This window comes from Oncorhynchus masou, chromosome 33 (genome assembly GCF_036934945.1).
Source record: "Oncorhynchus masou masou isolate Uvic2021 chromosome 33, UVic_Omas_1.1, whole genome shotgun sequence".
NCBI classification, from domain to species: Eukaryota; Metazoa; Chordata; class Actinopteri; order Salmoniformes; family Salmonidae; genus Oncorhynchus; species Oncorhynchus masou.
The window spans coordinates 31,944,448-32,088,626 of record NC_088244.1 but is presented as its reverse complement, the minus strand read 5'-3'; the positions used below and the strand labels follow the sequence as shown (position 1 = coordinate 32,088,626).

Below are 144,179 nucleotides of genomic sequence, written 5' to 3'. Positions count from 1 at the left end.
CATGGTCGCTGCCCATATCATTGCATAGTGCAGAAAATAGACGAGAGTTCAGGGGCCTTGCTTTAACAAAGTTAACCATTTTTACTGTTGTGTCCAAAATTATTTGACTAGGCTACCTGTATTTGACATTGTGTTGTTATTTCGCTGAACACTAGATGGTTTCATTTTATTTTTGGCAGTGAAACGAAGCTACTTAGGCGAGAAAATAAACTCACCCAAATGTATATCCCTGTTGGATAATATAAATGGACTGTTTGAAAATGTGAATAAAAAACTGGGGTACACAAACCCCCTGGGAATACCTGCTCGAACCCAGTCAGTTTTGCCCCATATTTGCGCATGCGTCGGTTTTGTTGCTAAACAACCAACCCGTCTATAGTGTATTACAGTCATGTCCGCAAAAGCAATACAGTGACTACTATAGTATAGAAATATAGTAACACAACATTATTTAGACCATACTATAAACTGGGTGGTTTGAACCCTGAATGCTGACTGATTGCGTGAAGGTATATCAGACCAAATACCACAGGTATGAAAAAATATGTATTTTTACTGCTCTAATTATGTTGGTAACCAGTCTATAATAACAATAAGGCACATCGGTTGTTTGTGGTATATGGCCAATATACCACGGCTAAGGGCTGTATCCAGGCACACCGAGTTGTGTCGTGCTAAGAACAGTATTGACCATACACCACACCCCCTCCAGGTTTAGCACTTTATTATACTATAGTATATTTTTATGTGGGTTAGCTGTAAATGTGTACCATGTTTGAACCAGGACCCTAATGGAAATACATTTGAAATGTTGTTATTCTCAACAAATGTCTAAATGCATTGTACCTACGGTTGTGGTTCTATGGTGTTTTTAAATAATCAAATCAAATCAATCAAGGGATACTACAGTGTGGAGTATAGTATACTACAACATTCTATAGTAAGCACTACACGATTGAGCGGGAACCCCAGAGGGAATTCCCGGCATGAGCTCCCCAAGGACAGCATGTTCAAATCAAAACAGCATCGACAAAGCTAGCAGCTAGAAGTAAAGCTAGCTAGCAGTTCAATCAATCCAAAAATTATAAAGTAAGCACTACGTGATCGAGGGACACTATAGTGTGTAGTATAGTATTCTACACAGTATACTACAACATTCTAAAGTAAGCACTACATGATCGGGGAATACTATAGTGTGTAGTATAGTATTCTACACAGTATACTACAACATTCTAAAGTAAGCACTACATGACCGGGGGATACTAAAGTGTATGGTATAGTATTCTGAGATACTGGAACCGGCGCGCTTGGCCCTGACGATCACACCATGCTCATAGTCGCTTAGGTCAATCGTTTTACACATTCTAACGTTCAACAGTAACTGAATGCCTGGATGACTGTCGGCCTGGTTTATATAGCAAGCCACGGCCACCTGTCTGTAGGAGCGAACCATTTTCGTGAACAGAGTGGTGTACCCAATAAACTGTCCATACAGTGCATTCGGAAAGTATTCAGACCTCCTGACTTTTTTCAATTATGTTTCGTTACAGCCTTATTCTAAAATTGATTAAATAAAACATCAACCTACACACAATATAATAACAAAGCAAAAACAGGTTTTTATAAATGTTTGCACATTTATTCAAAATAATAAACAGAAATAACTTATTTACATAAGTATTCAGACCCTTTGCTATGAGACTCAAAATTGAGCTCAGGTGGATCCTGTTTCCATTGATCATCTTTGAGATGTTTCTACAACTTGATTGGAGTCCACCTGTGGTAAGTTTAATTGATTGGACATCATTTGGAAAGGCACACGTGTTTATATAAGGTCCCACAGTTGACAGTGAATGTCAGCGCAAAAACCACGCCATGAGGTCAAAGAAATTGTCTGTAGAGCTCCAACACAGGATTGTGTCGAGTCACAGATCTGGGGAAGGGTACCAAAAAATGGCTGCAGCATTGAAGTTCCCCAAGAACACAGTGGGCTCCATCATTCCTAAATGGAAGAAGTTTGGAACCACCAAGACTCTACCTAGAGCTGGTCACCTGGCCAAACTAACAATCGAGGGAGAAGGGGCTTGGTCAGGGAGGTGACCAAGAACCCGATTGTGACTGTGACAGAGCTCCAGAGTTCCTTTGTTGAGATGGTAAAATCTTCCAGAAGGACAACCATCTCTCCAGCACTCTAACAATCAGGCCTTTATGGTAGGATGTCCAGATGGAAGCCACTCCTCAGTAAAAGGCACATGACAGCCCGCTTGGAGTTTGCCAGAAAGCACCTAAGGACTCTCAGACCATGAGAAACAAGATTAGCTCGTCTGATGAAACCAAGATTTTAACTCTTTGGCCTGAATGCCAAGCGTCACATCTGGAGGAAACCGCGCCATCCCTACGGAGAAACATGGTGGTGGCAGCATCATGTTATTCAGCGGCAGGGACAGAGAGACTAGTCAGGATCGAGGGAAAGATGAACAGAGCAAAGTACAGAGAGATCCTTGATGAAAACTTGCTTCAGAGCACTCAAGACCTCAGACTGGGGTGTACTTTCACCTTCCAACAGGACAACAATCCTAAGCACACAGCCAAGAAAACACAGGAGTGAGTTCAGGACACGCCTCTGAATGTGCTTGAGTGGCCCAGCCAGAGCTCAGCCCATCGAACATCTCTGGAGACCTGAAAATAGCTGTGCAGCAACGCTCCCCACCTATCCTGACAGAGCTTGAGAGGATCTGCAGAGAAGAATGGGAGAAAATGAAATGGTTGTCCTTCTTGAAGATTCTCCCATCTCCAGAGAGGAATTCTGGCCCTTCTCCCGATTGCTCAATTTGGCCAGGCGACCAGCTTTAGGTAGAGTCTTGGTGGTTCAAAACTTCTTCCATTTAGGATGGAACTTCTTCCATGATGGAGCCCACTGTGTTCTTGGACCTTTTCCAAATCATGTCCAATCAATTCAATTTACCACAGGTGGACTCAAATCAAGTTGTAGAAACATCTCAAGGGTGATCAATGGAAGCAGGATGCACCTGAGCTCAATTGAGTCTCATAGCAAAGGGTCTGAATTCTTATGTAAATAATGTTTTTATTTTTTTATACATTTGCAATACATTTCTCAAAACCTGTTTTCGCTTTGTAATTATGGGGTATTGTATGTAGATTGCTAAGGATTTTTAAAATTTTAATACATTTTAGAATAAGACTAACGTAGCAATATTTTGAAAAAGTCAAGGGATCTGAAGCACTGTATATCTGATACATGGATTTCTGGACAGACAGTTTTGTCAGGCTCAGCTTGCAGCTGGTCTCATCTATATTCTCAGTTTATGAAGTGTCTGTCCTCTGGCATACAATGTAAGAGACACTTACGCACACAGCAAATGGTTTCGAGGTTTGCTTTGTGTTTCTATGAGTCTGGCAAGTCACTCAGCAAATCGAGACTTGATTACATGAGACGAGCAGCAGAGAGGGGCGACGCTGATGGGGACAGGCCAGCCGTGACCACATCCATCCTGGTCCTGTGACTGTCTTATTAATGAAAGAATAACGTTAGAATAGAAAGGCTTTTCATAATGTTTTGTTGCATGGTGATGCTATTGATTGATATCAAGCAGAAGTAGCTTCTGTTATGTATCTGTTCAGTGACTAGTTCGTTGTCCTGTGTTCAGTTATGTTTCAGCATTGAGGCACTGACATGAAATATTAGTGTTTGTCAATTTTGTATGGTCAAGTAACAAACAATAGTATATCACTTTTTTCAATATTGTTAATTCATTCCTGCAGATGTTAATGTCAAGCACACATTTAAAATAGATATTTACTGATTGCGGAATTTTAAGTTTGTCTGATGGTGGCATTTTGTGGTGCTTAAAAACAAGAAAGGCTGTGTGTGAGAGATAAACAGAGAAAGTACGCCCTCACACAGAGAGACCGAGTGGTAAACAGATAGGGAGGGGACAAAGAGAGAGGGAGCGAGAAAGAGAGAGGGTGAGAGCGGGGGAAGAAGAGGGGCAGAGACAGAAAAGAGAAAGAGGGGGAGAGAGAGAGAGACAGTCAGTAAAATAATGAGAGAGAGAGAGAGAGAGAGAGAGATGGGAGGAACAGAGTGAGAGAGTTGTATAGGGGAGGGAGAGAGAGGGGTAGGGGAACGGTGATACTTTGATTCGTCAGTGACACTCAGCGCCTCCCAGTCAGTGTTATGCTGATTTCTCTCTCTCTCGTTCTCTGGTTACATTAGCATCACCCTGGCCTTTTCTTCCTGGCTGCACTACAATGACCCACTGCATCTCCAAGGAAATGTGTGCAGGCAAATGTACTGTCTGTATGTATGTATGTATGAATGAGTGTGTCTGTTAATGCAATCCTGGCTCTCCACCTGGCCTTCATGAGTTTATCTGAGGACACACATCTCCTCCCTGGAAGGTAGGTACCATGGGCAGACATGGTATGGGGCTGCATGGTGTGGGGCTTTAAATTAAGGGAGGCTGTGGGAATGGCTGCATGGAGGATTCTGTCTGTTTCCTTTCAGTTCAGTGTTGGGGATTAGAGGATTACAGGGCTGGTTCATGGGGATCACTGTTGTTGACGTAGCTACATGACCTTACAGGTTTTAGGTGATGTTGTATTTGACTATTTTAGTGTAGGGATAGTGTACAGGCATGACATGTGATATAGAGGAACCACACATGTCGTAGAGAGAATGTAATTTGTCATATTTACCCTCACACTGTCTGCATGTCTCTGTATTTTGCATTTCTGTATGTCTGTCTCCCGCACTTGTGTTCTCTCAAAGATGTTATATTGGTTAGTTTGTTACTGTTAAGTGTATTTGACACATCACCTGATGTGATGTTGTTGTCAGGGAAATGGCTGACAAAGCAGCATTCAAAAGTGTGACAGCAGTGTTGTATGTGTATATGTACTGTACATGGAGGCTATCTAACAAGGTTGAAGCACTATCTGGAGTAGATTTAAGTGACTGTTTTAGATTGAAATGTTCTGCATTGTGGGTCTCTACTGATTAGATGAAGGCAACAATGTCACCCATTCTCCTCATGTGTCAAGCTGGACTTTTGTTCAGATCACAAATAATGTATTGCATCTTCCCGCTACAGCTTATAAAAGTCCATGATGTGATTCGGCACTCTGGCAAATCCCTGGTTTCCAAAGCTATAATGATGGAAGATAAACTCAAGGCTTTATTGACCATTTTCCAAGAACTGCATCAAATTAAGGCAGAGATGAGGTCGGGGAAGTGAACGACACGATAGATCTTGATATTGAGTTACCCTTGATGTCTGCTCGTCTCTAAAGCTCATTCAGTACCATGGAGTCTAACCTACACAGGGGCCTTTGGTATAAACACGCAGACAGAGAAATGGAGACATTGGAAATGCAAAGAGACTCCAGAAAGGGGTCCTAAATGAGACCGAGTGTGGTGTGTTAGACCGAGTCTGATAAAGTTATTTATTTCACAAAATTGTTTCACTGAGGTTGTTTTTCACACAATCATTTGCTTGTGTATTTATAGGCCTGGGGAGTAAAGTGTTTGTGTTTATTTACAGTGTGTGTGTGTGCGTAAAACATTAGGAATATTGAGTTGGACCCCCTTTTTAGGTGTCAAAATCATCCCACAGGGATGCTGGCTCGTGTTGACTCAAATGCTTCCCACAGTTGTGTCAATTTGGCTGGATGTCCTTTGGGTGTCCATATCTTGATACACACAACATTCACCCTCTGAATGGCACAAACACAATCCATGTCTCAAGGCTTAAACATCCTTCTTTAACCTCTCCTCCTGTTCACTGATTGAATTGGATTTAACAAGTGACATCAATAAGGGATTACAGCTTTCACCTGGCCAGCCTGTCATGGAAAGAACAATGTGCTTCATGATTTTTTTACCTTTATGTAACTAGGCAAGTCAGTTAAGAACAGATTCTTATATTCAATGACAGCCTAGGAACAGTGGGTTAACTGCCTGATCAGGGGCAGAATGACAGATTTGTACCTTGTCAGCTCAGGGATTTGAACTTGCAACCTTTTGGTTACTAGTCCAACGCTGTCACCACAAGGCTACCCTGCCACCCCACACATAGTATATATAATACTGCTGTAATCTGAATGCTGTTGATGTTTAAATGATTTCCAGGACCAGTCAAAAGTTTGGACACACCTACTCATTCAAGGATTTTTCTTTATTTGTACTATTTTCTACATTGTAGAATAATAGTGAATACATCAAAACTATGAAATAACACAAATGGAATCATGTAGTAAACAAAAAAGTGTTAAACAAATGAAAATATAATTTATATTTTGAGACTCTTCAAAGTAGCCACCCTTTGCCTTGATGACGGCTTTGCACACTCGTGGCATTCTCTCAACCAGCTTCATGAGGAATGCATTTCAATTAACAGGTGTACTTTGTTAAAAGTACATTTGTGGAATTTCTTTCCTTTTTAATGTGTTTGAGCCAATCAGTTGTGTTGTGACAAGGTAGGGGTGGTATACAGAAGATAGCCCTATTTGGTAAAAGACCAAGTTCAGCTCAAATAAGCAAAGAGAAACAACAGTCCATCATTACTTTAAGAAATGAAGGTCAGTCAATACGGAAAATTTCAAGAACTTTGAAAATGTCTTAAAGTGCAGTCGCAAAAACCATCAAGTGCTATGATGAAACTGACCCTCATGAGGACCGTCACAGGAAAGGAAGACCCTGAGTTACCTCTGCTGCAGAGGATAAGTTCATTAGAGATACCAGCCTCATAAATTGCAGACCAAATAAATGCTGCACAGAGTACAAGTAACAGTCACATCTCAACATTAACTATTCAGAGGAGATTGCGTGAATCAGGCCTTGAATTGCTGCAAAGAAACCACTACTGAAGGACACCAATAATAATAAGAAGAGACTTGCTTGGGCCAAGAAACACGAGCAATGGACATTAGACAGGTGAAAATCTGTCCTTTGGTCTGATGAGTCCAAATTAGATTTTTTGTGAGACGCAGAGTAGGTAAACGGATGATCTCTGCATGTGTAGTTCCCACTGTGAAGCATGGAGGAGGAGGTGTTATGGTGTGGGGGTGCTTTGCTGGTGACACTGTCTGTGATTTATTAAAACTTTTATTTAGAATTTACCATCTACTGCATCTTGCCTATGCCGTTTGGCCATCGCTCATCTATATATTTACATGTACATATTCGTATTCATTCCTTTACACTTGTGTGTATAAGGTAGTTGTTTTGAAATTGTTAGATTACTTGTTAGATATTACTGCATGGTCGGAACTAAAAGCACAAGCATTTCGCTACACTCGCATTAACATCTGATAACCATGTGTATGTGACCAATAAAATTAGATTTTAATTCAAGGCCCACTTAATCAGCATAGCTACCATAGCATGCAGCAGCGATACACCATCCCATCTGGTTTGCGCTTAGTGGGACTATCATTTGATTTTGATCAGGACAATGACCCAACACACCTCCAGGCTGTGTAAGGGCTATTTGACCAAGAAGGAGAGTGATGCTGCATCAGCTAACCTGGCCTTCACAATTCCTGACCTCAACCCAATTGAGATGGTTTGGGATGAGTTGGACCGCACAGTGAAGGAAAAGCAGCCAACAAGTGCTCAGCATGTGTGGGAACTACTTCAAGACGGTTGGAAAAGCATTCCTCATGAAGCTGGTTAAGAGAATGCTAAGAGTGTGCAAAGCTGTCATCAAGGCAAAGGGTGGCTACTTTGAAGAATCTCAAATATAGTTTGATTTGTTTAACACTTTTCTGGTTACTACAAGATTCCATATTTGTTCATTAATTGTTGAGGTCTTCACTATATTATTTTACAGTGTAGAAAATAGTGAAAATAAAGAAAAACCCTTGAAATGAGTAGGAGTGTCCAAACTTTTGACTGGTACTGTATATCTAAGCTAACATCCTAAGAGGGCACTTTTGTGGATTGCATATATAAAAGAGTAAAAGACTTCATGTTAGTACTTTTAGATTGTTATGGATTTGAGCATCGTTGATGTCAGCAACAGTAGCATGTTGCAGTCTAATGTAATGTTTGCTCACAAACACGAATCAAACCATTACATACTAACTGGCTGTGAATGAGGCTAACTAACTGAATGTTGCATAACACCTGCAGTTGCCCCTGACTAGGAAAAAAAAAAATATCACCTCACCTCCCAGGAGAAAAAAAGCCATCTCTTACCTCTCAGGGACCCCAATATGGAGGATTTTTCCAAAGAAAAGTGGGCACTGGTTCAGGAGGTCTAATCTTTTTTCTTAATTAAGCAAAAGCGTTGAAACTTTATAGTAGTTAAATGTATGTTACTCATATAAAGATACAAATACAACAGGTTATCAGGGCTATATAGCCTATTAGCGGAGCCACTGATTACCAATGGTGTCAGAGACAACACATGAGGTCAGTTGACAGTGTGAGAATTGCCCATTAGTAAAACAATGACATTTGATATTCCATGTAGTACATGTGGTAGTGTTATTATTAGCTAATAACAGGGTGATTACGTAATATGGTTAGGGGGGGGGGGGGTCTTGAGGCAGAACAGAGTGATGATGATGACATGAGTAGCTGGGGCAGCGAAGACATTTATTTGCATTCCTCTGGGCTGATCTCCTTCCCATGGGAGCAGAGTAGTCTTTCCAACACTCACATGCCCATTAGCCTGTCTTAGCTAACTCTATTTGTCAAGACGTCAGACATTCTTTAGGAATTCTTACGGAGATGTAACAGAGGAAATGGAAGCAAGTCTAATAGGACGAAGCAGTTTCTTTTTTTAGCAGCGCAGTCAGTGAAAATTGACCAGGGGGGTATGTCACAAAAAGCAACACAAAGCAGGACTAATATTCCTAAACACTGACTCAAATGTTCTTATAACCCATTGTCAACGGTATAGCTTTCGTAACCAATTGGACAATCAACTGCCATACCTGAATGTTTATCAAAGTTACTAAACATAACAAAGCAGGATCATTTGAATAGCTAGCCTTTGCACACAGCAAGCACACAATCATACCAAACAATGGATGTCAATGATGATAAATGGAAACTAGCTTCCTCGACTGTCCCTGTCCCAATACTGGGTTTTAACCAGTGGGCCTCTGAACGCAAACACATATCCTCCTTGACAAATGTACGGACCAGTTGAGCTATAGAAAAGGATCCAATTTGTTAACTCCATTGGCAACATTTCAAGCTATCTATGGAGTGAGCTTACATTCTTATCTCCTCCCATCTGGTTTGCACTTTGTAGGACTATCATTTGTTTTTCAACAGGACGATGACCCAACACACCTCCAGACTGTGTAACGGCTAATTGACCAAGAAGCAGAGTGATGGAGTGCTGCTTCAGATGACCTGGCCTCCACAATCACCCGACCTCAACCCAATTGAGATGGTTTGGGATGAGTTGGACTGCAGAGTGAAGGAAAAGCAGCCAACAAGTGCTCAGCATATGTGGGAACACCTTCAAGACTGTTGGAAAAGCAATCCAGGTGAAGCTGGTTGAGAGAATGCCAAGAGTGTGCAAAGCTACCATCAAGGCAAAGGGTGGCTACTTTGAAGAATCTCAAATATAAAATATTATTGTAAGAGGACAATAAGAGGAGAGCAACTATTGTAGTTGTCATCAACTTCCAGTTAGAAACCAAGGAAATGTTGTGGAATCCTACAGTAGAAACACATTTACTTTGTGGAGGGAGTACACAGATCTATTCTGTATGGCATTCAGTAATGTTTTTGTGGACCTCAAATCCAATTCTGATGTAATGCATTGGTAAGTCTCTTCGAGGTTCATTCACGTCCTTATTTTTGTTTTGAGTAATTCCTCTAACCCATTCAATTGATAACAGCCGGGCGGCCCGAGCACTTCTGCATCCATGCAACAAAAAAATTGAACTCACTGCTCATTTCATTTTAAGGAGCTTTTCAGAATTTCATTTTAAGGAGCTTTTTGTGGATGAAAGCACTTCAAAGCCCCCTGCTTTTCTTGATATGCAATTTATGACGACAAGACTATTGACCAATAAGTTCACATGCTAATGTGGAGGAGAAGCCATGCAGAATATTCAGATGTGAGATGTAGCCTGAATGTGAAAGAGACTCAGTGGTATGAGAAGAGGCAGTTTTTGAGGACTGGTAAGATAAGGCATTATAGGTCTCAAAGCCCATGCAGATCATGTGTTTATAATTATCTAATTTGAAAGCGACATCAAGGCACATGCATCCTTGGCAACCAAAGGGTTGATCTCCAGGTCATATTTAGATTCATGACTACATCTACTTCATCTAAATGTTTCGTAAGCGGACAGAAACCAATTCCCAGCTAAGTCAAGGCATAGGCTATACACAGCAAATACAAGTCAACAAATACTTCCTCAGTCAATATGGGCCGTGTCTTCATACCTCATCTATCATCTTCCAAACCAATCATATCTACAGTACAGTCCAACTCTAAAGAATGGGCCATTAGAGAGTGGTTCTGGTATAGTGCCCCCCCCCCCCCCAAAAAAAAATGACAGTACATTAGCTGTGGGCAGTACATGCTGATAAGTATATTGTTCAGCACAGAGCATCAAACAGGAGTTATGCTGTTAAGTCGTCAGAACGTTGTGGGAAACAGAAACCAAAGTATTATGGTGACATTTACTTGTTAGCTCTGGGTCGGTTGAGGGCGCTTTTACATGGAGAGCATGCGCGGTTCAGCCCACTCCTACGACCTCAAGGCATCTCCAGAGGCCCACTTTGAGGACATGACACACAACATGCCACATGTGACGTGTGTGAGGCAGTACGTGGTTTTCAACATATTTGAATAGCTGATTCTTTAACGTGGAAATGCAACAACATGCATGTGATGCACCACTTCTGTTTTTGAATTGTGATCATAACTGGCTTTGGCTTGATCCATGCTTCTGCAAGGGAAAATGTACAGAATGAAAGACATCCAGGCGAACATTGTCATATGATTACCGTCTGAATTTAAGCTCTTTACTTAACAGTTAGCCTAGATGGAAACACAGTTTAATTTTTATTTTTTATTTTTTTTTGTACATATGCATGCTCTGCAAGAATAATCGTGTCACCGCTCACATGCTCATCTATACGGCAAATGCCTTAAATGTAATTCAGAATGTACATGGCCACCACCATGCTACAACAGGCACTGATCCCACCAGTTATCTCCCGAGTCAAGACCATCACACAGTACGAGTGACATTTCTAGTTAAAATGGTATCCTACAGTATGTTGCAGACTAAATAAATGTAACTGAGGGGGAACACAGAATGTGTGAACATTTGACTGACATCCAGCCAACAATAAGAGGAGAAACAATAAGAGGAGAGCATCCGATAGACATGGTCAGACCACAGCGTTTAGTGTCTGGAACTTTTTCTCTCTGGAAATCACACCACTGAAGTGTTTTGCTTTCAGATAATATTCACAACCTTGGACTTCTTCCACATTTTGTTCCGTTACAGCCTGAATTTAAAATGGATTAAATTAAGATGTTTTCTTGTCACTGGCTTACACACAATACCATGTCAAAGTGGAATAATGTTTTTCTAAATCTTTGCATGTTAATTAAAAATGAACAACTGAAATGTCTTGAGTCAATAAGTATTCAACCGCTTTGTTATGGCAAGCCTGAATAAGTTCAGGAGTAAGAATATGCTTAACGAGTCACATAATACGTTGCATAGACTCACTGTGTGCAATAAGTGTTTAACATGGTTTGTGAATGACTACCTCATCTCTGTACCCCATACATACAATTATCTGCAAGGAATGTCCCGGAATGTCGTTGAGCAGTGAATTTCAAAAACAGATTCAACCACAAAGACCAGGGAGGTTTTCCAATGCCTCACAAAGAAGGGCAGCTACTGTATTGGTAGATGGGTAAAATAAAATAAAAATGCAGACTTTGAATATCCCTTTGAGCTTGGTGAAGTTATTAATTAACACTTTGGCTGGTGTATCAATACACCCAGTCACTACAAAGAGACAGGCGTCCTTCCTAACTCAGTTGCCGGAGAGGAAGGAAACCGCTGGGGGATTTCACCATGAGGCCAGTGGTAACTTAAACATTTACAGAGTTTAATGGCAGTGACAGGAGAAAATTGTGAATGGATCAACATTGTAGTTACTCCACAATACTAACCTAACTAACAGAGTGAAATAATATTCCAAAACATGCATCATGTTTGTTACAAGGCACTAAAGTAATACAGAAAAAAATGTGGCAAAGCAAATCCCTTTTTGTCCTGAATACAGTGTTATGTTGGGGCAAAAAGGGAGATACATAAAGAAATAGATACAGTATTAAAAATAACACAGTAGTGTCAATTGTAAATCATTGACTTCTGATATTTGTGCAGGCCATCTAAGTTTGGACATCTAAACTGGATCTGTGGAAGCGTCTCAAATGGCAACCTATTTCCTATATAGTACACTACTGTTGACCAGGGCCCAGTATTGCACTAAATAGGAAGTAGGGTGCCAATTGGGACACATCCTGTGTTTGTCACTATCCAGGTCACGCAGTACACTAGAACTGACCAGAGCAGCTGCTCAACTGAACTCAAAGACACATTATCTTTGGCACAGTTCAGCTGGTCCCACAAAAAACAGATTAGCCACAGTTGACCAACGTCGCAGTTCAGCCGGTCAACTAGTGGTAATGCAGCTTTCCAATGTGGTGACAAGCATTTACGGATGCACACACACACGATCACGCATGAGCTGTACTCACACACACACACACACACACAGACACAGACACACACACACACACACACACACACACACACACACACACACACACACACACACACACACACACACACACACACACACACACACACACACACACAGCTGAGGGTGTTTTGGTACTCATATACTGTTACTAGTGAGCCTGCCAATTTCTTGGAAAAACACAGCGAGTAGAACAAGGACATCCACTGTAGCGCTGTCAGTGGAAAAGAATATTTGTTTGAAAGTGATGACACACATTGGTCTGTAACGAAGCTTTCCAATTTACATTCAACATGTTAAAAAAGTACCAAGGGGTTTTGGTTTGCATGAAATCAAAAATCAAAATCTGAAATATTAATGTCAGGTTCTTTTTGAAGTAGTATCATAACATAGTTCTTATTGGTGTCTGTTTGAGTAGCAAAGCCGGGCTGTCTATTTCTTTGAAAGAAGAAGAAAGGAACACCCTCAAGTCTCTTTTTTTCTGTGGACGGGACAGCTAACTTCCTGCTATTTTACACTGTGTATGTTAAGTAGGTCAACGATGTGAACTCACTGTTCTTTGTGCGGTTAAAATAAAGAGCCTGTTTGTGATGTTAATGGTTATGGCATGGATCATTTACACCTGGCTCAAGTACCCATCTAAAATATGACTGGGGTACATTAACCATACGAAGTTCTGTGTGTTGTCATGACATGATCAGTAAGTTCAGACAACCAACCCATTTGATAACATCTGTCAAGCGCCCACGTAACATTGTTGCCTACATGTACCTGAATATATCGGAGAGGGCTGTTATGTAATCATGTGAAACATAATGACAAGTCACTCTATTGGGAATTGATATTCAGGTCAAGGGGAAATGCAAGGAATAATGAGTTCTATGGTGCGCTTCCAACCAGACTCAATTACTGAGCATCACTATGTTATATAGCCTTGCTTCTACGGAACCGATGTTGTAATAAATGATTAATATTTCCTAGAGTTGTGGTGGTAGAACTACACTACCAGTCAAACGTTTGGACACACCTACTCATTCAGTGGTTTTTCTTTATTTTTTTTACTATTTCCTACATTGTACAATAATAGTGACAAATCAAACTATATTTTATGTTTGAGGTTCTTCAAAGTAGCCAGCCTTTGACTTGATGACAGCTTTGTACACTCTTGGCATTCTCACAACCAGCTTCATGGGGTAGTCACCTGGAATGCATTTCAATTAACAGGTGTGCCTTGTTAAAAGTTCATTTGTGGAATTTATTTCAGTTGTGTTGTTTAAGACATCAGTCAATCTGGAACATTTAAAGAACAAAAAACCTTTGTGTTATTTCATAGTTTTGATGTCTTCACTACTTTCTACAATGTAGAAAATAGTAAAAATAAAGAAAAACCCTCGAATGAGTAGGTGTGTCCAAACTTTTGACTGATACTGTATGTCTTGTTGTGTAAGATATTGAAATACTTATTGGAGCATGGCTACAGGTTCGAGGAATCTCTCTGTATGACTGAATGAATGTTGACCTAAATGTTTATCTTTAACTAAATTCCCTGGGCACGTCAAATGAGGTAGCAGATTTAGTTTGATGACTGTGTTGGGTTGCATATAAAACCATACTGTAATGTGCAATGCATTGCTGTCTTCTCGTTTAGGGAAAATCTGTCTGCACATAAGATGTGACACACTTGGCTTGTCTCACACTTACACCCTCATCATCATGCCAACACATTGGTAACACTTTACATTAGGGTATAACTTAGCCTAGTGGTTAGAGAGGGGTAGCCTAGTGGTTAGAGAGGGGTAGCCTAGTGGTTAGAGAGGGGTAGCCTAGTGGTTAGAGAGGGGTAGCCTAGTGGTTAGAGAGGGGTAGCCTAGTGGTTAGAGGGTAGCTTAGTGGTTAGAGAGTTGGACTAAGAAGCGCAAGGTTGCAAGTTCAACCCCCCGAGCTGACAAGATCTGTCGTTCTGCCCCTGAACAGGCAGTTAACCCACTGTTCCTAGGCCGTCATTGAAAATAAGAATTTGTTCTTAACTGTCTTGCCTGGTTAAATAAAGGTAAAATGAAAATAAAGGGTTTATAAGTAGCTTATAAACTGTGAATAATTTGTTTATAGATAGGCAATCAATCCTTATTCATTTGGTTACTAAATATGGACTAGAAAAATAAGCAAACTTTGTAGCCTACATAAGGAGGGATGCTTGAGGGCCATGAATGTCTAGGGAGATTAGAGCCTTTGGAGGAAGGGGCGGGCGGCCCATTCAGAACACAAGTGGTGTTCAAGACCCTTTGTGCTTTTCTTATTTCCTGGCTTTAATTTGATTTTTTATTTAGCTTTTCTCTGTCTGCATAATACAAACTCAATTCCTCAGCAGGAAGAATTTCCATGTGGACCGCTCAGGTCTCTGAACTGGCTCTGTCCAGCTCCTCTGCATGACTCATAACATGGAACGTGTGTCTCTGATATAATACTGTAGCTAGTCAGGCTTTATTAGCAGAGGGGCTGCAGGCTTCTCCAACATCCCTCACATTAACCGTAACAGACATGTCCAATAACCTCTGTGTATCATATAACATCAGTGTGTGCGTAGTGTGTGAGGTAGAAAAAAAAAAATATTTACCATCTGCTCAACACTCTCTGGAGCAACTTTATTAAGCTCTCATTTATCTCAATCTCCCTCTCTGTCTCTCTCATGACTAATCTTCTCTCTATGGGATATTTGGGTTCAGTGAGATACTTAGACGTTTTGGGCATTCATTTTTAGGTGCCACCGTATCTGCTGTGAAACGTTCAATCTCTCAAACTATATTTCCCTCTGTTGTGCCTTTCTACCGCTTCAAATGCATGCCTTTATCACAGAATCTTGGTCTTTATCTAACAACCCACCTCCTATAGTATATGCCATCCACTCTGCAGAAACTGCAGCATATAACATAATAATACAGCCTCCTTAACACATCTCCTCCAATATACGCCACATACAAACCAGCAGCTGCTGGGTGAAGAGCACACATTCAAACTCTTGGCAGAAGTACAGGCAGTGTCTTGATTCATTGCTCAACACAGCTCGCTGCGTAACCACAGTCCCAAATCTTGGCCCAATTTGTGTCTCTGTAAATATATTTATTGTAAATACATTTATGGTGCATGGTTTTCAACGGTGTGATTTGACTTCTATTTGTCTCTCCGGAGCAGTTAAATCAGATTAGCCAAAAAGTAGGGCCCTTTTGAAAAAATATGTTAGGCCAATTCATTCTTTTAAAATCTATGTATTTCCAATTCATATATTTTCTATTTTTTTATTTATCAAAAGTAGACAACTGTAGAGCTAACAACAACAACAAATAGTTTAGGGAAGCCTTTGTTGCTATGCTACTTTCTCACTTCCATTTTCTGTTTGTTTCCCCTCTGATTTTTCCTTTGTCACTCATTCACTGATTATTAAACTAGATGATTCAGAGAGAACTTGTGTCTGTAATTAACGCTAGCAAGCACGGCGTAATTACATAGTTAATACAATTAACTGCACTAGTGTTTTCTGTAACTAACCATTACACTCCTCTGTCCTCTCCAGATGGGAAATGCTTCAGACACAACCCTGTTTGTCTCCACAATCTCAAAGGAGCTTGACTTGCTCATGGGCACTTTCTACAGCATATTCTGTGAGTTCCTATTCCCTGTCAATGGGTCATATTTACTCATTGTTGATCCAGTCCTTACATGATTCCAAGGGGAGCCAGTCCCAGCCACATATAGATCAAATAGAAGTGTCAAGGCATTTACCCTCATCCATTCTTAAGAGTTCTGTATGATTTTATGCCTGGATATATACCCTGATTTGACATATTCCTAATTCTTCCTCTATGTTTAGGTCTTTATTTACAGTGCATTCTGAAGGTATTCAGACCCCTTTCCACATTTTGTTACGTTACCCCACCCCCCCTATTTTTAGAAATGTTTACAAATGTTTTAAATATAACAAACAAAAATACATGATTTACTTACAGTTGAAGTTGGAAGTCTACATACACCTTAGCCAAATACATTTAAACTCAGTTTTTCACCATTCCTGATATATAATCCCAGTAAACATTCCCTGTTTTAGGTCAGTTTGGATCACCACTTTTTTTAAGAATGTGAAATGTCATAATAATAGTAGAGAGATTTATTTATTTCAGCTTTTATTTCTTTCATCACATTCCCAGTGGGTCAGAAGTTTACATACACTCAATTAGTATTTGCTGGCATTTCCTTTAAATTGTTTAACTTGGGTCAAACGTTTCAGGTAGCCTTCCACAAGCTTCCCACAGTGAGTTGGGTGAATTTTGGCCCATTCCTTCTGACAGAGCTGGTGTAACTGAGTCAGATTTGTAGGCCTCCTTGCTCGCACACGCTTTTTCAGTTCTGCCCACAAATGTTCTATAGGATTGAGGTCAGGGCTTTGTGATGGCCACTCCAATACCTTGACTTGGGTTGTCCTGAAGCCATTTTGCCACAACATTGGAAGTATGCTTGGGGTCATTGTCCATTTGGAAGACCCATTTGCGACCAAGCATTAACTTCCTGACTGATGTCTTGAGATGTTGCTTATATATATATATCCACATAATTGTCCTTCCTCATGAATGCATCGATTTTATGAGGTGCACCAGTCCCTCCTGCAGCAAAGCACCCCCACAACATGATGCTGTCACTCCCGTGCTTCACGGTTGGGATGGTGTTATTCGGCTTGCGAACCTCCCCGTTTTCCCTCCAAACATAACAATGGTTATTATGGCCAAACAGTTCTATTTTTTATCAGACCAGAGGACATTTCTTCAAAAAGTACGGTCTTTGTCCCCATGTGCAGTTGCAATTCGTAGTGTGGCTTTTTTATGACGGTTTTGGAGCAGTGGCTTCTTCCTTGCTGAGCGGCCTTTCTGGTTCTGTTGATATAGGACTTGTTTTCCTGTGTATATAGATACTTTTGTACCTGTTTCCTCCAGCATCTTCACAAGGTCCTTTGCCGTTGCTCTGGGATTGATTTGCACTTTTTGCACCAAAGTATGTTCATCTCTAGGAGACAGAACACGTCATCTTCCTGAGCGGTTGTAGCGGCTTTCGTCTGGTGGAAGAGAAGCGGACCAAAATGCAGCGTGGTATTTTTGAGACATGTTTAATGATGAATGAAAAAACGAACTATACAAAACAATAAACTGAACGTGAAAACCTATACAGCCTATCTGGTGACAATAAACACAGAGACAGGAACAATCACCCACGAAATACTCAAAGAATATGGCTGCCTAAATATGGTTCCCAATCAGAGACAACGATAATCACCTGACTCTGATTGAGAACCGCCTCAGGCAGCCATAGACTATGCTATACACCCCCAAGACCAAACACACCACAAAAAACCCGTGTCACACCCTGGCCTGACCAAATAAATGCAGACAAACACAATATACTTCGACCAGGGCGTGACAGCGGTATGACGGCTGCGTGGTCTCATGGTGTTTATACTTGCGTACTATTGTTTGTACAGATGAACGTGTTACCTTCAGGTTAGTTTTTTAAAATTTTATACATTTGCACAATGTTTAAAAAATACAGTTTTTGCTTTGTCATTATGGGGTGTGTAGATTGAGTATATTTCAAAATATATATATTTTAGAAAAACGCTGTGATGTAAAAGAAAAATGAGGAAAAAGTCAAGGGGTCTGAATACTTTCAGAATGCACTGTAGTTATCCTTCTCTTTTTGTATTTTCATATTTCATTCTCATTCTCTTATAGGTGTTCTGTCTCTCCTGGGGAATGGCATCTTGCTGCTTGTTGCGTATCGTAAGCGATTGTCCTTGAAGCCGGCCGAGTTCTTCATCATAAACCTGTCCATCAGCGACCTTGGGATGACCCTGTCTTTATTCCCTCTGGCCATTCCCTCAGCATTCGCTCACAAGTATTTGATATTCTTTCTCTCTTCTTGTCCATGGAACAAAAAAAACCTCGGGCATTATCGAGAAAGCATTGTTATTCTATGCTGCAATGATAATGACTAAATATGTGAAAACATTTTCCTGTCTAACTCTCTTATCTCTCCCCACTGTGTAGGTGGCTGTTTGATGAGATCACCTGTCAGTTTTACGCTATGTGTGGGGTTCTGTTTGGTCTGTGCAGTCTGACCAACCTCACAGCTCTCTCTTGCATCTGCTGCCTCAAAGTCTGCTTCTCTAACTATGGTGAGTTAGAGGTCATCGGCATGTAATCTAACCTTAATTTCTTGTTGTATGTTAATCTCTGAAATGGTGAAGTAGTCTGTTAAAACTGACGCAATCTAATGTGCCCTTTCAAGATGAATAAAGCACTATTTTATCTTGTGTCAAAATGCTAATTTCTCCTCCTTTCTTTTCCCATTTGTCCCATTTTCCATTCCCAGGCAATAAATTCTCCTCATCCCATGCCTGCTTCCTGGTGGTGGCAGTGTGGTGTTATGCCTCTGTGTTCGCCATCGGTCCCCTGGCACATTGGGGACACTACAGAGCAGAGCCTTATGGCACTGCCTGCTGCATTGACTGGAACGTAACCAACCACGAGCTGTCTGCCCTGTCCTACATTGTCTGCCTGTTCCTCTTCTGCTACGCTCTGCCCTGCACCGTCATCTTCCTCTCCTACACCTTCATCCTGCTGACGGTGCGCGGCTCTCACCAGGCCGTCCAGCAGCATGTGTCACCCCAGACCAAGACCACCAACGCACACGCCCTCATCGTCAAGGTCAGAGTATCCCTGTGTCAGCAGTCCAGTTCACAACAACAACAGCTCAGGGATTATGCACTTTTGTGTGTGGTTAGACTTGTATAGTTTGCAGGGTCTGTGCCAAAGTTATAAAGCATTATACCTTGCGACTAAGTCAAGTGATATTGAATATTTATGGCTGTTTATATATTGTGTGTGTTTTTCAACAGTTGTCAGTAGCAGTATGCATCGGCTTCCTGGGTGCATGGAGCCCTTACGCCATAGTGGCCATGTGGGCGGCATTTGGTGACGCCACCCTCGTGCCTCCTACTGTATTCGCCCTGGCGGCCATCTTTGCCAAATCGTCCACCATCTACAATCCTATGGTCTACCTGCTTTGCAAACCAAACTTCCGCAAGTGTCTTTGTCGAGACACATCCACGTTCCGCAATAGGATCTGCAGGGGCAGCCCCCGGCCTGAACAGAAAGACCCATTTGGATCCACATCCCAGAGAAACATCAAGGACATGAGTGTCTCAAACGGACAGCCAGAGAGCCACAGGGCATGTTTGCACTCTGCCGAGGATGGAGCACACTGCCACACAGGGACCACTCCCCAGAGGACTGCCCGAATACTGTCAGGCTCCACTTACAGCAATGCGACTGTCAGTCAACTCTCTGCTAAACAACAGGCTCATTTCCTCTAGTAGTGAATCAGAACTGTATCCTACCCTAATCTTTCAGGCAGGGATGGAGATGGTCAGGTGGAAAGACATGGCCAGGATGGGAGACAGTAAAATGGCAAAAAAGGATAGGTGGAATTCAGTTCAAGCACACAGGGCAAGATGTCAGTATCTGTAAGAGACTGGCCCATCATGCCTCATCAGCATTTGCCTCCCCTACAAAACAGTGCATGCATTCCCCTGTGCCATCCATCCCCCCAAACATACATATGTTTTTAGCTGGCTGAGTTACCGGTATTGGCGCTTATTTGGGCAATATTTGTTAATGCCTCCATTCCAGATAGCCATTATTGGCATTACAGCAAGCTGCAGCCAGCCTCAGCATCCCTATAGGGAGAGCCTCAGTCCATTCTGTTCTGACCAAGGTCACTGCCAAAGGACCACAGCTTCAAGGTTGGATATTTAGCAAAAAAAAAACATATTTCTTGAAATGTTTATGTACGTCGGCAGCTGTTATACTCCGTCTCACTCACCATAACAAACAAGTTGGTCAATGCAAAACAACAAATAACATTAAGTTGTACAAGATGCCTAAGGACAAAATTGTTGATTGAAATATTTAAATATATTTATAAAAGAAAACGTTTATTGTTATAAGTGCAGTGGATTTATCCAAGGTCAATTACATGGCAAGGAGACAGAACCAAAGGAAATAGGAGCCCAATGATCCCACACATTATGCAATGTTCACATCTCTGTCGTGGGGGCTATGATATGAAAATCTTATAGCTAATCACTAAACTCGTCTGGTGATACCGTGCCAGTGTAGAGAGGCCTTTCTCCTGACATTATTTCCAATACATTGTTGATAGTACTGGGCTGTGAAGTAGGCCTGGATTTCCCTTCAGACCATTGTGTTGTTGTGCTGTAGGCTTTGATATGTATTTGTAATAAGAGAGCCTATCTAGGCTATATTTTCATCATGTCCTTATTAAAACTGTGAAACAAATATGAGGAAATTGCTTTAATTAGCTCATTTTTAGAAACAATATGGAAAACTACCAGTCTGGTGCGTGGTTATAATTGTTTGAATGTAAGTCATGTTTCAAAACGGCCAATCAAAATAGGCATACCTTGTCACAGGTTAGAGGTCATCATGGAGTGTTATCCCTGAGGGTGCCACAGGAGGACATCCTTATGTTTCTAGTGTCCAGGTGAGCCTGATTAGGATTACTGGGTTCACTTAGTTTAGGACTATTTAGGTTCCTCTACTGAACTGGGCTGGTTGCTCAGGCCTCTTGTCTTGTTTTGTGTTGTACTCATGTGCACTTGCGTTGTTGTTTTTTTTCTGTGAATACTTCAGTAAACATTCTGGATTTACCCTCACCTCTGCCTGCTGTGTTTCTCTGCGCCTGGGTCAGAGTTCGTACAAGTTATTGTCACATACCTGTTCTGATGGGCAGGGAGGTTCAGGCCTGCATGCTGTGGGTCAGGTAAAGTAAAGTCATTGTTTGTGGCATGACAGATGTCATGTGCCGTAGTTTAATGAGATTAGATTAACCATCTCTGTTTTTCAATAACATTTTCATGGTTGCAAACTTTTGAAGAAGGCTTGGCGTGAGATTTGCTGTGTGAATTTCATTGCCCTAGATGGAAAATGTTACTGTTATAAAGCTAATTCCCTGCAATTCTACATATTTTGACATGGCTTAGATGTATGACCAGGATGGAAAAGTAAATACAAAAAAATAAACCACAGGTCCGGTGTATTCAGGATTATTTAAACATGAAATGTTTGCCTACCCTGAAGTGCGAGGTGTTTGAAAATGTTCTTGTTATAACACATTTCTCAAATCACCAAACCTTCAAGAAAAAAATCTAATGAATATTAATAATCAGGTGGTTTATTCCTACTAGTTGAATATCCTTGCCATTGTCTTACTCTACATAGACCCAATATGATGATGTGTTTGAGCTCCCCTACCATATCTGCCTAGCATGTGCACAATACTAAAATGATATGTGAATCCTGGAGGATTTAATTTCCAATGCTTATTTGTGTGACTTAATCAAAATGTTCCACGAATGGCTGAAAAGTACATAGCCTCATATAATTCATTTTCAATGTACATTTCCAATTTCACATGTGATTTCACTAGCACAATTGGAAAGAAGTGGAATAATAAAATATGTGTGGGGAATAACAGTAGTGTTCTTGTTGACAAGCACAGTAATTACCCTATATTTTAGCCCATTAAGCATGAGTTGTTCCATTGATCCGACTAAATAAGTTATACATTCTCCTGAAGACAAGAGTATATAAATCTGCCCTTAAACCCCAGCCAAAAGCTTATTTAATTGTTGTCGTCCCCCCCTCTAGAAGAAAATGTACATGTCAGGGTTCACAATCTGTTTGACAAAATTATTTTCATAGTTACAAATCAGGTCACCCTACCAAACTTTGCTGCTAAAACATACTGTAGGTTTGTCTGCTGCCTTTTCATTGTCACCGCCTAAACGGCAATCACCAAAATGAGGGGACTAATGCAAGTGCTGTTTAAATATACTTTAAATCGATTAATTCCACTACCTTGACCCTATCTGCTCCTGCACCATGCCAACAACCTGGGAGAATGGGACACCACCACTCAACACACCCTGTAACTCTTCTGAAGTCAAATATTGTATACCCAAACACTTCTCTGCAGCTGCCACCACAAAATACAATTTCTGTGATTTACGTTCCATTTCTGCGATACAGTTGATGACCATTGCTATGAACACTAAGAAGCCAACCTTACTGAAGCATACAGTGTTTAGTATTTAGTCAGCCACCAATTGTGCAAGTTCTCCCACTTAAAAAAGATGAGGCCTGTAATTTTCATCATAAGTACACTTCAACTATGACAGACAAAATTAGAAGGAAAAAAAATCCAGATAATCACATTGTAGGATTTTTAATGAATTTATTTGCAAATTTCACCACCTCCCTATAGGTCGTCTCATCGTTATTGGTATTCAAGCCTACCACTGTAGTGTCATCTGCAAACTTGATAATTGAGTTGGAGGAGTGCATGGCCACGCAGTCATGGGTGAACAGGGAGTACAGGAGAGGGCTGAGAACGCACCCTTGTGGAGCCCCAGTGTTGAGGATCAGCGGGTTGGAGATGTTGTTTCCTACCCTCACCACCTGGGAGCGGCCCGTCAGGAAGTCCAGGACCCAGTTGCACAGGGCAGGGTCGAGACCCAGGGACTTGAGCGTAATGACGAGTTTGGCGCTGTAGTTGATGAACAGCATTCTCACATAGGTATTCCTCTTGTCCAGATGGGTTAGGGCAGTGTGCAGTGTGATTGCATCGTCTGTGGACATATTGGGGCGGTAAAGCATATTGGAGTGGGTCTAGGGTGTCAGGTAGGGTGGAGGTGATATGGTCCTTGACTAGTCTCTCAAAGCACTTCATGATGACGGAAGTGAGTGCTATGGGGCGATAGTCATTTAGCTCAGTTATCTTAGCTTTCTTGGGAACAGGAACACTGGTGGCCCTCTTGAAGCATGTGGGAACAGCAGACTGGGATAAGGATTGATTGAATATGTCCGTAAACACACCAGCCAGCTGGTCTGAGCATGCTCTGAGGACGCGGCTAGGGATGCCGTCTGGGCTGGCAGCCTTGCGAGGGTTAACACGTTTAAATGTTTTACTCACGTTGGCTGCAGTGAAGGAGAGCCCGCAGGTTTTGGTAGCGGGCCTTGTCGGTGGTACTGTATTGTCCTCAAAGCGAGCAAAGAAGTTGTTTAGTTTGTCTGGGAGCGAGACATCGTGGTCCGAGACTGGGCTGGCTTTCTTTTTGTAGGCTACTGATGCTCAACTTGTTTGATTGCCTTGCGGAGGGAATAGCTACACTGTTTGTATTTGGTCATGTTTCCGGTCTCCTTGCCATGATTAAAAGCCGTTGTTCACGCTTTCAGTTTTGCGCATATGCAGCCATCAATCCACGGTTTCTGGTTGGGGAAGGTTTTAATAGTCACTGTGGGTACAACATCACCAATGCACTTTTCTAATAAACTCGCTCACTGAATCAGCGTATTCATCAATGTTGTTGTCAAACGCTATGCGGAACATATCCCAGTCCACGTGATCGAAGCAATCTTGAAGCGTGGAATCCGATTGGTTGGACCAGCATTGAACAGACCTGAGCCCGGGCGTTTCCTGTATTAGTTTCTGTCTATAGGCTGGGAGCAACAAAATGGAGTCGTGGTCAGATTTTCCGAAAGGAGGGCGGGGGAGGGCTTTGTATGCATCGCGGAAGTTAGAATAACAATGATCAAGGGTTTTGCCAACCCGGGTCGTGCATTCGATATACTGATAAAATTTAGGGAGCCTTGTTTTCAGATTAGCCTTGTTAAAATCCCCAGCAACAATAAATGCAGCATCAGGATATGTGGTTTCTAGTTTACATAGAGTCCAATTAAGTTCTTTCAGGGCCGTCGATGTGTCTGCTTGGGGGGGATATACACGACTGTGATTATAATCGAAGAGAATTCTCTTGGTAGATAATGCGGTCGGCATTTGAATGTAAGGAATTCTAGGTCAGGTGAACAAAAGGACTTGAGCTCCTGTATGTTGTTATGATCACACCACGTCTCATTAATCAAAAGGCATACACCCCCGCCCTTCTTCTTACCAGAGAGATGTTTGTTTCTGTCGGCGCAATGCATGAAGAAACCAGGTGGCTGTACCGACTCTGATAACTCTGCCTGAGCCTGCCGTCCTGCACCTTTGCTCCTCCCCTGGATTACTGAACTCTGCCTGTCCCTGAGCCTGCCTGCCGTCCTGCACCTTTGCTCCTCCCCTGGATTACTGAACTCTGCCTGTCCCTGAGCCTGCCTGCCGCCCTGTACCTTTGCTCCTACTCTGGATTATCGACCCCTGCCTGCCTTGACCTGTCGTTTGCCTGCCCCTGTTACAATAAACACGGTTACTTCACACAGTCTACACTTGGGTCTTACCTTGAGCCGTGATACTGACAGGCTAATAATAATAATAATAATAATAATAATAATAATAATAATAATAATAATAATAATAATGAGTGGTTCACAGTGATGCAAGTACATAACAAACAGATGTAACTAACACAGAGTGATGCTCAACATTTGATTGGGTACTTTTACATGATTTAGTATTTTTTTCATGCCTACATGCTGCACAAGCTTTATCATTGTTAAAATGCTCACATTAGTACAGGAAAGAGTCATGAACATGGTGGAAATTTAAAACCAGGTGAAACAGACTTAATTCAAGAGGGGCACACATAACAGAACGGACAGTCGCACTAGTTTCTGTAAAATGCCTTGTTACTTATTATATTCAAAGCTGAATATTAATCTGACTATTATACATTAGTTTATACTGGAACTGCAGCAGTGCACCATACAAGGCTTTTATCCCTCTCACTCCCTGCCCTCATCACTGTTCACTCCCACTGTTCACTCCCTCCCTCTCACAACTGCTCCTTCTTTTCCCCCTTTATCACCCCCCTCTCTACTCTCTCCCTCTTTCTTTGATACCCTCTGGTCATTATAGTGGGTCCTGTGTGGCTCAGTCGGTAGAGCATGGCGCTTGCAACGCCAAGGGTCGTGGGTTCGATTCCCGCTGGGGCCACCCATATGTAAAAGTAGTGGCCCCAGCCGACTTGTAAGTCGCTTTGGACAAAAGCGTCTGCTAAATGGGATATATTATTATATTAGTTTGGTTTGGGGCCTCTTCATAGACTTGCTTCACCAGCTGTTATAGAGCTTCGCCACTGCTCCAGGCACCCAGTTAGCACACAACACACATTTATTTTGGTGTGTTTATTTCCAATCTTGCTGTCCCCGCCTCAGCAGATACTGGGGGGCATTTCAGCTCTGGTGTGTGTGTGTGCTTTTGGGAGTTAGTGTGTGTGTGTGCAAATTAGTAATTCCATTTCCCCTGGGATTTATGTAATTGTAAAGTATGTAATCAGTATGACAGTAAGAGCTGTCCTGCTCACATTACGGGTAGCCTAGACTCCTTCAGGTAGTACTATGTTTTAGGGGATTATTTGAGTACCTCAGTGGGTGATGCTATTTCGTTTGCTTTTGGGATACTGTATTTCAGAGCGGAAATAGAGAGGGAAGAAGGAGAGGGAAACTTCTTTCAATTTTGGCAAACTAAGAAGCAAACTAAGAAACAATACAGAGTTTCTATGGCCCTGAGGAGAACACGAAACACTTGAGTTATTATAAAAGAGAATGGAAACAGTCTTGGTTTTAGTTCAGGCAAGAGAGTAACACTTCCCCCAGCTGGTTATAACAGGGAGTGAAGAAATTAAATAAACATCACATGCCAAAACAAAACTAGTTCAATTAAATCAATTTAGCTATTATAAATTATTTAATATAAACAGCATCAAACTTTGGATTTGATGATCAAATAGTTTCTATTTGTTTTAGAGTTGAGCCACTGTCAACTTTTTAGTTGGCGCTGGCACACTAACACAACATTTTGACATTACAAAACATGATCTGTTCAAGTTCATAAGATTTCCTGTACTTCAGGGTAATAAATTTTTGTATTAGCTAATACTTACAATTATATGGAGGGTGATCAGTGCCAGTTCAAAAATGCAATGCTTGAATGCTAAATAGGAATGTGAAAATGATAAATACATTTTTATTTTAATATCCAGTGCTTGACTTGGGTCGGAGCTGTCCAGAACGCCGTACTGGCACTTCTAATTTTGGGGGAATGTACCAGCTCCTTTATAAAAAATAAAGTAGCCTATCGCTTTCCCAGATTCACACACAGAGGCAAAAAAGGTTGATCAAAGCAGAATGAAGGTGGAATATTCATTGAATAGCAATGGTGAGTGGGCATTCATTTCCTGATTCCGCTTTGTTCAATCTGATTTGCAGCTAGTCTGTGAATCTCTGAGTGACAGTATTGCACAGATTGAAAATGTGTCAACATGATTTTTTTATTTATTATTTTTTCCCCCACCTTTATTTAACCAGGTAGGCTAGTTGAGAACAAGTTCTCAGTTGCAACTGAGACCTGGCCAAGATAAAGCAAAGCAGTTCGACATACAACAAAGTTACACATGGAATATACAAACATACAATCAATAATAATAATACAGTAGAAAAATCTATATACAGCATGTGCAAATGAGGTAGGATAAGAGAGGTAAGGCAATAAATAGGCCATGGTGGCAAAGTAATTACAATATAGCAATTAAACCTTGGAATGGTAGAATGTGCAGAAGATTAATGTGCAAGTAGAGATACTGGGGTGCAAAGGAGCAAGATAAATAAATACAGTATGGGGATGAGGTAGATTGGATGGGGTATTTACAGATGAGCTATGTATAGGTGCAGTGATCTGTGAGCTGCTCTGACAGCTGATGAGGGAGACAGCTACTGAGGGAGGTAAGAGTCTCCAGCTTTAGTGATTTTTGCAGTTCGTTCCAGTCATTGACAGCAGAGAACTGGAAGGAGAGGCGGCCAAAAGAACAATTTGCCTTGGGGGTGACCAGTGAGATACACCTTCTGGAGCGCGTGCTACGGATGGGTGCTGCTATGGTGACCAGTGAGCTGAGATAAGGCGGGGCATTACCTAGCAGAGACTTGTAGATGACCTGGAGAAATGGCATGATGCGCTGTTCCAAGTTGTCAAATGAGGGTTTGTAAGGTCATGAAAAGTAATGGAAATTAGTTTCATAATTGTTGTTAATGTAATTCATGAAAGAACACTTAAATATGATCAATCAATTAAAAAACTACATTTCAGCCATTATCTGAATGACCCTTCAGTGCATGTCTGTGGTGCTGCGTGCCAGTGTGAATGGGCCGTTGCCCGAGGAGAGAGAGCACAACATTTCAGCAGCTGGTATAAAATAATGACAGACAGAGTAACTAGATCACCAATTCAAAATATAACTAGTGAGATAACTTGTAGCAGTTAACTACAGCCAACTAAGCGTTAATTTTGTTGTTGCCATTCCACCGGCACTGTAGAGATTAAATAAATCTGCATCATAGGAAAGATGCGATTCTTACCTTATCCATTTGATCCCTGATTTATTGAATGAGGGTATCATTTTAGAAAGACAATTATTTGGTTGTAATGTTAAAGACAAGCATGCACAACCAGGAGCTCTCCAGATGGAAGGTTTACCACATGTTGACAAGATGTGACTAACAGTGCAGTTATATGTGGGGGGCTAAGTGCCTTGATTAAGGGCACAGTGGCAGGAGGTGGCAGGTCTACATGGGATCAGACACAGCAGATTTCCAGTGTCAATTAATGCTTTCTTTTTCATGTAGGCTATAATAATAGTCATGAAAATGTGGCTAAAAGTCATGGAGAAGTCATGGAAAATGCGTATAAACCGTTAACAGTGAATTAGAGGTCTCTATAGCATAATGAGATTTGTGAATTTTGGTGAACAGAGTCTAATGGGCCGACTTCAAAAAAGAAAGCACCTGCAATTGTTTAAACCCAAGTCAAGCACCGTTCATATCAGTGTGCATGATTCATGCCACAATTAAGTTGCAAAATTACAATTAAAATCGAAAATGGTTCATTTAAAATTTGAAATGGTAAACAGAAATTGTAAATAAACATGGTAAATGTAAAAAGCCAAATGGTAAACAGAAAATCAAAAATGTAATGTACAAAGAGAATTTGAAAGTGTCTGTCATTTTACCACTAACCAATTAAGCATTTTTCTCTTTTCAATTTTCATTTTCATAGTGCATGCAAATAGCTTCTTTGAGGTGTGAGTCAGGAGAGCAACACCAAACCCCCATGTGGTGGTACATTTTAGCCATGTCAGGCTCTCTGTACATTGATTTGACTAGCGTAACCAACACACAGGGTGCTAACCCAGGTCTCCTACGCACCAGAAAAGCATAGCCCTGCAAAGCTGAAGCTTAGGCATTGACTCAGGGAGCCAATGCTACTCTTCAGGTCTCAGGCAAGGTTAGGCCTACTCATCATATATGCGTGGTAACTGAACCACCTCAGTTACAATTCACCATCCTTTGACCTCCTCCTCCTCACAGATACCCATCTGAGCCATGGCACAAATATGACTGACAGGGTTCAAATAAGGGTTGTCTTGCACATCAGAAGTGCACATTAGCCCACTAAACCAAAGCCTATAGCCAATGCAACTCTTCAGGTATCAGGCAAGGTTACTCATCATATGAACAATAAACCAGGAGGAATGTATATATGATGAGTAACTTTGCCTAGTGTTGAGTATCTTTGCCTGAGACCCAACAACTTGCATTGGCTCTCCAAGCTAAACTGCCTAGGCTTTGGCTTAGTAGGCTAAGATGTTCTTCTGGTGTAGAGTACACCAGGTTTGAACCCTGTCAGTTACACTAGTCTAAAATCAATGCACAGAGAGTGGGTTAGGGTGGGCAAGGATGTATCACTGCATGGTGGTGTTGCTCTCCTGGTTCTAGCCTCTATGAACAATTTGCATGCACTTTGAAAATGTAAATTAAAAGAGAACGCTCAATTGGGTAGTTGGGAAATGAAAATGAAAACAGCACATTCCCATATTACATTTATTATTTTCTGTTTAACCATTTGCCATTTTCTGTTTATCATTTTTATTTCGAATGTCAGATGCCATATTTGGTTTTGATTTGAATAACAATTTAATTGTGGCATGAATCATGCGCACTGATATGAAAACATAAACGCATGTATCATTTTCACATTCCTATTTAACGGTTAAGTATTGCACCCTCCATACAATCAAGCATAAAAACACCCAGGTACTGTGTTTGATAAAGAGGTTGAAACCTCACCGAACCATGCTGTAGCTATATTGATAGCTATCACTTTGCTTGAGGCAGGTTGCTCTACTCGCGTGCCAAGCTGGTGCCGAATGAGCGGGCTAATATCGTTATCTCGCGCCATCGCTACCTAGCTTTTCAGCGTGTTACCACCGTCAAACAGGCTTACTTTGGACTTAAACTTGTGAGTATCAAGGTATTGTATGTTATCTGAAAACGGGGCTAACGTTGTTCAGAAATTGAACTCTTTTTCTTCAGCTAAAGTAACTAGCTTGTTAATTAATTTGCTAGCTGACCATATAGCAACGTCAAAAGGATAGCTGTAGCTCGTTGTCAACGACGCTTTCGAGAAAGTGGCGCGTTTTCATAGTCGAATGCTTGTTGAAACAAATACTTCAAGGGAATTGTGCCATATCAAATTAACCAACTTGTTGTTCTTATCAAACAACCCCCGCAGTTATCAACAGGTCGAGGACTTAAGTTAAGTTAGGTGATAGACCACCAAGGCTTTCACCATGATGTTCTACACTCAGCTCTTCACATCCAAGCGCGGGCCTCTGGCCAAAATTTGGTTAGCAGCTCATTGGGAGCGGAAAATCACCAAAACTCATGTGTTTGAATGCAATTTGGAGAGCACCATCAAAGACATAATCTCCCCACAGGTAAGCTAAACTTTGTTCTGTCCGAAAAAGTGTACAAACAATGGGATGAAATGTGTTTGCCACTGTTTTAACGTTTGTTAGGTCGATGTTAGCTCACCATCATGTACTCTTGTCTCCTTCAATGCTTTTTTTGTCTCAATGTCTGTGAAAAAATATCTGATACCGGTCGCCACACAATGAGCACATCACTGATGAAATGACTGATATAACTTAGATCTGCCTCTGCGTGTCTCTGCTTGTGTGCAATCATTTTCAGATAAAGATCGGCTTACGAACTTCTGGCCACCTACTTCTGGGAATAGTGAGGATATACTTCAGAAAAGCCAAATATCTCCTTGCTGATTGCAATGACGCTGTTGTCAAAATCAAAGTGGCCTTCAGACCAGGTTAGCCAGGTATCCGTTTTGTGTGGTCAATGTCAACATTTTAATGACAGTAACTCCATGTTATTCTGATCATTGGAAGAATATATCAGCTGAAGTCTTGTATCAAATGATACATTTATTTCTGTTGTGTCACCATCAGGACAGACTGACATGCCTGCTGAGGCACTGGAGGCCACACTTAAAGCAATCACATTAATGGAGGATTTCACTGACTTTGATTCCCAGCTACCAGATGCAAAGTACTTTTGTTCTTCTTTCTCTCTCTCCTCATTTCACACGCTCACATTCAAAGCAAAAAGATATTCACCCAATACTCAATTTAGGCAAGTTTCAGTAGATCATGGGGGTGTGGATGCTTCACATCACAGTATTTGTATCAAAAAGTAATTTATGTTCTCTCCTCTCTCTGACCCTAGTGCCATAGGTGTTGTGGACCATTTTTCACTGAATCAGTGCCGAACAGAGGACATCACCCTCAAAGAGGATTTTGGAAATAGCTTTCTCACATTTGAGGACTTTGGTAAGTGTTAGGGTTGCTACTCCACAGTACCTGCCTGTTTCTCCCTCAGTTAGTTTACCCTCACTTTCAAAACTCTAGTTTTATCTTGCCTTCTCGCCATAGCCCACGTTTCTCTCCTTCACTCACATTGCTGTCAATAACTTTCTCTGACTTACTCTGTATCAAAACATTTTAGGTGATGAGACCCAGTCTCACCAAGGGGGCATGTTAGACGTGAGTTTCCTAAGCCTGGCCCAGCAAGGAGATGCTTTTGGCGATGAGGACACAGGCTTGGACATCCTGGGTGACGTCCTTACAGGGTTAGGTAGATTACTTTCTAAATGTTTTCCGTTACTCCCCAACCCTGCATCCTGACCTGGAATCTTAGGAGCAGTTTCACTTTAAGATAGCATATCGGTTCCACATCTGAACACATCAACAATGTTCAAATGCAAACCTAGACAATGTCTCAAATTCCTTTTCAAATCCTGTGTAGACTGTCTAGCCAGTTCCAGTGAGCATGCTGTTTTGACAGATTTTTTCGAAGCCGAACAACAAAATATGTTGCCGGAGACTGCTATGATGGATGTTAACCAAGAAGGTAATTTTGTGTTTATTTTGCTTCTGTCTTTTAGGAAACTTCTAACCCTGTCTAAATATTCAGTGTAACTGTAGATATTGGTATGAAGGTGTCTCCATCTGTATGAGACCACATTTCTACCACAGATAGAACAACAAGACAGATATTTCACCACATGTATAAGTGTGAAGCATCCACTTGGTGTTTCCATTCACTACCAATATGGTAGTGAGAAGGAAGCCCAGTGGCTGGCAGTGGGAGAAGATGGAACGAGATGGATTTTGGCCGACATTCTGCTAATTATCTCATCGATGAAACATTTGATCTCAATACAGTTTTCTGTTCCCAAAAATACGATCTTGTACGAACAGAGTGGACTAAGTTTTGTAGACTTTGCCAAAGTAAAAAATAAATAAAGTGTTGTTTAGGAGTGCAAAGACTAATTGAATTATTGCACACACGCACTTCAGAGTAGGCGTTCCCTAACGTAAATATGCAAATGCAGGCTAGAATGCGCCATTAGGATCTCGCTTGCTTATGCTTGGCTCTGTCCACCTCCTTGCCTGTTCTGCCCGCTATGGCTCCTTTGATCCCACTTGAAACGACGGGCTGTGATCTTTCTTGGTTTAATTATTAAAAATCTTTGGTTCTACTTTGTGCAAGTGTTGAAGTGCTCTGGCAGCAAGTACTGGAAAATTATCCTTTCATTATTCAGGTGCCATTTTCAGTTTGGTGTTAACTTTGCAGCAAGTAAATTAGATTTTTCCGGTGCTGGAACTTTTCCCAAAATGGGGTGCTTCATCGTTATTACATTATACAGTATAATATTAATCCATTGTATGCTGTCCATGTCTACTTTATGGTATGCCCTTCATTCCAAAACCTTGCAGGTCGTCCAGACAGCTCTACTACATCTGCACCCATGGAGGAGGATCACCCTGTCCTGAATGAGACAACTCTGTTGGGCAATGAGGAGGAGGGCTTTGCTCTGGAGCCTGTCACTGTTACGCGTAACTATTTAGCTGCCTGACATGCAACATCTTTACACACTAACATGGCCATTCTCATAAATGCATTTACTGTCCTTCAAACACACAGTTATCTAACTGGGCACAACCTCTATCACACATCAAAGCCATAAGTAACATAATATCCTGTTACTTATTACCTGCGGTGGAAACTTGTGTGAGAAGCATAGATAAGCCATTGGAGTTAAACCTTCTGTTTGCCTTCCGCTTCCTTAGCAACCTTAGAGAGGAGGAAGGGGAAGAGGAGAAGGAGACTGGTGGTGGACCAGGCCAAGGAGCTGTCCAACCAGGCCATCAGGGAGCAACTCTCTGACTACTCAGATCTCACTGCCCCACTGGACATCGCCCCGCCTACCCGCCAACTCATGCAATGGAAAGAGAGTGGTGGGGTGGACAGGCTCTTCAGTCACCTCTGTGCCCCTGTCATTCATCCACACCTGCAACAGGTAAGCAGGGTCTGAAATTAACATCTGTCCCATCAGTCAAATGTAGGTTGACATATTTACCTGTAATGTTTATCTCATCTGTTCAATAAAAAAATACAGGTTCAGCTTAAGAATGTTGTTCCACCTAATTCATACCTATAATAGATACATATTGTATTCCACACTTAAGTGAGAATTTAATTCACATCTGTAACCAGTGATGTATAGCAGCGGTGCATTTTGGTTCAACAACTGCCCCCATTCTGTCTCTGCAGCTCTATTCCAGGGATGTGTTCCGTGTGAAAACAGATGGAGTTGTCAATGAAGATGACCATGAAGAGATGAGAGAGGAGAGACATGAGGGTAGGAGGTCATATTTACAGAGAGCAACACCATGTTATAGAAATTATCGTCTGAGAACATTACACTAGCCATTAAATTGAGGGAATTAAAGTTCCCCCGGACCCCATTACCTTAGAACTGTTATATTTCCTATTTGGGTTTATTCATTTTATGTGTCTCTGTACAGTGGAAACAGATGCAAGCACCTTGCTCAGTGTCCTGCATGAGACCATGGATCCTGAGAGAATTGGACACAATGTGGAGCTCACTCCTCTGCACCACTATGGGAATGACAACCCACCTGAATACCTCTGGGACGCAGTACATGTAAAGAGCTCAACATGAACACAAAATATTCATATAATCTTTATTCAACAAGGTTATCCTATTGTCATCTTTGTCTGACAACTTTCCTTGATCCCTCTTTCTCATTTCCCCCTCTTTTTCTTGTCTCTCAGGATGGGAGCAGGTTGGAGGTCTCTCAACCTGAGCTCCCGTCTGAGGACTCCATATATGTTCATCCTTCTGGAATGGAAAGGGAAACTCCATCGACTGTACCACGGAACACACAGGTGCTTTCGCATGCTTTCGCATGCTTTGAATACACGCATATACTCTACCAGTCAAAGGTTTCTTTTATTTTTACTATTTTCTACATTGTATGGAATCATGAATCCTGTAGTAACCAAAAAAAGTGGAAACAAATCAAAATATTTTATATTTGAGATTTTTCAAATAGCCACCCTTTGTCTTGATGACAGCTTTGTACACACTTGGAATTCTCTCAACAAGCTTCAGGAGGTAGAATGCCTTTCCATTAGCAAGTGTGCCTTCTTAAAAGTTAATTTGACATGAAGGTCAGTCAATACGGAACATTTCAAGAACTATAAAAGTTTCTTTAAGTGCAGTTGCAAAAACCATCAAGTGCTATGATGAAACTGGCTCTCATGAGGACCTTCACAGGAAAGGAAGACCCAGAGTTACCTCTGCTGCAGCGGATAACTTCACCAGCCTCAGAAATTGCAGCCCAAATAAATGCTTCAGGGTTCAAGTAACAGACATCTCAACATCAATTGTTCAGAGACTGCGTGAATCAGGCCTTTATGGTTGAATTGCTGCAAAGAAACCACTACTAAAGGACACCAATAAGAAGAGACCTGCTTGGGCCAAGAAACACGAGCAATGGACATTAGACTGGTGGAAATCTGTCCTTTGGTCTGATTAATCCAAATTTGAGATTTTTGCTTCTAACCGCAGTGTCTTTGTGAGTAGGTGAACGGATGATCTCCGCATGTGTGGTTCCCACCGTGAAGCGTGGAGGAGGAGTTGTGTGGGGGTGCTTTGCTGGCCTCCACAATCACCTGACCTGAACCCAATTGAGATGGTTTGGGATGAGTTGGACTGCAGAATGAAGGGAAAGCAGCCAACAAGTGCTCGGTATATGTGGGAACTCCTTCAAGACTGAAGCATACTGTGAAAGCAACCCAATACTTTTTTGGAATGTTCTGCAATGGCCAAGTCAATCACCTGACCTGAATCCAGTTGAGCATGCATTTCACTTGCTGAAGGCAAAACTAAAGGTGAAAGTTCCCAAGAACAAGCAGGAACTGAATACAGCTGCAGTAAAGACCTGGCAGAGCATCACCAGGGAGGAAACCCAGCATCTGGTGATGTCTATCGGTTCTAGACTTCAGGCAGTCATTGACTGCAAAAGATTTGCAACCAAGTATTAAAATTCACAATTTAATTTGTGATTATGTTAGTTTTGAGACCTGAAAATTATGTATTAAAATGGTTGTAATTCCTACACGGTTCATACAATAATTTTGACAAAACCCTTAAATTAAAGATGAAAGTACACTTTAAGCACGTCTTGATTGTTTCCTTTGAAATCCATTGTGGTAGCATACAGAGCCCAAATTATGCAGATTGTGTCACTGTCAAAATACTTTTGGACCTGACTGTACACACACACTTGCGAACACTTACACACACATACAAACACACACGGTCATCATGAGTGCGGTGTGACGTACGGTCCACTCTGTAATGTGTTGCTATCTCAAACTACAGTCTATGGTGGACAGCCAGGATGACTTGGAAGAGAAGAGGATGACCAGCCGAGCACAGAAACTACTAAATGCTCTCAAAGTAAGAACCTGATACCCCTATGCAACAGGGCATCCATTCTTACACTTAGTCAGCTTGTTAGCTCAATTACGATCTGATCCAGAAATCCTCAGTCACTGAGGACAGGGATATTAAAAAGGATTGGGCAGGATTAGGGGACAATCAGTGAAAATGAAATTGCTGTGATTGTGTGTTGTGTTATATCAAACGGGTGGGGTTTTCCCTTATCTGACATTTTTCCTTCATATAAAACAAAATGAGACAAAATGTTAATGTTCTATGTTGTCCTGACATCCCTGAACAGATTCAGAGCAGCAACGCCATGTTCAGCCTGAAGACTCTGTGTGAGAGGAATAGTCGCTCCCAGGCCGCAGCCACCTTCTTCTGTCTTCTGGTGCTGAAGAAACAACAGGCCCTCGACCTGCACCAAAGCGAGCCTTACGCTGACATTATGGCCACTCCTGGACCCAGGTTCTATGAGACGTAGAGTAGGACTCGTAGTGGAGGAGGTTTTGATATGAAGACACCTTGTTCATAGACTCACTGCTCTGTCAACAACTGCACAAACTCTGTAGTGGTCTTGACACCCTCGTTAAGTGTGGACCTTAGAAGGGTAGCTGATTGAGAACTGAATACACCAATAAATATAATTTTGATAAAAGTGACCAAACTGGGTTGTGACATAAAGCACTTACAAGCACTACTGAGATAGTTATGGTACCTCAATGTATTTCCCAGGGTCCAAACCCAAGTTAGTTACTCATTCCCTTTATGAGAAAACAAGGCTTGCTACAAGACATTATTTGGACAGAGTTATCGTCTGATTTGGGACACCGTAAAAGTTTATGAATGTTCTGTTATTTTGTTCAGGTGCTTTACTTGTTTGAGTATGGTTTGTTATTTATTATGCTGACAGACTAAGATTTTTTAGATTGACCAATTTCAGTAATAAGGGTGGTTTTGGTAGTTTAACTTTAGCTATATTTTTAAACTTGTTACTGTGTTTTTATTCTTAAAGCTTTGTAAATATACCCAGTAAATCGTATTTAATGATAAGAGCCTTAATTAATGTGTAAAGTCTCAATTAAAAGAAGTACAAATTCACCATAGGATGAACTAATACTTGTATGTGTAATGCTGATACAATGGCAAGGATTTTAATGAGTCTTGAATTTTACATGCCTACATCACTGTTGCCCTGATCATGTCCCTTCTGCCCTTGCCACTTGTAAATAGACTGCCTAACAAGCTTGTATCTCAGACCATCCCCAGCAATGGTAGGTGTTAGATAATTGCCGAATGATGCGGCATGATCCACTGTCTCTTTAAGAGAATCCGTTGCAGTGTAGTCCTACGCAATTGCCTCTGTTCACTTTATGGCCGGCCCGGCATGGATTCTCATCAGCAGCACAGCATCCATGTACAGATAAATGCCACTAGTGAGCGTTCACACGCATTCCACCAGAAGTCCTGCGGGGACCAATTCTACTCCAGGATGTAGGACTATTTATCGGCCTGGCAAATATGGTACCATAAATGTTGGGAATCGTGTCATCTTTACTGTACTGTTATGTCAGATCACAGTCGTGTAATCGCTGCATGAGAGGAGGCTTGTATTATATCCCCTATCAGTTGCCTATGTAGGGCACAGCCTGGACGTAATTAGTTTGTCAGCTATTCCTGCCTCATCCTGAAGATTCAATACATTGGATGGGATGTTTAGGTTCACCGGAAAATGGTGTTGGCTGGTAGGATGTTGTTTTTAGATTTATACTGGCATATAATCTATAGTAGACTAGTATTTGTTTTCTATCATTTCCATGTCTGTTGCACGGAGCTGAAACTGATATTTCGCATGTCTTTCAGCTCCTTGTCAATTCGTCAACATTGCGCGCGGCTTTATTATCGAAAAAATAAATACTGTGAAGGGAATATTCAGTTTGTTCAAGGACGAAACCACAGCGCTCTTTGCTCTTTCGCATTCTACAGATGATGTAAAGCACTATGCTCAACTTTATTCGGTAATTTCACGAAAACTAGGTAGCCTACTACGGACATAGGCCTATTACTGCTTGTCAATCAAATGATCGTATACGGCGTACATGCAACCTGTTAATTCACCATCCTACAGTTATGCCGGCTGATGCTCACTGTTACGTAAGAAGTACATTGCGTGTCCCCACCACCTGTTGCACAGGGGCCCCTCAATCATTATCCAAGGGTAGTGTAGGGTAGGCCCTGCCTCTGCCACTTTCCCGTGTTGCTCAAATGCACTCTGTCCTCAACTGTCCCATTGACACAGTGACTACAGACACCGATATAACATCATATCACAGGTATGCTGTTTTTGTATATTCGCTGCTTTGTGCTCAGCAGGGTTTTTTGCTTTGATCATACTTTTTTTGCTCCCTTATTGTTTGAGATTGTTTTAAATCTTTGATAGTACAGCAAATCTATGCTGCTCAGCTCAGTCACAGCCACAGAAGTGCTGATGAGGCAATCCTGTTTTGCACAGCGCTTTTTAAAATATGTCCCTGTCCCAGTTTTGTTATTTCCTTTGTTTGGGTCTCTTCATGGGATTTTGATATATGTTTATTCCCATCTGTCTGTGGTTACCGGGGATGGCGTGTGCAGCAGTGGGATGGCGATGAACTCACAGAATCCCCTGTGCCTTTCCTGGTCTGTCTTGTGAAAGGCTTCTTTATCTGTTGAAGAGCTCCTGATAGCCAGACTGGTTTACTCATCAATGGTCTCCTAACAGGCAGGGCAGGCAGGACCACAACAAACCGTCAAAACACTTAATTGTTTTATGTTGTAAGTGTTTTTTTTAATGCACCATATGAGTCCATCCCACTGGACACACCACATAATTTCAATGTGTAAATGTGGGTAATATTTGGTTTTGAGACGCTGATCAATGAGATTTCAACCTTTATTCCCCCACTCAAAACGACTGCCAGAAGTTTGTTGATATGCTGATGTGTTATAGCTATGCTTTCAACCATCTAAAAGCACAACTAAATTCCAATGGAAAAACAATGTCAGATGTTTTGCTTTATTTTGTAATCTAAACGTATTATCTGCGCTTTCAACCATTTTAAAAGCACAACCAAGTTCAAATGGGAATACAATGTCAGATATTTAGAATTTATACAATTTGTTCAAGATTCTATGCAGATTATTACAGCAATTGTGAAGATCTCCACAGACCTGTGACCTTGGCATGCTATCTTGAACATGTACGCTTTCTATGATTACATACGAAGTCATTTATAGTTACATTAGGCTAACCTAAACATGTGGCCAAGAATGTGTTACTCATTTTAAGGTTGAATAAATACTGTTACATTCGTTTGTAAAATGGCCTTAATTTTAGGCTTTTTACTGTATTGTAACGACCCTGGGTTTATAACCGCGGAAATCGACTGTGCCCACGAGCTTGCTTTTGCGGCACAGTTAATAGTGCGCCGGACCTCGGGCTAGTCGAGGGTTCGAGACCTGCTCCCTGCCTATTTCATTACAGTATTAAAAAAATATTGAATTGTTTTTGGTTGACGCAGAATAGTTTCATCTGAGCCACTGGCTTAATCCTATTCTTTAACTTTTATTTGAGGTTCAGTTGTAGACGTGAATCCAACATATATCTTTTTTATTTTTACTTGTCGACAAGTTAATAGGCTATTTATTGTATTGAAAAAGTGATATTGAGTTGTGTTTGGTTGTCAACAAATTCCAGTTTGTCTACAAATGAAAACGTTAATGTTGGATTCACATCTCCATCTCAACCAATAATCAAACTTAAAGAACAGGACTAAATCAAATCAAACTTTATTTAAAGTACATTTGTGGATTTATTTGATTTAGTCCTGTTCTTTAACTTATATTTTTGGTTGAGCTGGAGATGTGAATCCAACATATCAATTATCAATTTGTAGACAAACTGGAATTAAAGCCAGACTAAGTGTCACAGATGGAACTATCCACGCAGAAGATACATCTCCTTAAAATGCTCCTTTGGTTGTGTTGACAACAAATGAATAATGTATATGTTGCATTCACGTCTTCATCTCAACCAAAAATCTAAGTGATTCAACCAGTATTTGCCCTGTGGGATGAAATAGGACTATGTCCTTGCCCTGAGATTAAAAGTGGTATCTGGTAGGCAGAGGAAATGTCCACAAAATGTATGGCTTTTCCACAGTAGTTTTTAGCAGATTACCTCCTGACTACATTCATTCTGTTTTCTCTATGTTTGTACTTAATGTATTATGCAGTCCATCTTTGAGCCATCTTCCTAGTTTTCCTCTTGGAGCCAGCAGCAGGTGGTCCACACCAATGTCACTCCCTCAAAGCCGGAAGCCCTCTGCAGGTCAGCGCAGGTAATGCTGCCCCCTTCTCTCCCTATATGGTATTTTTGCTACTGTGTGAAAGTGATGATGTATGAAAATGACGGCACCAAGAAGCACACACATGCTAGGGTAATTTAGTGCCACATGTATAGTGGGTGAGTTGTTGGAAACAATGCATTGATTTTGTTTGTTTTCTTAATGTTAGTGACTGAAGATAAGTTTAATCAATATGTAACATTAACATTGCCTCTCTGTTACAGGCGGCCAGTGGCCACTAGCAGTGGGCGCCATTCCTATAGCGATGCCTCCAATACCAACACTTACCCCGGCAGGGCTAGTGAGGGTAGTCCTACAGCCCGGACATATCCTGGCACACCTAAGTAAAACAGCATCTGTACATCAAATGCAAGACACATGCAAACAATTTTGTTTTAAGAATAGTTTTTTTTAGGTCGAGGCCAAAATATCATGCAACAAAGATGATTCAGAAGAAAACAGCAAATGTTTTTAGAATAAGGTGCAGCATCGGCCCTGCAATAAAATGACAAATAAAAAATGTAATGTAGTCTTGAGATTCATAATTTATTATGAAAATCGAAAGGTGCCGAGCTTGCATAAAAATCCCACTGACATCTACTCATAAGATATAAAGCAGGCTGCTCACCTCAGTGGAAACGCATTCCTCTTCCTCAGCCTCTCTTATGATGACAGTTCTTTACAGTTCATTATCTCACCATCTGATGCATAACTGATAATCGCCATAAACTCTCCTTCACACCCCTATGCAAACCCAGGCATCAGGTGAAGCATGCAACCTGCAGTGATAACCATGGGATTTGGCCCCCCACACCAGAGCAGTACCTCACCCCACTGCAGCAGAAGGAGGTGTGTATCAGACACCTGCGAGCCAGGCTGAGGGAGAATGTCCAGAGGCTGCAGCACAGGTGAGTCCGAAGGGATGCGTCGTGACAAAGAAGCAGAATAGTGGCTAACTTGTTTAAAAATAGCATATTGTAGATATCATAGAAGTGTCTCTTCCACAACCCAGCTGGTTGTATTCAACCACATTATGATGACAAAAATAGCAACATCAATAACGGTCTAGCATTTCACGACAGAAACTGGCCTGGGATAGTATTGCTAAGACTTCTCTATTGCCTCTATCACTTTTTAAATCTGGAATCCTTCATGGACTACTGTATTTATTATGGATCCCCATTACTCTTTCTGGGGTCCAGCAAAAGTAGGCCTTCATTGTAAATAAGAATTTGTTCTTAACTGACTTGCCTGGTTAAATAAGAAAATAAACAAAATAGTGCGTATTTTATCGTGTGTGTGTATGTCTGTGCCTATGTTTTGTGTTGCTTCACAGTCCCCGCTGTTCCATAAGGTGTATTTTTTTATCAGTTGTTTAAATTTAATTTTACTGCTTGCATCAGTTACTTGATGTGGAATAGAGTTCCATGTAGTCATGGTTCTATATAGTACTGTGCGCCTCCCTTACTTAGTCTGTTCTGGACTTGGGGACTGTGAAGAGACATCTTGTGGCATGTGTTGTGGGGTATACATGGGTGTCTGAGCTGTGCGCCAGTAGTTCAAACCGACAGCTTGGTGGATTAAACATTTCAATACCTCTCATAAATACAAGTAGTGGTGATGTCAATCTCTCCTCCCCTTTGAGCCAGGAGAGATTAACATGCATATTATTAATATTATGTCTCTGTGTACATCCAAGAGCCAGCTGTGCTGTACTGTTCTGAGCCAATTGCAATTTTCATAAGCCCCTCTTTGTGGCACCTGACCACACGACTGAACAGTAGTCCAGGTGCGACAAAACTAGAGCCTGTAGGACCTGCCTTGTTGACAGTGCTGTTAATAAGGTAGAGCGGCGCTTTATTATGGACAGACTTCTCCCCTCTTAGCTACTGTTGAATCAAAATGTTTTGACAATGACAGTTTACAATCCAGGGTTACTCCAAGCAGTTTAGTCACCTCAATTTTCTCAATTTCCACATTATTTATTACAAGATTTAGTTGGGGTTTAGGTTTTAGTGAATGATTTGTCCCAAATACAATGCTTTCAGTTTTAGGACTAACTCATTCCTTGCCAGCCACTCTGAAACTAACTACAACTCTTTGTCAAGTGTTGCAGTCATTTCAGTCGCTGTAGTAGCTGACATGTATAGTGTTGAGTCATCCACATGCTTAGACACACTTTACTCAAAGCCAGTGGCATGTCATTAGAAAAGATTGAAAAAAGTAAGGGGCATAGACAGCTGCCCTGGGGAATTCTTGATTATACCTGGATTATGTTGGAGAGGCTTCCATTAAAGAACACCCTCTGTGTTCTGTTAGACAGGTAACTATTTATCCACAATATAGCAGGGGGTGTAAAGCCATAAGACACCGGTAATGTCAAAAGCCGCTCTGAAGTCTAACAAAACAGCCCCCGCAATCTTTTTATCATCAATTTCTCTGTTGAATGTCCTTCCCTATAAGCATGCCGAAAGTTTGTTGTCAATTTGTTTTCCTGTAAAATATAATTTTATCTGGTCAAATACTATTTTTGGGGGGTTGAAACTGCCACATCTGTTTGGGATATTACAACAAACAACTGCAAACAACAAACACTGTTTTTTCCCCCTCTGACATCATTGTACGTGCGATAGAACAGCAGAATATGTACTGCCATTTTTTTTAATCACACTGCTCGACTCACCTCAGTTTTGTCCACAAAAACAATAACTAAAGTGCTGGGGTGGACAGTGGTGCTGTTTCCCCTAATGCAGATTCCATCTTTAAGGTGTACCACATATTGATTCTCTGCCCTAGGTAGCCCTCATACTCTCAACCTCTCTTTCCCTCTCTCAGGGACAGTGAGATAGCTGAGATGAAGACCCAGCTGTGTCGGATGCAGGAGGACTGGATAGTGGAAGAGTGTCACCGTGTCGAGGCCCAGCTGGCTCTGAAGCAGGCGCGCAGGGAGATCCAGCACCTGCACGAGGTCGTGGAGACAGTACAATCAAACCTCGGCACCCCAGAAAAAGCCCCCTATGCCAAAAAGCCATACATCTCACCGCAGAGACCCCGGCCTACAAAGTCCCGCTCCTGTGGGTGCTCCCCAGCCAGCACCTTGAGCCGCACCACGGCCTACACCCGGCTGAGCAGTGAGGCCCTCTATGTGGACCGTAATGGAAACGCCCCAGGGCCTGACCTGCGTGCAGCGGCACAGGTAGAAAGGGGGCGGACCCACCTGCTTCTGGAGGCGGCCCTTCTGTCAGAGCAGCAAACCCCGTCTGGCCCCGCCCTGGTCCACGGCCCCTCCTCCTCTACCATGCCACGCTCCTCCACCTACGAGAGGCTGTGCAGTGGAGGGGCTGTGCTGCCCATCTCCCACACCTGCCACTCCCTGAGTAACAGCTGCAGGTGCAGTGGACACACCTACCTCCCTCATCACCACCTCTTCCTTCACCTCCCGCAGGAGGAGCCCTCGGCTACAGTGGCGGCGGCTGCTGCTATCCCCGTGAGGGAGGCAAAACCGGAGGTCCGATCCCAGGCCTGCAGCCCCACCATGACCTGGGTCTCAGAGGAAGGAGGGGGAGAGGAGCTGAGCATCATCTCCCTGGCAACAACCAACATCACCCCAGCCTACTCAGAGCAACAGCTGTTCCCTCCCTCCTTGTCTTCCTCCCCAGCTCCCCAGCTCTCCTACAACCTAGAGCCACAGTCTCCAGATGGCCATGTGGAGATGACAATGATGCCAACAGTGGTCCAAACCTGCCAGCCCAAGCCAATGTTGTCACCAGAGAGGCAAGGAGGTGTGACAGGGGTGGAGGATGAAGAGAAGGGTGAAGCTGTTGAGGCTGTTGAAGTTGACGGTGAAAACGTTGTGGGAGGGGAAGAGGGGGAGGACGGTGCTCCCCAGCGGAACTTCTGGAGCCGATACTTCCTGGTGGACCTGTTGGCAGTGGCCATGCCGGTGGTGCCAACGGTGGCCTGGCTGTGTCATGGGGCCCCGCGGCAGGTCATGCCTGTGTACCACATCGGTTCTCTGCTACGGGGTTGCTGCGCTGTGGCCCTTCACTCTCTGCGACGCGGGGGACGTGGCCCCACGAGCATGAATGGGGCATCCAATATCTGACAACTTTACTCCTTAGCCCAGACTTCCCTCACAGCAACCATGCAACCCCAACCTCTAACGAGTCACAGCCAGAACAGCAATCAGACTTTGATTTTGACTTGAACTTATATTGCTTTTTATTCTCCACCCACCACGTCTGATTTGATGACCTTGAGATTTACATTTACATTTACATTTAAGTCATTTAGCAGACGCTCTTATCCAGAGCGACTTACAAATTGGTGAATTCACCTTCTGACATCCAGTGGAACAGCCACTTTACAATAGTGCATCTAAATCATTAAGGGGGGTGGTGAGAAGGATTACTTATCCTATCCTAGGTATTCCTTGAAGAGGTGGGGTTTCAGGTGTCTCCGGAAGGTGGTGATTGACTCCGCTGTCCTGGCGTCGTGAGGGAGTTTGTTCCACCATTGGGGGGCCAGAGCAGCGAACAGTTTTGACTGGGCTGAGCGGGAACTGTACTTCCTCAATGGTAGGGAGGCGAGCAGGCCAGAGGTGGATGAACGCAGTGCCCTTGCTTGGGTGTAGGGCCTGATCAGAGCCTGGAGGTACTGCGGTGCCGTTCCCCTCACAGCTCCGTAGGCAAGCACCATGGTCTTGTAGCGGATGCGAGCTTCAACTGGAAGCCAGTGGAGAGAGCGGAGGAGCGGGGTGACGTGAGAGAACTTGGGAAGGTTGAACACCAGACGGGCTGCGGCGTTCTGGATGAGTTGTAGGGGTTTAATGGCACAGGCAGGGAGCCCAGCCAACAGCGAGTTGCAGTAATCCAGACGGGAGATGACAAGTGCCTGGATTAGGACCTGCGCCGCTTCCTGTGTGAGGCAGGGTCGTACTCTGCGGATGTTGTAGAGCATGAACCTACAGGAACGGGCCACCGCCATGATGTTGGTTGAGAACGACAGGGTGTTGTCCAGGATCACGCCAAGGTTCTTAGCGCTCTGGGAGGAGGACACAATGGAGTTGTCAACCGTGATGGCGAGATCATGGAACGGGCAGTCCTTCCCCGGGAGGAAGAGCAGCTCCGTCTTGCCGAGGTTCAGCTTGAGGTGGTGATCCGTCATCCACACTGATATGTCTGCCAGACATGCAGAGATGCGATTCGCCACCTGGTCATCAGAAGGGGAAAGGAGAAGATTAATTGTGTGTCGTCTGCATAGCAATGATAGGAGAGACCATGTGAGGTTATGACAGAGCCAAGTGACTTGGTGTATAGCGAGAATAGGAGAGGGCCTAGAACAGAGCCCTGGGGGACACCAGTGGTGAGAGCGCGTGGCGAGGAGACAGATTCTCGCCACGCCACCTGGTAGGAGCGACCTGTCAGGTAGGACGCAATCCAAGCGTGGGCCGCGCCGGAGATGCCCAACTCGGAGAGGGTGGAGAGGAGGATCTGATGGTTCACAGTATCGAAGGCAGCCGATAGGTCTAGAAGGATGAGAGCAGAGGAGAGAGAGTTAGCTTTAGCAGTGCGGAGCGCCTCCGTGATGCAGAGAAGAGCAGTCTCAGTTGAATGACTAGTCTTGAAACCTGACTGATTTGGATCAAGAAGGTCATTCTGAGAGAGATAGCGGGAGAGCTGGCCAAGGACGGCACGTTCAAGAGTTTTGGAGAGAAAAGAAAGAAGGGATACTGGTCTGTAGTTGTTGACATCGGAGGGATCGAGTGTAGGTTTTTTCAGAAGGGGTGCAACTCTCGCTCTCTTGAAGACGGAAGGGACGTAGCCAGCGGTCAGGGATGAGTTGATGAGCGAGGTGAGGTAAGGGAGAAGGTCCCCGGAAATGGTCTGGAGAAGAGAGGAGGGGATAGGGTCGAGCGGGCAGGTTGTTGGGCGGCCGGCCGTCACAAGAAGCGAGATTTCATCTGGAGAGAGAGGGAGAAAGAGGTCAGAGCACAGGGTAGGGCAGTGTGAGCAGAACCAGCGGTGTCGTTTGACTTAGCAAACGAGGATCGGATGTCGTCGACCTTCTTTTCAAAATGGTTGACGAAGTCATCTGCAGAGAGGGAGGAGGGGGAGGGGGAGGAGGATTCAGGAGGGAGGAGAAGGTGGCAAAGAGCTTCCTAGGGTTAGAGGCAGATGCTTGGAATTTAGAGTGGTAGAAAGTGGCTTTAGCAGCAGAGACAGAGGAGGAAAATGTAGAGAGGAGGGAGTGAAAGGATGCCAGGTCCGCAGGGAGGCGAGTTTTCCTCCATTTCCGCTCGGCTGCCCAGAGCTCTGTTCTGTGAGCTCGCAATGAGTCATCGAGCCACGGAGCGGGAGGGGAGGACCGAGCCGGCCTGGAGGATAGGGGACATAGAGAGTCAAAGGATGCAGAAAGGGAAGAGAGGAGGGTTGAGGAGGCAGAATCAGGAGAAAGGTTGGAGAAGGTATGAGCAGAGGGAAGAGATGATAGGATGGAAGAGGAAAGAGTAGCGGGGGAGAGAGAGCGAAGGTTGGGACGGCGCGATACCATCCGAGTAGGGGCAGTGTGGGAAGTGTTGGATGAGAGCGAGAGGGAAAAGGATACAAGGTAGTGGTCGGAGACTTGGAGGGGAGTTGCAGTGAGGTTAGTGGAAGAACAGCATCTAGTAAAGATGAGGTCGAGCGTATTGCCTGCCTTGTGAGTAGGGGGGAAGGTGAGAGGGTGAGGTCAAAAGAGGAGAGGAGTGGAAAGAAGGAGGCAGAGAGGAATGAGTCAAAGGTAGACGTGGGGAGGTTAAAGACGCCCAGGACTGTGAGAGGTGAGCCGTCCTCAGGAAAGGAGCTTATCAAGGCATCAAGCTCATTGATGAACTCTCCGAGGGAACCTGGAGGGCGATAAATGATAAGGATGTTAAGCTTGAAAGGGCTGGTAACTGTGACAGCATGGAATTCAAAGGAGGCGATAGATAGATGGGTAAGGGGAGAGAGAGAGAATGACCACTTGGGAGAGATGAGGATCCCGGTGCCACCACCCCGCTGACCAGAAGCTCTCGGGGTGTGCGAGAACACGTGGGCGGACGAAGAGAGAGCAGTAGGAGTAGCAGTGTTATCTGTGGTGATCCATGTTTTCGTCAGTGCCAGGAAGTCGAGGGACTGGAGGGAGGCATAGGCTGAGATGAACTCTGCCTTGTTGGCCGCAGATCGGCAGTTCCAGAGGCTACCGGAGACCAGGAACTCCACGTGGGTCGTGCGCGCTGGGACCACCAGATTAGGGTGGCCGCGGCCACGCGGTGTGGAGCGTTTGTATGGTCTGTGCAGAGAGGAGAGAACAGGGATAGATAGACACATAGTTAACAGGGTACAGAAGAGGCTACGCTAATGCAAAGGAGATTGGAATGACAAGTGGACTACACGTCTCGAATGTTCAGAAAGTTAAGCTTACGTAGCAAGAATCTTATTGACTGAAATGATTGAAATGATTCAGTACTGCTGGAGTAGGCTAGCTGGTAGTGGCTGCGATGTTGACACTACACTAATCAAGTCGTTCCGTCGAGTGTAATAGTTTCTACAGTGCTGCTATTCGGGGGCTAGCTGGCTAGCTAGCAGGTTGATTGCGTTACGTTACTTTAAAAGAACGACAATAGCTGGCTAGCTAACCTAGAAAATCGCTCTAGGCTACACAATTGTCTTAGATACAAAGACGGCTATGTAGCTAGCTAGCTACGATCAAACGAAACAAACCGTTGTACTGTAATAGTTACTACAGTGCTGCTATTCGGGGGCTAGCTGGCTAGCTACGTTAGAAGAACGACAATAGCTGGCCAGCTAACCTAGAAAATCGCTCTAGACTACACAATTGTCTTAGATACAAAGACGGCTATGTAGCTGGCTAGCTACGATCAAACAAATCAAACCGTTGTACTGTAATGAAGTGAAATGAAAATGTGATACTACCTGTGGAGCGACGCGGATTTACATGATTTGTTTTAGATTTGTAATAATGCCTAACTATCTAGGAAATCAAATGCAATAGTGATTTGATGGGGAATGCGTGAGCCTGCGTGAACATTTTGCCACTGGTCTATAGTGGCTCCCATGACTGTACAACTCATTGCATGTAAACCTGAGAAATGTTCAACCCTTTGCTATTAACTCACCTTAAACAGAACCTTCAAATACACACCTGCTACATTTGAACCTTGAACACTTTGACGTACTGTATTCTCCATGAATCTTCTCGTTGTCTTTGAAATTGGGGTGAACATGGTTAAACATCAGCAACATTTTCTTTTAGAGCTAAGTTAATGAGGGACCTGAGTGGGAGTTCGAGTTGAATGTTTTTGAAAAAATAATTTTCTCAAGAAAATAGATGAGAAAAGTAGATATGTTTGCACAACGAATGGGAGATTGGGAATCTATTACTTTTCAGGGATCAAACGTTTATCTTCTGGTTTCATTAATTGTATTAATAGTCCAAGGATAAGAGTAAAATTCTGAACAAGTCTAGCACTGTCACTATCCATGTCCAAATGCTGAAAGCAAGTACAATGCCAGCTATGTATGTATTTGTTGGAAATACATTTGTTGAATTTCAACATTTACAATATTAGGAAATTATCAATTATTTTCAAAAGGCTAAATATTTTTCAAACATTGCACATTTTTCCACTTTTAGGACTATACTACTTTACGTTCCATCAAACATCAACCATGCAAGTCTACTTTTGAGCCACATTATGCCGCTAATAGTGATAGATTCTCAAATTATTCAAATTGTCAAAAGCAATAAGAAAAAGCTATGAAGTCTTTACAAGTATTGGTAAAATTGCACAAAAAAGCTGTGGAATACAAAGTGTAAATAGACCTGGATGTATTTCTTCTTCCCTTTGAAAATAAACTGAAAGTTGCCTTTGTCGGTTTGTCATCTATGGAAGTCTGCTTCGGGAGAATTAGACACATGGGAATCAATATGAAATAAAAATATTTAATGTCTCTGACATTGTTAGAACATATCCAAAGCTCTTAATGAGGAATATAATACATTTTTATTAACCAATGGGGTGAGAGTTGACTCATTGGGGAGGGGGGCAATTTTACATATCCATAGTTTGCTGATGTTCCTGACAATGTGTGCTGTGGTACTGGGTATGATTTATTATCACAGATCAAGTTTTGCTATTAGAACAAAGGTTTTCAATTTTGCATTCCCTTGTGATTACTAATGGATTTCAAACATGTCCTTAGCACTTCTCAGAGCATCACTAGAATTGGTCTACAGTGGAGAACCATTTCTCAGATACTGCACAACAGAATAAAAACAGTGACGCAAGTAACATTTAATGTAGACATTTTTTTCTATCCTATAAATCCTATTTAAAAAAAACTATCATGCCTAATGGGTGTTAAAGGATATTTTTTTATTCAAACACACCATAGGAAATTGACGCATTTTGTTGCTTGAGAGGAAACTATACTTGTCAGCATACTCTGCGAGTTCTGTACTATAATAATGACCTTTAATTACGCATTTATATATATATATATAGTCTTGCCAACAGTGTGCCATGCTATTCAGTGTTTCATACAGAAAGTTGATGCAACTGAAAATCTATATCAAAACATCACTAATATTAATTTAAGTCAACTTCTGTATATTCCAAATGACATTACCTGATCCATTTAGGTAGTCTTTTTTAAATCACTTATGTCCACATTTTCAAAAAAGTTTCTAAAGCAAGGCCACTCACAGAGCCACAATAAATAGATCAAATTTAATGTGTGTAATGATACTTTATCCCAAACTTTGCCAGTACCTACCCCTGATGGCAGGCATGACTTACAAATGTGAAGTAAAAAAGAAAAAACAATACCATAAACATACATAACAGAATAAAATGACATGATATCTGAAAGGTATGGCCTATGACTTGTTAGGGTGTCCTACGACAAGCTAGATCAAGGATAAGGTATTAAGCAAGCGACAAAAACACATTTGAATCTAAATGGAAAGGAGAGTGAAGTGCTGAAGCTATTAGACAGTCTTTTACAGGAGTCAAGTGCATTAATCTTCCTTTAGCCTTTTCCTCCATGTTCCCGAGATAGGAGTCAACCTACAGAGGGGGACAGGGATAGTTATATGGTTAACAGGAGAGATGCGACAGAGGGGATTATGGGAGATGAGCACCAAAGCTTGTTACACACATTCTAATGAGCTCTTAAGCTCTTACCACTGTAATCTACTCTGTAGTTAAACACCAACAGTGGAGCGCAATGATTGTAGACAATTTTTTGTAGAATTCTCTCACCCTGAAAATTTGAGTGGAATTAAACACGTAACAAGTGCACACAGGCTTCACTCCAGGCCCATCAGCTCCACATCAAAGATCAGTGTAGAGTTGGGTGGGATGATGCCAGGGTGCCCTTTGCTGCCATAGGCGAAGTCCGGTGTGCAGGTCAGGGTCGCCCTCTGGCCCACGCTCATCTGGAACAAAATATGTCCCATTTTGAAGATGTCATTCAATAACATAACCCTCCCATTGTGTCCTTACAAATCACTCCTAACCCCATTTTTTTGATTTTCCAAATGAATGAAACAAATGGTTTAATCATTCCATTTTAGTAATTTAGCAGACACTCTTATCCAGAGTGGTTCACGACTTACAGTAGTGAGGGCATACATTTTTCGTACTGGTCCCCCGTGGTAATTGAACCCTGCATTACAAACGCCATGCTCTACCAACTGGGCCACACACCCAGGAGAACCTTACCTGGCCAACCCCCTCCTCCCAGCCACGGATCACCTCCTGCTTGCCAATCTTGAACTTGAAAGGCTTGCCTCTGTCCCGGGATGAGTCGAACTTGGTTCCATCAGTCAGTGAGCCTGCGTGCAATAGAGTATTGAGAGAAAGTCATAGATCTGTGTAGCGAACGTTACTTGCATTTTTGTCCCCTCACAAATACTGTAGCTAGTTACCGTTTGATAGCACCCATATCAAAATCCCCTGGATAAATAAATATCCACAGTAAACTAATAAAGCTATTGCACAATGGAAAGTTGGTTAACACCAATCTTAATAATTAATTATCACTGGTTTTCAGCAGAAAACTGTCAAGCTATAAGCTAGTGTTAGCTAGCTAGTTTAGTTAGGGTGTGTAGGTAGCCATTATAGCTAACTAACTAGCTACTCGTCGTAGAAAAACGACTTACTTTTAATTACATAAGAAAATGGTGTGGCAATTGTTACGTAGTTTATCAGACTATATCAACTTTGCATATTAGATTGTCCAACAAATACCACAACACGTATGTTGCCGACGCAAGTAGACAACTGACAATAGCTAGCTAAGCTAACCAGCTAGCTAGCTCGCTGACTTACCGACATAATGCACAACGCATGTCTGCCCTTTTTTGGGAAATGTCTGGCCTAAAAGATTGAAGAAAGGGTGAGAATTAGCCAGGCCTTATGAAAACAAATTTAGCTATATCCACTTAACCAATTTAATCATATTTGCTGTTTGTTCCATACCATCACCCGGGGTTATGGTCTCGATTTCTACTCCCATTTTCGCTCTCCGACGCACAAAACTGTAAGCGGAACTGGAAGTCTAGAAGGGTGTAATCATTAGTCCAAACAGTTTCAAAACGTTTGGTTTTGCAACTAAAACGGGAGTTTCTATTGGATATATTGAGGTAGATCCCGCCCCCTTTTGTTCTGTTTAAGAAACGTTTTGCAACAAAATCAATGTAATGAATGTGCCCCAACGCATTGAAGAGGGCAACCGCAATTAATGGGCCAATGCCAGTTATGATGAGAATGAATGCCTAATCGTTCATATCCCCCTGAGACAATTCCTTTTTGTCCTTCGCTAGTGGGCATCAGTTTTTGGTCCGTATCTCATACAAGCTACTGTATTAAGTGCTGTTCTCCTGAGTGGACAGTCTGGGCTTTTCAATTCTATCATGTGTGAGGTGTGACCTTGACAACTTCATCTTCCTGGTTGTTAAAAAAAAATGGCTGCCAACAATTAGCACATTTTAAAAGTGTGTATGTATTAATTATTTGTGAGCTTGGTGTTAATTGTTTCTAGTAAGTATATATATAAGGAATAGCTACGCGAGTTGTCAGGACTGTAATGTTTTCACCAGTTCCTCAATCTAAGTAACATTATTTAAAAAATCCCCATCAAAATCAGTCAATTTAAACTAGAGATATCAGTTTTGAACTGATAACTACAGTATTATGACCACACTATGGAAAGGGGATACTCTCAAGCACACAAGTGTCATGGGATATCTGAAGGTAACCCATACAAACGAATGGAAGTATGGAGGGCATTCAAGGATTTCTCTTTATTTGTACTATTTGCTACATTGTAGAATAACAGTGAAGACATCAAAACTATGAAATAAAACATATGTAATCATGTAGTAACCAAAATCAAAATCTATTTTACAGCCCCTGGTGCGAATCCAGTCTATCACATCCGGCCGTGATTGGGCGTCCCACAATTGGCCCAGCGTCGTTCAGGTTTTGCCGGCATTGTAAATAAGAATTTGTTCTTAACTGACTTGCCTAGATAAGTAAAGGCTAAATAAAATGAAAATAAATAAAAAGGTGGTTGGCGTCTTGACTGACGACTGCATGTTGAGCCTATCTCCTCTATCAGTTGAATGTATGGCTTCAACCCTGAATAGAGGGGAAACAAGAACAGTTAGTGGCCTAGGGCTACACATATTTAATGTTATGCAAATACAAAACATCAAGAGGAAGTGTGCAGCAGGATGTTTGAGAAGAAGCATAAACGCAGGTATGTGTAAGTGAAGGTGTGAGGCAGTAAGTTGGATTTAGAGAGAAAGCTATTGTCAGAGTAAGAGCGCTAAAGCAGCCTCTTAGGAGAGCCAAGAGTGTGAATGACTCACTCTCTGCCTTGCTCTCTCTGGAGCTGGAGGCGTCGTTCCTCGTTGATGCGGTACAGGTGGAAGACCAGCCCGACCAGCAGCAGGGTGATGGGGTACAGGTGGAAGAAGACCAGCCCGACCAGCAGCAGGGTGATGGGGTACAGGTGGAAGAAGACCAGCCCAACCAGCAGCAGGGTGATGGGCACAGGTGGAAGAAGACCAGCCCGACCAGCAGCAGGGTGATGGGGTACAGGTGGAAGAAGACCAGCCCAACCAGCAGCAGGGTGATGGGCACAGGGACAAACAGCACAATCAGAGCAGTCATCATGTCCTCACTTTGTCTACAGGCAACTGCACAGTACACTCTTCAACCTTAAATGGTTCTTCGGCTGTCCCCATAAGAGAACCCTTTGAAGAACCCTTTCTGGTTCCAGGTAGAACCCCTTTGGGTTCCATGAAGAACCCTTTCCCCAAAAGGGTTCTACTGGAATCCAAAAAGACTTGTACCTCGAACCAAAATGTTTTTTCCTATGGGGACAGTTGAAGAACCTTTTTGGAAACCTTTTTTATAGTGTACCCCACAAAGCTGCAGTACAAACAAGCATACAAACAAATGATACACGCATGCATGAACACAACATAAATTGAGATATGGTGATAGAAACATGAAATCAGATTTTACATAATAAGGAGGAGAGAAAGGGAGAGGAGGAGTAGGTGGATGTATGACTCAATGTTAGTCATGGTTGAGATTCCAACAGACAGGCCTCCCCTAGCTTACTGCAGAAGGCGTAGCAGTAGAAAAAAAGTTGCTCCAGGTCCTTGCAGCAGGTTTTTTTCACAGCGAAGTCATCTACCACGTCCGGGAGCATGGACCTACATGAATAATAAGAGACTGGTTCGCAAATCAGACCAAACGCAGATTATGCAACTGTCTGGTGAATCGATTGAAGTGTAAACTGGCCAAGTGTCAAATCAGCATATTAAAATATTCAACACTTGACAGGCTGTCATGGGGGTTTATGAATGAATCATCAAGTCAGCATTTTGTGTGTGTTGAGTGTCATTCAGAGTGACAGAGGCAGAGACAGAACTGGAGCAGAGTACAGTAGAGAGCAGAGACAACCCTAAGCCAGAGTCGTGGCCTTCTAACTGCAGAGTCGCCAAGGCAGCAGGAACACGGTTGCCAAGCTGAATCCTAGCATCACACACGGCCACGAAGACTGGCAGTAAATACGAAGAAAAATAACTATTATTACTGTAAGCATAAACTTGTCATAAAGGGAGAAACAATGTTGTGCTCACAAACCAATGGAGATTGTAATCTATTTCCAAGCCCGTACCAGAGATGGCTGTAACAGTGAAACAGCTGTAGTTGCTGCAATCTGTTAGGACAAACAACCACCCCAGATATTAAACACTAACAAGAGAATGTCTCCTGGCTATAGTTTTTGCCCTTTAATAAGGAATAAGTGGTTAGCTTCCAGAGACGAATACCAGCTACGCAAATATATAAAATCATAAAGAGTATGATATGCCAGATTGGATAAGAATTGTGTTCTGTCATCTGTGTGTTGAGCCAATCAGACCGTCCTTTTGTGGCCAAGAGGGTGTGGGGTGTGTGATACAACTATGTGTGACGTTGACAGAACTATGTGTAGCAACAAGCAATGTCTTACCAGCAGAGACAGAAGGTACAGAACAGTGCAAAGTTCCCCAAAGACATCTAAGGGACAAATGTGCATTAGTTGACTCAAGATTGTCATTTTTTGTTGATCTATTTGGATGCAGTCCAGGCAAGGATTTATGTAGAAGGCAAGTGCAGCAAAGAGAAAGCCAAGGCCCAGTCATTGGCAAGGAACATGGCACACTAGCATATTTAGAGTGGAGAGATAGGACACACCCTATCCACACTAGAGGGGAGCTGGAGACAAAAATCAGAGAGAGGTGTTTGGTATTGTAGAAAACTGAAGAAAATACTTACTCACCATGACATGTCATAAGTTACTTTAGTTCCAAGCCTATCCATTATTTAGTCACCTCCCAGCTCTAGACTCTAACACGTTCTACTGAACCTTAACCTCCCATGTGCTTTGCTCTAGCAGTTCTAAACTGACCACACTAACCCTAACTCCATTGTTCTGACCGTTGACTCACTCCGCAGCTCTTTCACCCCCAGGAAGAGGACAAGGCAGCAGAGGAAGAACAGCCCACCCATGACTAGCACTGAGGTCAGGAAAACCTTACAACAGGGGAAAAATACACAAAACCTCACAGATAAACAAGGCTACACAAACACAAGCCCTTCACATGTATGCATAAAACGCACAGGCCTATGGGTAAACAAACAAGACAAACTCACGTCCTTGAAATGCATACTCCCACATGCACACACACGAATGGCCTTTGTTGTGCTAAGGAAAGTTAATTAGTGTAATATGATATCCCTGGCATTATAGGTAAGTTCACTTCCACAGACAAAGAAACGCTGCTAAACCAACATCGTAGGAGAGCGGTATGAACTTCAGTGCTGGGTTAGGCTAGAGTTTGAGACTGGGAAACATTTACTTGCAGTGTGTCTCAGAGGGGAAGTAGTACCATGGTCTGTAGTAACGGTTTGTGGTGAAGGGGTGTTGTGAGGCAGCTCCTGGCTCTGGTCCAACTGCTGACATGCCCCAGCCTTCTCTGTGTAGAATACAGCCACAACCTGACCCTGAATCAGAGGCCACCAGCTCCACACTGATTCCTATCAGAGAGAGGAGAAACATACAGACCAAGGGACAGGTGAGACTGAAAAACTGAAATGTATGATTTTATCAATTGTTACTGGATATCAAGCTCTTACTGTAGGCTTTGGCAGAGTGTCTCATGCTCAGTGAAAGGGAAGGCACATTAGTACACTGTCAGGAAAGAGACAGAAAACATGGTGAAAAAAAGGAGTTTGTGATACTGTAACTAGAGTCATTCAAGAATTGCACCTTGTAACCATGGTTACACTGACACAGGAAGAGTATGGAAGGCAGTAACCATACCGATGCCCTAAGGAAAGTAAATGGTACTTCTTGTTTCATACAGTCAGGTAATTCTCAAGAAGCAGCGGCAATAACCCTGCAGAGATCAAGCGACAGCCAAGTGATTTGTTTGGGATACATACAGTAGTCATGGTGATACAGACATGGAGCAAGGCAAACAGTGGTTGAGGATGTAGAGGATAAAGACTGGGAGATAGGGTTGGCGGGTCATACTGTGTGTGAAGGAAGAGTAGAGGCTGGATGTCATGAGGGTCTCAAACAGGCAGCTTGATGTGAGGTACCAGGGAACACTGAAGGCTTGAGACATGAACTACAGCAGGACATAGGAGAAGAAACCAAAAGGCATGGAGACAACCACCCTGAAAAACACAAAGATACAGAAAGGGATGCTCTGAGAAGGACAGCTAGAATGGATAGCAATGTCAAAAGTCAATATACAAATGGACGGCATTACTGAGATCCACTAACCATGGCAGGAGTTTGTCAATGGGTGTCAAACCGCTGAGGCTCACTAGCCTGAAGGTAGGGATGGGTCAGTTCCTCTTGAAGGATCAGAGAAACATAGAAGGCCTCAATCTGCAAAAGAGCCAGGGACAGAAAGGACTCCAGGCCAGAGATTAGACAGACAGACACGAGACAGTGGAGTTGACTGACTGACTGGCATGCAGGCAATGAGTAACATTACTGACCTGTAGAACATCCAGCAGGAACATCTGTAAAGCCACACTAAAGTGTTAGAACGCAAAAAGGTGTTTGGGGAAATGGTAGTCCATTGCAAGAGGATGGAGAACCAAATAAATGCTTCTGAAAAATCAAATCATTGTTTCACGTCGTCATTAAATCAGGAGTTGCTCAAGTTCAAATGGAGTAAAAACACACTAAGCCAAATGTTCAACAGAAACTTCATATTGAATTGGACTCCTATGACCTGGTGAAACTCTCCTGTAATTTCACCCAGTCAGTCCCAACTCTCCTGTAATTTCACCCAGTCAGTCCCAACTCTCCTGTAATTTCACCCAGTCAGTCCCAACTCTCCTGTAATTTCACCCAGTCAGTCCCAACTCTCCTGTAATTTCACCCAGTCAGTCCCAACTCTCCTGTAATTTCACCCAGTCAGTCCCAACTCTCCTGTAATTTCACCCAGTCAGTCCCAACTCTCCTGTAATTTCACCCAGTCAGTCCCACATACCTTTTCCCGCTCCAGCTGCACCCCTCGGAAACAGAGAACATGAATGATGAACTCACACACCTCAGATCAGCTTACTTTAACATTGTTAAATGGTATTTATTTAGAAACAGATCATCTGAACATACAGTAACAAAGCAAACCAAAAAGAAAGACTTGTAAAGCCCAGTATGAGACAAAAACAAATATGTTGATGTATTTCTCATTTTTAAAAACAGAACAATTCTGATAACTTACTTGTATTCTGACTGGCTTTTTTTCTTTTTTTTGTCAATAAAAGGTGAAACAGGTGGTAGTACAAAGTACCAAATATCTTGCACAAATGATGTCCAACACTACCACACTGCTTTAACAGACATTTTCTTTCACTATTAGTACACATCAGTCCCTTCCTTTCATTGTCATTGGTTGGTTCATACACCAGTCACACTTCTCCAGTTTTTTTTCTCTGTACAGGAATTATGTTTAAAGTGTACCTCCATATTTTTCTCCCCTGCCTCTATTTACATCAGTCTCATGGCCCTACATGTTGGTGCTCCTGGCAGTATCCTTGGATTGGCGGATACCATAAAGCCACTTGATCACTCTGGCGTTCCTCTCAATGACCGAGACACCATAGGGAGCCGGCTCTGCAGGCCCACCGTTCTCTTCTTCCTCTTCACCCTCATGCCCTGCACACTCTGACCCTGGAGCACTGGCACTGCGGAACTGTGCAAGGGACACAATGTCCGAGCCCGGCCCCTTCAGCACCTGCATCTCCGAAGGGTCCAAACCACACAGGTTGAAGAAGCGCTCCAGGTCAGTACTGGCCCGGGAGTAACGGTCACTCATGTCTGATTTGGAGCGGGTCAGCGAGGGCCGTTTCCTGGAGCTACCGGAGGACAGGCGAGTGACCGACGGGGAGGGCGGAAGTACAGGGTAATTGGCTGGGAACTGAACGGGGGTAGACGGGGAGTTGGGGGTTGGGGTGTGGTCTTGTGGTGGAGGGGCTGGGACTGGTTTAGGAGATGCAGGGCCTGGTGCATAGGTGGTTCGGGGGTGGAAGAGACGAAGAGGTGACATAGCGTTATGGATCTGGGTGTGTGGATGCAGAGCCATGGGCTGCAATGGGAGATGCATCTGCTGCCGTGCTCTGAAGGGCTTCCTCACTGGCATGGTATGGTGGTGTTGGGGTATTACGTCCACTCTACGTATGGTCACTGCAGCAGAACATCCAGAAGGACTTAGTGGGCCAGAGGCATTTATCCTTAATTTGACTGGGGTGGACCATTCAGGGCAGGGGGTCGGGATCCCCTCAGCAGCCCCAGCAGAGAACGGAGAGGGACAGGGAGAGATGGTAGTGGTGGTGGGGCAGTCAGGGGCCTGACTACTCTCCACTGGGTCCATGGTGGGGGAGGTAGGGGGAGTTTCAGCCTCACCCATCCCGTTGATCAGGTTACTCAGGTGTTCCAGGTCCAATGGGGCACTCCCTTGCTGGGTGTAGTTAGAGCGAGAAGGTTGGGTCTTACGGGTTGGCCGTAGTCCGGTAGCAGGGGACATCAGAGGTTTGCGCATGACAGGCGGAGGCACTTTTATTGGCTGCTGCTTGGAGGGGGCCACCTGACTCTTGACGTATTTAGCCTTGTCTGCTGCCAGCCTCTCCACTGCGCTCTGCCTGGGCTCAGCTGCTGCCGCTGTTCTTGGTTGGAGGAGGAGGCGGTTTGGCATGAGGTTGGGGTTGGGCGTCCCAGCAGCCCTCACCGGCTGTGTCAGGACAGGCTGGGGGGTCTCCACAGGCATGCTGGAGATGGGAGTGGGAGGTAACATGGGTTGGGTTGTCCTTGACTCCCGTCTTTCTCCTGCAGTTTTTGGCCACCTAAAGTCAAACTTCTTTGGATGCCATCAGTCCAGAATCCTACTGTCCCCTGAAAGTTGACAGGATTTTGCTCTTGGCGAAATGATTCCTTCTTAGTCCAGTTCCCACGAGATCTCACTTGATCCCTGGTGCCTTAAAGTCTGGATGTTCTGTAGAAAAAGGAGAAACACCATCACACATCAGACAGCAACTTACACACCATCCGATATATGTGTCAGAGGAAAGAGACAACACATACAAGCAAGCAATCAATCAATATAAATTCACAGTTACCTCAAAGACAGATGGAGAGATACAGAGATACTGCCCCAATGTAACTCATACAGCAACTCACACTATAAAGTGCTGTGGTTGATTCAGGGATATTGTAAGTCAACAGTATAATGGCTCCTCCCACTGCACCCACAAAACCCCAGGATGCAGCCAATCACAACACAGAATGTTATACATCTGAATAGAAAAGGGACGGGTCGGATGCAGGCCATTGGCTGCGGGTCCAAACATTTCTCAATTACACCTGGCACCCATCGATCTCAAGAACATAACAATAAACTTCCACACTTCATTTTCATTCATTGTAAGGCCAGTGAAAAGCCTGAGCTTGAGAGAGGACTGAAGAAAAGTGTGGGGGTGGGGGGGCTCACCAGCTGTCAACAAACTATTGTTTGGAAGAATATCCATACACACACCCCAACAGCTGTTAGAGGGGAACAATGCCACTCCATCTTTAAATAAAGCTCCCAGTTGCTAGGGTGTAGTGCTGGGCTTGGGCTTCCTCTAGACTGCAGACCCCAGGGGTGTCTGGTTTGTATTTCTGAAACCGTAACACTTGACCCACCCATCTAGGAGTTGTAGTCAATCATCATCAATTCGTTATCTGAATATTTGTTTTGCTTAGAAGAACACACATTATATTAGGTTTTTTCTACACCAGTAAATTTGCTGAAGATCAGTGACCACAGCAACATAAACATTAACTTGAGAGCTGGATACAAGGGGGTTGGGTCAGGGAAATGATTCCATGTATCTGACCCTACTGGGGAACAAGAAGTTAAGAGTGTAGGCCTGTTCCTATTGTGTGGTGTCATGCACCGTTGGTAGATAAAGTGCAAAGATATCAATGACAAACCAGTATTCATTGCTTTATAAAAGAGGAAGAGTGAGTTTAAAATACACCAATAGTCTGTGACAGACACATTCTCAACATGTTTCTCATTCCACCAGGAGCAACAACTGTCTCACTGCACTCTCACCTGCATGTCCGTATTTCTTTATCTCAATGTTGCTTCTCCTCTCACACTGTACACACAGTACAATGCATGTCAATGAGGGCAGAGGACATTCTATTTTATTAGGCCAAGTTCTCCAAGTACAGTAATACCGAACACAAAGTTCTGTACAGTGGTATGTAAAATAAACATACAGATCCTTCTCGTTCAACCCAGGCTCAAGTCTCAGCTTGTTCCATTTAGGAAGAAAAAACAGCTAACACCATGGGATGACCCAGGAGGTTAATGAGAAAAGACTTGTAGAAACTCACAAGCCAGGTATGTACATGAAACTGAAAGGACCTCTCACACAAACACAGTCAAGGCCTTATATAGGGTCTTGTCCTAGTGTTCTTTGATCCTGTTTGTTTGAAGGCGTTGGTTCCTAGGACACACGCACACTTACTCAGGCTTTTTGCAATCCAATGAAAACTCACCTTTAGAGTGGAAGTAGAATCTTACAGGTCCCCAACGGAACTCTAGGCCTCTCTACAGCTCATCACGCCACAAAGGATAACAACTGTAGAATTCTACTGTAGCGTATGAATGTGTTCCAGAATGGAAGGGAGCAACAGACCAGCCAAACCTGTCAGACGACTCATGTGCTGCTCCTCCTCCTTGTTCTACTCCCTCCCCCACCTGACTACTCTGACCAATCATTCCTACATAAGGAAGTAGACCGGGTTCTTCTGTCACATGACAGTTTCTTTACCTCTAATGATTTATGCTTCAAAGCATGCTGGTGTTTGTAATAATTAACCTGTTAGACAATAACAGACCCATCTCTGATCAGAAGGTCAGTGTGTGGACCATAAACTGTAAAAAGAGGACCGTTGTTGGAGTTCATTGTCAAAATGAAACATAATATTGAAATGAATGAAACATACAGTGTACAAAACATGCTTTTTCCATGATAGATTAACCAGGTCAAAGCTATGATCCCTTATCGATGTCATCTGTTAATGAAGGGGAGGAGACAGGTTAAAGAAGGATTTTTAAGCCTTGAGACAATTGAGACATGGATTGTGTGTGTGTGTGTGCCATTCAGAGAGTGAATGGGCAAGACAAAATATTTAAGTGCCTTTGAACAGGTTATGGTAGTAGGTGCCAGGCTCACCGGTTTGAGTGTCAACAACTGCAACGCTGCTGGGTTTTTTCACACTCAACAGTTTCCTGTGTGTCTCAAGAATGGTCTACCACCCAAAGGACAACCAGCCAACTTGACAACTGTGGGAAGCATTGGAATCAACGTCGAGGCTGTTGAGGGCAAAAGAGGGAGCAACTCAATATTCCGAAGGTGTTCCTAAAGTTTTGTCCACTCAGTGTATATTCTGATATGAAATGAGAAATTGTAGTTTTCAATGAATTTATTTCTCCTAGTACAAAACTTTCAGAAACTGTAGTTTCCTCAAAATCTCTGAAAAGTTCATGATTGTTTAAAAAGGGTTTACATTTCAACAAAAAACATTGAAAACAGGAACCAGCACCCAAGAGTATAAAAATAGACTTGAAGTAAATGTGTTTTTGATCTAAAAATCAATGAATGTACACCATTTCTTTTTTTGAATATCATATGCTCAAAGTATATAGTCTTATTCTATTGTGTTAATAAGTCCTTTTTTGCAAATTTTCCTTACTTTAAAATCTGCATTGTTGGGAAAGGGCTCGTTAGCATTTCACGGCGAAGTCTACACAGGTTGTATTCAGCGCATGTGACAAATACATTTTGATAGGTTGTCAAAACATACACACATGAACATACACACCAACATTCACAGTCCAGGTTTGCACATATAGTCTTTTCAATCTCACTGTGTGGGACCAACACTCTGTTTTGGTTCGCACAGAATATTTAGCCAACTATTTGGTTGAACAAACATTTTATGTGAATAATGATTGGAAATGTGTAACGTTGCATATAACACTCAGAGTAGAAAAAAATGGTATGCTACAAAAACATGAAGTCAGATTCTTAGTTGATATCGGCCTTGGTGAAATAATGTGACTGAACACTGCCAGCACATTATTTTCTGAAGAACTCTCTAATGTGCATGTTTGGAAGCAGAGAGTGAGTGAGAGAGACAAATGCCCATGAAGACCCTCAAAGAAACGTAGAATCTGAGAAGGAATCCCCAAATCTTTCATGTACATTAATTAGATGGTCCTATACAAAAATAGAGATAAGAATAACTTCCCACAATAAATGCTTACATGTTTATACTGGAATGAGCATTCTCTTTCCACAAATTCACTTGAATATAATGTAAAGTGAATTTCTTCACATTTCGGAGTAAATCCTACAACATGCACTGCGGGAACAGTGACATTTTCTTACAGAACTTCCTAGATGGATGCCAGATTCACTCTACTGTGGAAAAAAGTGCCCTGAACAATATACAAACACAAAACATAACATTTATATTTCATATCTGATCCCTCTTATACATCTTACAGTCAGTCACTCTCTCCGTTTCCTCTTGCCTTCTTAGAGTAGTGGTTTAATCTTTGAATGAGTCTGCTGGATAGGAGTGTTGTATTCAAAGTATCCCCACATGTTACAGATTAATATTTATCCTTTATTGTGAAACTGGACATTGGCTTGATCGTTGAAAAACAGAACTTTCACCGTGAGGGTCAAACTTAGGAGATGGCACAGTTTTTGTCTTTGTCCTTTGCACCAAGGCCATTGGCCCTTCTCTTCCTGCTCAGGCTGTCTCTCAACCCCCTGTCCTTCTCTCCTTCAGTATTTCCATCCCTCTCTCCATCCACAGACTGGGGCCTGTGGGTTAGTTGGGGGGGCAGGGGGATAGGCTGCCCCAGGAAGTAACCATCTTCCTCTGAGTCTGAGGAGGAGGAGGAGCAGGTGGAGCAGGAGTCCTCATGTTTATTGTACTGGGTTGGCTGGAGGTTGAGTAATGGGGGCTCTGTGATAACAGGGGAAGAGAGGGAAACACTCTCCCTCTCTCGTCTCCTTTCTAGAGCATCCAGACGGGGCCTGTCTGGCTGAGAGTGACAGAGACGTGTCTCTGTGTCTAGGTGGAGAGTGGAGTCGGAAGCCACACGGCCACGGTTCCACCCCCGCCGTAAACTACGATGTTGGTATGAACCATCTGTGAGGAGACGCAAAAAAATGAAAGACGGTTGGCATTTGTGATGAAAAGGAAAAGAAAAGGAAAAGAAAGTTCAGTCTCTTACCCAGCAGGTCCATTTGAGGTGGAATGCCCCTCTGCATATGTAACCTGCTCCCAAAACCGCCATCCTCTTCCTCTGCCTGTTCTTCATCCCCCTCTCTTCTCTCCTCTTCTTCCTCCTCCTCCTCTTCATCCACAGAGTAGCTGCAGCTGATTGGCTCTCGGAAACTGACCCTGGTTGGCCCACTTCGACTTGATTGGGGGCTAGGGTCAGGGGGGCTTGGCTCTGGCTGGTGCAGACTTGGCCTGATTATCAAATCACAAGACTTGGGTTGAGGGGGCGGGAGGGGCAGAGGATCAGCAGGACTGGGATGGTTTAGTGATGCAGGTAAGGAGGAGTCCCTCGGGGGAGGAAACACTGGGGAGAGAAAACAAATAAAATACCTCCATTTATACATTTAAAAAAGCAAGGGATACAATTTATGCTCAAACAACTCACAATAACAGGAGGGGAGTAAGACTTGGTTACAGATTTATAGAATACTACTCAACTCTTGCTTGTGGCCAATTGTATCTAACAGAGCACCACAGTTAACTTTTTCATTCCGAACAGTCCCAATTTAACTTATGATGCATGTTATTGCCTTGTATAATACCTTGCATAACTTGACTACTTCTCTCCACACAGTTCCCACAGTCCTTTGCAGTAGACGTTCCTCTACTGAAACTGGTGAGGGGGTGTCCCGCATAGCCATTGGGCTCTCCTAAAAACTCCAGACGACTACTGCCTGGATGCTTGCCACATTCTCCAGGGTGCAAACTGCTGAGTGATTGGTCGACAGGACAAGATGGTCCCCAGTTATTGGCTAAGTGACAATGGGGAAGGGGAGAGTAGGACAGTCGGAGGTTAGGATGACCGTTGAGTGGTGGGGGGACTCCATTCGGAACGTTAGTAGAGATGTGAACACCTGTGAGACAGATGAAATGAAGACAAAACACACCTTGTTTAAATAGAAAAGGCTATGTAATCTTTGACCATTTCTAAAATCTATTGTTTTGAGCATGTGATCAAAGTTACTTTGGAGAAAAGAGCCTGCTAAATAAGTAAAATAATCTATGTGCACGAGTATTACAAAGCTGTTACATGCTGGGGAAATAAAAAGGCTCAGGAATGACCTATTTAACATGTAAATGCCATCTGCATCTATGTATGTACAGTAAGCCCCTACGTCTATTTTCCAGTGCAGCATGAATGCAGACTTCTCCTGGGACAACAGGGATGTTGGCTCCCTCTGGTGGTTGCTGTGGGGAGCAGCGCTGCGGCTGCTGGATCTTCTCATCCGTCTCACAGCGTCTGTGCTGAGGAGGCCGGTTCTGGAGGGCTGAGTCACACGAGTCTGAGTTATCTGGGTCCTCTCCCAGAGAGCAGGGCCTGGAGCAAAAGATGAGGCCCCCACGTGGAAGGAAGGGCCGCCCCAGCAAGGGGAGCCGACAGCGGGCACAGCAGAAACACGACTTGGCAGCATGCCAGTGCTGGCCCTCATAGGTCATTTGCCCCTGGTCTATACCTGGAAGACAAAGCGGGTCTAAGAAAATTGTCTGTGTATATGGATTTCTCCCTGTTTGAGTGTGTATACTTCTCTCTGTGCGAGTGGTTGTATACTTCTCTCTGTGCGAGTGGTTGTATACTTCTCTCTGTGCGAGTGGTTGTATACTTCTCTCTGTGCGAGTGGTTGTATACTTCTCTCTGTGCGAGTGGTTGTATACTTCTCTCGGTGCGAGTGGTTGTATACTACTCTCGGTGCGAGTGGTTGTATACTACTCTCGGTGCGAGTGGTTGTATACTACTCTCGGTGCGAGTGGTTGTATACTTCTCTCGGTGCGAGTGGTTGTATACTTCTCTCGGTGCGAGTGGTTGTATACTTCTCTCGGTGCGAGTGGTTGTATACTTCTCTCGTGTGAGTGGTTGTATACTTCTCTCGTGTGAGTGGTTGTATACTTCTCTCGGTGCGAGTGGTTGTATACTTCTCTCGGTGCGAGTGGTTGTATACTTCTCTCGGTGCGAGTGGTTGTATACTTCTCTCGGTGCGAGTGGTTGTATACTTCTCTCGGTGCGAGTGGTTGTATACTTCTCTCGTGTGAGTGGTTGTATACTTCTCTCTGTGTTAGTGGTTGTATACTTCTCTCGGTGCGAGTGGTTGTATACTTCTCTCGGTGCGAGTGGTTGTATACTTCTCTCGGTGCGAGTGGTTGTATACTTCTCTCTGTGTTAGTGGTTGTATACTTCTCTCGGTGCGAGTGATTGTATACTTCTCTCGGTGCGAGTGGTTGTATACTTCTCTCTGTGTTAGTGGTTGTATACTTCTCTCGGTGCGAGTGGTTGTATACTTCTCTCGGTGCGAGTGGTTGTATACTTCTCTCGGTGCGAGTGGTTGTATACTTCTCTCTGTGTTAGTGGTTGTATACTTCTCTCGGTGCGAGTGATTGTATACTTCTCTCGGTGCGAGTGATTGTATACTTCTCTCGTGTGAGTGGTTGTATACTTCTCTCGTGTGAGTGGTTGTATACTTCTCTCGTGTGAGTGGTTGTATACTTCTCTCGTGTGAGTGGTTGTATACTTCTCTCGTGTGAGTGGTTGTATACTTCTCTCGTGTGAGTGGTTGTATACTTCTCTCGGTGCAAGTGGTTGTATATTTCTCTCTGTGTTAGTGGTTGTATATGTTTCCCTTTGTGCAAACATGGACCTGTGTTGTTCCAGTACCTATGTGTTCCCCACAGGTGTCACAGTACTCTGCATAGAGTGACTCATAGCAGGAGCAGCAGTACGGCCGGCACTCTCTCATGATGTACCGCTGTCCTCCCAACGCTGCTTCACACTCAAAACAACAGAAGTGCTTCCTATGCCAGTGTCGGCCCTCTGCCTCTGTACACTCATCAGCTAGAATTATCTGCAGTTCAGAAAGAGAGGAGGAGAGAGGGGGGGGGGGGAGAGAAAGAGAGCGGGTGGAAAAAAGGGTAAGAGGCTCAGCAAATCACATCACTAATGAACATTTCTGGTTCATGTGGAATGACAGCTCTGTTTCTCTGAAAGACTGTCTTTACAGTGTACATCCTCTAAGGACTTGTGAAGGTCAGTCATGACAGACCTATTAGTCTACTTCAACTAATCTCTTAAGTCAGAAATACCAAGGGTCTAAACAAGACTGTGTGGGTGTGTGCGCGCACGTGGAAGAGCGATTTAAAAAGGTGTTTGTGGAACAACAACATATGGCTGTCTCATTGAGGGACTAGATGTTCCTCTAGGGTCTACAGGCATGTAAATCAAATAAAGAAACACTCTCCCAGCCCCGAGTACAAGTCTGCCAAAGATACAAATCTCCTCATACGAGTCAGTGTTAGAACTGGCGAGAGTGGCGATTTGAAAAATTGAGATTTGTAGACAGGTCAGAGAGTGTATAAGCAGAGAGTGGATACATAGTTTGGAGAGCTTTGTGGACAGCACAGGGCCGCACAGTATATGAGCAGACAGCGTACATAGTATGGAGAGATTTGTTGACAGGACAGGGCAGACAGAGTGCATGACTAGACAGTGGACTGGATACACAGTGAGCATATAATTTCTTGAAGGTGGCAGAGTCATGACAGGGCAGAGTCAATCACCTCATCACAGGCTTGGCAGCGTGGTTTGATCCTCTCAGCGTGGTGCCTGCCACAGTAGATCTGTCCATCCTGGTAGAAGTAGATGAGGTCCACCAGCAGCTCAGTACAAGAGGCACACTGGAAACATTGAGGGTGCCAGCAGCTCCCGTGACCCGCCCGGCTGGCAAACACCGCTATGTCCCCACCACAGATCTGTCTGCCACACTGAAACACAGAATGACAGACAAAAAAAATAGGTAAACAAAATGTAAATGAGCATGTGAGAACACAAGTGTATACATAACAGACCTCGGTTCAAATACATCCCAGCTCGCACATTTGGTTCATTGGAAGTTGTGGGTACGTACATTTTTGGTTTCCCATTTGTTCTGGGAACGAAGCCATACTCTTCCTGTCGGGTAAAACTGAACTTAAAAAAAAAAAAAATTAAACGCTCCGAGAACAGAACTAAACATTTTGCCTGTTCTGGGAACGTTTATCTTTAGGTTGCACTGAGGTTCTGAGAATGTTTTACTCTGGTTCCTTGACAGTTTTCCTGGGAGGTTTTATTAACTCTCAGAGAACAAAAAATTAGGTTGTAGGTTTAAAAAAAAAAGAAATTGTCACTGAATGTTTCTATAAGACTTTTAATAACGTTGCTAGCTTATTTTGGGTTAACGTTTTTGAACTCCAAGAACAGATAGGATACATGGAAATTAATTTCCTTACGCATTAATCATGTAAACACATTTTTTTATTGTGACACAGCATCAGTTAGATTCGAATGTATAATCCTCTGTTCTCTATCTATGTAATTAGTTCACTGCGCCACCAGGATGGAGCAAGCCTGACATGTTTTTAGTCTATTCAAAAATACCCCATTTCAAAGGAAACAGGCACTCATTAAGATCAGGTGTGGCCAAATAGTGGGCGAGACCAACATACCTGAATACACTTAACAAGAGAGGATAGTGTGTTTTGTTGATGCTGAGAACGTAAATGTTTTTAAATAACATTATTGGAACGTTCTCTGAACATTAAACATTTTTTGTTTTTTATAGAAAGTCTTAACGTTCTTGGAACATTTTGAGAACATGACTTTAAATAGAACCATAAGGAAACATTATGCAGAAGTACTGAAATTCCCACAGAAGAATGTTTCTTGAAGTTCTCTGAACTATTTGAGACCATTCCCAATGTAAAACCATTTGGAGAACATTCCTAGAACATTAGCAAAATTGTAATTAAAATGTAAACATGTTTCAACTTTTAGGGAGCATTCTGTTAAAGTAATGCTAGCACGCATGGTTGATTTACATCATTGCCCTACTATGTAAACAGAGGACATCCAAGATGGAAAGTTAAGTGGGGTAAGGAAATGTTCAGTCTAAAATTAACAAACTCGTTAATTTATAACAAAACATACATCTGATTAGCTAGACGATTTTGAGTTGATAGCAAGCAAGCTAAAGTTGTAGTGGCTGACTTTCTATGGGCTGAACAATGCAAGCTAACAGTTGCTAGCTAGCTACTGTTGTGTGTATTTGTTTATTACGGAAGGGCTGGTTGCAAACGGAAGGGCTGGGGCGGTCCTACGTAAAACAGTACATCATGATTCATTCAAGTTTACATACAAGTTTTAATGACTCCAACCTAAGTGTTTCAAACACGCCACACATTTCTTGTTAACCTGTTAAATCTATGGGGGCGCTTTTTTGGATAAAAAGACGTGCCCGTTTTAAGCGCAATATTTTGTCACAAAAAGATGCTCGACTATGCATATAATTGATAGCTTTGGAAAGAAAACACTGAGGTTTCCAGAACTGCAAAGATATTGTCTGTGAGTGCCCCAGAACAGGAGCTACAGGCAAAACCAAGATTCAACTGCAACCAGGAAATGAGCAGGATTTTTGAGGCTCTGTTTTTCATTGTCTCCTTATATGGCTGTGAATGCGACAGGAATGAGCCTGCCCTATCTATCGTTTCCCCAAGGTGTCTGCAGCATTGTGACGTATTTGTAGGCATATCATTGGAAGATTGACCATAAGAGACTACATTTGCCAGGTGTCCGCCCGGTGTCCTCCGTCGAAATTGTTGCGTCATTTTCAGCTGCTGGTATTTTTCCATGGGATTCTGAGACGAAAGCAGGCTTCCACGAACGGCATATCAATGAAGAGATATGTGAAAAAACACCTTGAGGATTGATTCTAAACAACATTTGCCATGTTTCGGTCGATATTATGGAGTTAATTTGGAAAAAGTTTGACGTTTTGGTGACTGAATTTTCGGTTTGTTTCGGTAGCCAAATGTGATGTACAAAACGGAGCGATTTCTCCTACACAAAGATTCTTTCAGGAAAAACTGAACATTTGCTATGTAACTGAGAGTCTCCTCATTGAAAACATCCGAAGTTCTTCAAAGGTAAATGATTTTATTTATTTGGTTTTCTGGTTTTTGTGAAAATGTTGCGTGCTAAATGCTACGCTAAATGCTAAGCTAGCTAGCGATACTCTAACACAAATGCATGATTTGCTATGGTTGAAAAGCATATTTTGAAAATCTGAGATGACAGTGTTGTTAAGAAAAGGCTAAGCTTGAGAGCAGGCATATTTCATTTCATTTGCGATTTTCAGAAATCGTTAACGTTGTGTTATGGTAATGAGCCTGAGGCTGAGGCTGTATTCACGATCCCGGATACGGGATGGGTAGTATCAAGAGTTAACAAACTATAGTTTTGGCAAGTGGGTTAGGACATCTACTTTGGGCATGACAAGTCATTTTTCCAACAATCGTTTACAGAGAGATTATTTCACTTAATCACAATTCCAGTGGATCAGAAGTTTACATACACTAAGCCGACTGTGCCTTTAAACAGCTTGGAAAATTCCAGAAAATTATGTCATGGCTTTAGAAGCTTCTGATAGGCTAATTGACATCACTTGAGTCAATTGGAGGTGTACTTGTAGATGCATTTCAAGGTCAACATACAAACTCAGTGCCTCTTTGCTTGACATCATGGGAAAATCAAAAGAAATCCGCCAAGACCTCAGAAAAACAATTGTAGACCTACACAAGTCTGGTTCATCCTTGGGAGCAATTTCCAAATTACCACGTTCATATGTACAAACAATAGTATGCAAGTATAAACACCATGGGACCACGCAGCCATCATACCGCTCAGGAAGGAGACGCGTTCTGTCTCCTAGAGATGAATGTACTTTGGTGCGAAAAGTGCAAATCAATCCCAGAACAGCAGCAAAGGACCTTGTGAAGACGCTGGTGGAAACAGGTACAAAAGTATCTATATCCACAGTAAAACGAGTCCTATATCGACATAACCTGAAAGGCCGCTCAGCAAGGAAGAAGCTACTGCTCCAAAACAGCAATAAAAAAAGCCAGACTGCGGTTTGCAACTGCACATGAGGACAAAGATCATACTTTTTGGAGAAATGTCCTCTGGTCTGATGAAACAAAAATATTACTGTTCGGCCATAATGCCCATTCATTATGTTTGGAGGAAAAAGGGGAGGCTTGCAAGCCGAAGAACACCATCCCAACCGTGAAGCACGGGGGTGGCAGCATCATGTTGTGGGGGTGCTTTGCTGGAAGAGGGACTGGTGCACTTTACAAAATAGATTGCATCATGAGGGAGGAAAATTATGTGGATATATTGAAGCAACATCTCAAGACATCAGTCAGGAAGGTAAAGCTTGGTTGCAAATGGGTCTTCCAAATGGACAATGACCCCAAGCATACTTCCAAAGTTGTGGCAAAATGGCTTAAGGACAACAAAGTCAAGGTATTGGAGTGGCCATCACAAAGCCTTGACCTCCATCCCATAGAAAATGTGTGGGCAGAACTAAAAAAGTGTGTGCGAGCCACTGGGATTGTGGTTAAAGAAATAAAAGCTGAAATAAATCACCCTACTATAATTCTGACATTCACATTCTTAAAATAAAGTTGTGGTCCTAACTGACCTAAAACAGGGAATATGTACTAGGATTAAATGTCAGGAATTGTGAAAAACTGAGTTTAAATGTATTTGGCTAAGGTGTATGTAAACTTCCAACTTCAACTGTATGTGCCTGGTTTGGTGTGTATTTCAGTATCTGGTATTTAAAATGCTTTTTTCCCTGTGTATTTTAGCCTTTTCAAAAGAGCCCAAAATAAGTATCTTTATTTGAATATTTGAATGGTTATTTGTAAAAACTAAATAATCTAACAAATTGAATTTGAGAGTATTAAAATACTTATTTCAAATACTATTTTTAAATACCAGGGAGTGTAATTGAGTATTTAAAAAAATATTAAACTACTTGTATTTTCAAGTAAAATGTGAATACTTACTTCAAATGTGAAAATAATTTATATATTTGAACCCAGGTCTGATACATACACCAAAAACCCTAATTCCTCCTGTCTCCATCTCCCTGGTCCCTCACTCTCACTATATCCATCCCAGCCTCGTCTACGTCCTGATCTCACACCCCCCTCCCTCAGCAGTATCTACCTGTTGGCAGATGGCTCCGGTCATGGTGACAGGGAACAGTCTGACCATGCCTCTGCCCAGGTTCTCTCTTTTCCTCTGCTGACTGAACATACGCAGCTCCGTCTTCTCCTCCTCATCCAGATGGTTACAGTATTGAGGCTGGAAACACAAAAACACATACAGAAGTTATAATGCTGACTCAAGCAGAACAAACTAGTGAGGAACAAAACAAAAACGCCAGTACCAGTCAAAAGTTTGGACAGCTACTCATTCAAGTAAAAAAATATATATATATTTTCTACACTGTAGAACAATAGTGAAGACATCAAAACGATGAAACAACACATATGGAATCATGTAGTAACCAAAAAAAGTATTAAACAAATCAAAATATATTTAATATGAGATTCTTCAAAGTAGCCACCCTTCGAAAAGTATCCACAGCTTTGCACATTCTTGGCATTCTCTCAACCAGCTTCAGCTTCATGCTTTTCCAACAGTCTTGAAGGTGTTCCCACATATGCTGAGCACTTGTTGGCTGCTTTTCCTTCGCTCTGCGCTCCAACTCATCCCAAACCATCTCAATTGGGTTGAGGTCAGGTGATTGTGGAGGCCATGTCATCTGATGCAGCACTCCATCACTCTCCTTCTTGGTCAAATAGCCCTTACACAGCCTGGAGGTGTGTTGGGTCATTGTCCTGTTGAAAAACAAATGATAGTCCCACTAAGCACAACCAGATGGGATGGCATATTGCTGCAGAATGCTGTGGTAGCCATGCTGGTTAAATGTGCCTTGAATTCTAAATAAATAACTGACAGTGTCACCAGCAAAGCACCCCTACACCGTCACACCTCCTCCTCCATGCTTCACTGTGCGAACCACACATGCAAAGATCATTCGTTCACCTACTCTGCGTCTCACAAAGACACGGCGGTTGGAACCAAAAATCTCAAATTTGGACTCATCAGAACAAAAGGGCAGATTTCCACCGGTCTAATGTACATTTCTCGTGTTTCTTGGCCCAAGAAAGTCTCTCCTTCTTATTTTTTTATTGAACCTTTATTTAACTTGGCACGTCAGTTAAGGACAAATTCTTATTTACAATGACGACCTACCAAAAGGCCTCCTGCGGGGACGGGGACCTGGGATTAAAAATTTAAAATAAATTCAATATAAACATAGGACAAAAACACGTGTCACAACAAGAGAGACAACACTACATAAAGAGAGAACTAAGACAACACTACATAAAGAGAGACCTAAGACAACAACATAGCAAGGCAGCAACACATGACAACACAACATGGTAGAAGCACAAAACATGGTACAAACATTATTGGGCACAGACAACAGCACAAAGGGCAAGGTAGAGACAACAATACATCACAAAGCAGCCACAACTGTCAGTAAGAGTGTCCATGATTGAGTCTTTGAATGAAGTGATTGAGATAAAACTGTCCAGTTTGAGTGTTTGTTGCAGCTTGTTCCAGTCGCTAGCTGCAGCGAACTGAAAAGAGGAGCGACCCAGGAAGGATGAGGGCTGCAGTAGATATCTCAGATAGGAGAGAGTGGATTTTATAAATAAGCATCAACCAGTGGGTCTTGCGACGGGCATACAGAGAAGACCAGTTTACAGAGGAGTAGAGTGCAGTGATGTGTCCTATAAGGAGCATTGGTGGCAAATCTGATGACCGAATGGTAAAGAACACCCTTACCTACCGATCTATAAACTACATCTCCGTAATCGAGCATGGGTAGGATGGTCATCTGAATCAGGGTTAGTTTGGCAGCTGGGGTGAGAGGAGTGACTACAAGAGGAAACCAAGTCTAGATTTAACATTAGCCTGCAGCTTTGATATGTGCTGAGAAAAGGATAGTGCACCGTCTAGCCATACTCCCAAGTACCTGTATGAGTTGACTACCTCAAGCTCTAAACCCTCAGAAGAGGAGGTATTAATCACACCTGTAGGGAGAGGGGCATTCTTCTAACCAAACCACATGACCTTTGTTTTGGAGGTGTTCAGGACAAGGTTAAGTGTAGAGAAAGCTTGTTGGACATGGAAGACAGCTTTGTTGTAGAGCATTTAACACAAACTCCGGGGAGGGGCCAGCTGAGTATAAGACTGTATAATCTATATATAAATGGATGAGAGAGCTTCCTACTGCCGGAGCTATGTTGTTGATGTAAATTGAGAAGAGCGTGGGGCCTAGGATTGAGCCTTGGGATACTCCCTTGGTGACAGGCAGAGGCTGAGACAGCAGATTTTCTGACTTTATACACTGCACTCTTTGAGGTAGTTAGCGAACCAGGCCAACTACTCAGACACCAATACTCCTTAGCCAGCCCACAAGAATGGAATGGTCTACCATATCAAAAGCTGCAGCCAAGTCAATAAAAATAGCAACACAATATTGCTTAGAATTAAGGGCAATGGAGACATCATTGAGGACCTTTAACTTCTTGAGTGTAGGGGGCAGGATTTTCATTTTTGGCTAAAAAACGTACCCATTTGAAACTGCCTATTTCTCAGGCCCAGAAAGGCTCAGATTATGATAGAAAACACTCTAAAGTTTCCAAAACTGTCAAAATATTGTCTGTGAGTATAACAGAACTGATATTACAGGATGAAAACCTGAGGAAAATTCAACTAGGAAGTGCTGTTTTTCCTGAAAGCTCTCTGTTCCATTGGATGCCTTGCCTCCATTTAAAGGGATATCAACCAGATTCCTTTACCCATGGCTTCCTCAAGGTGTCAGTCTTTAGACATAGTTTCAGGCTTTTATTTTGAAAAATTAGCGAGAAAGATCACATTGCGTCAGTGAATAGCTGGGTGTTCAGAGTTTTGCTTGCGCAACAGAGTGGGGTAGCCATTGTCTCTCCCTCTCCTACTGAAAAAGCTACAGTCCCGGTTGATATATTATCGATTATAAATTTTAAAAACAACCTGAGGTTTGATTATAGAAAACGTTTGACATGTTTCTGTGGACATTACGGATACTATTTGGAATTTTCGTCTGCGATGTCGTGACCGCTCGAGCCTGTTGATTTCTGAACATAACGCGCCAAACAAATGGAGGTATTTTGGATATAAAAATAATCTTTATGGAACAAAAGGAACATGTATTGTGTAACTGGGAGTCTCGTGAGTGCAAACATCCGAAGATCAAAAGGTAAGCAATATAATTTTTTGCTTTTCTGACTTTCGTGACCAATCTACTTTGTTGCTAGTGTTTGTAATATTTTGTCTACTGAGAGAGATGTTCTTACATAAACACTTGTTATGCTTTCGCTGAAAAGCTGTATTGAAATCTGACACGCCAGGTGGATTAACAACAAGCTAAGCTGTGTTTTGCTATATTGCACTTGTGATTTCATGAAAATGAAATATTTTTAGTTATTTAATTTGAATTTGGCACACTGGAATTCAGCGGGTGTTGATGAAAATGATCCCGCTAACGGGATGGGTGCGTCAAGAAGTTAAGGTTGCAGTGACACATAACCTGAACGGAAACCAGATTGCATACCAGAGAGAATACTATAGACATCAAGAAAAAGAAAGCCAGTCAGTTGATTATTGCCATGTTTTTCCAACACTTTTGATAAACAGGGTAAATTAGAAATAGGCCTGTAACAGTTAGGATCAGCTTGATCTCCCCCATTAACTAAAGGACAAACTGTGGCTGCCTTCCAAGCAATGGGAACCTCCCCAGAAAGGAGAGACAGGTTAAAAAGGTTGGCAATAGGCTTGGCGATGATAGGGGCAGCAACCTTAAAGAAGAAGGGGTCTAAACCATCTGACTCAGATGTTGTTTTGGGGTCAAGTTTAAGGAGCTCCTTTAGCACCTCGGACTCAGTGACTGCCATATCATCATCATTACGGGACATGGGCAGCTGTGAGGAGGAGGGTTTATTCGCCAGGTCTTTAACCGTTTTCCAGAACATCTTGGGGTTAGACCCACAGAGAGAGTACTGCTCCTTAAAGTGACTAACTTGCCTTCCGGATAGCCTGAGTGCACTTATTTCTCATTTGCCTGAACAATAGCCAGTCAGCCTGAGTATGCGTGTGCCGAGCCTAGCGCCAAATGTAATTCTTGAGGTGGGGTAACTCTGCAAGATCACAGTCGAACCAGGGGCTGAACCGGTTTTTAATTCTAATTTTCTTCATGGGGGCGTGTTTGTTAACAATACCACTGAATATATCAAAAAAAGAAGGTCCAAGCGCCTTCGAACAGAGGGGATCAAGCTGATTCTATATCATTTTACAGAGGCCAGTTCATGAAGGAAGGCTGGCTCATTAAAGTTTTTTATCAAGCGTCTATGAGAAATCAGGACAGGTAGTTTCACTGAGCAGTCATTACAAACACGGGCTGTAAAACAGTGATCACTAAGGTCATTACAGAAAACACCAGACTGATACCCATCAGGATTATTTGTGAGGATAACGTCAAGGAGAGTTGCCTTTTCTAGATGTTTGGAGTCATGCCTTGTGGGATTGGTAATAATCTAAGAAAGATTAAGGGAGTCCAATTGCTTTAGGACTCAGTCAGGTGGTTTAAGCATGTCCCAGTTTAGGTCACCTGGCAGGACAAATTCAGACTCAGTGTAAGGGGTCTGGAGAGAGTTTAGGGCAGGTAGCAGTGGTGGGCCGTCAGGGCCAGCAAGGCCTTCTCTGCTGGCCTAAACATCATCAAAATATATATATTTTTTTTAAATATATTTTCCCACAAATATGTATTAAATTATTCCACAGAGTAAGAGTTACACTCTTCATTTCATAGCGTTCCTCTTGGTTGCACTGCTTCCAGCCCCAGGTTGAGATTTGGAGGGTTGGTCATTATGTTAGATATTTTATCCAATCATATTCAGCCATCATGTGTTGCCAGGGGTCTAAAATCTGCCCTCAGAATCAACAGTGCGGGCGCTTGTAGCTTAAAGTGAATGGAAATTAAAATTTAGTGTCAACCAATCAGCTTTAGAGTTGGCTATTGTACGCCTGCTGGCTGGCTCCAGTGTTACCCAGGAGCCAGCTAGCAGGCGTAGTGCCTGCACGTCTTTTGATTGGATTACCAACTAGGAAAATGAAATTGATCAACAAATTAATTTACGTACTACTAAACTGTTTTTTTCAACCCACAATGGCGGAAGGAGGAGATATTGATTTGGTCGAGGATATAATTATAACGCCATTCTCAAGACAAACTTTTCAAGAAAAGTTAGACATTGTCAGGAGAGGTAGACGCCGACGCTACAAAGCCGACGCTACAAAGACAGGCTCCGAGAAGCACTGCAAACTGTACTGCTGGGAATGCCTATTATTTGCAAGTGATCGATTTGGTGTTTGGAGCCACAATGGCTTTGCAAACCTGAGTTGTCTAACCAAGGCAGCAACGAGACACCAAAGTACGGCTGGGCACTTACAAACAATGGTGCTTTTGAAAACTTTTGGGGACACCCGAGTGGATCTACAGCTCAACGAACAAGCATGCAGGGCAACGAAGCTGCACAATGAAAAGGTATTGTACTCTTCCCCTGCAATTCTCTGAATAAAAATGTAAATTTCAAGGTGACGCAACGACTGGTTATACTGCGTTTCTGTCTAAATGTATAGTGTCTAGAGCCATGGCATCATAATGTGGGTAATAAGAGGTGGATTAATTCGGGTGGGACTGTGTAGGACTTCACTGAAGGCCCAGGTCCCAGAACCACGGCACGCTACTGGCAGGTAGGGTACAGGCCGGTGCTGATGGAGGACGATAGCACCCAGCAACAGTCAACAAAGAGCTATTTGAAAGTTTAATGCTTAAAACCAGCAAATCAAATTGTTTGGGGACAGACTTGGTGGAGACAACCGAGCACTGAAGGTGATCCTTGGGAAAGTTTGCCACTCCCCTACCTTTGGAAGATCTGTCTTGCCGAAAAAGGTTATAACCAGAAAGGTTAACATCAGTATTCAAAACACTCTCCCTTCACCACGTCTCAATAATGACCAACACATCTGGATTGGCGCTGTGAACCCACACTTTTAATTGATCAGAGCACAAGTCCGAATTGGGGCCAGCAACAGTAGATGGGCCAGGTTGAGCTCTGCATTGCTGATTTATGACATCTGAATGTTATAAATGTCCTCGTAGTTGTTTCTTTGCAGCAATTCGACCATGAAGGCCTGATTCACAAGATCTCCTCTGAACAGTTGATGTTGAAATGTGTCTGTTACTTGAACTCCGTGAAGCATTTATTTGGGCTGCAATTTCTGAGGCTGGTAACTCTAATGAACGTGTCCTCTGCAGCAGAGGTAATTCTGGGTCTTCCTTTCCTGTGGCGGTCCTCATGAGAGCCGGTTTCATCATAGCGCTTTATGGTTTCTGTGACTGCACTTGAAGAATCTTTCAAAGTTCTTGAAAGTTTCCGGATGATAGACTGTTGTTTCTCTTTGCTTATTTGAGCTGTTCTTGCCATAATATGGACTTGGTCTTTTACAAAATCTTCTGTGTACCACCCCTATCTTGTCACAACACAACTGATTGGCTCAAACGCATTAAGGACAGAAAGTCCACAAATGAACTTTTAAGACACACCTGTTAAAGCTGTCATCAATGCAAAGGGTGGTGTCATGACGTTGGCCTGGGGGTAGGTTTATGACAGTCATAAATACCTCTTCCCCCCCTTTTCCTCTCTCTCTACCCTACTGATGTTACATTTGCAAACCCCTTGGTTAACATAGAGATTCTGGGAACATCAGAAGGTGGGGGGAAATTAACTATATTCTGATAATCCGAGCAATTGAACATATGCGGTGGTACTTAATCTTGAATCTATAGGGGCGCTATTTCATTATTGGATAAAAAAACGTGCCTGTTTTAAGCGCAATATTTTGTCACAAAAAGATGCTCGACTATGCATATAATTGACAGCTTTGGAAAGAAAACACTGACGTTTCCAAAACTGCAGAGATATTATCTGTGAGTGCCCCAGAACTGATGCAACAGGCGAAACCAAGATGAAACTTCAAACAGGAAATGAGCAAAAATTTTGAAGCTCTGTTTTCCAATGTCTCCTTATATTGGCTGTGAATGCGACAGGAATGAGCCCACAATTTCTTCCGTTTCCCCAAGGTGTCTGCAGCATTGTGACGTATTTGTAGGCATATCATTGGAAGATTGACCCAAGGAGACTACATTTGCCAGGTGTCCGCCCGGTGTCCTCCGTCGAAATTGGTGCGTCATCTTCAGCTGCAAGTATTTTTCCATGGGATTCAGAGGAGAAAGTAGACTTCCACGAACGATATATCAATGAAGAGATATGTGAAAAACACCTTGAGGATTGATTCTAAACAGCGTTTGCCGTGTTTCAGTCGATATTATGGAGTTAATTTGGAAAAAAGTTTGCCGTTTTGGTGACTAAATTTTCGGGTTTTTTTGGTACCCAAACGTGATGTACAAAACGGAGCGATTTCTCCTACACAAAGAATCTTTCAGGAAAAACTGTACATTTGCTATGTAACTGAGAGTCTCCTCATTGAAAACATCTGAAGTTCTTCAAAGGTAAATTATTTTATTTGAATGCTTTTCTTGATTTTGTGAAAATGTTGCTGGCTGAATTCTAGGCTTATAGCTATGCTAGATATCAATACTCTTACACAAATGCTTGTTTAGCTATGGTTGAAAAGCATATTTTGAAAATCTGAGATGAGTGTTGTTAACAAAAGTCTAAGCTTGAGAGCAAATATATTTATTTCATTTCATTTGCGATTTTCATGAATAGTTAACGTTGCGTTATGCTAATGAGTTTGAGGCTATAAATAGGATCCCGGATCCGGGATTGCTCGACGCAAGAAGTTAATGAATATGATGTCAGTTCGGTTGTCATCTGAGACATTCTCAATGATAAGATGACAAACTCTACAGTGGAAAATCTACACATCAGAGTTATTGGATTCACATGGAATTGTTGTTCAAATTAAATGTTAGAATATGAAATTATTCGGGATGAAATGTGATTTTGGCTTCTAAAATGTGAGATTTGGGTTTTCATAAGGTTAGGGCTCTGCTCAATCAGTGGCCCGCCCCTGTGAAGAGTCATGGGTTATAAAACTTTTCAGACACACCCTTCTCGCTCCACTATATAAAGCCTTGACGACAATATAACCTCATGTTCCGAGGATGTGAGGACGACGGTCTGATGTCAGAATGGTTCAGATAATAACTACAGAACAAAGCCAACATCAGCGTGAGCATTGGTTGCAAATAGTATGAACTTTGAACTCTTATTCACTACAGAAGTGATACCTCCTAGCCGTTGAGTTAGCAACTGCAAACGAGGGTTAGGAAGGAACAGACAGAGTATTCCGTCTATCACACAACGACGTTACTACAACGTATCCAATTGACCACCAGAGACATTCTTCAAAGGACAAAGGACTCGGTTTGGCAACACGGCCTTCCATCTACCACCAACCTACTGAATCACAGCTCAGAGTAAATATTTATTGCATTTTCCTTTTCCAAATGGGCGGTAATTTATAATGCATTAGATACTGCATTTATGATAGCACAGCTTCTTCCTTTGTTACTCAGTCTTCCCGCTCTTTCACTCAAACCCAGACCCTTTTCTTTTGCGTAACAAGCTGTCATATCTGTTCCGCCCGCTAGGGACGTTTTCCTTTATGACGTCATTTGTAATCAAGTTATGATTAATTCTGTGTAATTGGTTAGGTATTTAGTAAATAAATAATTTAACCCAATTTTGTATTGCTGATTCGACTTGTTAGCCAGGGTTCGTAAAGATAACCAAGAATTTACAACTTTCAGATGAGACTGAATTAAGGTGACGATTAATATTGACTGCTATTGATGTAAAATATTACTAGGTCTTCAAGAGTTTATTCAGAAGGTAACAGCTCTATAAATATTATTTTGTGGTGCCCCGACTCTCTAGTTAATTACATTTACATGATTAGCTCAACCAGGTGGTATTAATTACGGAGAAATGATTTTATAGAATACCATGTCATATCACTTAATCCGGCATAGCCAAGGACACGACAGTGGCTACTTTGAAGAAATGTTTAACACTTTTTTGGTTACTACATGATTCCATGTGCTATTTCATAGTTTTGATGTCTTCACTACTATTCTACAATGTAGAAAATAGTCAAAAAATAATAAAATATCTATTTAAAAGAGACCGGAATGAGTAGGTGTCCAAACTTGTGACTGTTACATTACAGACCAGAGGCTAGGGAAACCAAAATCTCCCACAGACGTGCAGTACAGTATTAAAGAATAGTTACAATGCTGAGTCAGACAAGCATCACAGAAAACAAGCATATTACAGCCCAGGGGCTTTAGGACAACCAAAACCCCACGCAGAGTTACAGTATTAAAGAATAGTTATAATGCTGAGTCAGACAAGCATATGACAGCCCCTGGGCTTTAGGACAACCAAAACCCCACGCAGAGTTACAGTATTAGCGACTGTTACCTCACTGTCGTGAGCTGGTAGCTGGTGGAGGAGCTGTTTTATGCGGTACCTCTCTCCTGAGCTGTTAGCATAGGGCACTCTGTCCTCCGGGATACAGCTGAAATACTGATACACCTGCATTAAAAACAAGCATGTTCAGACACACACTTCTTTGACCGGGGCTGCGAGGCCATTTTCTTTTATACCCTGTGTGTATGCAAATAATAATGAGTGTTGAAGTTTAAACGTACAGCTAACTGTCAAAATAAAAGGAAACACATGAGTAAATGAGCTATGCCAAGTATATTGAAAGCTGGTTCTGACCTGTTCGGGCTTGAGTCCAGGCGGGACCCAGGCGTACTCCTCGGAGGCGCAGCCCGAGTCGTCGTCGGAGATGGAGTGTCTCTGGAAGTCTGAGACCAGCTTCACCATCATCCTCTCCAGCTGGCCCGGCACTGCCCGCACTGCATGCTCCTCACGCACACACTTACAGTGCACACAGATCTTCCTGTGGATGGAAAGAGAGGACAACAGGTCCAATACATGCAACACCCACCAAACTAAGATTTTTTTAATACATCCTATTATCTAATCATAAAAACATGCCATTGTTTGCCAACATTTGCCAACCACTCCAATAGACTCATACACATCCATACTGCCTGTAGTCACGTATTCCATGGCATGGACATACTTTGCGTTGGATACATGATGTAATTAGCAAGCCCACAAACATTCTTGAGTGTGACTCAATAGGACTCCCCGCACCACAGTCACACATTACTATGACAACGAGCAGGTGTTCATCCAAGGAGAGGCACATCACAAACTCAGACACACAGACCCAGTCAAATACTCACTGCGCAGAAGCTAAAACGAGCATGTAGTCTAACTGCAAACTGACACGCACACCCACATTCAGTGTAACAGTGACACCGTCGGACACACACATAACTGGATGAGGTAGCTGCCCACTCTCCGATTACCTGATGAAAGAGACCGACCCCTGCCCGTTAAGGGGTCATATTTAACACCTTGTCACCTATGGTAAACATACTGGTAAGTCTAATCTCTTCTTGAACCAGACCCTGCATATCAAAAGAAAACTCCACTAAAACTATTTTTTCATTGATATCATGACTTTCATGAAGCATCATGATGATGCATTTTACAATATCTTGAAAACCAGACTGCTGACATGAAAACCCTTTTGGGACTGTATCAGAGGACTAACGCAAATATCGGTTTTGAGTGGATTTTTCCTTTAAGATTCCCACTCTTGCTCTATCACGCCACTGAGCTAGCAGGAAATTAGGTCACTGATGTAAGCCTGGGCCTGGCCGTCCTACAGTGGTTAATACAGATGTAGGATCTTAATTTGAGTCAGTCTGCTACAGCAGAAAAATGATCCTGCAGCAACAGGAATTGTTTTTTGTAAGGTAAACTAAAAAGGTAAAGTCTGAAATTTCTAAGTGAAATATTACACATTTCAGAAGCATTTTTAAACCTCAAATACACCACAAGTTTTAAATGACCGGAAAGTTTATCCTGCAACAGGTTGATTAAATTAAGATCCTACATCTATAGCAGGAGGAGGAGGACACCTGCTCTGGGATGTCATATCTTTCCTCAGAATCAATCTGTAATTGGGCCTGTCTGTATGTGGGATTGATCATGGGAGAAAGGTTTTGTACAGTACGTGCTAATGTATGCGCATGCATTACATGTGTGTGGATGCATCAGTGTGTTGGCTGCTGCATATACAGTATCTCTGGCTCATGTGATTGCATAACAGGCCCTCAGCTGGTATTTGCGGCTCAAGGCCTGTTCCTCAGGCACAGATGGAGGACAAAGCTGCTTTGCTTAGACACACACACACACACCCCATCCCCCCCCACCCCTTAACTCAGCCATAACCAAAACACCAGCTCTAAACACACCCGTTCTCTCTCCGACCAGAGGCCAATCCTTTCATGTGGATAAACATCATTCACCATCAGTCAGTCCCCCATCCTTCCTAATATTACCTTCCCATTAAAATATCAAACTGTTGGGCTTTCCTGTCCAATCTTTATTCTGCTGCTATTCAGTCTGCTGATAATATGATATCTATGCCTTTGCTGTACATTTACTTTGGTTCCTTAACGGATTGCTTTCATCACTGGCTGCCATAGCTCCTTATAAGGCCAGGTTGTAGTGCAGCAGGTCCAGTATAAATCATGGTAAACATAGCAGGTCACCTCAGGGTAAGCCATTCTGGCAAGACTCACTAGCCACAATCTGGCCCCAGCTGTTTGTCCTCAGAGCCTGTGTACACTGTACATGCGTGCATGTAAGAGGCACAGTGAGACACCATATGTGTACGTGTATGTGTGTGTAGTACAGATGACTTCCAGCATGCAGGCAGCAGGGAAACCACTACAGATGTACCAGGAAATGTTATCCAGCCACCCACTCAAAATGACAGGCAGGCTTATCAGTAAAATAATCAGCAAAGAGTTGTTCAGAGTATAGTTGCCAAGTCCAACATTAAACCTAATTACATCAGCCAGAGCTAGAGAGCAGTTTCTAAACCAATTTATTTTAAACGATGTGGACTGTGTGCAAATGGGCTTGAGTGTTATTAACCTAGTTGTATCTTCTTGACCAGCCTGGAAAGACGTATAGCTGGCCATTAAGAGTATATTTAGCTACACTCAGATGGAATGCCAGGGAGGCACACAGCCTCCACAGCCACACCCAGCTACTGCCACCAAGGGGGCCTCAGAAATTACCAGCATCGTTACCGTGGTTACAGAGCATGAGCAGATGCTGATTTGATCTGTTTAGCTTGTAATCCGTCAGCGCACTGTGGCTGTAACAGTTGTTGTTGAGGCATCTTACGTTGTGTTGATGTGTAAACAGTGAGACTGGTAGTGGATAATCCCCTACATGATCGACTGATGGGCAGTAGGATACAAGTAAAGCAGTGTAGGCTGCTTTTCTATTGTGCTCCTGAGGCACATCACAAACTAGTACTACAAATTTAGATAAACAACAGAGTATATACACTTCTTATATTCTCTCTAAAAACAGTGTGTGAAGAAGCCATGTCAGGGATGTGCATCTTTTGATTCGATACATGGGCTCCGATACTTGATAAAAAAATCATATTTATTGTCAACAGCTAGTCTTTACTGGAGTCGTGCATGTAACGAAAAATACATTACAGACAAAAGACTTTACAATTGACATGAATGTATAAACGTCAACATGTCGTGTGCATCTATCAGTTACACAGATGTCAGCACATACAGTACACACAAGTAGGTCACATGGGGAGACGCCGTTGTGCCGAGACATGTTGCTTTATTTGTTTTCTGAAACCAGGTTTGCTGTTCACTTGCTCTATATGAGAAGGGAGTTCCATGCAATCAGGGCTCTGTAGAATACTGCATGTTTCCTTGAATTTGTTCTGGACCTGGGGACTATGAAAAGACCCCTGGTGCCATGTCTGGTGTGGTAAGTGTGTCTGTCAGTGTTGTGTGTAAATTGACTATGCAAACCATTTGGAATTTCCAGCACATTAAATGTTTCTTATAAAAACAAGAAGTGATTTAATCAGTCTTTCCTCAACTCTTAGCCAAGTGTGACTGGCATGCATAGTATTAATATTAGCCCTCTGATTACAATTAAGAGCAAGACTTGCCACGCTGTTCTGGGCCAGCTGCAGCTTAACTAGGTCTTTCTGTGCAGCGCCATACAACTGGACAATAATCAAGATTAGATTAAACTAGAGCCTTGATACAATACAGGGGAAAAACGGCAGGGTAGCCTAGTGGTTAGAGCGTTGGACTAGTAACCGGAAGGTTGCAAGTTCAAACTCCCGAGCTGACAAGGTACAAATCTGTCGTTCTGCCCCTGAACAGGCAGTTAACCCACTGTTCCTAGGCCGTCATTGAAAATAAGAATTTGTTCTTACCCTCTTACATCTATGGGGGCGCTATTTCATTTTTGGATGAAAAACGTTCCCGTTTTAAACAAGATATTTTGTCACAAAAAGATGCTCGACTATGCATATAATTGATAACTTTCGAAAGAAAACACTCTGACGTGTCCAGAACTACCAAGATATTCTCTGTGCGTGCCCTAGAACGTGAGCTTCAGGCAAAACCAAGATGAGATGGCATCCAGGAAATGAGCAGGATTTTTGAGGCTCTGTTTTCCATTGTCTCCTTATATGGCTGTGAATGCGAGAGGAATGAGCCTGCCCTTTCTGTCGTTTCCCCAATGTGTCTGCAGCATTGTGACGTATTTGTAGGCAGATCATTGGAAGATTGACCATAAGAGACCACATTTACCAGGTGTCCGCCCGGTGTCCTGCGCCGAAATTGGTGCGCAAAAGTCACCTGCCAGTATTTTTCCATGGGATACAGAGAGGAAAGCAAGCTTCCACGAACTGCATATCAATGAAGAGATATGTGAAAAAACACCTTGAGGATTGATTCCAAACAACGTTTGCCATGTTTCGGTCGATATTATGTAGTTAATCCGGAAAAAGTTTTACGTTGTAGGTGACTGAATTTTCGGTTCGTTTCGGTAGCCAGACGCAATGTAGAAAACGGAACGATTTCTCCTACACACAGACGCTTTCAGGAAAAACTGCGCATTTGGTATGTAACTGAGAGTCTCCTCATTGAAAACATCAGAAGCTCTTCAAAGGTAAATGATTTTATTTATTTGGTTATCTGGTTTTTGTGAAAATGTTGCGTGCTAAATGCTACTCAAAATGCTATGCTAGCTTTGCATACTCTTACACAAATTAGTCAATTTCTATGGTTCAAAAGCATATTTTGAAAATCTGAGATGACAGTGTTGTTAAGAAAAGGCTAAGCTTGAGAGCAGACGCATTATTTTCATTTTATTTGCGATTTTCAGAAATCGTTAACGTTGCGTTATGCTAATGAGCCTGAGGCTTTAGTCACAAACCCGGATCCGGTATGGGGAGTTTCAAGAAGTTAACTGACTTGCCTAGTTAAATAAAGGTAAAATAAAAAATAAAAAATAAATAAAAAACGAGTCGGTGAGTTTCGGTTTGATTGGAGAACGAATCAATGCGATTAGATGCACTAAGATTTTTTACATTCAAAATCTGCTGCTGATGGATCTCATGAGCTGGGCCTGGATTATGTATGTGTGCCATTCAGAAGATGAATGGGGAAGACAAAAGATCGAACCAGAATGGCCCACCACCCAAATGACATCCAGCCAACTTGACAACTATGGGAGTCGACATGGGCCAGCATCTCTGTGGAACTGGGGCAGTTCTGAGGTGTTCCTAATGTTTTGTACACTGATTGTTTAAAGCAAAACTGCCAAAACTATTGCTGATGGTGAACCTGAACAATAAAAATAAAATCTATTGTAAGCCCTGTTCAGCAGGTAGCCTATAGCCAGATGAGAGTTGTGTCTCCGATAGCTCACTTTTATTCTGGTAAAACACAATATTCAACAGGGCATAGATAAGTGTTCCTTCCAACCCTTTCATCGCCCCAATCTGGTCTTGTACCAGGGACCCTCTGAACACGTCGACAAGTCACCCTTGAAGCATCGTTACGTATCGCTCCACAAAAGTCGTGGCCCTTGCAGAGCAAAGGGAACAACTACTTCAAGGTCTCAGAGCGAGTGACATCACCGATTGAAACGCTACTAGCGCACTGCTAACTAGCTAGCCATGTCACACCGGTTATACTAGAAAATTACATAGGTTGTTAGTCAACTAATAAATTACTTGTTACCATTACACGTTGCAATATATATATATATATTTTTAAACTTTTGTCAAATAAACCTGGGTCAATGGAAACATGCCTAGTGAATGTCATCACAGTTACATGCTTAGTTCGACACCGTTACAAAATATGTTATTTTCAGAAGGTAGAAAGAAAGTAATATGAGCAACAACAACCAAACACATTTCATTTGTGATTTAACATTTTAATAGATTTTCTGACTGATGCATGCTACATTTGGATTAGTTTGGGGTCTGCGGACCGATGCATTCATATCTTGAACATTTGAATCAGGGACCGATGCGTATCGGTGAACTACTACATCCCTTCAAAACACTATCCATTAGCTTGTGGTACTCTTATCTAGTCTTATTCATTATGTTCAGTGGATAACTTCTGTGACATTATAAAGTAAAACAGTGTGAACTAGGCCACCATGGAGCCTCAGTAACTTCCATTAGTATGCACAGCAGGGCCAAATAATCCTGACACAGTAATCATGAATAACGTTTTCCCTGCTGGCCCTCGTGGGAGAGCGGACAGACCTTTCGGTCTGCTCATTTTCACTTTTAGAATGCCACAATCCTAATTACAATCATTAACCATCCTGTTTATAAATCTGCTAGCAGTGTTGACAGACTTAATCTAAATTCTAAACCCTTTAGCTCTGGAGAATAGGGCCCCATGTGTTCCCACTATCCACTTCCCACTGTGAGCTAACACATTAATACAAGAACTTTCACTTGTATGTTCTATGAGTGAGTAGCCTTCCAATTAGTGTCTACATTCAACAAAACAAATGAGTAAAGGAAGAAATAAAGCCACTTCAGCTTTTGTCAATAATGTCACAAAGAAATCCAAGCCCCTTACCTCCACCCATTTGTGAATTAATCATTCTTATCAAGATTTTAATCAAGTACTTCTGTTTTGACCAATTAAAAAGGATGACACTCAGAGCAGCTCTTGGATTGGCTACAGGCCTCAAAGAAGTACCACATCATAACAGCTCATCTAATCTCACTTTCAATCACTCCACGATGACCTGTCAGTCAAATGATCCCACCAAAAAGGCCATTTGCCCTTAGATCGGTGTTAATTTGCCTCGCCTGTCAATCTCTCTCTTATCCCTCAGTACATCTCTGGTATTGTCCCTTTTCTGGTCTCTGTCACTCACCAACCAATACTAGCATCACTCTCAGTTCAAACATCTGTAAAAGGGTGCCATCAATCCAAACATAATGAACCGTTAGAATATTTAGCTACAAAATCTTCCATAAAATCACAACTTCATCGTCCACTCTGAACTAAGTCAAATTGTCACTTTTTAGATATGTACATCTTAATCTAGCCACCCCGTCCCATCAGTTTGGCCACTCAATCGTCAAATGGATTAAATAGGTCGTGTAATGTACCAAACAGTGTGTACAGTACAGTGATAAATAATCCTATTGGCATGAATGCGTGTGTGCTCTTGGTGTGATTAGCTGTGATTGAAACTGAGTCGCTACAGTATAGCTTCTCTCTCTTACTGTGTCATGATGGTACTCTGAGTCCAGATTAGACAGATCCATCAAGAAACAGATGGACACTGTCCCAGAACGCTCGCTCTGTGGCCACCAATTAGCGCCAGAGTAATCGCCATGCCACCCGCCTGCCTGCCGGCCCTCCCCAATTAGTTGGTTTTGAGCACTCTGTATGTCAGTGACACCGACTGGGACCTGTGGGGTCACAAGTAACTTAATTCCTCCTCTGGTGGATACAGACATCTGCCTCCGAGGCCTCAGCCCCGTCTGGGAGAGAGAGTGCTGAAGATGGATCACTACCCCGACAGTGGGGTTAAACAGCAGCGCTCTTTGATCACTTGCCTGTTTGTCCTCCATGGGGGTAATGGGGTCAGGTGTTACTGTGAATGGGTTATTAAAAGGGGAGGTTATTTGTCTTGGGCTCTGGAGTCTTTAAGATGTTAAGCCGTGACCCCAATACATCTCAATCATGTATTTATTCTGCCCTCTTAACTGTGGTTCTGACACCTCTGACTTAAAACGATGAAACACCTCTCATTCTTCTGATACCAGACTGGAACATTAAACAAAACAAAAAAATCCATGTCACCAACCAAGTAAACTCTCCATTTGGCCCAATGTCTTTCATACGTTCAATAATTTCACCATAACGAAACTGACTATAACAGACAGTTTAACAACTTTGAGTAACAGATTAACATACAGTATATATATATTTAACATTTTATTTCACCTTTATTTAAACAGGTAGGCTAGTTGAGAACAAGTTCTCATTTGCAACAGCGACCTAGCCAAGATAAAGCATAGCAATTCGACACATACAACAACACAGAGTTACATATATAACACAGAGTTACATCTATATATAGTGACTCCAAATGAGGTAAGATAAGGGAGTTAAGGCAATAAATAGGCCATGGTGGTGAAGTAATTACAATATGGCAATTAAACACTGGAATGGTAGATGTGCAGAATATGAATGTGCAAGTAGAGATACTGGGGTGCAAAGGAGCAAGATAAATAAATACAGTATGGGGATGAGGTAGATAGAAGAGCTGTTTACAGATGGGCTATGAACAGGTGCAGTGATCTGTGAGCTGCTCTGACAACTGGTTCTTAAAGCTAGTGAGGGAGATATGAGTCTCCAGCTTCAGTGATTTTTGCAGTTCGTTCCAGTCATTGGCAGCTGAGAACAGGAAGGAGTTAGTTAACACAGTTTCCAAAGAGGGGCCAGAAGTATACAGAATTGTGTCGTCTGCATAGAGGTGGATCAGAGAATCACCAGGAGCAAGAGCGACATCATTGATGTATACAGAGAAGAGCGTCGGACCGAGAATTGAACCCTGAGGCACCCCCATAGAGACTGCAAGAGGCCCGGACAACAGGCCCTCCGATTTGACACACTGAACTCTATCAGAGAAGTAGTTGGTAAACCAGGTCGAGGCAATCATTTGAGAAACCAAGGCTGTTGAGTCTGCCTATAAGAATGTGGTGATTGACAGAGTCGAAAGCCTTGGCCAGGTCGACGAATACGGCTGCACAGTAATGTCTCTTATCGATGGCGGTTATGATATCGTTTAGGACCTTGAGCGTGGCTGAGGTGCACCCATGACCAGCTCTGAATCCAGATTACATAGCGGATAAGGTACGGTGGCATTCGAAATTGTCGGTAATCTGTTTGTTAACTTGGATTTCGAAGACCTTAGAAAGACAGGGTAGGATAGATATAGGTCTGTAGCAGTTTGGATCTAGAGTGTCACCCCCTTTGAAGAGGGGGATGATCGCAGCAGCTTCCCAATCTTTGGGACTCTCAGACGATACGAAAGAGAGGTTGAACAGGCTAGTAATAGGGGTTGCAACAATTTCGGCAGATAATTTTAGAAAGAGAGGGTCCAGATTGTCTTGCCCGGCTGATTTGTAGGGTTCCAGATTTTGCAGCTCTTTCAGAACATCAGCTATCTGTATTTGGGTGAAGGAGAAATGGTGGGGGCTTGGGCGGGTTGCTGTGGAGGGTGCCAGGCAGTTGACCGGGGTTGGGGTAGCCAAGTGGAAAGCATGGCCAGCCGTAGAGAAATGCTTATTGAAATTCTCAATTATAGTGGATTTATCGGTGGTGACAGTGTTTCCTAGCCTCAGTGCAGTAGGCAGCTGGGAGGAGGTGCTCTTATTCTCCATGAACTTTACAGTGTTCCTGAACTTTGAGTTTGTATTACAGGATGCACATTTCTGTTTGAAAAAGCTTGTCTTAGCTTTCCTAACTGCCTGTGTATATTTGTTCCTAACTTCCCTGAAAAGTTGCATATCACGGGAGCTATTCGATGCGAATGCAGAACGCCACAGGATGTGCTGGTCAAGGGCAGACAGGTCCGGAGTGAACCAAGGACTATATCTATTCCTAGTTCTACATCTTTTGAACGGGGCATGCTTATTTAAGATGGTGAGGAAGGCACTTTTAAAGAATAACCAGGCATCATCTACTGACGGGATGAGGTCAATGTCATTCCAGGATACCCCGGCCAGGTCGATTGGAAATGCCTGTTCACAGAAGTGGGAGCATTTGACAGTGATGAGGGGTGGTCGTTTGATCGCAGACCCATTACGGATGCAGACAATGAGGCAGTGATCGCTGAGATCTTGATTGAAAACAGCATTTGGAGGGCGAGTTAGTTAACACGGGTGCCCGTGTTTACGGATTTGGGGTTGTACCTGGTAGGTTCATAGATAATTTGGGTGAGATTGAGGGCATCAAGCTTAGAATGTAGGATGGCCGGGGTGTTAAGCATGTCCCAGTTTAGGTCACCTAGTAGCACAAGCTCAGAAGATAGATTTTTATTTTATTTATTTATTTTACAAGGCAAGTCAGTTAAGAACAAATTCTTATTTTCAATGACGGCCTAGGAACAGTGGGTTAACTGCCTGTTCAGGGGCAGAACGACAGATTTGTACCTTTTCAGCTTGGGGGTTTGAACTTGCAACCTTTCAGTTACTAGTCCAACGCTCTAACCACTAGGCTACCCTGGGGGGCAATCAATTCACATATGGTGTCAAGGGCAAAGCTGGGGGCAGAGGGTGGTCTATAGCAAAACGGCAACAGTGAGAGGCTTGTTTCTGGAAAGGTGCATTTTTAGAAGTAGAAGCACGAATTGTTTGGGTACACCCCTGGTTAACACATTAATGGTATGATGACAGTGGCATATCAAGTTCATCTGTGTTTTTAGCATGACAGTATAAAAAGTACAGCAGAGTCACCATGTGCTTTAGATTAAGGTTGGTTTGTCTTCAAAGCCTGTTGACTTGACCTTCCTTCGATCTGACACAGTATTCGTTCAATCTGACAGCTGGGGTTTCTCTCTGTCAAATCTACCATGAAATGTGAGTGTAGTCCCCATTCACTAAAACAACTAAGGGACCTATATGAAGTACGAGATACCACTCCCACTCACAGGGTTGGCTAACTCTTGAAATTCCTTCTGTCACGACCGATTTAGGTAAAACAGCTTTTAGTTTCTTCGCACCATACTTATGGAACAATCTTCAGAATACCCTACAGTTGGATGATTTGGTGCCATTCGGCAGTTCAGATTGATGGTGGAGCATCTCTTCACAGAGGAATGTGTGTTTTTTTAGAATAGTGTTTTTGTATTTTTTTTTGTGTTTCCTATGCTCCCGCCTTGATTGATTTGTGTTTCTAACTTTTAAAGTGTAATTGCTGCTGGTCTTGTCATGCAGGGCTCCCTTGCAAAAGATACATTGGTCTCAATGAGACTCTCCGCTTAAATAAAAAGGTTAAAAAAAAAAATATTTGTCTTCAAAAGATTTACTGGTTCTAAATCAAAACCTAAACTGCCCTTCCTCAAAGTGCTTATTAACTGAGCAAGGACAGTGAAAAGCCAGAGTGATGGGCAGAGGGAGGGAAAGTGAGCGAGGGATGGGGGGTGGGTTCACGGCTCTATCACAGTGGTGGTGGCAGAGGCAGGAGCTGAAAGAAAGGGATGTGGAGAAGGAGAAAGGGAGAGATTCAGGGGGGGGGGGGGGGGTTAGGGCTTCATCACAGCAGTGGCAGTAGCAGGGGCTGAATGGGCTAATCTTATTAGGGTGACGGACAGGATTAGGACTAACCAAGAGACCCAGCTGGCTGACACAGTGAGGAGGGGAGGGAGTTCATACTGGGGGACTGTACAACACAGAGGAAAGAGGAGTGGAAAACTAGTTGCTGCTCTGAAAGACATTGGGGACACTGACTAGACTGCTATATGACCATAGATGGTTGAAAAACCTTTCAACTGACAAACACTCATTTTAGGGGTAAAGTGAGCTGTATAGATGATGTTAAAATGTGTTTAACGCACCGGTAGACAAAGACTCTCCTCTAAACCTGGTGGAATTCCCCTTGTGTCCACTAGAGTTTGTTCCAGTTCAACGCTCAGCTATTTCACACCCTCTGGTAGTAAGACCAAGTCAAGACACAATTTCATTTAGCAAAGCTTCTCTTATGATCTCTGCCATTTCCATTCCAAGACTTCAAATTTGTCATCTTGCATTTATTTAAAACACCTCTTATTCATTCAATAATTGAGATACAGTATGTAGATTGTCTACAGTGTCATGTAAAATAGGGCTACATCCCATCCATAGCATATTATGGCTCTACCGAGTGGGGCAGCGGTCTAAGGCACTGCACCTCCGTGCTAGAGGAGTCACTACAGACCCTGGTTCTATTCCACGCTGTATCACAACTGGCCGTGATTGGGTGGTCCCATAGGGCCGCGCACAATTGGCCCAGCATCTTCCGGTTTAGGGTTTGGCCGAGGTAGGCCGTCATTGTAAAAAAAGTATTTGTTCTTAACGGACCTTCCTAATTAAATAAAGGTTCAATCATTTAAAATATATATATAAACCCTTTGAAAAGTAAAAAAAAAACAACACAACACACATGCAGATAGCATGTCTAATGGTAATCCCTTGCACTCAGAGGTTGTGCGTGCTGTGTGTGGATAACGTCCACACACACAAAGTGCAGCTGCTCTCACATTTGCTTAGCATGCTTTTGTGTCTATAGCCTATATTCTCTATGACCTTTCCATATACACTGCTGGGCACTTTATCTGCTCTGGATGTGGTAAATGTGTTGTGTGTGGATAATGTTTGTTTGAGTCAATATCTAGGCCTGCGCTCAACATGGACACAGTTGTGTTAATCTCTCCAAGGGCCCAGTCCACTGATATACAAACACACAGACCCAACTGTTGTCAGAAATCACCTCTAATTATGCAAATGATACTAAGTTAGCCATGTGACTCTTCCTCAATAATGAAGTTACAACCAAATAGCGACAGGCGACACACAAGAAGGCACTGCCTGCACTAGACTGATCAGATCTATAATACATATGAGTTATGAATGCGAAATGAAAGTAAAGAAACCTATGACGTGAAATATAATCACATGAAATATCTTGAGAACAGTGTCTATGATCCTGTGAGGAGGCGAGGAGGGAGTGTTTAGAGTATGTGACGGGAGTATGAGAGGCCTACCTCCAGCCATGCATGCGAAAGCCTGGACACTGGTCTCCACATCTCATACATGGTTGTCCCTGGTCTGGGTTTTCCTCCTCCTGAAACCACACCAAGTACAATAACACCATTCATGCATCACAAACAATGACGATAAAATGATGAACAAATACAGCTTTTATTTATTTCACTTGACAGCGAGTGAATGGGAGGAGAAACAGTCACACAAGTAAAGTTGTCATTTCGCTTTAAATCAAAAGGCAGTACGGATGGACTTAGAGAGAGGTCTATCCCTCCTGTCATTTGCTGCATAGTATTTGAGAGGAGTGATCTTTCTCAATAGATTATTCTCCAGGAAGCAAAGTAAATTCACTGAGATCCAAGGAAATGCACAGAAAAATCCTTTACACCCTCAATTTGCACAACTGCAGTTTGATTGCATAATATGATTGCGTGTTCGGACAAGACTTTACGACCACATAACTCATTCTCTCACTAAGCAACATCATAAAATGTATAGAACTGCCAAGCATTGTGATTGACAGAGAAGTAGGATTGCAATGGTTCACAAAAATCTGTGTACTTTATGCGAGAGTGGTCGCTCATATTCCATGTGTGCGATGTCATCTGTGAGTATATGCATGTAAATAATGTGTAAAATGGTCTATGTTAATAGTGTAGGGTTGTGCATGTTAATGTGTACACACATTATGTTCATGGAACTGAACCGACAAATAAGGACATTTGTCGAGGAACAGAATCAGAACGAAAGTGATCTACACTGTCCTGGAACAGAACAGTTAGTTTTAAAGTATAGGAACCGGTTAATAACATTATTTTACATTCAGGGCATTTTTTCCCAGTCCCACAAAAACACAACAAATCGCCTATGCAAAGTCCTCAGTCTGTCACTCAGAAACGTATTCCAGTGTCTGCCTGTCAGCTGAAAATCTTTGCAAGTGTGTGTGTAGGCAACCTGCCCCTCCCCCTCCGAAGCATAGTCTAGTAGCCTACTGACGTCACAAGCGTGATTCAGAAATTAGGGAGAGATTTTTAATGAGAGAAGAATGGATTAACCTTTTCAGTGCTAGTTAAGGATACTATAGTTTTCACATTTGGATTAACTACAAAACAGCTAAGACGTTTTATTTTAATTCTGGTGCCGCTCTGCACACACAAGCTTGTTAGCTAACTAGCTGGTGCTACGTTAAGCCAACTCTCTGAAGTTCAAAGACATTAAAAGTTCCTTTATGGAAGCTGCTCCTCCATAGGTATGGTATAATTCTGTGGGCCTAATTTATATAATAATAATAATAATAATATAATAATATATCATTGTCACGGCAGATTTCCTCCTCTTCCTCTGAAGAGGTGAAACAAGGATCGGACCAATACGCAGCGTGGTAGGTGTCCATGTTTTAATAGGGGAAACTGAACATGAACACAAATACAAAATAACAAAGTGAACTGGCAACGAAACAGTCCCGTGTGGCACAGACACAGGAAACAATCACCCACAAAATACCCAAAGAACATGGCTGCCTAAATATGGTTCCCAATCAGAGACAACGATAAACACCTGCCTCTAATTGAGAACCAATCTAGGCAACCATAAACACCTAGACTAGAAAACACCCCATAACATACAAAACCCCTAGACCAGACAAAACACATAAATCCCCCATGTCACACCCTGACCTAACCAAAATAATAAAGAAAACAAAGATAACTAAGGCCAGGGCATGACAGTCATAACAACAAGATGCCCAGTGTGTCAAGCCAAGCCTCATCCTCTACCCTCTCTCACCACCTACAACATTTAAGTTGCATTTCACGCCCTACACTCGTCTGTCCAAAGCATGTAAAAAAATAAAAATAAACTTGCCAGCATCATAACAAGCTGCTCTATTTATACCCTTTCTTGAATTAATTTAATGACGAGCTAAATGTCGATAGAGGCTTAAAAAGGAACAATCAAAACCGTCATTTTTTGTGGGTTCTAAACAGTTCAGAACTTTATTTCTCTGTCTGGAACAGTAGAACGGAACAAAAAAAATGGTTCTGTTCAGAACTTAATGATTGGAAAATATTTTTTGTTTCCAGCCCCTGATTCATATGCATGTGAAAGGGTATGCTTGCACAGACGGCTTGTCCATTACCCAGCTTTGTGTGTGTGGAGCGGATTACATGCCGAGTGCTCGCTGCTATGTGGCAAGGGGTTAGAGGAACGGGCTAAGCTCTTGTCAAGTCCAGAAGAAACAGCCCGGTAACTGGGTCCAACCCCCCCATGCTACAGCTCCTGTTGGGAGTGGGACTCTAGCCACACACGATCACAAGTCATTTGGCAAATTCAGAAGTTCTCAAAGCACATTCAACAAACCATAAACAGATGACCTACATGAAAAAGCTAAATATTGACTTGAGTATTAGTATTGGTGTGTGTGTGTGTGTGTCTCTATTCAGTTAAGTAGTCTTTGAGAGAGTGTGTGACTACTGCTCTACTGTGGAGTCTCTTTTTAAAACTGAGAGGAAGGAAACAGATGAGAGGAAGGAAACAGATGAGAGGCAGGAAACAGATGAGAGGCAGGAAACAGATGAGGGGAAGTATGCCACCTTTTGCTTTCCCTCTCCATGAAGTCATCGTTTCCACTTTGCTCTGACGCTGTCATCCTGCCTCCCTTCTCCCGCCTCTCAATAATTGTCTCTTTTCTTACATTCGATGTTGATATACAGTATAGGATAAAAAGTTGCTTCACTCCATGAAAATGTTAGTCCTCTTAATTTATTATGCAAAGCATAATTAACCAGCCCTTCCAAACAATAGGAAGGGAAGGATGGGATGGTTAGCAAAACAATATTTCTCAGATAAGTGAGAGTCAGATAAGTGAGAGAGTGTCACTGGCACAAGACAAAAACACAGGATGTTGCCAAAAAAAGAGACTCCCTTTGAACAATCTTACAAACTGTACAGACAAGCACGCAGGCTACTTATCCTTCTCTCACAGACATACACATGCCAATAAAGCAAATCCATTTTGGAAAGCACCTGTGCAGCTTTGTCTTGATCTGTTGTGAAACCACATCTCAGAACATAGGGTGAATGAAACGTTAATATTCATGTCAAGCCAGTTAGACCATTTGAGAGAAGCATTTTATGGCTTGTGACCTGCAGGTTAATTATGACGGGGCTGCAGTCAGTGTCAACAGAGATGCAGTTGACCAATATTTTGGGTGTCGTTGAACAGAAGAAAAAAAACACCTCTGCATTTTGCTCTATTCATCCCTGTATAAATGTGGCTGTCCGTTAACGGAGTCCAGACGTTGATATGTGTGCAGGTCGTTGAGAAAGAGTCTAAACTGCTCAACCCGATACACTTCAACATCAAATCTACCAATGGCGCCATCACACACCCCTGAGCTCAAAACGGCCAATCTATGAACAGCATCAACAGGTTAGGAAAGAACACGCTACGGAAAACAACATTGAATGGTTCACATAGTTGTATTGCAACGGTTGTGGGATTGAATAGCTACACAGAGACGGCGTACGTGCATGCTTAGACACAGACATGCATGTACTGTAAGACATCGACGTTAAACCAGTAGGATGTATAAACAAGCCAAACGGTACGGAGTACTGAGGAAGTAAAAGTCTTCTTCAGACATTCCCCTCCAAGTGGAAATTCATTAAGAATAAAAAAAACACACACATGTATATTGTGTACGTCATACCGTGTCCTGAACACACATGCTTACGCAATCTTTCAGAGTCAGAGAGCAGTCTTTTGTCTCTGAGGAATGCGATCCCATGGTAACACGTGTGCTAAAAACAAAACATTTTGCGAAGCCACATTGCCCTCTGTCATGCCTACTGATCCCTGACTTGTGTTGCTCACCGCCAGAGCACGGGACTCCCTGGGAAAGCCCAGCAAAGTGTGCAATAAATACAGAGAGAAAGGTGGGAGGAGTAGCACAATCATGTTGTATTGACAAATGGAGGATTAGAGTCCCGGGGAGAGAAGTTAGAGGGCCTGCAAATCATGCCGTGCATTTGGGATTGTGGGCAGAATAAATAACTGAAGAACAACAAAAAAGCTTGCGGAGAAGCATTAGTATTTGCAATAAAGATGCAGAAAATATTACCTATTACCAGTAAAGTAGTGTTCGGTTCAGTACACGTGTGGTTAAAATCAGCATACTCAGCAGTGAAATCACAAACATATTGTAGATAATAGCACACTGCTCTCCGACTTTACAATCAATTTAAAACATTTATGGGAGCTGATCAATGCTAGAAGGCAGATGATGATTGCTATGTAGGGATTACATTCATGTACTGCATATGAATGCCGTCATAACAGTGGACACATGTGAAACACAAGGTCATACTTCATCCCCGTCATAAAGCTGATCCATTCTGCTCATGGGAGAAAAAGCTGGCATTAAAACGGTCCCATCTGTAAACTGATCCAGAAAGAAATGCATCAATACCCACCAAGATGGTTCTAATTAACACTGTATCGTGTTCACAGAGAGAGAGAGAGAGAGAGAGAGAGAGAGAGAGAGAGGATGTGAGCTCCATATCATTACCATGACAAATAAAGTTTGTAATGGAATACTTCAGGTCCATCATGCAACTTTTGTTCCTTTAGGATGATTTTTCCTTGAATGAAGACAAGAGCTGCGAGTCAAAATTCATCATGTGCAAGAGAACATGGGAAGGGGATGATGTCAAGAAGACACTCTCAGACAGTGCAACAAAAGTCAAGGTAATGTGGGTTTCATGCGTCTCCTTCACATCTCTCGGCAAGAGAAAATATACATCAAGTTTATGTCCCTGCAGTGGGTTAGCCTACTTTGCTTTCTGAAGTAGGGGATGTGATGGGTGGGGACTGCAGAGGTAGGAAGTGAGGTTATAAACTATATGTGGGAAGTAAATAGAACATTTTAATTGACAATAGGTTTGTTTGTAGTATCACACAAGAAAAAAACTTATTCTCTCCATTAAAAGCAAAGCAGGTACAGATGTGCCATTTTAATTTGAACAGTTTCTCACAGCAGGAAAATAAATTCTGCAGAAACAGGAAATGTGGATTATTCTGAATGGACATTATTGTAGGCGTTGATACATTTTTCATTAGAGAAATTCAAGTCTGACATTTTAAAGTGGAAATTACAAACTTTAAAAGCCTTTTTAAAACCTAGAATACGCTCAAGTTCGCATTCCATGCTGCACAGGAAAATTTTCTCCAACAACAGGGATCAAATTAAGACTGCACATCTGTATAGGAGAGCGTACACATGAACGCTCGCAAACACACATACATACACCCTACTTTAGTTACTCCTTTTGATCTTGATAATACGCTTTATCCAACAAGGCCGCAGAAAGTTTGCTGTTAGACCCTTTACCTAAAAGCTGACCAGTGCCGTCATAGCCATACAATGGTATTGTTAAGTAACAATTTGTTGCTCTTATACCCATGTTATAACAATCTGTTTACATAGTAACGCTGTTACAATGCATAGAATAACATCTTCTCTCTGGAATGTCAGGAACACATCCCTGTTCCCTACAATAAGCTATCATACTGTATTAGGCTTGAGTTGCATACCGTATACCGGGGGTATTTGGAAATAGCCATGGGATGTTTTTTTCAATACTGTCGAAACTATTTCTTTGAAGTTTGTTTAATACATTTGAATATCTGCAGTCAACTTGTGCAATACGTTAGGAGATAAAGATCCCATTCTTCATTTCACCCGTCTCATTATTTTTTATTATGAAGCTTACTTGTAGTCCCCAGACACATGGTGTTTGTTTACAAGCACAAGAGACCGGAGCTTTGTGAGTCACTGACTATTGTGCAGCACGCACCAGGTGATCTAGTTACAGTATGGAATTCACAATTAAATGTCTGCGAGCTTGATATCTTATAACCATACTGAACAAAAATATAAATGCAACATGAAACAATTTAATTGATTTTGCTGAGTTATAATTCATATGAGAAAATCAGTCAATTGAAAATAATAAATGAGGCCCTAATCTATGGATTTCACATGACTGGGAATACAGATATGCATCTGTTAGTCATAGATAGCTTAAACAAAAATGAGCCTCAGGATCTCGTCACTGTATTTTTGTGCATTCAAATTGCCATTGATAAAAAGCAATTGTGTTTGTTGTCGGTACCATACCATTACCCCACCATGGGGCACTCTGTTCACAACATTGACATAAACAAATCGTTCGCCCACACAACGCCATACACGTGGTCTGCGATTGAGAAGCCGGTTGGAAGTACCGCTAAATTCTCGGAAACAACTTTGAATTGCACGCTTCCTCAATGCCACATCTGTGGCATTGTGTTGTGTGACAAAACGGCACATGTTAGAGTGGCCATTCATTGTCCCCAGCACAAGGTTCACCTGTGTAATGATCATGCTGTTTAGTCAGCTTCTTGATATACCATAGGTGGATGGACTATCTTGGCAAAGAAAAATGCGCACTAACAGGGACGTTAACGAATTTGTGCACAAAATTTGAGAGAAATAAGCTTTCTGCATATGGAACATTTCTGTGATCTTTTATTTCAGCTTGGTAACAGCAGAGAATCCCCTCCTGGATCAATAGCCATGCAGTCTAATATTTGTTTAGTGTGTGGAGGAAGCTGAGTAGCATTTTTGAGTTACTTGTATAACTTTATGAGCTGGGATGTCTTATGGTTTGGCGGTATCCAGACTTTCTTATCATACCATCCTTCTCTCATCCTCAGATTTACAGTATAACGGTCTTCGTACACAAGGAGGCGCTAAAAAAGCCGATTAGGTGTCGATTACCAGAATGCAAATAAATTCACTAACTAATAGATCATTTCAATAGAGGCTGCTAGCTAACGAGTGCACAAATTGCAAAGACAGGAAATCCATCTCACAGGGTAGCAGTGGTTAGAGCGTTGGACTAGTAACCGAAAGGTTGCAAGTTCGAATCCCCGAGCTGACAAGGTACAAATCTGTCGTTCTGCCCCTGAACAGGCAGTTAACCCACTGTTCCTAGGCCGTCATTGAAAATAAGAATTTGTTCTTAACTGACCTGCCTAGTAAAATAAAGGTAAAATAAATTTAAAAAAAAAAAGTATAAGGTATTTTTTTGGGGTGAGCTTGGACATTTACAAGCAAATGTGAATGAGAGACATTGTGCAAATGAACAAAGTTTTGACGCATGCTTGTCTGAAGGAAGAACAGTACGGGCTCTGGAGCAGTAGGTGTACATGCTGTGTCTGTGTGGAGTCGCTAGGGCAACAGGCCTGCCTGCTGAGAAAAGGGGGGAGGAGCAGGTGGGCAGAGAACGGAGAGGAGAAAAAAAATCTATGCAAGGAAATCAAAAAGGCACTTTGACTTCTCAAACACAGCAGAAAGTAAACACTATATGATGCCCCGTCTCCTTATTAAATTTAGCCACTTACATAGCTGACTAGCAAGTTAAACCAAATACACAGCTGGACTCACCAGCTCCCGCTTTCTCCCGTTGTGTTATTTACAAAAAAAACATGTGACTGGCTCAACTGTTCTAGGGAACTATGGTAAGCCCTAAGCTTCATAATGTAAAATAATATGATGTGAAATAAAGAACACAATCTGCTTTATCTCCTAGCGTATTGCACAAGTGGACTGCAGGTACTAACTAACCACAAATATTCAAATGTATTGAAAAACTTAAAATAAATCGTTTTGACTGTATTGAAAAACCATCCAGTGGATTTTGCCAAATACCCCGGTAAGCCTAATGTCTGTCCTGCAAATAGTTTATGTTTGAGACTGTATCAAATGTTTTCAACAGGTAGCCTGGCAGGTAGGAGCGTTGGGCGAATCACCGAGCTGACAAGGTAAAAATCTGCCATTCTGCCCCTGTGCAAGGCAGTTAACCCACTGTTCCCCGGGCACCGATGATGTGGATGTCGATTAAGGCAGCCCTCCGCATATCTCTGGTTCAGAGGGGTTGGGTTAAATGTGGAAGACACATTTCAGTTGAATGCATTCAGTTGTACAACTGACTAAGTATCTCCCTTTCCATTCAATGCCCTTGTTAGCATTCGCTACGGGATTGTACATGTACTTGTTAGCATTGCTAACCTTCATATTACAGAGGCTCAGTGAGTATTTCATTATGTTGTCAATAGGGATTTTTATAAGAGAACTACAGGGATAAAATGTTCTGGTAATAATGCTTGTATTGCTTCCTGAAAGTTGATCCTCTCTTTGACTATGAGAGGCTGACACCAACCAAACTCACTTGGCTTACTGTGTTGTGTCTTGACTTCAAGTCACCCTTTCAAGTAACTCATGCCGAAACCGAAGAGGCATAACGTTGCAGCTATTGCATGTCTCAACTACCTGCATGTTTAGCTTGCGATAGGAGGATTGCGTCAGGCTATTAAAATGATGCTGACTAAAAGATTTATTTACATGTTTTAAGATCCTGCAGAGGAAAGGAGACACATACTCCCCTGCATGTGCCTTATGGCAACATTAACTGCCTTAAGAAATAAATAAATATATACATGTCTGATATAATGTCCAAATAACACTTCCACAGAAGTTCTTATGGAACAGATACTGTAGTTTCAGAGTAGTCATGAATGCAGACCATAGTGTGGATCAGTTGTGTGTGATGAGTTTCACAAGCCAACCTTCCAATATAATTACAGTGGGATTCACTTTAAAAGGACATTGGAAATGCTCCAAGTCTGATAGGAGCCAGATGTTGAGTATATCAACAGCTACACTTAGTCCTCCTTGACTGCATAGTTCAACTAAAACATGTCCTCCTTGTCACCATCAACACGTGTAAACGCAAATGCTTTGGCATGTAAATGTTCTTAAATAAATAAAGACGACATTGTCTTTGTGCAATAAGTGTCCGTACACGCACACACACACACCAGAGCTCCCTTAGTGTGTGGCCTGGGGTCGTGGAGGGGGGGCTATACTTCGAAGTTGTCTAACCCTAACCTGTGCAGGTAAATGCATCGAAGAAGTGACCTTACGCCCCTCCCATGCAACCACGATTCAACTCGAGTCATAAAACAAAGAACGGAATTTCTGTAAACTAAATCAAGGGAAGCAAAGCAACTTGTCAAATTATAACATACTGAAACGCATAGCGCATAGACAGGCCTATAATCAAGCCGATAACAAACAGTAAAACAAATACATAGCCTAATCAATGTTGGCTGAACAAAATAGCCTAAAGTTATATATTTACTTGCAGCCTACTCGATAACCTTTATGAACGCTATTCATTGTCAATAAAGGTATTCTAAACAATGTAAGTACTTTCCAGATAAGATACCCTGGACTCTAAAAACACAAAACAATGTCACAACATACTGTAGTTCTGGCGGATCTACTTACCGAGCGATTCGACCGTCGCTTTTTAGATCCGCGCGTGAACATGTCGATGGTTCAAGAACAAGCGGCTTGGTTGTTTCCAAATAGTCAAGAGGTTTTAAAAAAAATAGGTTGATGGATACATGAGGCATCTGAATTCACAGGACAAAGTAAAAGTATGTTCCAATAAATCGTGTCATACATACAGTACGAACTTGTACAAACCTCTTCTTGGAGTTTTACACACAGTCGACTTGCTGGAGTTGTCTGAAAATCACTGACGCACACGTAAGCACCCTACACCTAGATGACTACACCGGGTTTCAATGTCTATTGACCGCACTCATTGAGTGGAAGCCCACTGTGCTGTGGATAGTTTTACCTACGCTACACCCTTCCTTCTGCCACTCTTGTCCCGGGCCCAGACAGTGCGCTCCTCAAATTGAGGTTCATCATTGCCCATTTGTTACCATGTTCTTCTTCGTGTGCTTTCCTGGCAGACTAGAGGATGTGTTGCCTATTGCTGCCTTTTACAGGTCGGAGTGCGGATTGCACATACTGGTCACCGCAATTAAAAGCCGAATGGGAAAAACTGAAATTTCATCACCATCTAACACTGCACATATACACTATCCTCAGAAACCCACCACTCCATCCCACTACTTTGGCCCTAAATAATCCAACACCAGGCAGCCGGGCCTAGGAGGATGGAACCCCTTCTCTCAAAACTTCTTGTTTATCTTCAGATTAAAATCGTTCATTACCAAATATGTCTCTGCTGCTGCAGCTACCACATACATTTTCTGTGATTTCCACTCCATCAGTGCAGTTGATAACTCACTGGGGTGCTCAAAGTCAACTCACTCACCCTTAGGCTTTCCTCTGCTCTCGCCATTGCCTCAGCATAGGAAACTGTTGGCCCCACTTAAACTCTGGCAACCTCAACCCGTCTCTCTCTCTCTCACAGGACACTTCGGATCCCCAGCTGCATCGGCACCCCCACAGTTGACACACAGTGCTTTCTCTATCCCAACTGTACACTCCCTCTGACTATGCCCTCCTGCACATTTCTCACATCATGGGATCTCCCTTCTACACACTGCTTTAACATGTCAGAATACTTGGAACCTAAAGCACTGGAAAATAGGCCCTCACAGAATAGCAAATACAAGTTAACCTGACCTTATCAGGTAGTTTCCCAAAAGGCTAAGTCCATTTTGGAACATTAGGGATCCTATTGGATCTATATGGTTCCAATGATGAACTTAGCCTTAAAATGCCTTAAAAACTGGGCCCTGTTCTGTTTGGAACAAGCACAACATCAGGGATTCATTTCCAGTCTTTCTTGTACGACCAATGGATTGTGACTCCCCACTGGGTTTTTTTTATGTTAGGAGCACTAAATGAATAATAGACAATCAATTTAAATGAGTGGCATTATGGACACCATCTCAACATTCAAATCGGCCAAGAATACCAGAACTCTTCCCAATGTCGGCCTTATGTAATCCTCAAAAAGTTCTGTGGTTTTGAATCCCATTTGGTCTATCACCTGCATTCAGGTACACTGGTGTCACAGACTCCAAAACAATTCCTACATGTTCACAGCTTGAGGAAGCCTTTTGAATGACAATTTGGAGGTGTGACTGCAATTATATTTTTGTGAACATAGAGGAAAATCTATCCGGCTGCTCCGACTAGACTGTAGATGGGGGATGGGCAATTTCAAAAACGGAACTCAGTCCGGGTCTCAACTTACTGTTGAGAGTTAGAATAGAATACACAAGGTGCAATATCAAAATTTGGTTGTGCATCAGCAATTTCTCTCTTGTTATTGTCAGTCAGTTTGCCCATGCCAGCAAAACATTTTTAGATTGGTAAATTTGTAAACTTCGTAAACTTCTCAAATTACCGACCAGTCAGATATCATATTCAAAAATGAAAACATTTCTCTCCATCCTATGAAAACATTTTTAGAATTGCAGGAAATTAGCTGAACATCTGCTAATTTTACTGAGGGGGTTCAGATCAACCAAAGACTCATAGTGAAAGGGTGTTTTGTTGACCAAGTTCCCTGAAAATGAAACAAAATATGTTATCTAGGTCAAGTGAAATTCTAAACAAACATGAGTAATTATTCGTAGTATTTTGCAGCATTCGATTTTATTGCATTTAGTCCCGTGTGAGAAGAAATACAATAAAGTACAGAATGAGCCCTGGTCAAGTTCCAATTAGAGTGCAGCTGCTTCCATCTAGTGGTAGTTTAAGAGAGAGCACTCAGATCCTTGAACTTGTGAGTGTCACAAACCAGTATACACAGTCATTAGTAAGTACTATGTATATAACAATGAGATTATACAATGTGCAGACACAGTTATTAGAGAGGTTCCTAATTGTATAATAACTTTTATTGCGCAAAGCATTGTGTATATGCCTCAATATTTCAAATACACACAAAAGTAATAAATAAATACATTAAAAACCTGTTCGATATAAAACATTAAGGCCAAATTCTTCCTTGAGAAATGTACTTTATATTTTGGAGATAACATTCACAAAAGATATTACAATTATAACATAGGCATCCTGAAATGCAACCACAAAACTGATCAAATGCCCTTCTTTGCTAATTAATTTAATTAATTGCTCATTCTAAATTAGTTGTTCTTCTACGAGTCTATAATCAAAATATTAATGTTTACTACTATAACTGCATACAAACTGTCTCAATACTTTAACAAGGGGGCACTAACTGAGGTAACATTTCTCTTGTACAACTTTAAATCTCATTAAAATATCTTATCATTGGTTAAAAAAACACACAAAGAAAAACTGGTAAGCAACACACAACAGACCTGAATTAGATTATTTCAAAACCAGGATAATGAAAACATGTCCCATTATTTTCCTATGGCAAGAGTACTCATGAGAAGTTATTTGGTGGCAAATGAACATCAAACCTCACTATAAGTGCAGGGTTAATTGTGGCCAGTAAGGCTTTACAGTGCTCGGTAAGTAGAAAAAGAGGCAGAACAACAACCAATGCAACTAAGGCACTACAAATGTTTCCAGCACAGGAGGCTGCTGAGGGGAGGACGGCTCATAATAATCGCTGTAACAGAGTGAATGGAATGGTAAGGAACACATGGAAACCATGTGTTTGAGTTTAATACCAATCCATTTATTCTGTGCAAACACTGCTTGATGTTTCCATTGTCTATATCTCGATTTGACTGATAGGCTACAAATCCCCACCATCCAAATTAACATGAAAACATACATTAACCTACACTTTCTATCACCGTTTTGAACTTCTAACTCAGTAGGATTAATAAGGAAGGAAGTGGTTTGTGACACACAAGAGCAGCCTCTCACCTATTTGTCAGCTCATACTGCAGTGACACCTCCAACATATGTCATATGCCGGTTAACACTCGATCTGATTAAATCAAGGCCAAAGCGCAAGCAAAATTTGGCTTAATTCAACCAGCACAATTTGAATATATTACAGTGGGTTATGGAGAGGGCTATGACGCTGAGGTGAAATTATGACGACAGAGAGAGAGAGAATGACATTTGTACCAAAACTATTGATGTTACATTATGATGTTATATTAATCTGAGCACCTCTATAAATGTAATGCTACAATCTAATTTCTAATACAAACCAAATTTTCAACAGTGGATGTAATTCAACAGAAACATCTTTTTACACAATAGTTCATTAGATCACAAAATTTATGATGTCCTAGTGTGAACTTTCCAGAGCTTTCCACCCCCTAAAGACTGAACAATGGGACGGTAGAATTGTACACCGAGACTAGAACAGCGGTTGTCAAGGGAATCCCTCCTGGAATTTACATTGTTCTTTTGAACATAATGATCTCAGTGCAGTATAACATTATCCTCTCTGTGTCAGCCATAGATAGAAACATCTACTGTACTCTCTTCTGACCCTAACATTGGTTCATTTCTGCTATTAATCTCCTCATTTGAGCATCAAACTTCATTCCAATCTGCTGCACTTCTTTCTCTCTTCATTGTCATCTCGTCCTGCACAAATGTAATTTTCTTTCAATGACTAAGATGGGGTTTATCTTCGAGGGCTTAAATATCTGTAAACAAAGCAGGGAACAAAACAAAGAAAATGTCAAATTCCAAACTGTAGTTCCCAGCAAAGCTGCAGCCTTACCCAAAACACCCACCAGTGGGCGCTGCTGTATCCTGCCTGTTGCTCTTGATGACAAGGATGATGGTGTAGACATCATAGGCAAACAGGATCCCAGCCAGCAGGCCAAACACCTAAGGGAATGGAATAATGTTTAATCTAAACATAATCTAACCACCAAGTTCTACTTTCAGTGATGAATTGGCCTGAAGGATTTAAGAGCTGAAGTAGTAAGTAATTTCAGATGCTTTCATTTGTATCTGTTAAAAAATCTCAGGCTGGTTAAACATTTGACTCACCCCTCCGGCAATAAGGGCATCGTCCCCTGTTACACGAATCACACAGATTAGAGAGGTGATGGTGTACAGGGCTGCACCAATAGTAGCACGGAAAAGATCCTGGTAGGAGACCAACATTAGTGAATGATTGTCCTTCTAAAGGCACTTGGAAAGTCCTTGTGTTACTGTTAGTTTTGATTTGAATGCATCTTTAACTTGTGTCTGTGCGCTTCTCGTTCTCCCTGTGTCTCTCTGTGTTTGTGTGCGTGTGTGTCTGTGTGTGTGTAAACATATACTGTACTCACACTCCAGACCCAGTTGACTGCCTGAATGGACTTGTCCATTTCCATCATGAAGACGACAAAGAAGAGGATGGCGAACACCATCTCACAGATGGCCACCCCAGAATAACCTCCATTAAATGACACAGCATAGCAGATTAGGATGATTAAACTGATGAGCTGAAAGAAAAAGGACAGAAAATTAATATTGGGGAGAGAGAGAGAGGAAGAAGACGGAAAAAGCAGCCTGCATGGAAATATTTTGAAATATTTGACACAATAAACCCACTCACATAGTCTTTGTGGGGTTAAAGACCCTGTGGTGACGCAAACAGCAAAAACTGTCCCAAATTACACGAAAACAACAAATATAGAAAAAAGGGTTTCAAAAGGGTTCTACGGCTGTCCACCAAAGGAGAACCCTTTTTCTTTCCAAGTAGAACCCTTTTGGGTTCCACATAGAACCCTCTGTGGAAAGGATTCTACATGGAACCCAAAAAGGGTTCTACATGGAACCAAAATAGGTTATTCAAAGGGTTCCGCAATAGGGACAGCCAAATAACCCATTTTGATTCTTGTGTAGGCATTTATGCCAATCAATTTAGTAGTTTATATCACACTGACTAAGACCCCAGGTTTGGGCTTGATATTTTTTATCCTCAAAAAAGAAAGATCTTTGAAACTGTAGTTCTTAAATGGTGAAACTGCCACATCAATTTGTGACACCTCACTGTTACACCACAGCAAAAACAACTCTGAAAGACCCAGTTAAGAGCAGTTCTTCTTACGCTAAACTATGAGGAAATGACAAACATTTCATCAATGATTACAGCCATTAACAAACTAGAAGCAGTAGCAGAGTGGCAATCCATATCACAGAGAAATTAAAACACACGCGCTCACACAAAGAAATGCCAGGCGGAAAAATCTACTGGAACTAGCTTCTGTGAACATTATGAGATGCAAAAGACCAGTGTCTACTTCATTTATAATAATAGGTACTGTTATAAATACAGAACTACTGCAATGACTTTGTTGCTCATCTTGCATGGAAGCAATTTCTCCCTGGGTGTGTTTCACTTTGACTTCCGGCAGTAGCTATCACAAAGACATGTTCAAGACCAATCATGTCAGATTCGAAGGATGGAGTGGAGTTAGTCTCACATGTCAACTCAAAGCTACTTTGTAGAGGTGGAAAAACACGTTTAGCATGTGTGATCTGAAGCATGCAGAGTATGGTTGTCAATTATCCACCACTGAGTCTAAGATCATGAATGAACGCTTGTTTCGGAGTATGACACCGATAGCCCATTTAAACTCAGAAGCCATGTACCATAGCATCAGAGAGAGGCCAATTCTTTACTTACATGGGGTTACTATGAAACACTGGGCCAGGAAATTATATGAAATGAGTATTTCCTAACTGACTAAGCCTGGCAGGAGTTGTCCTCCTGTTTATCTCTCATCACATGATCATCCTCTCTAAGCTCCATGTAAACTATAGCATGTAAACTATTTGAAAACACCCACTATCTCTCGTCTCATACTTTCTCCTAGGCTGTTGTGATCTTCCACAGGGGATCATCCACCTGACCTGTGAGATGTGAAATAATCCTGGAATGTTAAACCAGGCCATGTAGCGTTGCAAGCTAAGCGATTCCTGCATTCCCTGTCCCTGGCTGCAGGAACCTCACATATCATCTGACATTTCCATTACCTCTGCAAAGCACTGACTCTTAACGTGTGGTAAAACACTGACCACTCTACAACTAGAACTCACTAGAATTTAATTTCATTATGTTTTTTTCCATTCAATGAGAAAACTCAGCCTGTGAGTTACCACCTCCTTTAGAACAGAACACCTGTTAAACAAATTACTGTTTATCTTTAGAAAAGGAGAGATTAGTCAGTGCTGATTTTTTTTAGGACAATGACAACCCGTAGACCATCAGAATTCATCAGAATTCATTCAACACCTCCACCAGAGTAGTGGGATGGATCTCTCCACTAAACTTACATGAGTAACAAAACCGCCAGAGGACACCCACGAACCTACAATGCACCTCAAGGATGTAGAGCACATAAAAAGGGGTCTAATGTGTGCAGGATGTTTGAAACTATAAAAACACCACAGAGAAGCCTTAAGACCTGATTCTTAAATTATTTTCAGATATGTCTATTCCTGGAGTGCCTTTACATACAGTATCAGTCAAAAGTTTGGACACACCTACTCACTCAAGGGTTTTTATTTATTTGTACTATTGTCTACATTGTAGAATAATAGTGAATTCATCAAAACTATGAAATCACACATATGATATCATGTAGTAACCAAAAAATAGTGAAACAAATAACAAAATATATTTTATATTTGATTCTTCAATGTAGCTACCCTTTGCCTTGATGACAGCTTTGCACATTCTTGAAATTCTCTCAACCAGCTTCACCTAGAATGCTTTTCCAACATTCTTAAAGGAGTTCCCACATATGCTGAGAACTTGTTGGCTGCTTTTCCAACTCATCCCAAACCATCTCAACTGGATTGAGGTAGGGTGATTGCAGAGGCCTGGTCAAATGATGCAGCACTCCATCACTCTCCTTATTGGTCAAATAGCCCTTACAAAGCCTGGGGGTGTGTTGGGTCATTGTCCTGTTGAGAAATAAATGATAGTCCCACTAAGCCCAAACCAGATGGGATGGCGTATCGCTGAAGAATGCTGTGGTAGCCATGCTGGTGAAGTGTGCCTTGAATTTTAAATAAATCAGTGACAGTGTCACCAGCAAAGCACCCCCACACCATAACACCTCCTCCTCCATGCTTCACAGTGGGAACTACACATGCAGAGATCATCCGTTCACCTACTCTGCGTCTCACAAAGACATGGCGGTTGGAACCAAAAATCTCAAATTTGGACTCATCAGAACAAAAGGACAGATTTCCACCAATCTATTACCCATTGCTTGTGTTTCTTGGTCCAAGCAAGTCTCTTCCTATTATTGGTGTCCTTAAGTAGTGGTTCCTTTCCAGCAATTTGACCATGGCCTAATTCACACAGTCTCCTCTGAACAATTGATGTTGAGATGTGTGTTACTTGAACTCTGTGAAGCATTTACTTGGTCTGATATTTCGGAGGCTGGCTAACGCTAATGAAGGTATCCTCTGCAGCAGAGGTAACTCTGGGTCTTCCTTTCCTGTGGCAGTCCTCATGAGAGCCAGTTGTCATAGCGCTTGATGGTTTTTGCTAACTGCACTTCAAGAACTTTCAAAGTTCTTAAAATGTTCCATACTGACTGACTTTCACATCTTAAAGTAATGATGGACTGTCATTTCTCTTGCATTTTTGAGCTGTTCTTGCCATAAAATGGACTTGGTATTTTACAAAATAGGGCTATCTTCTGTATACCAACTAGGGTTGGAAAGGGTCGGAAACTTTCCGGTAAATTTCTGGAAATTTTCCATGGGAAGTTAAGCCCAGGAAATTTTGGGGGATTTTGCTTAAATTCATCAAAAAAGTTAGCTTATAACAGTGAACCTTTTGTGGGATACACATAAGGCAATTCTAGGTCTTGTAGCATATTTTGGTTCAACTATCCCCAATTCAATGGAATTGCAACCCTCTGCATGCACGGTGCAGTCTTCCATCACATGTGCAGTGCACTCTTCCATCACATGTACAACTGATTCTCAAGATCTTGCACACTAATGAGATGCTAATAAGCCCACACCACCACACTGTCTGAACCAAGGACGACAGGCTTTCTGGTAAGTTTTGATTACAATACTCGATGGGGTGAATATATTTTATATGACATGCATACATAAACTAGTAAATAGCCTACAGCAAAGTGTGTTTAAATAATTTCTAACTCGTTACCAATTTCCGCTCGTTAGTTTTTGCTACCATGTGGGGTTTAGCCTGCTAACTGTGGAGTGTTAATTCACCTGTTTCCATACATTTTTAATTTTAAAACATTTATCTTAAAAGGGAGTTGTTTAATCTAACTGCTTAATTATTTATCTGTACATGGAATTGGAATTGTTTTTTTCTTACTATTTCTTTTCTAATCTATACAGAAAAATGCCACGGGCACTATCTGATGTGTGGAAACATTTCACAGCAGCTAATGTAGAAGGAAAAGCTGTGTACATTTGCAAATACTGTGCCAAATCATATGTGAAGAATGCAAGAATCATCTGGCCAAGTGCATAAAGTTCCCTCAGCGTTCACAATAAGCAACCTCTGACAAAAGTCCCTCTACGTCTATTCGAGGTGAAAATGATGAATCAGACACCTTATCGATAGAAGCAGCTCATGGTCCTCCTGGAATCAGAAGTTTTTTTTTAATCAATGGAGGAACGTAGTCAGAGAAATACTGATGAATATCTTTCTCAAGCTATGTATGCAACTGGTTCACCTCTGATGCAAACATGCAATGTGTATTGGAAGAGATTACTGAAAGTTTTTCACCCAGCATACACCCCTCCAACCAGACATGCTTTATCTACTCGGTTGCTGGATGCAGAGTTCAACAGAGTTCAAGTGAAGGTCAAGCAAATCAGAGAGAGCAGACTGTATTGCAATCAACTCTGATGGGTGGTTGAATGTTCGTCGGCAAGGAACAATTAACTACACCCTCTCCACCCCTCAACCAGTACTCTACAACAGCACAGACACAAGGGACAACAGACACACCAGTCTCTACATTGCAGATGAGCTGAAGGCAGTCATCAATGACCTTGGACGACAGAAGGTATTTGCACTGGTGCAGAGATCAACAAGGCCTATGGTGTAATCGCTACCGTGTCTCGCCACCTTGGCCTGGATGAGGGCAAGGTTCTTGGCAGTCAGAAGTACACTTCCAAACAAGGACTTTGGGACGGAGATACAATATGGCAGTCGTGCCAACATATCTCATCAGCTACCTGGTGGAAGGGACTTTGTGGATCTAAGGCTCTTTCCCCTGTTGCCTCATTCCTCCTCCAAATCCCACTAACATCAGCCGCTTCAGAGCACAACTGGTCCTTGTTTGGGAACACACACACCAAAGCACACAACAGGCTGACCAATACAAGGGTTGAAAAATTGGTGGCCATCCGGGCAAATTTTAAGCTTTTTGAGCCTGACCACGAGCCATCCTCAACAAGGTTGGAAAGTGACAGTGAAGATGAGGCCCGAGAGTCTGATGTTCAAGAGGTGGACATTGAGGAGGTCCAAAGAGAAAACATGGAAGCCTGAGAGGAATACAACCAAAGCTTTAGTTTCTAGACTATGATTTTACAGATGTATGTTGAAACCGTTTTTTGGAAATGCGATGGATCATTGGGGATCATTCAATATTCCCTTTCTTTTGTTGTTCAGTGAAATCATCCCATGTGAAGAGTCAACTCATTTAATTAAAGTTAAATTCGTAGCTAAATCTTTTTAAATTCTATTGGAAGTATTTAATCATTTGCAATTGTGTATTGTCTACTTATGATAAGGTAAAAGGTTTATGTTTGTCTCCATATATGGTAAATTGTAACGGTTCTTGTCTGTCGAAGAAGAAGCGGACCAAAATGCAGCGTGGTGGTTATTCATGTTCTTTAATAAATGAACTAGACATGAAATAACGAATAAAACAAAGAACAAACGTGAAAACCTATACAGCCTATCTGGTGACAAACACAGAGATAGGAACAATCACCCACAAAATACTCCAAGAATATGGCTGCCTAAATATGGTTCCCAATCAGAGACAACGATAAACACCTGCCTCTGATTGAGAACCACTCCAGACAGCCATAGACTATGCTAGATACCCCCACTAAGCCACACACCCAATACCTAACAAAACCCCAAGACAAAACACACCACAATAAACCCATGTCACACCCTGGCCTAACCAAATAAATAAAGACAAACACAATAAACTTCGACCAGGGCGTGACATAAATATATCCAATGCAAAAAACATCTATATTGAAATGGTATTAATATTAATTTGCATATATTTCCATTAATTCCCATATATTCCCGTTAATTCCCATATATTCCCACGGAAAGTTTCCACTAGAGGTCGACCGATTAATCGGAATGGCCAATTACAAGTTTTCATAACAATCGGTAATCTGCATTTTTGGACACCGATTGTGGCCGATTACATTGCACTCCACGAGGAGACTGTGTGGCAGGCTGACTACCTGTTACGCGAGTGCAGCAAGAAGCCAAGGTAAGTTGCTAGCTAGCATTAAACTTATCTTATAAAAAACAATCAATCTTAACATAATCACTAGTTAAACTAGTAATATCATCAACCATGTGTAGTTATCTAGCTTGTCCTGTGTTGCATATCATTCTCATCAAATCACAGCCTACTTCGCCAAATGGGTGATGATTTAACAAGCGCAATCGTGAAAATAGCACCGTTGTTGCATCAATGGACCTAACCATAATCCATGCCTTTCTTTAAAATCAATACACAAGTACATATTTTTAAACCTGCATATTTAGTTAATATTGCCTGCTAAAATTAATTTCTTATAACTAGGGAAATTGTGTCACTTCTCTTGCGTCCCTTGCAAGCAGTCAGGGTATATGCAGCAGTTTGGGCCGCCTGGCTCATTGCGAACTGTGTGAAGACCATTTTTTCCTAACAAAGACCGTAATTAATTTGCCAGAATTGTACATAATTATGACATAACATTGAAGGTTGTGCAATGTAACAGCAATATTTAGACTTAGGGATGCCATCCATTAAATAAAATACGGAACGGTTCTGTATATCACTGAAATAATAAACGTGATAATAATGATCGTTTCCGGATTTGACCATATTAATGACCTACGGCGTGTATTTCTGTGTGTTATGTTATAATTAAGTCTATGATTTGATATTTGATAGAGCAGTCTGACTGAGCGGTGGTAGTCAGCAGCAGGCTCGTAAGCATTAATTCAAACAGCACTTTCTTGCAGATACCAGCAGCTCTTCGCTGTGCTTCAAGCATTGAGTTGTTTATCACTTCAAGCCTATCAACTCCTGAGATTAGGCTGGTGTAACCGATGTGAAATGGCTAGCTAGTTAGCGGGTTGCGCACTAATAGCATTTCAATTGGTGACATCACTCGCTCTGAGACCTTGAAGTAGTTGTTCCCCTTGCTCTGCAAGGGCCGCGGCTTTTTGTGGAGCGAAAATATGCTTTGAGGGTGGCTGTTGTCGATGTGTTCCTGGTTTGAGCCCAGGTAGGAGCGAGGAGAGGGACGGAAGCTATACTTTTACACTGGCAATACTATAGTGCCTATAAGAACATCCAATAGTCAAAGGTATATGAAATACAAATGGTACAGAGAGAAATAGTTCTATAATTCCTACAACCTAAAACTTCTTACCTGAGAATATTGAAGACTCATGTTAAAAGGAACCACCAGCTTTCATATGTTCTCATGTTCTGAGCAAGAAACTTAAACGGTAGCTTTTTTTACATGGCACATGTTGCACTTTTACTTTCTTCTCCAACACTTTGTTTTTGCATTATTTAAACCAAATTAAACATGTTTCATTGTTTATTTGAGGCTAAATTGATTTTATTGATGTATTATATTAAGTTAGAATAAAAGTGTTCATTCAGTATTGTAATTGTCATTATTACAAATAAATAAATAAAAATTGTCCGATTACGTCGGTATCTGCTTTTTTGGTCCTCCAATAATCGGTATCGGTGTTGAAAAATCTCTAGTTTCCACCTCTGAATATTCCCCAAAATATGCAACCCTAATACGAACCCTACATTGTCACAACACAACTGATTGGCTCAAACACATTAAGAAGGAAAGAAATTCCACAAATGTACATTTAAAAAGGCACCCCTGTTAATTGACACGCATTCAAGGTGACTATCTCATAAAGCTGGTTGAGAAAATGCCAAGAGTGTGCAAAGCTGTCATCAATGCAAAGGGTGGCTACATTGAAGAATCACAAATATAAAATATACTTTGATTTATTAAAAGTGACTGTTGGAAGCTCTTTGGCTAACCCTTGGCCTGACCCCCAACCCCAAGAGCACATGGTTCTCATTCCAGGTCCAGTTCCTCGAAGTCCACACAACTGTCTCAAAGATTTAAAATGGACCAATTTGTTATCATACTATGAACAAATCAATGGTATAGCATCATGGAAATACTCATAAATCTGTATATGTTGCAGAAATAGTGTAGTAAAGTAACACAAAGTAGCATGTCATTATATTGGTCTATTCTAGGGAATGATATATTTCTACAACAGACCTTCCATTCATAGTTTGGCTACTACTGTCGCAGTAAATTCAGGCAAATTTTCAGCGCTAGTCTACTCTGTGTGAGTGTCTGCCTATAACAGTGACAGGGAACAAACTTACTATTTCTGCAGCGAGAATGGTTCCTTTTCGAGTCGTCACGTAACACTTCAACTTTTCCAAGCAGCCCGCAGCGACAACGGTCTCAGTATCAGCCATAACTAACTTTAATGTAGAGTTTACCAACTAATCTTAAGGGCTGTATTTCCCTTTGCAAGGTTGCAAAACTCAATTAAGACACAACTTTGCAGCTAAGTTACATTTAGTAGAAAAAGTGGACTGATGTTGTCTCCTAACTGCAGGTTAACATTTTGTTTTTCATCTCTCCAAATTGGGACGACTTCGAATGAGTGAGTACTTTCAACTACATAGACATAGCGAAACTAAAAAACGAAATAGGAAAGTGCACTTTTAAATTGACTCGCTTGGAGGAAGTAAAGAACGACAAACGGACTGGTATTCTGCTAGCAGCACAAACGATGACGTCACTTTCGTATGGTAAGGGTAAACCTTCAAAATAGAACCCCAATGAAATACACTGTAATAGACTATACATGGGACACATATTGTCTTATAGAGAGAACATGTATACCTGTTTCAGCTAAAGTGGATACTCTGTAGGATCTCTACCAACCAAATACAGTGCATTAGGAAAGTATTCAGGCCCCTTGACTTTTTCCCACATTTTGTTACATTACAGCCTTATTCTAAAATGGATGAAATCGCCCCGCTCCTCATCAATCTACACACAATACCCCATAGCGACAAAGCAAAAGCACTTAAAAAAAAAAAATGTTTGCACATTTATAAAAATGTCAAATGTAAATATTACATTTACATAAGTATTCAGACCCTTTGCTGTGAGACTCGAAATTGAGCTCAGGTGCATCCTGTTTTCATTGATCATCCTTTAGATGTTACTACAACTTGATTGGAGTCCACCTGTGGTAAATTCAATTGATTGGACATGATTTGGAAAGGCACACACCTGTCTATATAAGGTCCCATAGTTGACAGTGTATGTCAAAGCAAAAACCAAGCCATGAGGTTGAAGGAATTGTCAGTAGAGCGCCAAGACAGGATTGTGTCGACTGCTACACCTGGCTATCAGCGAATACCTTGTCAGGCAGCGAAACTGTTCATTCAGCCTCATTTACTGCCTTTAAAAAACATAGCTGATATGGCTGACTTGCTTAAACAAATGTGGTTTCTACTGACGATTGAGCTGTACAAACTATGGCAGTAATTTCGATTAAGACATCAATGAGTGAGCTAGGATGGACGTAGTCAATATAACTATTTGTTCAGCTCTTTTGAAATGTACAGCGACAGAATTCAGAACATGGCTCGTCGTTCTTACAGTGTTGTTCCTGTACACCAAGTCAGAACAGTAGGATAAATAAAGGGGATTTAAGTAGACAATGAAAGCTCTTACAATATTTGATGATAACATTGATCTAAAACAGGTTATAGGCTACATGTGCACCATCAAGTCAGAACAGTGGGCAAAATTAAGAGGGGAAAATAGACCAAATTATTAGAGTGAGGCACATGGACTACCAACAACTAACTACGCAAAATACACTTAGTATTACTTTCTTAGCTACAGTATACATATCTCCCTGGCATATTACATATTTTATGCAGCAGCATACAATACATTTTTGGACTCAGGAAGGTGGCACGGCAGTTTTTCGTGGGCAAATTTTGTCATCAAACTTTGTCATCAAAGTCTGGCATTCTCTGGATTTATGGTGCTTTCAAGACAACTGGGAACGCGGGAAAAAAACAACGTCGAATCATGATGACGTCAGTGATCTTCAGGTCGTAGCTCTTGAAAGAGGCCCGAGTTCCGGATTTACAATAACGAGTTGGAAGACCATTCAAAACGTACTTTCTCAGTCGGAGCTAGTTCTTTCCCCAAGTTCCCAGTTGTCTTGAACTCACAGATTTCGCAGTTCTGAGTCAACAGTTGTTTTGTGTGCAGCACAAATCATGCTTCTTTGACAGCATGGCCATTATTACGTGCTTATCATTTTAAACTTGGAAAAGAGACCCTTAATCCCAGACTTGGAACCCCACAGCCACTCCACTGAATAGCAGGCTAGTGATTGTTTTGCAATGCATGCAGTTAGCTACTCATTCTTTCCAAACCACTCATTGTTGAATTTGCGATTTCCAACTAGTTGTGTAATGTTTATGTCCAATGACCAATGATCACTGATACATTTTATCTATAACTTCTCTTCATATTTCTCTTCACATGACACGGATTAAAAAGGATTTGCCAGTAAATTGTCAACTTGATTCATGATGATGACTGCTAGCAAAGATTTTGAAATTCTGATGTTGACATGATCAGTCCAATCACAGCTTCTGTAGATATAACATGATTTGACATCATTTTATCTGTAGCCAATGACCTTGAGCCTTCTTGGATGGGCGCTTCAAATGTAACTCTGTGGCATCACCCAAGGGGCTTGACTTTTCGAGCTCTACCCTTAGACTTGGCAGTGACGTAGTGTCCCAATGAGTGACAGAACACTAAGCCAATCACGACGCAACTAGAGAACAGTACCAACACCTACGCTCCGTATTTTCCGCTGGCTGCCCCACCACCACAGAAAGCACTGAGCTAGGCTGAAACACCTGCATTTTGGAGCTGCCTTTCTCAAGAAATCAAAAAATAGACCATGTTTGTATGCGACTTTATTAACTAAATCATTATTATTATTTTTACACTGTTTGTAAACTGATATGTGACATGTATTCATGCCAAAATAACATGCAAAAAATGCAAGCCCCCCTCAACAAAATATATACGCTTTCATTCAAAAGTTTGGGGTCACTTAGAAATGTTCTTGTTTTTGAAAGAAAAGAAAAGAAACCTTTGTCTTTGAAAGAAAAGAAAATAAACCCTTTTGCAATTATGTTAGCACAGCTGAACTGTTGTCCTGATTAAAGAAGCAATAAAACTGGCCTTCTTTAGACTAGTTGAGTATCTGGAGCATCAGCATTTGTGGGTTTGATTACAGGCTCAAAATGGCCAGAAACAAAAGACGTTTCTTCTGAAACTCGTCAGTCAGTGAAATTTGGTGGAGGATCAGTGATGATCTGGGGGTGTTTCAGCAAGGCTGTAATCGGGCAGATTTGTCTTTATGAAGGACGCATGAATCAAGGCACGTACAAGGATGTCCTGGAAGAAAACTTGTTTCCATCTGCTCTGACAATGTTCCCTAACTCAGAGGATTGTTTTTTCCAGCTGGACAATGCTCCATGCCACACAGCCAGGACAATCAAGATGTGGATGGAGGACCACCAGATCAAGACCCTGTCATGGCCAGCCCAATCTCCAGACCTGAACACCATTGAAAACCTCTGGAATGTGATCAAGAGGAAGATGTGTCGTCACAAGCCATCAAACAAAGCCGAGCTGCTTGAATTTTTGCGCCAGGAGTGGCATAAAGTCACCCAACATCAATGTGAAAGGCTGGTGGAGAGCATGCCAGGACGCATGAAAGCTGTGATTGAAAATCATGGTTATTCCACCAAATATTGATATCTGAACTCTTCCTAAGTTAAAACATTAGTATTGTGTTTTTTTTTAAATTAATATGAACTTAGTTTCTTTGCATTATTCGAGGTCTGACAGCACTGCATATTTTTTGTTATTTTGACCAGTTGTCATTTTCTGCAAATATATTCTCTAAATGACAATATTTCTATTTGGAATTTGGGAGGAATGTTGTCAGTAGTTTATAGAATAAAACAAAAAATGTAATTTTACCCAAACACATACCTATAAATAGTAAAACAAGAGAAAATTATAATTTTGCAGTGGTCTCTTAATTTTTTTCCAGAGCTGTATATATATATTTTTTTAGCTCACAATGTGGGGCCCTGCCCCACCTTCCCCTTTTCGATGGGTTCCCACTGGTCGAGTCACAGATCTGGGAAAGGGTATCAAAACATTGTGTTGTACATATCCAGCAGCACTTCGTTCTCCAGCCCCTCCATAGACCCCAATGTAATAGACTGTTCGTGAGATACATGTTAGCTTGTAGAGAGAAAACGTTTCTACCTCTTTCGAGCTAAAGTGGGGTGGAAAATACTCATTAGGGTCTCTACTAACGAAAAATTGTTAGTTTTGGAGGTGGACTGTATAGTACATACCCAGCAGCATTTCGTTCTCCACTCATTATAGTCTATTACAGTGTTTGCATTGGGGTATATGGAGGGGGTGGAGAATTAAGTGCTACTGGGTATGTACTACACAGTCCCCGTCCAAAACTAACCATATTTAGTTAGTAGAGACAATACTGAATATTTTCCACCCTATTTTAGCTGAGACAGGTAGACAAGTTGTCTCTCTACAAGCCAATAAGTATCCCATGTAACGTGTATTGCATTGAGGTGAATGGAGTGGGTGGAGTAAGGAGTCCCCAACACTCTGTATTCAACCTGTTGCCCAGCACAAGAGACCCATCCATTCCATTTTTGCAGACTCGATTGAGTAATTCAAATAACACAAATAATTATTTGTGTTGTCGCATGAGGGTGGTTTTGCCTAAACTGTTGTTCTGATTCACTGTTACTGTGTGAATTGACTTTACATTTACATACCTTACTTTACATATGTAGTGCAAAAGCTATCCTTGTGACAATCTTGAATAGGGTTATGTGTCATTCAATATGGTTTCAAGTCCCGTGGGTAAAACCAGAAAGCCATAGACCATTCTAAACCGGAAAGCCGTAGACCGATCTACCCTATGCGGTTTTTGTGTGACAAGCCTCTGCTTTGGCAACAGCTTCAAATATGTCCTTGACAACTAGAACTGCCTACTGATAGGCTACTGGTAGGCCTGAAAGTTGCAGGCAAAAAGTCACTTCCTGTACTTTATAGCGCAGACCTTTCTTACCCAGGGGGGATGTGAGCAGTTGTTTTCAGAGCAAACAAGACTGGGAACAGCTGCCGCTATGCTTAGAGATGTATGACACATGATCTTTTATAAAATGTGTTATTTCACTTCGGCCTGCTTTGCTCTATGCAGAATAGAATAGTATAAAATTGGAATAGGAATATTATAAAACTGTGTTGTTTATTGATTGTTCATTTAACCCAAGTATTGGACGATTTTAGATTTTTTTTAACCATATAAAAATAGCTTTGCATATTTTATCAACACTGATTATGAAAAAACATTCGTTGAGTTTCAACTGTAGAATTCTGGAAAACAGATATCATGCCATCATGTGGCAAAGCAGTAGAACTGCATGCGTTTAGAAGGTGGTGACGTGTGCCATGCGATGTTGGTTAGCCGAGTAGTAGGCCTGCTTACCTTATACGCTCAGTGAACCTCATAGTACAACATAAACAATACATATGATCTACAAGATTAGAGACATAATACAAGACATTTAACCTTCAACAGAATAATTTCAAGTTTATTTCATTTTTTATAATATAAGAATACAAAATATATATTTTTCTCTGAATTGTCATAGTCATTATCATAAATACTAATAAGAATACATCATACACTGTCACGGCCCTCAAAGGAAGTAGACCAAAGCACAGCGTGGTGAGCGTACATATTCCTTTTATTTAGGATGACACCGACAAAAACAATAAACAATACAAAAAACAACCGTGAAGCTTAAGGCTAAAGTGCCACAAACAAAGACAACTTCCCACAAAGAAAGGAGGGAAAATGGCTAAGTATGGTTCCCAATCAGAGACAACGATAGACAGCTGTCCCTGATTGAGAACCATACCCGGCCAAAACATAGAAATACAAAATCATAGAATGCCCACCCCACATCACACCCTGACCTAATGCTCAGGAAGGAGACACAGTCTGTCTTTGAATGTACTTTGGTGCACATGGGAACAAAGATCATTACATTTACATTTAAGTCATTTGGCAGACGCTCTTATCCAGAGCGACTTACAAATTGGTGAGTTCACCTTATGACATCCAGTGGAACAGCCACTTTACAATAGTGCATCTAAATCATATAAGGGGGGGGGGGGGTGAGAAGGATTACTTCATCCTATCCTAGGTATTCCTTAAAGAGGTGGGGTTTCAGGTGTCTCCGGAAGGTGGTGATTGACTCCGCTGTCCTGGCGTCGTGAGGGAGTTTGTTCCACCATTGGGGGGCCAGAGCAGCGAACAGTTTTGACTGGGCTGAGCGGGAACTGTACTTCCTCAGTGGTAGGGAGGCGAGCAGGCCAGAGGTGGATGAACGCAGTGCCCTTGTTTGGGTGTAGGGCCTGATCAGAGCCTGGAGGTACTGCGGTGCCGTTCCCCTCACAGCTCCGTAGGCAAGCACCATGGTCTTGTAGCGGATGCGAGCTTCAACTGGAAGCCAGTGGAGAGAGCGGAGGAGCGGGGTGACGTGAGAGAACTTGGGAAGGTTGAACACCAGACGGGCTGCGGCGTTCTGGATGAGTTGTAGGGGTTTAATGGCACAGGCAGGGAGCCCAGCCAACAGCGAGTTGCAGTAATCCAGACGGGAGATGACAAGTGCCTGGATTAGGACCTGCACCGCTTCCTGTGTGAGGCAGGGTCGTACTCTGCGGATGTTGTAGAGCATGAACCTACAGGAACGGGCCACCGCCTTGATGTTAGTTGAGAACGACAGGGTGTTGTCCAGGATCACGCCAAGGTTCTTAGCGCTCTGGGAGGAGGACACAATGGAGTTGTCAACCGTGATGGCGAGATCATGGAACGGGCAGTCCTTCCCCGGGAGGAAGAGCAGCTCCGTCTTGCCGAGGTTCAGCTTGAGGTGGTGATCCGTCATCCACAATGATATGTCTGCCAGACATGCAGAGATGCGATTCGCCACCTGGTCATCAGAAGGGGGAAATCATAATTTTTGAAGAAATATCCTCTGGTCTGATGAAACAAAAATAGAACTGTTTGGCCATAATGACCATTGTTATGTTTGGAGGAAAAAAGGGGAGGCTTGCAAGCCGAAGAACACCATCCCAACCGTGAAGCATGAGGGTGGCAGCATCATGTTGTGGGGGTGCTTTGCTGCAGGAGGGACTGGTGCAATTCACAAAATAGATGGCATCATGAGGTAGGAAAATTATATGGATATACTGAAGCAACATCTCAAGACATCAGTAGGGAAGTTAAAGCTTGGTCGCAAATGGGTCTTCCAAATGGACAATGACCCCAAGCATACAGTGCCTTGCGAAAGTATTCGGCCCCCTTGAACTTTGCGACATTTTGCCACATTACAGGCTTCAAACATAAAGATATAAAACTGTATTTTTTTGTGAAGAATCAACAACAAGTGGGACACAATCATGAAGTGGAACGACATTTGGATATTTCAAACTTTTTTAACAAATCAAAAACTGAAAAATATGAATGAAAAACAATATCAGTTTCCATTGTGATGATAACTATAGAAGCAAAATATATCGCTCAATACACACACACCTGTCCTGTTACCATTTGGCAATACAGTTTTTCTTCTATCCAAACAGAGGATTGGCAGTACAGCGGGTAGGCCAACCCGATTATTGTAGCACATTTACTTTCTGTGTGATTTGTGTGAAATATATCGGAGCTGCTCTGTGCTGTCACCTTATGATGAGCCAAACATACATCATATTACATAATATGCTCTAACACTTACAGTGGAAAGAACAAGTATTTGATACACATAATTTGCCTTTTATTGCATCTTCCATCCCTCCCTACTCTTGTCAACTCACAGATGCACAAACAGAGGAGTGTGGAATTGTGGATGGTGGTCAGGCGCCACACTCCCAAATCACAGGGTGGAGGGAGGGAGAGGGAGAGAGAGGCAGAGAGAGAGAGAGAGAGAGAGGGAGGGGGAGAGGGGGAGAGAGAGATCAATTACAACTAATGTATACATACATCCACATAGTCTGTATTCCCTTTGGAAGAGTAACATTAATGCAAAGGAGGTGGGCTGCTGTTCGTATCCCCCCTGCTGATAGTCTCCGCCTCCCTCGGTGTAGCCACCCTGGCCATAGTCAGGCTGGTAGCCTCCCTGGGTGCCGGCATAGGCGTCCCCCTGTTGTGCGTAACCCTCTTGCCCATAGCCTTCCTGGCCAAAGGACTCTGGAGCAGGCGCCTTCTCCTGGGAAGGCGCATATGTGCCTCCGAAGGCTGCCATCCAGCCGGTCTCTCTGAACACAAACCACACGTTTCCTCCCCACAGGATCAAGTTCAGGAAGCCAAACGCCTGGGGGATGAATTGAAAAAAGAAGAAGTCAATATGTAGTAGTATAGGTTTTTTCTGTCACATCCTCAGCAGTCAGCACTTTACTAAATACACCAATCCTGAAAAACTTACCACAGATGTGTTGAGACCAGAGACGACAGGGTCGTGGACTTCACGTCAGCGGTTCTCTGGTTCGTCACATGCCTCGATCAGTAAGAGTGTGGCGAAATCCTGCACGAAGCCTTCACCGTGTGCTGCCACTTTAAGAGCGCATCAGCAGTAAGGAAGGAGGAAATAAAGACAGCTCATTCAGCTCTTTGGGGAGGAGCGACAGTTTGATTGTGTGTGCTGTGCTGCATAAGTTTTGTTTGTTTTCAGCGTGTGCAGATTATAAAGTATTTAACTCAATCATCAGTGTAATCGCTCTTGGTCGTGGTTGTTTTTGTTTGGGACTGCGCCGGTTTTGGATCGCATGGATTAGTAGCAATATTGTTGTGAAGCTTTGACATACAAACCAACAAACCATCAAACCATCGGATATTCAAGGAAAACTGCACCGGTTCAAAACACAAATGGAAACTAACCATCATCAAGTCATAATCTTTCTTGCTTGAGGAGGAACAAAAACAGAGAGCAGATGGGTCAGCCTCTGTTGTGAAGGGAGTGTGTTCTTATCTGAAGGAAGTTATGGAGGACATGAAGAACTCTCTCACAGGGGAATTACGATTTTTGATTGAACAGACTCAAAAGGACACCGTTAATGAGATGGAAAAAGCACAGAAGGCCACATACCTTCAAATGGAAGAGCTGCACCAGGAGGTAATTCAGGGCTTTCCCTTCTTGACAAATCTTCTGCACCTCCCTCAGGATTTACCTCTGCCACTGGCTTGGCCAGTAAGGGAATAGGAACAGGTAGTACTACAAAAAAAACCTCTGAAGATACTGTTAAACAGAACTCCTGTTGCCACTGTCATGCCTCCTCTAGAGTGCTCCCTCCCTATCAAACTACTTTTCCCCACTTTTGGCAGCCCAGAAGATGATGATTCACTGTTTTTCTTATCTACGTGTAATGATTTTCTTTCTATCCGGCCCCTTACTGACTTGGAGGTTCTTGCCACCCTCCGCAGTGTTCTCCATGGTACAGCAAGAGACTGGAGGGAGATAGCCCATGAACATGTGTCAACCTGGGAGGAGTTTCAAAAAATATTCCTCTCAGAGGACTATGGGGATGAACTGGCAGAACGTGTCCGTAACAGAGTCCAGGGTGAAGCAGAGCCAATACGGGACTTTGCCTTCTCCTATCGCGTTCTATGTAGGAGATGGAAGGCTGACATTACTGAGCAGGAGATGGTCAAACTCCTTCTTAAGAACATGGTTCCCCGCCTTGCTAGTCAACTTTGAGAACGTGTGCAGAATGTGGATGGTCTGGGGACTCAGTTTAAGAAGGACTGGAAGCACCACCTCCAAACTAAAGACCCTTTTCCCTCATCCCAGTATACCTATCCTGGGCCTAAACCATCTCAGATATTTGTACCCAAGATCCAGGTCCAGGTCAAAAGTCCAGTGATATGTTGGAGGTGTAAAGTCCAACATCCTCCAGATTCTTGCCCGCTCTATGTCCAGCTTCAGGATTCAGGAAAAGGTCAGAAAGGACAGAAGACCGAAAGTCTAGACCAGCGTGGTGGTTTGCATACAATTTGGTCAGCCTTAATGCCCACCATGAAGCCTTTAGACAGCACAACTACCTTGTCTGGGTCGGTGGCTGCCTTCACAAACCTTTAGCCCAGGCAGAAGAAGCGACCAGCCAGAAGAAGGTGAACACAGACATCACAACGAAGTCCTGAGGAGCATCAAGTTATAAGTCATTAGCAACATACATCATCATCAAATCCTCAACAGAAACGTAATCAATCTCATCATCGTCATCATCATTAACATCATTATCATTACTAGAATATTAATAATAGTAGCAGAGGTAGTGGAATATGGTTTGGAAGATGCCTACTAGATACAAGAAGATCGAAAGACAAACTCACAATCTGGGCTCCCTTGCAGCCTTCACGGTATTTCTCCAGAATGAAAACATACTGTGGTGGAATATTCTAATCAAGTGAGAGAGACTTTTTCATTTCTTCATACAATCATCTTTATTCAATATCAATGAATTATTTCAATAATTTAAGACCACTCAGCCCAACAGTCTTGACTGTTGGGCCGAGCAGCCTACACTTTACAGACCATGTGGTTTCTTATATAGCTTATACCAAGAATGCTCAGTCATGGCTGGTTCAACCCCCTCCCATATAGATTGGGGGGCACCATAAGCCACTTTGGGTTGATCCTGTGGTCATCTGCCTCTGGTGTTATTTTTAACCTCGTTTTAGTTTCCCAGATTCCAGGATAATTAGGAATACTGAGGTCTTTGTTCTGTTCCTCAAGGCACTCTCTATCTCGGTGACTAATAAATGAGAAATGTGGGTAGAAGCAAAATACATCTAATAAATTAGAAATATGGGGAGAAGCAAAATACATCTAATAAATGAGAAATGTGGGAGAAGCAAAATACATCTAATAAATGAGAAATGTGGGGAGAAGCAAAATACATCTAATAAATTAGAAATGTGGGTAGAAGCAAAATGCTTCTATTAAATTGCACTTATACTGGAATGAGTCTTTGGAGATTGTGCTCTGTCTAGGAATTAGCATAACCCTAGTTTGTTCTGAAATAGGTGTTGATGAAAGGAAAGTCCATGCAGTATAATGGCAACCGCCGCTAAAGGTCTACTGTTACTGAAGAAGCTGACACTGTGGATTCACCACCTGCTGTGTCTTCTGCACTCCAATGTTCCACCAATCACAGCAGGCTGTTGACAAAGGCACCCAGAGTGCAAATCAATGTGACAAGAAATGTAAAATAACATGTTTGGTATATATGGATGTACTATCTGTTGTACCAAATAAGTTATGATCTACTCTTGGCATCAGGCAACATTACTACAGTAGTAGAGTACTGAAATCCAGCGCTTGTGCACGTGAACGCTTTTCTCCTCTCTTACACACACACACACACACACAGATGCATGCTGCGCAAATACATTTGCCATCGCAAATACACGCACACCTATCTGTACACCAACCTGCTCTCATACTCTGGAATACATTGCTGTAAATACTCAGAATATATTTCAACATGGCTTCGTCGAGCCTTCAAATATACACAGATTCATCCACACTTCTCTATTGATGAAAAACGGTACATATGGTACGCCTAACTTATTTCCTCGTCTCATTTTTATCTACAGCACTAACACAGTCACACCTCCTCCACTTCCTCCCCTTATCAACAGGTTTTAATAATGATTGTAGAGGAGTGTGAGGTGAGAGGATGATACTTTTAGTTTGAAGAACAGGCAGATCTAGCACCAGGCTACTTAGCTCTCCCACATCCTTCAACATAGTTACTCTAAATTCACAACGTTTGCCAAATGATCCTCTTGTAAGATTGTAGTCTAGCATTCACAGTAACATAGATGATCATAATTTTCCTTGATCTGCAACAAACAAGAACTTCAAGGCCTGGTTAATTAAAATGCTTTTTCTGTTCACACTGATTTGCTGGTTGCAACAAGCATTACCGCACTGTTATTGCTGTTATTGTTGCCGGTGCAGCGCAAAATTTCAACCAATATGTTATGTGTTTAATGTAACTACTTGTAAACCCTTTATAAATCCTTTATAACATACACCTTAATGTTAAGTGTTACCAATTTGACTACGGTTTCACTAACAAGAGGTTGAGGTAAAAAAACAAAAAAAACAAGGCAATGAATGGAAAGATGTTGAAGAAAGAGAGAAGGAGAGGCAGGCTACACACAGTGGCAGATACTATGGTAACGCTATTGGCAACATTGAATAAAATCAAATTTTATTGGTCACATCCACATGGTTAGCAGATGTTAATGCAAGTGTAGCGAAATGCTTGTGCTTCTAGTTCCTGACCATGCAGTAATATCTAACAATTTCACAACAACTACCTAATACACACAAGTGTACAGGAATTAATAGGAATATGAGCATATAGTGGGGAGGGGGCACAGTGAGGTTCCCACTGACATGGTAAATGTTGCAGTGCTCTCACATTAATTCACTACCAGTGCGCTGAGAGTTGGGAAGCAAGTTCAGGGAGTGAGTGTTTTAATAAATAAAATGAAACATAATACAAAACAAGAAACACGAACAACGCACAGACATGGAACAGAAACAATGACGCCTGGGGAAGGAACCAAAGGGAGTGATTATATATAGGGAAGGTCATCAGGGAGGTGATGGAGTCCAGGTGAGTGTCATAATGCACTAATGCGCATAACGATGGTGAGGTGTGCGCCATAAAGAGCAGCTTGGTGACCTAGAGGCCGGAGATGGAGCACACGTGACAGTACCCCCTCCCAGACGCGCGGCTCAAGCCGCAGGACTTTGACCAAGATGACGATCCCGGGGATCAGGAGCAGACCGGTCACCTCTGCCAAGGTGGAGGAATCTGTTGATCCAGCTGAGGCGTGGGAGCATGACGACCTCGAGAGCATACGTGACAGTACCCCCTCCCCAGCGCGTTCGGCTTCATAATTGATGGATAGACAGGAACCGCTAAAAGGTGTTATCAGTGCGTTAGAGGTAGATCAAATGGAAAGGAATATTTCAAGTGTTTGTAACACCTGCCATTTGGCGAGACATAGACCCAGTGGCAATGGCGAGACTGAGAATACCCTGTCTGTCTTGTTGAGCTTTGACACAGAGGTTCTACCTGATAAGGTCAGGTTACCTTGTATTTGCTATTCTGCGAGGGCCTATTTTCCAGTGCTTTAGTTCACTCGAAGTTCACTCTTTAGTTCACTCTTCACTCGAAGAGCCCGCTTCCTCTGAGAGGAGGATACACACAAAAAAATCTAAACAATTCCACTTCTTGAAACTGTCAAAGATTTAACAATTACCAGTTTGTCCTTTACCCAGCTTGACACAACATATGGGTCGGCCAAAAAGCAGGAATCCACTGTTTCCAAAAATCTCACTCCTACCAAAATCTTCTCTGGTAGGATTCTCAGGGCAAACATTGGAAGACTCTACCACACCTATTGCTGTAGGTAGGCCCACAACATCCTGGACTGGGTTAACTTCAGAGCGCTAACCATTGCCGACTGACTCCATTTCATGATCATCAAGGTTCTCAAGAGAGCATGAAGACCAATAAGTAAGATTACGGATGAATCTGTTACCAAATGTGCCACACAGAAAACAATCAGCCTTGCTAGAAGTCAACATTTTAAAGGTGGAGGGAACCACAGGGCAAGGTAACATACAATGCTGTGGAATTTTTATTTTATTTATTTATTTCACCTTTATTTAACCAGGTAGGCTAGTTGAGAACAAGTTCTCATTTGCAACTGCGACCTGGCCAAGATAAAGCGTAGCAATTTGACACATACAACAACAGAGAGTTACACATGGAATAAACTAAACATACAGTCAATAATACAGTAGAACAAAAGAAAACAAAAAGTCTCTATACAGTGAGTGCAAATGAGGTAAGTTAAGGAAATAAATAGGCCATGGTGGCGAAGTAATTACAATATAGCAATTAAACACTGGAATGGTAGATCGGCAGAAGATGAATGTGCAGGTAGAGATACTGGGGTACAAAGGAGCAAGATAAATAAATAAATACCAGTATGGGGATGAGGGAGGTAGACACCTGTTTACAGGTGGGCTATGTACAGGTGCAGTGATCTGTAATCTGCTCTGACAGCTGTTGCTTAAAGCTAGTGAGGGAGATGTGAGTCTCCAGCTTCAGAGATTTTTGCAATTCGTTCCAGTCATGGGCAGCAGAGAACTGGAAGGAAAGATGACCAAAGGAGGAATTGGCTTTGGGGGTGACCAGTGAGATATACCTACTGGAGCGCGTGCTACGAGTGGGTGCTGCTATGGTGACCAGTGAGCTGAGATTAGGCAGGGCTTTACCTAGACTTGTAGATAACCTGTAGCCAGTGGGTTTGGCGACGAGTATGAAGCAAGGGCCAACCAACGAGAGCGTACAGGTCGCAATGGTGGGTAGTGTATGGGGCTTTGGTGACAAAACAGATGGCACTGTGATAGACTACATCCAATTTGTTGAGTAGAGTGTTGGAGGCTATTTTATAGATGACATCACCAAAGTCTAGGATCGGTAGGATGGTCAGTTTCACGAGGGTATGTTTGGCAGCATGAGTGAAGGATGCTTTGTTGCGATATAGGAAGCCGATTCTAGATTTAATTTTGATTGGAGATGCTTAATGTGAGTCTGGAAGGAGAGTTTACAGTCTAACCAGACACCCAGGTATTTGTAGTTGTCCACGTATTCTAAGTCAGAGCCGTCCAGAGTAGTGATGCTGGACGGGTGAGCAGGTGCGGGCAGTGATCGATTGAAAAGCATGCATTTAGTTTAAGAGCAGTTGGAGGGCACAGAAGGAGAGTTGTATGGCATTGAAGCTCGTCTGGAGGTTAACACAGTGTCCAAGGAGGGGCCAGAAGTATACAGAATTGTGTCATCTGCGTAGAGGTGGATCAGAGAATCACCAGCAGCAAGAGCGACATCATTGATGTATACAGAAAAGAGCGTCGGCCCGAGAATTGAACCCTGTGGCACACCCATAGAGACTGACAGAGGTCCGGACAACAGGCACTCCGATTTGACACACTGAACTCAATCAAAGAAGTAGTTGGTAAACCAGGCGAGGCAATCATTTGAGAAACCAAGGCTGTCCAGTCTGCCAATAAGAATGTTGTGATTGACAGAGTCGAAAGCCTTGGCCAGGTCGATGAATACGGCTGCACAGTAATGTCTCTTATCGATGGCGGTTATATGATGTTGTTTAGAACCTTGAGCATGGCTGAGGTGCACCCATGACCAGCTCTGAAACCAGATTGCATAGCAGAGAAGGTATGGTGGGATTCGAAATGGTCAGTAATCTGTTTGTTAACTTGGCTTTTGAAGACCTAAGAAAGACAGGGTAGGATAGATATAGGTCTGTAGCAGTTTGGGTCTAGAGTGTCACCCCCTTTGAAGAGGGGGGTGACCGCGGCATCTTTCCAATCTTTGGGACTCTCAGACGATACGTTAGAGAGGTTGAACAGGCTAGTAATAGGGGTTGCAACAATTTCTACAGATAATTTTAGAAAGAGAGGGTCCAGATTGTCTAGTCCAGCTGATTTGTAGGGTTCCAGATTTTGCAGCTCTTTCAGAACATAAGCTATCTGGATTTGGGTGAAGGAGAAATGGTGGGGGCTTGGGCGGGTTGCTGTGGAGGGTGCCAGGCAGTTGACCGGGGTTGGGGTAGCCGGATGGAAAGCATGGCCAGCCGTAGAGAAATGCTTATTGAAACTCTCAATTATAGTGGATTTATCGGTGCTAAACAGTGTTTCCTAGCCTCAGTGCAGTAGGCAGCTGGGAGGAGGTGCTCTTATTCTCCATGAACTTTACAGTGTTCCTGAACTTTGAGTTTGTATTACAGGATGCAAATGTCTGTTTGAAAAAGCTTGTCTTAGCTTTTCTAACTGCCTGTGTATCTTTGTTCCTAACTTCCCTGAAAAGTTGCATATCACGGGGGCTATTCGATGCTAATGCAGAACGCCACAGGATGTTTTTGTGCTGGTCAAGGGCAGACAGGTCTGGCGTGAACCAAAGACAATATCTATTTCTAGTTCTACATTTTGAGAGGGGCATGCTTATTTAAGATGGTGAGGAAGGCACTTTTAAAGTCAATGTCAATGAGACAATTGTCACCTTTAAAATGATATCCTGCTATTATCCATATGTCTGGACTGCTAGTATATTAATTTCCATGGTTGATTTTACTATAGGGTTGTTTTTATTTATTTTTCATCTCCACATCCAATAGGAGCCTATGGTTCTAACCAGGCCCTGTTCTGTTTTGGAACAAGCGCAACAACATCAGGGATTCATTTCCAGTCTATCTTGTATGTCCAATGGATTGTGACTCCCCACTGGTTTTTTAAATGATGGGAGCACTAAACGAATAATGGAAAATACATTTCAATGAGTGGCATTATGGACAGTACACCCTCTCAACATTCAAATCAGCCAAGAATACCAAAACTCTTCCCAATGTTGGCATTGTGTAATCCTCAAAAAGGTTTGGTTTTGAATCCCATTTGGTCTATCACCTGAATTCCTCTATACTGGTATCACACACTCAAACAATTACTACACAGCTTGAGGAATCCTATTGAAGACAAGTTGGGCTTGTGAATGCAATAATAGTTGTGAAAAATGGGTGAATCATCTAAAAGCAGGAAAAGCAGGAAAATCTATCTGGCTACTCAGAGTAGACTCTAGATCAGGGATGGGCAACGGGCGCCCCCCTTCTGTAGGCCCATGGATCAATTTCCAAAACAAAAAGAACGGAACTTACTGTTGAGAGTTAGAATAGAATACACAAGGTGCAATTTCAATATTTGGTGTTGCATCAGTTTCTCATGTTATGTCAGTCAATATTTCAAACACACAAACAAAATGATGAGACATCCAAAACCTGTTAAATAAAACATTAATGGGGCCTCCCAAATGGCGCAGCGGTATGAGGCAATGCTTCTCACAGATCAGGGCCTATACCCGGAAGTGAGGCTGACCGTGACCCTGAGCTTCTCCGTGAAGGCTCTCCATACCCGTGATGTGAATTGGGGGCCACAGTCAGAGACGATGTCCTTCGGAAGGTCATAATTTAGGAAGACCTGCTGGAACAGTGCCTCAGTGACCTGGAGAACACTAGGGAGATCGGAGAGAGGGATAAAACAACAGGATTTGGAGAATCTATCCACAACCACCAAAATGGTGGTGAAACCGTCAGAGGAGGGGAGATCAGTGACAAAGTCAATGGATAGATGAGTGTAGGGACACTGAGGCACGGGCAGGGGAAGGAGTTTCCCTGCTGGAGCAAGCTAGGGTGGATTTAGTTTGGGCACACACAGAACAGGAGTTGACGGAGTGAAATGCGTCCTGCGCCAAGGTGGACCACCAATACTTTTCAGAGAGAAATAGAATAGTACGACTGATCCCTGGATGTCCAGCAACGACAGCTTTGTGCTCCCAAGTTAGAAGCTGATCCCTTATCCCTGTGGGAATGTATATGCGCTCAGGAGGACAGGTAGTGGGTGCGGGTGCCCTCCCCAGAGTCTGGTGAATGTCCACAATCTACATCCCAGATCACAGGGCCTACCACTCGAGAGGGGACGAGAAAGCAGATCCTACGGCATTTGGGTGACCAGTCCGTGATTCTCGTCCTCAACCATGAGATGGTGGGGTTATGGCGTTGAAGCCATGGGAGGCCGAGGCTGATCTTGTGAGCTGGTGCACTAATGACGAAGTAGGGAAAGTTTTCCTGATGAATGGACTCCTCGGTGAGGGTGAGTGGTGTGGTGATGTGTGTAATGGTTCCGGCTCCTAGTGGCCGATTTATCAAAAGCTTGAAACGGAGAGTGGGTATGAGGTAATGTTCAGAGAGGAGGCAAGGGTCTGGTCAATCTGTGGCACCGGAAGATGGGATACTCACAAGTGCTCCAGGAGGTGGAAGATCACGTGACCATCCCTCTGCTCTCATGGATCCTGAGTTGGTACGTACCGGACACTGCTGAAGCTGGTGCCCCCCTTGACCACAACAGGGCCAGAGCCCCAGCTGTTTCTGTCTGCTTCGCTTAGCTGTGGTTCAGGCTCTGATACAGAGTGGTCACTGAGGGAGGGAGAGAAGCGATGAGAGTACCAACTCTCCCGAATTAGGTTATCCAGACAGATGGCCATCGTAAAGAGTGCATCCAAGGAGAGGTTCTCATCTCGACAGGCCAGTTCCATATGGACCTCCTCGCGCAGTCCTCTTCTGAATAGTGTACGGAGCGCCGGCTCATTCCATCAGCTGGATGCTGCTACTGTCCGGAAGGTGAGCGCGTACATGGCAGCGGTCTGGTCATCCTGCCGTAGTTGGAATAGCCGCTCATCCCCCTCTCTGCCCTGCGGCGGATGATCAAAGATACCTCTGAACAGAACCATGAATCCCTCACGATACCAGCTCCTCCTCTCCTCTCTCCCAGACGGCCGTAACCCACTCCACCTAGTCAGCAGGGAAATAACTGTGACAACCTTGGACCTCTCGGTGGTGGGGGCTCCCATTTGGCCCGCAAATTAGAGGGAGCGCTGGAGTGGGAAGCCACGGCATTTAGATGGGGTTCCATCATATTTATCCGGGAAGGACAAACGGGCATCGCTGACCTGGGTCGACTGCTGAATGGACTGGTGTGCTGGCTCGCTGAGTCGACTGGTGGCAGAGTATCCTCCACTAGTTGAAGGAAACGCCTCTCGGGTATGTTCGAGATGTTGAAGATCGCAAAGAACCTCTTCCATAGCCTCCCACAGTTGCGACAGCTGGTCGTGGTGTGGACGAAGTAGGTATCTCTGTTCGTTGGCCGTCTATTCTGTAACAGAGACGCTGCAATTTGAAAAGTAAGTGCAGGAGGGGAGTTTAATAATACAATAAACATGGACCGATACAAAACCAGAGTAGCATCTGGACATGAAACACAAATAATACTGCGTGGTGAATGAACCAAAGGGAGTGACAGATATAGGAGAGGTAATCAGTGAAGTGATGGAGTCCAGGTGAGTCTCACAATGAGGCGCAGGTGCGCGGAACGATGGTTCCAGGGGTGCGTAATGATGGTTGTCAGAACCATTGATTAGTAAACCGGCGACGCCGAGTGTTGGATAGGATGAGTGGGAGTAGACGTGACAAAAATAAAATAAATAAAACATTAAAGCCAAATTCTACCTTGATAAATGGACTTTATATTTTGGAGGTAAAATTTACAAAGGGTATCACAATTATCACATAGGCATCCTGAAATGCAACCACACAAGTGATCAAATAGCCTTCTTTGCTAATTAATTTAATTAATTGCTCATTCTAAATCAGTTGTTTTTCTATGAGTCTATAATCAAATTATTAATGTTTACTACTATAACTGCATACAAACTGTCTAAATACTTTAACAAGGGGGCACTAACTGAGGTAACATTTCTCTTGTACAACATTAAATCTCGTTAAAACAGGAGGCTGCTGAGGGGAGGACGGCTCATAATAATCGCTGTAACAGAGTGAATGGAATGGTAAGGAACACATGGAAACCATGTGTATGAGTTTAATACCAATCCATTTATTCTGTGCCAGCCAGTACTAAGAGCCCGTCCTCCCCAATTTATCAGCCTTGACTAAGGGCTAGATTCTATAACAGATGCGTACTAGCAGACACCCGCATAGCGGTGTTTTGGTGTGTCGGAGATGGAACTGAGTTAGAGCTGTCAAATCCACAAACGGCTCCTTGTGTTAGTTTATCACGGACCATCCTATTGGATGCAATGAAACCGTCAAATCCCATGCAGCCACTTTACAAGTTCAAACACTCAAATGCGTGATGTTTCTATTGTTTATACCTTGATGTGATAGGCTATAAATCCCTACCATCCAAATTAACATGAAAACATGCATTAACCTACACTTTCTATCGCCATTTTGAACTTCTAACTCAGTAGGATTAATAAGGAAGGAAGTGGTTTGTGACACACAAGAGCAGCCTCTCACCTATTTGTCAGCTCATACTACAGTGACACCTCCAACATATGTCATATGCCGGTTAACACTCGATCTGATTAAATCAAGGCCAAAGCGCAAGCAAAATTTGGCTTAATTCAACCAGCACAATTTTAATATATTACAGTGGGTTTTGGAGAGGGCTATGATGCTGAGATGAAATTATGATGACAAAGAGAGAGAGAGAATGCCATTTGAGAGAGAGAGAGAATGCCATTTGTACCAAAACTATTGATGTTACATTATGATGTTATATTAATCTGAGCGCCTTGATAAATGTAATGCTACAATCTAATTTCTAATACAAACCAACATTTCAACAGTGGATGTAATTCAACAGAGACATCTTTTTACACAATAGTTCATTAGATCAGAAAATAAATGATGTCCTAGTGTGAACTTTCCAGAGCTTTCAGCCTCCGTATGCTGCATAATATTTACATCTTTTAGAATTGGACACCGAGACTGGAACAACGGTTGTCAAGGGAATCCCTCCTGGAATTTACATTGTTCTTTTGAACATAATGATCTCAGTGCAGTATAACATTATCCTCTCTGTGTCAGCCATAGATAGTACAGTAGATGTTTCTCTCTTCTGACCCTAACATTGCTTTCATTTCTGCTATTAATCTCTTCCTTTGAGCATCAAACTTCATTCCAACCTGCTGCAGTTCTTTCACTCTTCATTGTCAACTCGCCCTGCCCAAATGTCATTTTATTTAATTGTTTTATTTAATTGTTATTGTTATCTTCCACTGCTTAAACATTGTCATCTGGAAACAAAACAGGGAATAGAACAAAGGAATGTTTGGTGTGTCTCCCAGGTGGCTTGTGGCAAACTTTAAACAACACTTTTTATGGATATCTTTAAGAAATGACTTTCTTCTTGCCACTCTTCCATAAAGGCCAGATTTGTGCAATATACGACTGATACAACATCATTCAACAATTTTCAACTGCATGGTACAGAAACAGGCAAGTAATCACATTATTTTATATCTGTATTTTGTTGTTTTTTAAAGTCAGGTTGTCACGCCTTGGTCTTAGTATTTTGTGTTTTAGTTAATTAGTTGGTCAGGCCAGGGTGTGACATGGGTTTATGTTATTGTATTTCGTATTGGGGTTTTGTAGTTATTGGGATTGCGGCTGAGTAGGGGTGTTGCATAGGTTTGGCTGCCTGAGGCGGTTCTCAATCAGAGTCAGGTGATTCTCGTTGTCTCTGATTGGGAACCGTATTTAGGTAGCCTGGGTTTCACTTTGTATTTCGTGGGTGATTGTTCCTGTCTCTGTGTAGTGTTCACCAGATAGGCTGTAATTAGTTTTCACGTTCCGTTTGTTGTTTTGTATTTATTTAAGTTATTGCATGTATCGCTATCTTCTATATTAAAGACATGAGTAACCACCACGCTGCATTTCGGTACGACTCTCTTTCAACAAACGAAGAACGCCGTTACAGAATCACCCACCACACACGGACCGAGCAGCGTGTTAACAGGCAGCGACAGCAGGAGCAGCGAAGGGAGGTCGTTATGGACAGCAGAAGCATGGAGTATACGACGTGGGATGAAATAGACAGGTGGGCGGTCGACCCAGAGAGAGTGCCGGAGCCCGCCTGGGATTCGCTGGAGCAGTGCAAAGAGGGCTATAGGAGAATGGAGTTGGAGAGGCAATTACGACGGCGCAGAGGAAAGCCCGTGAGTCAGCCCCAAAAATGTATTGGGGGGGGGGGGGGGCTCAGAGGGAGAGTGGCTGAGTCAGGATACAGACCTGAGCCAACTCTCCCTGTTTATCGTGAGGAGCCAAGGAGAAGACCAGAACCGGTGTTGGAGGTGAGCGAAGCAGAGACTGTGAAGGAGTTAATGGGGAAATTTGAGGAGAGAGTAATGAGGGAGTTGCTAGCTTGGTGCTTTAGGTACAAGATTCGTCCGACGGAGCGTGTCGGGGATTTAATGGCACCTGGGTCAGCTCCCCATACTAGTCCTGAAGTGCGTGTTAGTCGGCTGGTGAAAAATGTGAATCAGTTATCTTTAAATGCAATATTTGAGATTTTATGCATTTCTATCAAATCAAAACTGGAATTTCTACACAAAGCAAAGGTTGTAAAAGTATACTAGACATTTATAGAATAAATTATACCTAGTTTGTTGTTTCTGTCATAATCAGTGAAAACGTTGATTTATATAGCCTTATTAAATGCATTTTATAGATGTTATGTATTTCTATCAATCACAACTGGAATGTTTACTCAAAAAAAGGTTGTAAATAAAAATGTGTGTTTTCTTGAAGGTTTAATATGTACTTAATGTTGTGAAGTGTTCAGAAAATGCATTTATTCTCGTAAAGGGTATTTAAAAAAAATATTACAGCAGCCCAAGAATAACCCTCCTATTGCAGTAAATGTACTCTTTGTGTGATTCTCTGGCTATAACAGTGATATGGAACGAACTTACTATTTCTGCGACGAGAATAATTCCTTTTTGGGTCTTGCCGTAACCCTTCAGCTTTTCCAAGCAGCCCTCATCCATATCAGCCATAACTAACTTGAATGTAACGTTATAGTTTACCAACTAATTATAACGGCTCTATTTCCCTTTGCAAGGTTGCAGAACTCAACGAAGACACAACTTTCTAGCTAAATGAAATTCAGTAGAAAAAATGCGGACTGATGTTGTCTCTTAACTACTGGGTTGTCTTCTCACCAAGTTGTAACCATTTCGAATGAATGAGTAGTGGCAACCTCAACTTCCTGGATTTAGCAAAACTTAGTCAACAGAATAGGAAAGTGCACTTTTAGAATTGACTCCCTTTTTAAAAATATGTTAATATTTTTGTATATGTTAATATGTTCATTTTTTTAGTCACGTCTGTGAATGTGGAATGTGTTTTGTTGGTTGATTGAAAAACAATCAAAACAATGACTCCCTTGAAGGAGGAAGTAAACACGAGCAAACGGACTTCACCATTAGGTCATCAGATTTGCCACCAATGCTCCATATTGGACATATCACTGCACTCGACTCTGTAAACTGGTCCTCTCTGTATACCCGTTGCAAGAACAAAACCTGCGGGCTCTCCTTCACCGCAGCCAACGTGAGTAAAACATTTAAATGTGTTAACCCTCGCAAGACTGCCCGCCCAGACGGCATCCCTAGCCGCGTCCTCAGAGCATGTGCAGACCAGCTGGCTGAGGTGTTTACGGACATATTCAATCAATCCCTATCCCAGTCTGCTGTTCCCACATGCTTCAAGAGGGCCAGCATGGTTCATGTTCCCAAGAAAGCTAAGGTAACTGATCTAAACGACTATCGCCCCCGTAGCACTCACTTGCGTCATCATGAAGTGCTTTGAGAGACTAGTCAAGGATCATATCACCTCCACCCTACCTAACACCCTAGACCCACTCCAATTTGCTTACCGCCCCAATATGTCCACAAACGACGCAATCGCAATCACACTGCCCTAACCCATCTGGACAAGAGGAATACCTATGTGAGAAAGCTGTTCATCGACTACAGCTCAGCATTTAACACCATAGTACCCTCAACTCATCATTAAGCTCTGGACCCTGGGTCTCGACCCCGCCCTGTGCAACTGGCTCCTGGACATTCTGACGGGCCACCCCCAGGTGTTGAGGGAAGGAAACAACATCTCCACCCCGCTGATCTGGGGCCCCAGAAGGTTGCTTTCTCAGCCCTCTCCTGTACTCCCTGTTCACCCATGACTGCGTGGCCATGCACGCCTCCGACTCAATCATCAATTTTGCAGACGACACTACAGCGGTAGGCTTGATTACCAACAACGACGAGGCGGCCTACAGGGAGTAGGTGAGGGCCCTCGGAGTGTGGTGTCAGGAAAACACACTCAATGTCCACAAAACAAAGGAGATGATCGTGGACTTCAGGAAACAGCAGAGGGAGCACCCCCCTATCCAAATAGATGGGACGCTGTCCGCACAGACAGCGTGGTGAAGAAGGCGCAACAGCGCCTCTTCAACCTCAGGAGGCTGAAGAAATTTGGCTTGTCACAAAAAACATTCAAACTTTTACAGATGCACATTCGAGCATCCTGTCGGGCTGTATCAGGCAGAGACAGCAAGGGCGGTTTGTTGCTCCAGAGCCTTTCCGTTCACCTTCACACTCCTGGGCCAGACTACACTCAATCATATGACCCACTGAAGAGATGAGTCTTCAGTAAAGACTTAAAGGTTGAGACCAAGTCTGCGTCTCTCACATGGGTAGGCAGACCATTCCATAAAAATTGAGCTCTATAGGAGAAAGCCCTGCCTCCAGGGACAGTAAGGAGGCCTGTGTCTTGTGACCGTAGCGTTCGTGTAGGTATGTATGGCAGGACCAAATCAGAAAGATAGGTGGGAGCAAGCCCATGTAATGCTTTGTAGGTTAGCAGTAAAACCTTGAAATCAGCCCTTGCCTTAACAGGAAGCAAGTGTAGGGAGGCTAGCACTGGAGTAATATGATCACTTTTTTTGGTTCTAGTAAGGATTCTAGCAGCCGTATTTAGCACTAACTGAAGTTTATTTAGTGCTTTATTCACGTAGCCGGAAAGTAAAGCATTGCAGTAGTCTAACCTAGAAGTAACAAAAGCATGGATGAATTTTTCTGCATGCTTTTTGGACAGAAAGTTTCTGATATTTGCAATGTTACTTAGATGGAAAAAAGCTGTCCTTGAAACAGTCTTTTTTTTGTGTGTGTGTGATTTTTACCCCTTTTCCTCCCTAATTTTGTGGTATCCAATTGTTGTAGTAGCTACTATCTTGTCTCGTCGCTACAACTCCCGTACGGGCTCGGGAGAGACGAAGGTTGAAAGTCATGCGTCCTCCGATACACAACCCAACTAGCCGTACTGCTTCTTAACACAGCGCACATCCAACCCGGAAGCCAGCCGCACCAATGTGCCAGAGGAAACACTGTGTACCTGGCAACCTTGGTTAGTGCGCACTGCGCCCGTCCCGCCACAGGAGTCACTGGTGCACGATGAGACAAGGACATCCCTACCGACCGAGCCCTCCCTAACCCGGACGACGCTAGGCCAATTGTGCGTCGCCCCACGGACCTCCCGGTCACGGCCGGTTACGACAGAGCCTGGGCGCGAACACAGATAGGCTGTAATTAGTTTTCACGTTCCGTTTGTTGTTTTGTATTTATTTAAGTTATTGCATGTATCGCTATCTTCTATATTAAAGACATGAGTAACCACCACGCTGCATTTCAGTCCGACTCTCTTTCAACAAACGAAGAACGCCGTTACAGAATCACCCACCACACACGGACCGAGCAGCGTGTTAACAGGCAGCGACAGCAGGAGCAGCGAAGGGAGGTCGTTATGGACAGCAGAAGCATGGAGTATACGACGTGGGATGAAATAGACAGGTGGGCGGTCGACCCAGAGAGAGTGCCGGAGCCCGCCTGGGATTCGCTGGAGCAGTGCGAAGAGGGCTATAGGAGAATGGAGTTGGAGAGGTAATTACGACGGCGCAGAGGAAAGCCCGTGAGTCAGCCCCAAAAATGTATTGGGGGGGGCTCAGAGGGAGAGTGGCTGAGTCAGGATACAGACCTGAGCCAACTCTCCCTGTTTATCGTGAGGAGCCAAGGAGAAGACCAGAACCGGTGTTGGAGGTGAGCGAAGCAGAGACTGTGAAGGAGTTAATGGGGAAATTTGAGGAGAGAGTAATGAGGGAGTTGCTAGCTTGGTGCTTTAGGTACAAGATTCGTCCGACGGAGCGTGTCGGGGATTTAATGGCACCTGGGTCAGCTCCCCATACTAGTCCTGAAGTGCGTGTTAGTCGGCTGGTGAAAAATGTGAATCAGTTATCTTTAAATGCAATATTTGAGATTTTATGCATTTCTATCAAATCAAAACTGGAATTTCTACACAAAGCAAAGGTTGTAAAAGTATACTAGACATTTATAGAATAAATCATACCTAGTTTGTTGTTTCTGTCATAATCAGTGAAAACGTTGATTTATATAGCCTTATTAAATGCATAACAACCTTGGTTAGTGCGCACTGCGCCCGTGCCGCCACAGGAGTCACTGGTGCACGATGAGACAAGGACATCCCTACCGACCGAGCCCTCCCTAACCCGGACGACGCTAGGCCAATTGTGCGTCGCCCCACGGACCTCCCGGTCACGGCCGGTTACGACAGAGCCTGGGCGCGAACACAGAGTCTCTGATGGCTCAGCTGGCGCTGCAGTACAGTGCCCTTAACCACTGCGCCACCCGGGAGGCCCTTGAAACAGTCTTGATATGTTCGTCAAAAGAGAGATCAGGGTCCAGAGTAACGCAGAGGTCCTTCACAGTTTTATTTGAGATGACTGTACAACCATCAAGATTAATTGTCAGATTCAACAGAAGATATCTTTATTTCTTGGGACCTAAAACAAGCATCTCTGTTTTGTCCGAGTTTAAAAGTAGAACGTTTGCAGCCATCCACTTCCTTATGTCTGAAACACAGGCTTATAGCGAGGGCAATTTTGGGGCTTCACCATGTTTCATTGAAATGTCCAGCTGTGTGTCATCCGCATAGCAGTGAAAGTTAACATTATGTTTTCGAATGACATCCCCAAGAGGTAAAATATATAGTAAAAACAATAGTGGTCCTGAAACGGAACCTTGAGGAACACCGAAATTTACCGTTGATTTGTCATAGGACAAACCATTCACAGAGACAAACTGATATCTTTCCGACAGATAAGATCTTAACCAGGCCAGAACTTGTCCGTGTAGACCAATTTGGGTTTCCAATCTCTCCAAAAGAATGTGGTGATCGATGGTATCAAAAGCAGCACTAAGGTCTAGGAGCACGAGGACAGATGCAGAGCCTCAGTCTGACGCCATTAAAAGGTAATTTACCACCTTCACATGTGCAGTCTCAGTGCTATGATGGGGTCTAAAACCGGACTGAAGCCTTTCGTATACATTGTTTGTCTTCAGGATGGCAGTGGATTGCTGCGCAACAGATTTGAAGTGAAGTGCTGCTGGGTGTGGATTATAGACCCCCTCCAAAACTAACCATATGCCTAGAAAGCCAACATCCCGGAGTCGCCTCTTCAATGTTTGATTTTGATTTGGATCTCTTTAAGTCCCAATTTGGACTAATCTTCCAAGAATCCTTAAACAATAAAATACAATTTATAATACAAACACATTTTCACATATAACACACTATTACAAACATACATAATATACTAACATAATGACCCGATAAATACTCAATCTAAAAAAATATTGATTCTTCATCTACTATAGTCCCACAACATTTCTATGTATTATATTTAAATTGTTTTAAAATAATGTTTAAATGTATATATTAAAAGGTTTATAGTTCTCAGTTAATTTATTCAATTTCTTTATTGCTCTAAATCTAAATGTTCTTTTGCCAATTTCTCTTTTACGTCTGGATAACGCATAGATGGTGGACAATCTATTCCTAGTATTTACGGAATGCCTGTCTCTTACCAACTGAGTACCGTTGTGAATAGAACTTGGCCGTTTTAAATTATGTATATTATGAAATAAAATACGCATGTTTTTTTCAATTATCTTGTCGATTGATGACCAACCAAGAACACTGCGCATGACTGCAACAGAAGAACCATATCGCCACCTTAAAACAATCCTTGC

General features: G+C 42.4%; 7 protein-coding genes and 1 non-coding gene across 19 annotated transcripts; 4 read left to right on the top strand and 4 right to left on the bottom strand.

Moving 5' to 3' along the window:
• The first annotated feature begins 16,355 nt into the window (after positions 1–16,355).
• LOC135527568 (opsin-5-like) lies at positions 16,356–20,504 on the top strand. Its single transcript, XM_064956062.1, has 5 exons — positions 16,356–16,443; positions 18,559–18,721; positions 18,874–19,001; positions 19,199–19,533; positions 19,725–20,504. Exons 1-5 carry the CDS (start codon positions 16,356–16,358, stop codon positions 20,199–20,201), a joined length of 1,191 nt encoding a protein of 396 aa, XP_064812134.1. The 3' UTR covers positions 20,202–20,504.
• Positions 20,505–25,764: 5,260 nt separating this feature from the next.
• trnaa-ugc (transfer RNA alanine (anticodon UGC)) lies at positions 25,765–25,840 on the top strand. The gene has a single exon. It is a non-coding gene; the product is annotated as a tRNA-Ala (tRNA).
• A 4,687-nt stretch (positions 25,841–30,527) lies between these two features.
• Positions 30,528–36,581, top strand: rad21l1 (RAD21 cohesin complex component like 1). The gene is made up of 13 exons (XM_064956061.1): positions 30,528–30,674; positions 30,931–31,060; positions 31,200–31,299; positions 31,477–31,580; positions 31,756–31,863; positions 32,056–32,160; positions 33,030–33,149; positions 33,384–33,613; positions 33,868–33,955; positions 34,122–34,261; positions 34,393–34,506; positions 36,008–36,085; positions 36,369–36,581. Exons 1-13 carry the CDS (start codon positions 30,528–30,530, stop codon positions 36,549–36,551), a joined length of 1,647 nt encoding a protein of 548 aa, XP_064812133.1. The 3' UTR covers positions 36,552–36,581.
• Positions 36,582–38,330: 1,749 nt separating this feature from the next.
• LOC135527566 (syntaphilin-like) lies at positions 38,331–44,711 on the top strand. Its single transcript, XM_064956060.1, has 6 exons — positions 38,331–38,400; positions 38,699–38,878; positions 40,339–40,443; positions 40,674–40,793; positions 41,208–41,357; positions 43,285–44,711. Exons 2-6 carry the CDS (start codon positions 38,874–38,876, stop codon positions 44,552–44,554), a joined length of 1,650 nt encoding a protein of 549 aa, XP_064812132.1. The 5' UTR covers positions 38,331–38,400; positions 38,699–38,873; the 3' UTR covers positions 44,555–44,711.
• A 4,709-nt stretch (positions 44,712–49,420) lies between these two features.
• Positions 49,421–52,080, bottom strand: LOC135528281 (peptidyl-prolyl cis-trans isomerase FKBP1A-like). The gene is made up of 5 exons (XM_064957252.1): positions 51,977–52,080; positions 51,827–51,874; positions 51,218–51,330; positions 50,756–50,931; positions 49,421–50,560 (listed from the first exon to the last, which is right to left on the bottom strand). Exons 1-4 carry the CDS (start codon positions 52,011–52,013, stop codon positions 50,803–50,805), a joined length of 327 nt encoding a protein of 108 aa, XP_064813324.1. The 5' UTR covers positions 52,014–52,080; the 3' UTR covers positions 49,421–50,560; positions 50,756–50,802.
• A 701-nt stretch (positions 52,081–52,781) lies between these two features.
• Positions 52,782–61,306, bottom strand: LOC135528280 (protein FAM110A-like). 10 transcript variants are annotated; one of them, XR_010453530.1, is made up of 8 exons: positions 61,128–61,306; positions 57,805–59,571; positions 57,571–57,593; positions 56,850–57,094; positions 56,595–56,740; positions 56,195–56,249; positions 53,371–56,095; positions 52,782–53,137 (listed from the first exon to the last, which is right to left on the bottom strand). XR_010453530.1 is itself a non-coding variant. In XM_064957251.1 (2 exons), exon 2 carries the CDS (start codon positions 59,371–59,373, stop codon positions 58,090–58,092), a length of 1,284 nt encoding a protein of 427 aa, XP_064813323.1. In that variant the 5' UTR covers positions 59,374–59,571; positions 61,128–61,306; the 3' UTR covers positions 57,637–58,089. The 10 variants fall into 10 exon arrangements, 1 of the variants encoding a protein (XP_064813323.1); XR_010453533.1 differs by having other exon boundaries at positions 53,371–54,225; positions 55,338–56,740; XR_010453534.1 differs by having other exon boundaries at positions 53,371–55,591; positions 55,948–56,740.
• A 733-nt stretch (positions 61,307–62,039) lies between these two features.
• LOC135528278 (protein prickle-like) lies at positions 62,040–104,095 on the bottom strand. 2 transcript variants are annotated; one of them, XM_064957248.1, is made up of 12 exons: positions 103,836–104,095; positions 103,635–103,699; positions 94,239–94,318; positions 81,735–81,918; positions 81,432–81,545; positions 71,971–72,108; positions 67,482–67,685; positions 66,583–66,769; positions 65,051–65,389; positions 64,478–64,789; positions 63,886–64,239; positions 62,040–63,800 (listed from the first exon to the last, which is right to left on the bottom strand). In XM_064957248.1, exons 2-12 carry the CDS (start codon positions 103,674–103,676, stop codon positions 63,331–63,333), a joined length of 2,424 nt encoding a protein of 807 aa, XP_064813320.1. In that variant the 5' UTR covers positions 103,677–103,699; positions 103,836–104,095; the 3' UTR covers positions 62,040–63,330. The 2 variants fall into 2 exon arrangements, with proteins under 2 accessions (XP_064813320.1, XP_064813321.1); XM_064957249.1 differs by lacking the exon at positions 103,635–103,699.
• A 1,905-nt stretch (positions 104,096–106,000) lies between these two features.
• LOC135528277 (proteolipid protein 2-like) lies at positions 106,001–116,846 on the bottom strand. 2 transcript variants are annotated; one of them, XM_064957246.1, is made up of 5 exons: positions 116,708–116,846; positions 108,362–108,517; positions 108,078–108,176; positions 107,803–107,912; positions 106,001–107,725 (listed from the first exon to the last, which is right to left on the bottom strand). In XM_064957246.1, the coding sequence occupies exons 1-5, from the start codon at positions 116,801–116,803 to the stop codon at positions 107,704–107,706; spliced, it is 483 nt and encodes a 160-aa protein (XP_064813318.1). In that variant the 5' UTR covers positions 116,804–116,846; the 3' UTR covers positions 106,001–107,703. The 2 variants fall into 2 exon arrangements, with proteins under 2 accessions (XP_064813318.1, XP_064813319.1); XM_064957247.1 differs by having other exon boundaries at positions 107,816–107,912.
• Between the last annotated feature and the right edge of the window lie 27,333 nt (positions 116,847–144,179).

Bases quoted from the DNA above. Each gene is read 5' to 3' on its own strand.
- LOC135527568 (XM_064956062.1), top strand. From the start codon at position 16,356: ATGGGAAATGCTTCAGACACAACCCTGTTTGTCTCCACAATCTCAAAG. The intron at 16,444-18,558 runs GTGAGTTCCTAT...ATTCTCTTATAG, and splicing joins CACTTTCTACAGCATATTCT to GTGTTCTGTCTCTCCTGGGG. The intron at 19,534-19,724 runs GTCAGAGTATCC...GTTTTTCAACAG, and splicing joins CACACGCCCTCATCGTCAAG to TTGTCAGTAGCAGTATGCAT.
- rad21l1 (XM_064956061.1), top strand. From the start codon at position 30,528: ATGATGTTCTACACTCAGCTCTTCACATCCAAGCGCGGGCCTCTGGCC. The intron at 33,956-34,121 runs GTAGGAGGTCAT...GTCTCTGTACAG, and splicing joins GAGAGAGGAGAGACATGAGG to TGGAAACAGATGCAAGCACC. The intron at 34,507-36,007 runs GTGCTTTCGCAT...CTCAAACTACAG, and splicing joins CTGTACCACGGAACACACAG to TCTATGGTGGACAGCCAGGA.
- LOC135527566 (XM_064956060.1), top strand. The intron at 40,794-41,207 runs GTAAAACAGCAT...ATGCAAACCCAG, and splicing joins ACATATCCTGGCACACCTAA to GCATCAGGTGAAGCATGCAA. The intron at 41,358-43,284 runs GTGAGTCCGAAG...TCCCTCTCTCAG, and splicing joins GTCCAGAGGCTGCAGCACAG to GGACAGTGAGATAGCTGAGA.
- LOC135528281 (XM_064957252.1), bottom strand. From the start codon at position 52,013: ATGGGAGTAGAAATCGAGACCATAACCCCGGGTGATG. The intron at 51,875-51,976 runs GTATGGAACAAA...TCAATCTTTTAG, and splicing joins GACCATAACCCCGGGTGATG to GCCAGACATTTCCCAAAAAA. The intron at 51,331-51,826 runs GTAAGTCAGCGA...TATTGCACGCAG, and splicing joins ATGCGTTGTGCATTATGTCG to GCTCACTGACTGATGGAACC.
- LOC135528280 (XM_064957251.1), bottom strand. From the start codon at position 59,373: ATGTTACCTCCCACTCCCATCTCCAGCATGCCTGTGGAGACCCCCCAG.
- LOC135528278 (XM_064957248.1), bottom strand. From the start codon at position 103,676: ATGTTCACGCGCGGATCTAAAAAGCGACGGTCGAATCGCTCG. The intron at 81,919-94,238 runs GTAGGCCTCTCA...TTCCATCCACAG, and splicing joins TTTCGCATGCATGGCTGGAG to GAAGATCTGTGTGCACTGTA. The intron at 64,790-65,050 runs GTAGGGGCTTAC...TCTGTCTCACAG, and splicing joins TGCTGCACTGGAAAATAGAC to GTGTTCACATCTCTACTAAC.
- LOC135528277 (XM_064957246.1), bottom strand. From the start codon at position 116,803: ATGGCTGATACTGAGACCGTTGTCGCTGCGGGCTGCTTGGAAAAGTTG. The intron at 108,518-116,707 runs GTAAGTTTGTTC...TTTTTCTTTCAG, and splicing joins CCATTCTCGCTGCAGAAATA to CTCATCAGTTTAATCATCCT. The intron at 107,726-107,802 runs GTAAGGCTGCAG...CTTTGTTTACAG, and splicing joins CCCACTGGTGGGTGTTTTGG to ATATTTAAGCCCTCGAAGAT.